This window comes from Tenrec ecaudatus, chromosome 5 (genome assembly GCF_050624435.1).
Source record: "Tenrec ecaudatus isolate mTenEca1 chromosome 5, mTenEca1.hap1, whole genome shotgun sequence".
NCBI classification, from domain to species: domain Eukaryota; kingdom Metazoa; phylum Chordata; class Mammalia; order Afrosoricida; family Tenrecidae; genus Tenrec; species Tenrec ecaudatus.
The window spans coordinates 152608355-152710242 of record NC_134534.1 but is presented as its reverse complement, the minus strand read 5'-3'; the positions used below and the strand labels follow the sequence as shown (position 1 = coordinate 152710242).

The 101888-nt window shown below is 42.2% G+C and overlaps 1 protein-coding gene across 1 annotated transcript; it reads left to right on the top strand.

The window, feature by feature from the left end:
* The first annotated feature begins 43231 nt into the window (after positions 1-43231).
* Positions 43232-100814, top strand: RAB7A (RAB7A, member RAS oncogene family). Its single transcript, XM_075550113.1, has 6 exons — positions 43232-43418; positions 78881-78941; positions 83634-83760; positions 89758-89976; positions 90812-90940; positions 99399-100814. Exons 2-6 carry the CDS (start codon positions 78889-78891, stop codon positions 99492-99494), a joined length of 624 nt encoding a protein of 207 aa, XP_075406228.1. The 5' UTR covers positions 43232-43418; positions 78881-78888; the 3' UTR covers positions 99495-100814.
* The last annotated feature ends 1074 nt before the right edge of the window (positions 100815-101888 follow it).

The window sequence follows — 101888 nt, the reverse complement described above, 5'->3', positions numbered from 1 at the left end:
CCTAAATGCTTCCTCCCCACCCATTATCATGATCCCAATTCTACCTTACAAATGTGGCTGCACCAGAGGTGACAGTGGTGATACCGGGAGGGTGGGGTAGAAAGAAGGGGAAACTGATAACAAAGATCTACATATAGCCTTCTCCCTGGGGGACAGACAACAAAAAAAGTGGGTGAAGGGAGAAGTCGGACAGTGTAAGATAAGACAAAATAATTTATAAATTGTCAAGGGTTCATGAGGAGGGGGGAGGGGGGGTCAGAATGAGGAGCTGATGCCAGGGGCTTATGTGAAGAGCAGGTGTTTTAAGAATGATGAGGGTAATGAATGTACAAATGTGCTTTATACAATTGGTGTGTGTATGGATTGTGATAAGAGTTGTATGAACGCCCAATAAAATTATTTTTTAGAAAAAAAGGTAGAGGGTCATGGAAAACCAGGAAGACTTGTGGCTGTCACATAATCTGTAAAATTGAGTCTAGCCTGTCAATCAGGTCACAGCTTGATGACCTCCTTTGGAGGTATCACAGAGATAAATAGCTCACTGGAAGCCAGACCTGCTCTCTGCCTTTCCTTTCCTGCTGGTGAAACACTCCCCGAGCTGGAGGAGACATGGAGACTCGTACCAGCACTGAGATGCTTCCACTGCCACTGGATCAACAAGACATTCTACCCACTGGCCTGGGATCTTTCTGCATTTGGCATCATTGCATGTGCTGTGTGAGTCTAAAGAGGAACTTTGGACTAGTATTGGACATACAGGTTAGTATCGGACTTATGGATTGATTGGACTGGGTTGGGATGTTTTCTCAATATACAATTGTTCTTTTATATAAGCTCTTTCTTTAAAAAAAATCCTGCATTTTTCTTTGTTCTGGGTCGAGAGTGTTTTTCAGGAAGCTAGTCCCCTCTCAAGCCAGCTGTTATTAAAGAATTTAATTATTAATAAGTGGTGTGGCTTGGTCTTGCCTGGTACATCAAACCGTACATGGATATGGTACAGGACATTTCCTCTGGCTTTTGGAGCCTATGCCGTGGATGCATTTGTGAATGTCGATGCATACTCTAGTCATGACTGTTGACAGCAGAATAGCCCTTCTTATTTCACACTGCTCTTTTTTGTGGCTGGGATCAAGTTGGAAATGACTGCTGCTTTTAAAATTTTTTTCCTTGTGTTTATTCTTTTTTTAAATCATTTTATTGGCGACTCGTATAACTCTTATCACAATCCATACATGCGTCTATTGTGTCAAGCACATTTGTACATTTGTTGCCATGATCGGTCTCAAAACATTTGCTTTCTGCTTGAGCCCTTGGTATCAGCTCATTTTTCCCTTCCCTCCCTGCTACCCGCACTACCTTTTTTTAAAAATCATTTTATTGGGGCTCATACAAATCTTATCACAATCCATACATACATCAATTGTGTAAAGCACATTTGTACATTTGTTACCCTCACCATTCTCAAAACATTTGCTTTCCACTTAAAGCCCTGGCATCAGCTCCTCATTTTTCCCCTTCCAACCTGCTCCTCCTCCCTCATGAACCCTTGATAATTTATGTTATTATTTTGTCATATCTTACACTGTCCGACATCTCCCTTCACCTACTTTTTTGTTGTCCGTCCCCAGGGAGGAGGTTATATGTAGATCCTTGTAATCAGTTCCCCCTTTCCACCCCACCCTCCCGGTATCACCACTCTCAGCACTGGTCCTAAAGGGATCATCTGTCCTGGGTTCCCTGTGTGTCCAGTTCCTATCTTTTTTTTTTTTAAACTAGATAAAAACAAAACAAACTCGCTACCATCGGGTCCATTCCAACTCACGGCCACCCTATGGCTAGGGTAGAGCTGCTCTTTGGAGATGATTTTATAAAGGCGTTATCCTTCCTGCTCACCTGGTTACTCAGTCTAGTCCATCCATTTTCCCCCCTGGATGTCTTCAGAGCCATTTGCTGAATTAAGCCCTTGAGAATATTGCTTCAAACCTTAGGCCCTAAAAGATCTTCCGGCAATGATTCTCAAACTCTTTTTGGATCAAATGGAATTTGCTTTCATTGAAGCAGGAAGAGAGGTTCTTCACTGGTAGACTTCTGAGGTTTCCATCCCCTCCCCAAACAGTGTGGAACCTCTGGCGCATGCACACTGGGTCCCCTGGGAAGCTAGCTCAGACCTCAGCCCTCTTCCATCTGCTGCCTCACAAAGTTGGCACTGGGGCCAAGTGACTCATTTGGCTTTTGAGAAGGATCTCTCAGCTTGTGGTCAGGCAACATCCAAACCCCTACACCCTCCAGCTCCACTTTCTCTTCTGTTTTCCTGGGATATAAACTGCAGCTCAGAGATTAAGGTGAGAAGAAGTCAGGCCCATCTTCCTCTCTGACCTCCAGGACTAATGCTGCCTTCCTGCCTGCCGACATCCTACAGGAGGCAACCAGGTTGGATAGCTAGGCCAAAGAACCTGTCAGAACTCCTGAGGTCTCTCAACAATGGACCAGTTCATCAGAGGGGAACCAGAATCTGGTAGATGGCCAGAGCCACCAGGAAGGAGGAAGTGGGCTGAAGAAAGTTTCACTTCTGCAAAGATACTGGGAAGGCTTTCAGAGAGGAAGCCCTGGAGTCTATGTATAACAAATAGTGTGGAGGTGGGGCAGGATTGAATCCCAACTTTGTCACTGCCCACTACCATCTATATAGCCCTGAAAGATCATTTCAACCTTCTAACCCTCACTTTTCATTCCAAAGTGAGAGCAAAAATAAGTAAGAAACCAGCTCCCTACAATTGCAGTCTCTGGCTTAACACACACACACACACACACACACACCCCACCACCACACACAGCTTTTTTTTTTCTTTTTAAATCATTTTATTGGGGGCTTGTACAACTCTTATCACAATCCATATATACATCCATTGTGTCAAGCACATTTGTACATTTGTTGCCATCATCATTCTCAAAACATTTGCTTTCTACTTGAGCCCTTGGTAGCAGCTCCTCATTTTACCCCCTTTCTCCCAGCCCCACTCCCTCACGAACCCTTGATAATTTATAAATTATTATTATTATTTTGTCACGTCTTACACTGACCGATGCCGATATCTCCCTTCACCCACTTTTCTGTTGCCTGTCCCCCAGGTAGGGGGTTATATGTAGATCCTTGTGACTAGTTCCCCTTGTGAAATGAATGAGACCCAAATTCTTAGTGATAATAATAGTAATTTAACAATATGAGTAGTATGTTGTTGTAGACAATTGTCCTAAGGAATTGGCAGCAATTTACAAACACCACCCTTGGGTGTGAAAGGGAGGATCCATGTGTCAGAGCAGGATCCCAGCAGAGATGACTGTGCTTCTGGAGGTGGCCTGCCTCTGCATCAGAGGCCTTTTCGCGTGCGGGAGGTCTGGAGCTCTCTGCCCAAGTTACTGTTAGATTTCTGGAGTTGGTAATAACTCGCTTCTTGGCTTCACATGATGAAAGAATTCACACCGAAGCCCATTTTGTAATCCAAGTGGGTTTTTATGAAGGAGAGGACAAGTTTCAGGTCTTACAGTCTCAAGAGTTCACCACTAGGCGCAAACAACCACGTGGAAAAGAGCACCCACATGTGCAGATCTTAGGAGGGGATCCTGAGAGACCAGAAGCCCAAGAACCCTAGAGGTTAGCATGTGGGCCTAGAGGCCGGAGCCCCAAGTAGGCCTGAGCAGGCACGTGTGCCCCTGTGGGGGAGGGAGGAACCAGGTAAGACAGCATAGGGGGAAAGAGCAGCTGTGGGGATAGGGGATGACAGAGCGCGTTGCCAGAGTGTCCTCCCAGCCTTTATCCTAGATCACTCCCTGGCTTGGGGAAAACATCATTGAAGGTATTGGTTGACCCCATTGGCTGGGTTGAGTCTACCTGGGTGATATCATGAGTCTGGGCCTAGTTTGGTCCATCCAGATGTACCTCCCACCTGGCTGGGGCAGGAATATGAGCATGCTCAGTTTGGGGTCTTCATAGGTGTCTAATAGCTGCCTGATTTCTTCCCAACATCCTCTATTGGGGCCTTTGCAGGCATGGGAGGGACAAGCCCCTGTCCATAAACTAGCTACCTAACATTACTTCCTGGGGCTAACTGCAAAAGGGTCTCTAGAAGATGAGACAGCTTGAATTAGAGCCACTGTTCAGGTGGAATTCAGCTCTGCAATCAGTGCCGGCTCTATCACCTCTATTAAGCACAGTTTAGTTACAGGAAACAAAAGCCATTCTAGCTAGCTGATATGAATTGTATCATGTCCTCCAAATCTGTTGTAAATCCTAACCTCGACCTTTCTGGTCATAATCCCATTTGGAACTGAGCTGTCTTTGTTATGTTAGAGAGGCAAGATGGATGTAGTATATGCCTTGAGTGAATTTCTTTTCTTTTTTAAAAATAATTTTATTGGGGGCTCCTACAACTCTTATCACAATCCATACATCCGTCCATCATGTCAAGTACATTAGTACATTTGTTGCAATCATCATTCTCAAAACATTTGCTTTCTGCTTGAGTCCTTGGTATCAGCTTCTCGTTTTTCCCCTCCCTCCCTACCCCCCTTCCTCATGAACCCTTGATAACTTATAAATTATTATTATTTTGTCCTATCTTAAACTGTCCAATGTCTCCCTTCACCCATTGTTGTCCATCACTCAGGGAGGAGATTATATCTAGATCTTTGCAATCGGGGTTCCCCCTTTCCATCCCACCCTCAAGTGAATTTCTTCTGAGATATTTTAAACAAAGAAGCAGAGAGAGATGAGTTAAGACAGATGCCAATACCCGTGGAGAGCTCCAAATAACCAGGAAGCAGAAGCTGTGAGATAGGGATTTATCTAGAATACCTTCCTCTAGGGCGGGATCACTGAATCCAGATTTTGAACTTCCTAAATGGTGAAAAGATAAATTTGTTTGTTAAAACTATCCACTTGTGAAAACAAATGGGTGCATAAGCAAAGAAAGCTGATGGTGCCCGGCTATCAAAAGCTATAGCATCTGGGGTCTTAAAGGCTTGAAGGTAAACAAGTGGCCATCTAGCTCAAAAGCAACAAGGTCCACATGGAAGAAGCACACCAGACAGTGTGATCACGAGGTGTCTAAGGAATGAGGTATCAGGCATCAAAGAACAAAAAAATCAAATCATTGTGAATGAGGGGGAGTGCAGATTGGGGACCCAAGACTCATCTGTAGGCAACTGGACAGGATCCCCTTACAGAAGGGTCATAGGGAGGAGATCAGCAAGTCAGGATGCAGTGTAGCAATAATGAAACATACAACTTTCCTCTAGTTCCTAAATGCTTTCTCCCCCTCCCTCCCCCCACTATCATGAACCCATTTCTACCTTATAAATCTGGCTAGACCAGAGGATGTACAGTGGTACAGATAGGAATGGAAACACAGGGAATCCAGGAAGGATGATCCCTTCAGGACCAGTGCTGGGGAATGGACAACAGAAAAGTGGGTGAAGGGAGACATCAGACAGTGTAAGACATGACAAAATAAAAATAATTTATAAATTATCAAGGGTTCATGAGGGAGGGGGATCTGGGGGAAAGGGAGAAAATATGAGGAGCTGATACCAAGGGCTCAAGTAGAAAACAAATGTTTTGAGAATGATGAGGGCAACAAATGTACAAATGTGTTTGACACAATGGATGTGTGTATGGATTGTGATAAGAGTTGTACGAGCCCCCAATAAAATGATTAAATTAAAAAGAAAACATCCATTTGTAGTATTTCTGTTACAGTACCACTAGATAACTGAAACACCATCTTAAGCCAAAGTGACTTTCATACAAGGGAGAATGCTTACAGCATAATTGGAGAGCTCAAAGGAATAGACTGTACTAGGCAGGCCTCCCAGAATGCTCACATGCTGGCAAAGGGAAGATTTAGGAGGCTGTCAAGGAAATGCGATGCAGAGGTCAGGAAGTCTCTGCCATCACTGTTGCTACTATCTTTGTATCTCTTTTAGCTCCTGCAAAGCCAGTGCCCACTGGACTGCTGTTGGTGAAGCCTGCTGGCCATGCTGGCCCATAGCAATAATCAGGGCACTGAAAAGATGTCCAGCATTCTTCCTGGGTACAATATCATGATCAGTGTACTTACCTTGTGGAGCTAAATGGGTGATGAGAGTCAGCGCACCTTCCCCACCAGTTTGACAAATGAAGCTTGTTCTCAATCCATCCACGCTAGTCCCATCTCCCATCACTACTCTAAACCCATATGCATCCTGTGCTCAGCTACATTGAATTGCTGAAATACCACCAACACATGGTACCTTGCTCAAGATATTTCCTCTGCCTGCAATACTCTTTCTTACTTTTTCCACCACATGAATTTGTATTGCCACTTTCTTAGAAGCTTTTTCTCATTTTCCACCACATGAATTTGTATTGCCCTTCCTTAGAAATTTTCTCATTTTCCACCACATGAATTTGTATTGCCCTTTCTTAGGAACTTTTTCTCATTTTGTGGGAGAAATATCCTCTTCTGGGCTCCTACAGCTTTTTTAATGTTTGTTTCCCACATGAGATCAAGAGAGCAGAGACCATGTCTTATTTATCTTTGTTTACATCAGGTCTGGGTCATTTAGCTAATAAAAAATGAAGACAGAAAAAGTATAGTTCCTGGTATAGTTACAAGGTTTAAGTTTGACAGTGACAAGACTATAGCGACAGTGACAAGACTTTCTTGGTTATGGCAGGGGAGATTGGAAGGAAATGGGGAGCTAACAATGGGTGCAAGAGTGAAGAAACTCCTACCGTTGTGGAGATAATTGCACAACTCGTTAGCACCTTAAAACCGTGGACTGCATGACATGTGAATTCTATGTTAATAAAACTCTTAAAAAGGTTTAAGTCTGACAATGTAATGCTTTTGACATAAAAATGGTGATCAGAAAAGTTTCTAAATTTTAAGTAAACATATTCACTGAACATATAGTATTCATTCATAAAAATTGATATTGAAATTTGTGAAATTTAATGTTAATTTCCTCCTAAATCAATTCTCTACTTTTCATACTACCATGACCTCCAATTTTTGGATGGATATATGGCAAACTAGGGCAAACAGTACATTTCCTCTTTCCCTTGGAGCTAAATGTGGCCGTCTGATTAAGTTCTGGACTACAGGACATAGAACAAAGTAACACGTACAACTTTAGGCAGAAGAAGCATTTTCCCAACTTCCCGTACACTGGATATGGCCAAGGTGGTAAGCTCCATTGGGCCGTACAGACTAGAGCAGTGGTTCCCAATGTTCCCAGTGCCGTGAGCCTTTCACACAGTGCCTCACATTGTGGTGACCCCCAACCATAACATTATTTTCATTGCTATGTCATCACTGTAATTTTGCTACTGTTATGAATCATCATGTAACTATTTGATATACAGGATGTATTTTCTTTTTTTTTAAAACAATTTATTAGGGGCTCATAAAACTCTTATCACAGTCCACACATATACATACATCAGTTGTATAAAGCACATCTGTACACTTTGCCCTAATCATTTTCCTTTTTTTTTCTCCTCTTTTCTTTTTTTACATTTTATTAGGGACTCATACAACTCTTATCACAATCCATACATATACATACATCAGTTGTATAAAGCACATCCATACATTCCCTGCCCCAATCATTCTCAAAGCGTATTTTCATTATTACATATTGAACATAATTAAAGCACAGTGATTAATCACAAAAACAATATGTAATTATATCTTGTGAAATATTTATTTATAATTACAAATGAATGAAATTTTGTCTTGAAGCATGGTGTCGCATGGGTAGCCGTTTTCATGCTGGGTGCTCATAAGTGGGCGTGTCTGCAGGTGGACAGACCTGCCTGGAGACGGATAGAGGAGCTGTGTCTTGGTTCCTAAGACCATTGGAAATGTGTTTTCCGATGGTCTTAGACGACCCTTGTGGAAAAGTTGTTTGACTCCAAAGGGGTCGTGACCCACACGTTGAGAACTGCTCAACTAGCACCTACCTAGGGGTAGTGCTGCAACAATATCGTAAGAAAGAGGCTCCCTGATGGAGCTCTGCCTTACGTATGTAAGGCACAAGGGCTTTGGTTCTCTCAGAGTTCTGAACATCGTAATTAATCCATAGTTAAAAATCTTGGCGTTATATAATGAACACAATTGTCTTCTATGTTGCTTCTGGAGATACCATTAAAAGTCCATCTCTAAGGACTTCCCTGACCTGTTGGTCTAGGTCATGGAACCTCATCCCGGAGCTCCCCTAATAAAGCCTTTTCTGTTTCTGCTCTCCCTTGTCCTGTGAGTTATGTCTACCTGTCTCCTTGTACTTCAGTTTCACCTTGACACATAGCTCGTCCCCCTCCTGTTAAGTGCATGCCTGTGTACAACCCCTTCCTGTTACGAACGTGCGTACCTTGGCCAGCATGCCTGAGATTATATGAACTCTTGAGATTACATTGTGCCTCTCTCTACACAGAAGTGGCTCAAGAAGTCATGACTGGGAAGGTGAGCACTTGCATGTTTTCCTCGTCTGATGTCTCTTTACTTTACCCCTCAAAATAAATGGCAGTCGCTATAATGTCTTGATGATTTAGAAGAGTCTTTATTCAGTTATAACCACACTGCTAGAATCTAAATGTGATTCTTTGATTGCAGTCCTGAGTGGACATTTCAGTCCATCTTTTAAGGCAAAAAACTCATTTATTTTTTGTCCAGGACTTAAGCAAGTGCGGACAGAAGCAGAAAACAAAATTAATGTTACTATTCTTTTGGGTTAGGGAGTATTACAGGGTATAACATTGATTATATCATTCTGATAACTTCAAGAAGAACAAGCATGCATGATAAGGTACATAAAAGAAACAATACCAAAATTGACTAACATCCTGTTTACCATAACAAGATTAACTACACCATTCAGATTACAACATCAAAAGGACAATATTAAAAACAAATGATATATGGAAGAATAGTCTAAGTTAATTGTAGTGTCCTGAACCTGGGTACCTGAGAGTACATCCTAAAATCAATCACTAGTGGGACTCTCTGAGGAGGCAGGTCATTCAGCAGCTAAAATGTAAAGTTTCTTTGGCTAGTCTGCCTCACAGAACTGCCCCTTGAACCCTTACGGCTGGTACTTTATTGAAGCCATTCTGTGTTGTTGCTGTCAATTTTATTTGGACTTACAATGGTTCGCGATAGGGCAGAGTAGATTTATTCCGCAGGAGCACCTAGCTTGCAGCCTTTATGGGGGCAGGTTGTCAGGTCTTTTCTTCAGTGGGGACACTGCTGGGTTACAATGACAACACCCATTGTTTGGTTGGCTGCTTAGTGCTTGGCCATTGTTCCACCAGGATTCCTTAGGAATCCTCTACTGATGAGCCTTTCCCTGATGCTTTTTTGCCATTATAACTACATCGCATTGAAACTTCTCATAGATAAATGCTTTGCTCACACTCAGTTATTTCAGAAACCTTTTTATTGTGAATTAAGTGGAGCTTTACAGAGCAGACCATCAGTTTTACATTCAACAATTCATACACATTTTGTTTCAACTCATCCATTGCAATCCCTTCAATGTACCATCCCTTAGTCCACTTTCTCCTTGTGTTTTCTAGGCCCCACTCATTTTGTCCCTAAAGATGAATTATTATAAGTAGAATCGCTGAGTCAAAGAAGATACTTATCTTTAAGCTCTTACATGTTCCTATGTTCTAAGGTACTATGGACTTGTTTCGAACTTGTGGCGACCCCACATATAACAATACAAAAATGCCAGCCCTGTGGCATCCTCACAACTGTTGCTATGTGTGGTGAGGTAAAATTATTTACTCTTGGCTCTTCTATCTATGTCTTTGTAACTCCCACCAAATAATTGGCAAATAGGGCATTTTGCCATTCCACTGAATATAAGAGAGAGCCCTCTGAGAAGCAGAAACAGAAAATGCTGTGACCATCAAGAAAGAACAGCCATCATCACAAAGGAAGGCCACTTCTAAGATTGCACGTGCGAAGTGCAGGCTGATGTGGTGGGGGTGGCAGAGGCACCATCAGACAGAATGGTGAGTTTCCTAACTCACTGTGGGGGGAGGCTCACATCCTCCCAGTTGCCAGACTATATGGCAGGCCCCACTCCCTGCTATTAAAGACAATGGATGCCTGCAGCCAACTATTTGGTTCCAGTAGGTGGGGTTTACACCCTACTGATAATGGTTCCTATGGAGATCTAGGGAATAGGTCAAAGTTAAGCCACCATCCTAAATCTAGGATCTGCCCATCTTGTCACATGTGTATCCCCAGTCCCTCCTCTTCCTATTGCATGTATGTACCTAGACCACCCCCCTCTCATTACTGTATTACCTATAAGATAACCCCTTCCAGTGACGTATGTCCTCACCTGTAATTAGGAGGCTTGCATGTCCCCAGAGAAGATAAAAAGCCTGGGCTAGCATTAGATCTCTCTCTCTCTCTCCCTCCACGTGGACCATGGAGTGGGGCTGAGGTGAGCATGCTACCATGAATTGTTGTCTGACTCCATTTACTTCAATACTTCACTTCTATCTCTCATGCTCTCTATAACTTTACTATGATCTTTACTTATTATCGCTGTATAATTGCGCCTACCGGACCCGCAATGATGTGTTAGGGGCTGGCTTCCCCTGACAACTCATGAAATAAGGCAGAGGCCAAGGGCACTCCTTGCTGAGAGGCCGAAGTCAAGCATGGCTTAAAAGACATGTTGTGGACAACAGAACTGTATCCTTAACATTTTGCAACCTGTTAGCTTCTCGAATAAACCCTGCAAACAAACAAACAAACAAATAAACCCTACAAACTACTCCCCAAAAAAGTGTATATCTACTTGCTACAATATGGGTGAAATTTGAAGACATTATATGGAGAAATAAGCTAATCATTAAGAATAAAAGCTATCACAGCTTTCCCCCAGATCCTGGATGCTTCCTCCCCCCAACTACCATGATCCGAATTCTACCTTGCAGGGCTGGATAGGACAGAGGCTGTACACTGGTACATATGAGGGCTGGAGGTACAGGGAATCCAGGGTGGATGATACCTTCAGGACCAAGGGTGTGAGGGACAATGCTGGGAGAGTGGAGGGTGAGTGGGCTGGAAAGGAGGAACTGATTACAAGGATCCACATGTGACCTCTTCCCTGGGAGAGGGACAGCAGAGAAGGGGGGAAGGGAGACTCCGGATAGGGCAAGATATGACAAAATAACGATGTATAAATTACAAAGGGCACATGAGGGAGGGGGGAAAGGGGAGGGAGGGAAAAAAAAAAAAGAGGACCTGATGCAAGGGGCTTAAGTGGAGAGCAAATGCTTTGAGAATGATTGGGGCAGGGAATGTATGGATGTGCTTTATACAATTGATGTATGTATATGTATGGATTGTGATAAGAGTTGTATGAGTCCCTAATAAAATGTAAAAAAAGAAAAGAGGAGAAAAAATGATTAGGTGAAGACTGTACAGATGTGTTTTATACAATTGATGTATGCATATGTATGAACTGTGATAAGAATTGTATGAGCCCCAATAAATTGTTAAAAAAAAAGAATAAAAGCTATGAGGGCAAAGAATGTACAGATGTGCTTTATACAATTGATGTATGTATATGTGTGGATTGTGATAAGAGTTGTATAAGCCCCTAATACAATGTTTTTAAAAAAAGAAGAAATAAATAAAAGCTATGAACTCATTTATATAAAATGACAAGAATAGATATATAGATACAGATAAATGGTTATTAGTGGTTTCCAGGGGCGAGTGGGAAAAAGGAGGAAGGGACTCGATTTCTAGCAAGTAGTGAATTTTTGTTTACGTAGATGTAAACATTGCTATTGACTAAAGACAATAATTACATAATTTAACAAGTAGAACTGATGTCACTAAAATATACACTGAAGGGGGAAAAAAAGGAGTAAATGGAAAAAATAGTTTTCACAAGGAAAGTCAAAAGAGTATTCTCATGAATATTCTATTCCACATATGCATAGGTAAAATGACTAAGGTTGTGTGTGAACTTGTCGTGTGAACTTGTGTGGGCCATGACTCCAGGATTGTGGCAGGATTTTATGATGTAGTCATCTCCCAGGACAGAATTGGATATAATGTAATCACTTCCATGAAAAGATCTGTGATGAGTAAATCAATCAGTAGAAAAGAAGCTTCCAATAACTATGGATATTCTGGCAAAGCTCTTGATTTTTGTTTGATCTGGATTCTGCAGCTAGTTCATCATCATCTGAATTCTGCTTCTTTGAACTTGAACCAGCAGCCTGCCAAATTGCCTGCCTATCTTGGGAGTCATTACCAGCCTCTGCAGTCTATGAAACAGAAGCCTGGCATCTTACCTGCCAACCCTGGATTCATTGGCCTCCACACCTAACAGCCTGCACCTGTGGTGCCGCTATTAGGTTCATCAGCTCCTGAAGCTAGTTGAGTCATGAGAAGCCTGGCATGTGACCCATAACCTTAGAACGTCTGTTTCTGTAACTGTGTGACACATTTCCTTGACATAAATTTCTCTCAATATAAACACGTATAAGTTTCACAATTTCGCTTTTCTAGAGAACCCCCGGCTAATGGGTTTATTTCAAGTAAAATGTGTTTAGACGCGATTTTGCTATCTATCGATGGCTACAGACAAGTTCTCTAAGTAATACACTTGTCTTAGTCTCTTGAGGATGTCTTTGAAGAAAGGGTTGGGTCAAAATAGTGGCTTCCAGGGGCATGTGCGTGTCAGTTCACTTCAAGGGACAGAGAGGTCAGCTTAGGAAGTCATGATGAAATTTTTATTCTAAGAGGGTAAACTTGATAGATTTTCTCAAAGGACACAGAGTGATCACAGGGGAGTATTGGGAAGTTCTTTAAAATTTTTTTTAATTAAAAAAAAATTGAAACTGCATTGCTGAGAAAAAAAGGCCAGGAAATTTGCACCAAGGAATTTTCTTCCATCGTGGCAAAGCACCTGCTCTTTCTTGAAATAGAACAAGGTCTATCCTGATTGAGCTTCTTTGAGAAACTTTACTCCATCCACCCTACAACCCTGATCTTGATCCTTCAAACTTCATTTTGTTCCCCAAACTCAAATAACATTTAAAAAGATCAAAATTTGGTTTCTGTGAGGATGCCAAAATTGCCATTTTGACATGGTGTAAATCTAAGAGCACAGAATTCTTTGAGAAAGTGTTAGCGGCTGGACCACCAACTTCAGAAGTTGGTGAAGTTAACCACTAATTTAAGAGGTTATAGACCTCAAAGCAAGTAATGTCAAGAAACAATAAATTGATATTTTGATATTTTGCTTTTTAAAGGTTTCTATGATCTTGTTATTGGATTGTGCTAAAAGATGTAAAAGCCCCCAATAAAATAAAATTTAAATTAAAAACCCACATTTACATAGTAAAAAAGCAAAGACATCTCTTATAGAGAAGACTTCAGATTGGGTAAGCTCTAAAATTAAAAAAAAAAACCAAAACTTACTGGTTGTAAATCTAAGCCAATTCATAGTGACCGTATAGGCCAGGGTCGAACTGGCCCTGTGAGTTTCTGAGACTGTAGTCTTTACAGGAGTAGAAAGCCCCATTTTTCTCTCACTGAGTGGCTGGGGGTTTCCAACTGCTGACCATGTGATCACAGACCAACTGTAACCACTACTCCACCTGGGCTCCTTTGGGTGAGCTCTAAGGCAGGCCAAATATGGTCTTGCAAGTGGGGTCTTACAGGAAAGCATCAAACCAAAAACAAACACATTGATATCAAGTTCATATCAACAACCTTATTAGACAGAGTGGAACGGCTTCATGGAGTTTCTGAGACAAAACCCTTTTTTTCCACTAAACTTTGAATTGTGAATTAAGTGGGAGTTTCATACGAGATTATTACTTTTGCATTCACAAACTTAAATAACTGATCAACCTCCCCTTGCTTGCCCAATTCCACCTCCTTTCTCCCATCTCGCTCTTGTAATGTAATCTCTTCCCTGTCACCCACATTAACAACTACCTACCCTCTCGTCTACTGCTTTCCGTCCCGCTCTTCCCCTTCAACTCCTGGTCATCATGAACATATGTTTCTTTCGGTATGGAAAACTTTTGATTTTTAAAAAAAACGGGTCTCATATTTGAGACTGTAAAGCATGTGCTGTCAGTGAGGTCTTGTGGCAAGGCCGACCCTACGGTCCTATCTGTGCATCGCTGCTCTGAGCAGCAATGTCTTCCTCGAAGCCTGGTGGGCCAGGTTGCTGCCTACTCTCTCGTGCCCTCTTAGTTTGCTCCCCTGTGGCATTTTGAAATTACATTGTCTTTTTCTCATGGAGGTGTTGCAGTTTTTCTGAGATAGCACTACCACAAAATTTTCCCAGTCTGTGGGTTCTCTTTCTATTCTTTTTTAAGATCCCTTTATTGGGGGCTCTTACAGTTCCTATAACAATCCATTCATCAATTCCATCAAGGATATTTATACGTATGTTGCCATCATCATTTTCTAAACATTTACTTTCTACTTGAGCCCTTGGCATCAGCTCATTTTTCCCACCCTTCTCCCTTTTCTTTTTTTTGTTTTGTTTTGTTTTTTTGTTTTAAATGTTTTATTAGGGGCTCATACAACTCTTATCACAGTCCATACATATACATACATCAATTGTATAAAGCACATCTATACATTCTTTGCCCTAATCATTTTCTTTTCTTTCTTTCTTTTCCCTTTTCTTTTTTTACATTTTATTAGGGACGCATAGAACTCTTATCACAATCCATACATATACATACATCAATTGTATAAAGCACATCCATACATTCCCTGCCCCAATCATTCTCAAAGCATTTGCTCTCCACTTAAGCCCTTTGCATCAGGTCCTCTTTTTTTTTCCCTCCCTCCCCGCTCCTCCCCCCCTTGTCCCTTTTCATTCTTTTGATGAACATAAGTGTTGTTTTTTTTTTTACCTCCCCATCCCAAACATAAGTATCTTATTTTCAGGAGGTCCTATTCTATTTCCTGATATGCGTGTTTTTTGGTCATGTCTGATAATGTGTTTATGGCATATATTAGGGCTCTTAAGTTTGTCCCTGTTTTCTCATTGATGGTCTTTATAATTCTAGAGTTTACATTTAGATCTTTGATCCATCTTGAGTATTTGTTTTAGTTCTGGTTTTGTATATAGAAGCAGGCACGGGTCCTGTTTCATTCCTCTGCAAATGGATATCCAATTTTGCCAGCATCATTTGTTGAAGAGACTATCTCTTGCCCATTTTTTTGGCCCTTTGTAAAAAATCAGTTGTCTGTGGGTGAATGGCTCTATTTCTGGGTTCTATATTCTGTTCCACCGGTCTGCATATCTATCAATATACTACTTTCAAATTGTTTTGACTATTATGGCTGTGTAGTAGGTTTTGATGTCAGGAAGTGAGAGCCCTCCTATTTTGTTTATCTTATTTCATAGTTTTCTTTTTCTTTTATTTTCATATCCAGGGTTTCTTTCCTTCCCATATAAGGTTGTTGATTAGTTTTTCTATTTCATTTCCCCGCCTCCATTTTAATTAGTTTTTCTATTTCTTTAAAGAATGATGCGGGGGGAGTGGGGAGGGAAGGGGAAAAAAAAGAGGACCTGATGCAAAGGGCTTAAGTAGAGAGCAAACGATTTGAAAATGATTAGGGCCAAGAATGTATGGATGTGCTTTATACAATTTATGTATGTATATGTATGGATTGTGATAAGAGTTGTATGAGTCCCTAATAAAATGATTTTAAAAAGGAAGAAGAAAAAAAAGAATGATGCTGAGTTCTGGATTGGAATTGCATTCCATTTATAGATGAATATTGACATTTTCACAATATTAAGTCTTCCTACCCATGAGCATAGAACATTCTTCCATTTATGTAGGTCTCTACTGGTTTCTTGTATTAGTGTTCTATAGTTTCCTTTGTACAAGTCTTCTATTTCTTTGGTTAGGATTATTCCTATGTATTTAATCTTTTGTCTAGCTATTGTAAATGTCATCTTTTGGTAAATTAGGACTCTCTTCATTTGTATACAGGAATTTAATTGATACTTATATGTTAATCTTGTATCCTGTCATGTTGTTGAAGCTTTCGATTATTTCCAACAATTTCATTTTCAAGTCTTTAGAGATTTCTTTTCTTTTTTTTTTTTTTTTTTTTAGCTTTCTCTGTACAGAATCACATCTGAACAGAGAGTTTTACTTCTTTCCCAACTTGGATACTTTTAATTTTAATTGTTGAAGATGTAGTTAAGGTGTTGATATTGGTTCTTTCTTCCTTTTTAAAAAAAGTTTTATTGGCATATATTTTACATATCATACAATTTTTCAATCATATTAAGAAGATTTGTACAATCATCACCACTATCAACTTCAGAGTGTATTTTTCTCTTACTCGTTGGCTCCCCATTTCCTCCATCCTCCCCTGCCATGCCCCTGGGCAATTATCAATGCCACTACTGTCTCTGTAGATACACCCATCCTGGATTCCATATATAGAAAAGAATACATAACATGAACAGGAAGCAAACAAATAAAAACCCCAACAACAATGACTAGACAAAACATGGAAAACCCTCAATTAAAAAGAAAGTAGAAAAAAAAAAAAAGAAAGTAGGAAAAAAATTTTTTAAAAAGAGGACCTGAAAAAAAAAAATCAAAAAAAAAAAAGAGGACCTGATGCAGAGGGCCTAAGTGGAGAGCAAATGCCTTGAGAATGATTGGGGCAGGGAATGTATGGATGTGCTTTATACAATTGATGTATGTATATGAATGGATTGTGATAAGAGTTGTATGAGCCCCTAATAAAATGTATTTAAAAAAAGAAAGTATAAAATATTAAAAATTGAAACAAATTTAAAACGGGTCAAAAGGGAGATCAAATGATAAGATTTTTTAACCTAACTACATTTTAGCCTAATTACATCTGCCATAATCAATTTCACAATGCTCTTTCTCTGATAACGAAGCTATTCACAACCCTCTCTATGGTCACAGGAAATTCACCAGAGGCTTATTACATGTGGGGGCCCTGCAAATGCATTTTGGGTTTCCACTGTCATCTATAGCCTTCTACAAATGGGTGTTCACACTTTAGGCTCTAGTACCATTTCCTCCTTCACATTTGGCTTTATTATTTACAGTCCTTTGCTCACACAGGCTGGTGTGCTTCTTCCATGTGGGCTTAGTGAGAGCCATCCCTTAGGTGGCTGTTTTGTTTGAAGACCAGCCGTTCAGATGCCAGATGTTATTCTTTTTTTTTTTTTGGTTTTATTTTTATTTATTTCTTTTTAATTAATTAATTAATTAATTAGTTTTGACAATTTATTGGGGCTGATACAATTCTTTTCACAGTTCATACATATACATACATCAATTGTATAAAGCACATCTGTACAGTCTTTGCCCTAATCATTTTTTTTCTCTTTTCTTCTTTTACATTTTATTAGGGACTCATACAACTCTTACCACAATCCATACATATACATACATCAATTGTATAAAGCACATCCATACATTCCCTGCCCCAATCATTCTCAAGGCATTTGCTCTCCACTTAAGCCCCTTGCATCAGGTCCTCTTTTTTTTTTTCCCCTCCCTCCCCTTTCCCCCCTCCCTCATGTGCCCTTGGTAATTTATACATCGTTATTTTGTCATATCTTGCCCTATCCGGAGTCTCCCTTCCCCCCTTCTCTGCTGTCCCTCTCCCAGGGAAGAGGTCACATGTGGATCCTTGTAATCAGTTCCCCCTTTCCAACCCACTCACCCTCCACTCTCCCAGCATCGTCCCTCACACCCTTGGTCCTGAAGGTATCATCCACCCTGGATTCCCTGTACCTCCAACCCTCATATGTACCAGTGTACAGCCTCTGTCCTATCCAGCCCTGCAAGGTAGAATTCGGATCATGATAGTTGGGGGGAGGAAGCATCCAGGATCTGGGGGAAAGCTGTGTTCTTCATCGATACTACCTCACACCCTAATTAACCCATCTCCTCTCCTAAACCCCTCTATGAGGGGATCTCCATTGGCCGACACTTGGGCCTTGGGTCTCCACTCTGCACTTCCCCCTTCATTTGATATGATATGTATATACATATATACACATACATATATACATATACACATATATACACATACATACACACACATATCTTTTTTTTTTTTGCATGATGCCTTATACCTGGTCCCTTGGGCACCTCGTGATCGCACTGGCCGGTGTGCTTCTTCCATGTGGGCTTATTTGCTTCTGAGCTAGATGGCCGCTTGTTCACCTTCAAGCCTTTAAGACCCCAGACACTATCTCTTTTGATAGCCGGGCACCATCAGCTTTCTTCACCACATTTGCTTATGCACCCATTTGTCTTCAGCAATCCTATCATGGAGGTGTGCAGTCAATGATATGATTTTTTTGTTCTTTGATGCCTGGTAACTGATCCCTTTGGGACCACTCGATCACACAGGCTGGTGTGTTCTTCCATGTGAACTTTGTTGCTTCTGCCAGATGTTATTCTTTCTGATAGCTCAGCACCATCTGGTCTCTTCACCACATTTTGCTGTAGCACCCACATCTTCAGTGAGCTCTGCTGAAGGGTGAGCATCAAGCAGTGTCAAGTTATAAGAACTAGTTGTTCCCCTCGCTAACCCATGGCCCTACGGAGGACAACCCTGAAGACTCAGTGTCGGGATTGGTCCGGTCTGACCCCACCACACCTAAGCAAAACACTAAAGGCGTGCCGCAGAGCAACGGGGGCACAGAGCAGGGAGGTCCCCAGCGAGTACAAAGGATAAAGAAAAAAAAATAGGACAACTTCAAAATGGGGATCAAATGACAAGTTGCCAAATTTCAACCTAGCACATTGAGAGACTTTCAACTCCCTTAGGAAGTTACAGTTTTGGAAACTCCCAGGGGCAGTTCTATGAGTCAGTATCTATGAGACATCTGCCACAAACCACCCTCCAAAGCACTCTGCTTGACAGCAAGGCCATTCACATCCCTGCTCTTCCATATTCAGACGGGATTCACTGGGAGGTTTAATCCATGAGTATCCCTCCCCACCCCCCAGCCCCACCTTTTAGAATTGATACAACTTTTAACTGGGTCAAAAGGGAGATTAAATAAGATGTTGTATTTTAACCTAACTACATATTCTAGAATCCTCTCTACAGTACTCTGTCTGATAATAAGGCTGACCACATTTTTAACTATGGTCAGAAGGAATTCACCAGAGGCTCAATGAATCCAGCAACCCCTGTGAAAGGATGGCTTGACCCCCAAAGGGGTCAAGACCCACAGGTTGAGAACTGCTGGTTTAGAGATTCTGAAAAGATAGTGTAATAGTGTGTAACAAGAAAGGCCTGATTTGTGGCAGATAGGGACTGGTTGAGAACCCCTTAGTACTCTGTCCAAAATTTGACTAAATCCGGGAAATCTGGAAAAGGCTCTTTTAATGTCACGATCCAAGCATTCATAACTTTCATGCCTGCCTGGTCTTACTGTTTCCCCTGGAACTCCAGACCAGCAGCTTCATTTATTTCTTATTTTTTAATTTAATTTTAAGTTTTACTGACATATTGACATATAATTCACATGTAATAGTTTAAATGTTGAAAGGAGTTGAGCAATTGTCACTACAATCAATTTTAGAACATTTTCTTCTTTCTTGGACTGGTCGTTATTAGCTCCCCATTTCTCCCTCCCCGCCACCAAAAAACCACTGATCTCTATAGACTGTCTACAGATTTACCATGTTTTTTAATGGCTGGACAATTTATTTATTTATTTTGAATCAGTTTATTGGGAGTGCTTACAAATATCATAACATTCCATAGTTCAATCATATCCAACAGTATTGTACAATTATTATCACAATCAGCTCAATACATGCTTTTCCTTGAACTCCTGCATATTAGCTCCTCTTTATTCCCTCCCTCTCTCCAAGGAACCTTTTTTTTTTTTTGCCATATCTTATACCATCCAATATATCCATTCACACACAATTCTGTTGTTCGTTCCCCTCGAATGGGGTCATACAGAAATCAGTGTTAGCATGTCCCTATCTCCAGCCCCTCCCCACACCCTTATATCCTGGATACCTTATCATGAAAATCATACAACATCAGAAAAGCAAAATACAAACAAAAACCCAACAGTCATAATAATAAAATAAAACAGGAAACCATCAGTTGAAAAGCTTATATCTAACTTTTTCCAAGAAACAGTTTTATATAAACTTACATATACAGCATCAGCAGAAAAGGGATCCAATTTTTCCACATTTTGTCAATATTTGTCTGTGCTATTAGTAATTCTTTTCTTTCTTTTTTTAAAAATAATTTTATTAGGAGCTCATACAACTCATCACAATCCTTACATACATCAATTGTATAAAACACATTTGTACATTCATTGCCCTCATCATTCTCAAAACATTTGCTCTCCACTTAAGCCCCTGGCATCAGCCCCTCATTTTCCCATTCTTCCCCCCTCCCTCATGAACTCTTGATAATTTATAAATTATTATTTTGTCATATCTTACACTGTCTGACATCTCCCTTTACCCACTTTTCAGTTGTCCATCACTATTAGTAATTATGAAGTGATAGCTCATAGTTTTTTCACATACCATAACATTTATTCATTCACTTATATTAAGATTTTGTACAATCATCACCACAATCAATTTTAAAACATTTTCTTATCATACTTACTGTTATTAGCTTCCCATTTCCCCCCATCCTCCTCCCATGCCACCCCCCTCTCCCGTTACTGTCTCCGTAGATCTACTTATCCTGGATTTCTTGCACAGAAAAACATACAAAAGAAAACACACACAAAAAAAGAAAACACAAAGCACACAAAATCATACAAAGCAAACGAACAAGCAAAACAACAGCAACAAAATCCAACAACAATTAGATAACACAGAAAAACCTATATCAAAGAGAAAGCAGAATATATTAAAAATTGAAACAGCTTTAAAATGAGTCAAAAGGAGGAAAGTCAAGGGAAATAGAGGAAAGAGCTGGGAGGCAAAGGGCATTTATAGAGGTCTAGACAAAGACATGTACATATGCAAATATATATATGAGGATGGGGAAAGAAATCTATGTGTCTATATTTATAGGTTTAGTATTAAGGTGGCGGAAGGACCTTGGGCCTCTACTCAAGCACTCCCTCAATACATGAATACTTTCTTCTATTAAATTGGCATTCTATGATGCTCACCCTCTGGACACAACTGCTGAAGCCAAAGCAGGTGAACAAGTAAATGTGGTGAAGAAAGCTGATGGTGCCTGGCTATCAAAAGAGATAGCATCTGGGGTCTTAAAGGCTTGAAGGTGAACAAGCGGCCATCTAGCTCAGAAGCAACAAAGCCCACATGGAAGAAGCACACCAGCCTGTGCGATCAAGAGGTGTCGAAGGGATCAGGTATAAGGCATCATCAGAACAAAGAAACCTTACCATAGTGAATGAAGGGGGAAGTGCAGAGTGGAGACCCAAAGCCCATTTGTCAGTCACTGGAGATCCCCTTACAGAGGGGTCTAGCGGAGGAGATGAGTCAGCCAGGGTGCGATGTAGCACCGATGAAGAATACAGCTTTCCTCCAGTTCCTAAATGCTTCCTCCTCTCCCCCTCCACTATCATGATCTGAATTCTACCTTGCAAGTCTGGATAGAGCAGAGGTTGTACACTGGTGCAGATAGGAGCTGGAGGCACAGGGAATCAGGGCGGATGATCCCTTCAGAACCAGGGGTGTGAGTGGCGATACTGGGAAAGTAGAGGGAGAGTAGGTTGGAAAGAGGGAACCGATTACAAGGATCTACATGTGACCTCCTCCCTGGGGGACGGACAACAGAAAAGAGGGTGAAGGGAGACGTCGGACAGGGCAAGATATGACAAAGTAATAATTTATAAATTATCAAGGGCTCATGAGGGAGAGGGGAGCAGGGAGGGAGGGGAAAAAAGAGGACCTGATGCCAAGGGCTTAAGTGGAGAGCAAATGCTTTGAAAACGATGAGGGCAATGAATGTACAGATGTGCTTTACACAACTGATATATGAATGGATTGTGATAAGAGTTGTATGAGCCCCTAATAAAACGTTTTAAAAAATAAATAAAGGGAGCCCCATGTAGTACTCATCATTTGGGTGTTCAGGGTGGGGAGAGGAGAGATCTCCCAGGTCATGCGGACCAATCGGAAAGGGTGACAAACATGAACTGTGAACACCATTTAAAAAAAAAAAAAGGAATTAGTCACTGAAAAAAATGAGTCAAAAGAGAGATCAAATGATAAGGTACTACATTTTGACCTCATTCCGTCTGTCATGATCAACTCTTACTGATTGATAGCAGCGTCATTCATATCTCTTGGCCCAGATCAGAGAGAATGCAGTGGAGACTTAATCCTGGGGGGCCCTGCAAATGGATCGGGGCTTCACTTCCATCCCCAGCCTTCTGAAAACTGGGTGTTCACAATTTAAGGTCTGATATTACCCCTTCCTTTGGATTTAGGTTTTATTATTTACAATCTTTGGATCACACAGCTGGTGCATTTCTTCCATGTGGACTTGATGCCTTATTTAGATGGTTGCTATTTTCAGACAAGCCTTAAGATTCCAGAACTTTTTTTTTTCTTCCGCCGCCCCCGTGGCTACCGCGGCAGCTGCCTCCCTGACCAGAATTTATTTTTAAAAATAATTTTGTTGACATATATTCACTTATCAGGTAATTTAATAACCTTCCCTGCCATACCCCAAAGGAACCATTAATCTAGTTACTGTCTCTACAGACTTACCTATCCAGGATTTTGTATTCACAAAAACATTTAAAAACAAACAAGTACAACTAACAGCAATAACAAAGTATAATAAATAAAAACTTCAATCAAACAGCAGAAAATATTAAAACTAGAACAAATTTAAAACATAGATCAAAGGGGAGATTAAATGATCAGGGACTAAATTTTAACCTGATTGCAGCTGCAATAATTCACTTTCCAATACATTCTGCATGATAGCAAGACTATTCACATCCCTGATCTAATGTTACAGTGATTCACCAGAGGGTTAATCCATGTGTAGTTCTCCTTCACTTTGTTGTGAAAAAATGAACAGCTTTAAAGTAGGTCAAAAGGGAGATCAACTAATTAACGATTACATTTTGACTTAACTCCATCTGCCATCATTGACTTTTCAGTACTCTGTCTGATAATGAGGCTATTCACACTTCTCATTTATGATCAGACGGAATTCACCGGAAACTTAATCCATGTGAGGACCGTAAATGGATTCTGGGTTTCCAGTGTCATCCCCAGCCTTCTGCAAGTCAAGTAGCTGATTTAAGCTCTGATACCATCCCTTCCCTCCGACTTGGATTATGTTATTTACAATCATGGGATCACACAGGCTAGTGTTCTTCTATGTGGACTTAATGGATGCTTCCCTTAGATGACTTTGTTTGAAGACAAGCCTTTAAGACACCAGATGCTATTCTTTCTGATAGCTGGGCAATGTCTAATTTCTTCCCCACATTTTGCTATAGCATACATATCTTCAGTGATCCCTTCGTGAGGGTGAGCATTAAATAGGGTCATGTCATAAGAACTAATTGTTCTTATAATGGGGCTAGAGTTATATGTGAGCCCAAATCCATTCATATAGTTATGGTTTATAGATGTCTCTGATTCAGCTTAGGGACATCGTTATCATTTTATGTTAGAGAACATTATCAATCATCCCCTTGGCAGGCCAGCACTTTCTGGAATGAGTTATGATATTTTTTTAACGCCACCCTCACCACCCAAACCTCTGCACAGTTTTCCCTCTGCTGCCAATCATCTTTCTCTTCCCTTGCCTAGCAGATACTTATTCACTTTTTATGAGTCCTCAACACTGCACCTCTGAAGAGCCTTCCTATTGAACGCTGTCTTCCTGAGTAGGTTAGGTGCTGCCTCGAGGCCACCCAAGAGCTGTTGCTTTCTATATCACTGGGATTTGTGACAGAGGCAGAGAGCAGCCCATCACGACTCCTACTTCCTCTTGCACAGCATACACTTGTTGCTGGAAAACAGCTGTACCACGCAACAGACCATTTCCCACCTCTTTTATATGTCTTTGGACGGTGTAGACAGGCAGTTAACTACTAGCCAAAAGTTGGCATTTCCAATCCAGCCAGAGGCACCTCACAAGAAGGCCTGGCAATCTGTTTCTAACCCACCTCAGCCTTGAAAACACGATGGGGAAGTTCTACTATGCACACATGGCCTTAACCTGAGTAGGAACTGACTCAACTCCAACCAGACACCACCACAACCAACTGAAGGTTAGAAATTTGAACCCACCCACGAACCACAGAAGAAAGGCCTGCTGATGTATTTCATGACGACTACAGCCAAGAAAGCTGTATGAAGAAGTTCTACTCTATCAAATGGGTTTGGCACAGGTCCCGATTGACTCTACACCAGATTTTTTTTTCTTTTCTTTGTATTTAGGTGTGATCATTAATTAACTTTTAGCAAAGAAAATGTGAGTAGGCATTTAAGAAATAAGTGCTGGTAAGCAAGCAGCCATCTAGCTCAGAAGCAACAAAGCCCACATGGAAGAAGCACCCCAGCCTGTGCGATCATGAGATGTCGAAGGAATCAGGCATCACCAGCTATCAACATAACAAAAAATCATATAATTGTGAATGAGTGGGGGAGTGCGGAGTGGAGACCCAAAGCCCATCTGTAGGCCACTGGACATTCCCTTACAGAAGGGTCTCGGGGAGGAGACGAGCCAGTCAGGGTGAGATGTAGCAACGATGAAACATACAACTTTCCTCTAGTTCCTAAATGCTTCCTCCTTCCCTACTATCATAATCCCAATTGTATCTTACAAATCTGGCTAGACCAGAGGATGTACACTGGTACAGATAGCAACTGGAAACACAAGGAATCCAGGACAGATGAACCCTTCAGGACCAGGGCTAAGAGTGGAGATACTGGGAGGGTGGAGGGAAGGTGGGGTGGAAAGGGGGAAGTGCTTACAAGGATCTACATGTGACCTCCTCCCTTGGGGACTAACAACAGAAAAATGGGGGAAGGGCAACATCAGACATGGCAAGATATGATAAAATAATAATTTTTAAATTATCAAATGTTCATGAGGGAGGGGGGAGGGGGGAGGGAGGGGAAAATGAGGAGCTGATACCAAGGGCTTAAGTGGAGAGCAAATGTTTTGAGAAACATGAGGGCAACAAATGTACAAATGTGCTTTACACAATGGACGTATGTATGGATTGTGATAAGAGGTGCATGAACCCCTAATAAAACGATAAAAAGAGTTGAGCCCCCAATAAGGTGATTTAAAAAAAAAGAAAGAAAGAAGTGCCACTCCATGAAAAGGTCCCTCTTCTCTCAACCATATTTAGATTGTGATGAGTCCTCTGGGAATGGGGATACCACAAAGTGGGAGGAACCCAATACCTGAATCCACGAAAGAGAGGTACCTGCTTCTCTCCTGTGCTGTTAGGTCGGCAATTCCTTGGGAGTGTATTTGTTCTAACAGCTAGTGGTACCTTCCCTAATGCAGTACTGAGATGGTCCGTTTGTTTGTGTTTCCTGTGAGACCAGGCGTGTCAAACTCAATTAAAATGCGGGCCATTTGGTGAAACAGGAAAGATTCACGGGGGCCACACCACATTTACAAATTTTGTTAAATTTATATCTTGAAGTAAAGGATTCAGGAATATGGATAGGATAATTAAAACACTATATATTTGCTTTTTTAAAACATTTATTTTATTTTATGTATTTATAAAACTAAAATTATTCTTTTTTACCAAAAACTTGCCAGTGCTTTCCTCCTCCTAGTTTCACTTACCTCTTAAGTTGTGACTAGAAAACACAACAAAGTAACCAATAAAAAAGCACAAAATGTTGGACAGCTGACAAACGTGATGTACCATCGTAATGGCTTCCCTCTAAAAATGTTGACTAGAGCTGCCACTAGGTATGATTCATAACAGCGCAACCCAGAGTGCTCTTTCTAACCTTTTCGCTGTTGGGATCTGTTTGCATTACGTGACACTGAGAGCGGCAGACATATCGCTTCCAAACTTCGCCAGAACTGAGTCAGCGCGTTTATACACGTCCACAGGCCCCCGGGGAAAGGCACTGGGCATGGGCATACTCGTCTTCAGTAGTTAAAGGGTTAATGAGGGAATTGTATGGATGGTATTTCCTCCATCTCCCCATAGTGCTATTTTCTTCATAACAATTTTTCCTATTTTCATTTATTTCAGAGCATCACGGGCCACAAAAACTACCTCAGGGGCACATGCAGCCCGCAGGCCACCAGCTTGATTCCCCTGTGTTAGACTAATCTAAAGGAAAAGAGAGAGTCCTTTAAGTGAATGGAGATCAATGGACTTACGGTCATTGTTTTAGTTATCTTGTGCTACTACTACAGAAATACAAGTGGGTGGCTTTAACAAACTAAAATTATTCCTTCGAACCTCCCTATTTAGGAGGCTGGAAGTTCGAATTCAGCATTATGGAACTAGAAGATGGCTTTCTTTCTTTCTTGGCATCTAAGGAAGGTCCTTACTTCCTTTTACCATCCATGGGTCCAGTGTCTTGTGTCTAGGAGCTTCATAGGGCCAGGACCCTGGGTCCAAAGGCCTGACTCTTTTTTTTTTTAGGCCTGACTCTTATACTTGGTTCCACTCCTGGCTCTTATTGACTCAGGAGAGAACCTAATCCTGTGGATCACATCCTGTTTCATTAACATAACTGTCTAGAATCCTGCTTCATTAACTGTGGGAAACAGAACCAGGAAGAGAGCATGTGTATGCAGACAAACTCTCAACATTCCTATGTTAAGGAGCCTGGGAGGCCAAGGCTTCCATGGAGGGAACCTTCATGTTTATGGGTTGGAGATGCGTCCCACTCATATTCTCCTAAGTAAAAGTTATTCCCCACGATGTCCCCCAGAATGATGCCATATCTAAGGTGCTGTTTGCAAACACATGGTCACTGACTATACACTTGGAGGTCAACTGCTTGAAGGTTATCTGCCTGAAGGTTGTCAGTCATCTAAGGCAATCAGCCCACATTGTCTGTCCCACCCAAGTAGGGCCCACTCCCTTCTGCTAAAGATAATAGATTATTCCCCCGAAGGAGAGCTCAGACACCATAGGTCAAGCCAACTCAGGAATTTGGGGATGACAAAGGTTAGGTTGCCATCTTAACTCTAGAGCCTGCCTATCTGGTTACATATATGCTTTCCTGTCACATGGAGTGCTAACCCTTTCCTATTGGGTGTATACCCTAGCTAGTCCCCCGCGCCTGTTTCTCCTATGCCTATTGTATACCCCTTCCTGTTACATATGTGCTTGCCATGGTCTGTGTGCCCCAGATTATATAAGGTTGTGAGATTACATTCCTCGCTCTCCGCACAGACCTGGCTCCTGAAGTCATGACTGCCAAGGTGAGCCCTTGCATGCTTTATCTTGCCTGATGTCTCTTTAATTTACCTCTCAATTATACAACCATCCCCTTGGACCCATTCAGTTGTGGGGAGGCTGGTACCCCACAATTAACATCATAGAGCTAAGGATTTATAACATAAAACAATTACATCACACACAAAAAATCATAGTACGAAGGACTATGGTCCAGCTATTTCGACACATATTTTGAGGGGATACAACTCAATCTAGTACAATCATTCACCAAACATCCACTGAGTACTTACTATATCCCAACTATATGCCATGCCCAGTCTCACACTTTGAAATTGCAACTGTGGTGTAGTTAAGGTCTCTACTTTCATGGAGCTAATTTCTATGGGGGAAAACAATGAAAACGCCAATAAAGACATAAAAAGATCATTTCTAAATGGGTGATGAGAAGAAAATGCACCAATGTAACAAGGTAATGGGCTAAATTAGGTAGCATGAGCCAGGAAAGCTTCCTTGAAGCATCTTATGAATGAGACTTCAACACTGAGAAGAATACGGCTGTGTGAAGATCTTTAAAGGGAAGAGGAGAAGAGAGTACTGTGCTAGATAGAGGGGCTAGAAGGGCAAAAGTAGGCGCCCTGTTGGCAATGTGGGTTTGGCATTTGGCTGCCTATCCCAAGATTGGTAGTTCAAGCTCACTAGTTGCCAAACAAGAAAGATGAGGTGGGAACAAGCTTAATGTATCTGAGAACAGGAAGAAGGTCAGTGTGACTGGAACGGACTAGGGGAGTGAGTGAGAAGAGAAGGGGGCAGGGTCATTCCCTGCTCTTAATTTAACTCAATTACATTTTTTTCCTCTGTTAAATTTTGTAGCACTTAATAAAGTATACACTATACTTTTTAAAAAAAATGTTTTATTAGGGGCTCATACAACTCATCATAATCCATCTATACATCAATTGTATAAAGCACATCTGTACATTCATTGCCCTCATCGTTTTCAAAGCATTTGCTCTCCACTTAAGCCCTTGGCATCAGGTCCTCTTTTTTCCCCTCCCTCACCGCTCCCCTCTCCCTCATGAGCCCTTGATAATTTATAAATTATTATTTTGTCATATCTTGCCCTGTCCGACGTCTCCCTTCTCCTCCTTTTCTGTTGTCTGTCCTCCAGGGAGGAGGTCACATGTAGATCCTTGTAATGGGTTCCCCCTTTCCAACCCACTTTCCCTCTACCCTCCCAGTATTGCCCCTCACACCCCTGGTCCTGAGGGGATCATCCGCCTTGGATTCCCTGTGCCTCCAGCTCCTATCTGCATCACACTTTACTTTTTGACATGGTTTATTTTTTGCATGGGGGCAGGGTCATTTCTTGCTCTTTATTTTCCTCTGTTAAATTTTTTAGCACTTAATAAAGTATACACTTTACTTTTTTGACATGGTTTATTTCTGCCTCTGTAACTTCTGGGAAGACAATGCCTTCTCCCTAGGGCCTACAGCCATGCCTGCCACACACAATGCTGAAGCTATGTGTATGAAGGGTACACAAGGGCCCCCAATATATGGGACTCTGAAGGCCATGCTAGGCCAGGGGCTCCTAAGCTTGTGTTCTTAGGTGAAAGCAGGACATTCCCCCAGACCCCACACAACCTTGTTAGGATGCAGACAGGTGCTTGACCCCCCTGAGGACAAAATGACCTAAGGAAGCAGTGCTTCTCAGCCCCGGTGGGACTTATTCAGCTGCAGTGCAGCGTCTGAAGCAGACAGACTGCTGTGGTCCAGTGTGGCAGACCCCGGAGGGCAATGTCTCTATACCAGAATATGGAAGGGAACCGCAGCTGAGAGGGGACTTGAACACCTCTCCCAGCACTTGCAGCTCAGTGTGGCAATGGAACTATGAGACTCAAACTCCTTCTGCAGTCGCTCACTGGTCCTTCCTTCAACCTTTCACAATGTCACTTGATTTTCCCATCAATCAAAGGCTGTCAATAGGGCAAGGATTTTCATCCTCATCCACAGAAGAGGGAAATGAGGCTCTGTTTTCATCAGGATTCTTTCAGATACAAGGGACAGAAACCTAATTTGAACGGGTTGACTTGGTTTCCCAGAAACAGAGCCTAGGGCAAAGCACTTAATGGCTTAGTAGGCTAAGACAAATGGAAGAAAATGATAAAGTCACAGGGCTGAATAGAAAATTTCAAAGGAAAGCTCAAGAAGACAAAGTAAAATACCATAAATGAAATGTGCTAGGAAATGTGCACAGCCCTAGAGTTAGAAAACCAAAAAAAAAAACAAAAAACAAAAAACGAAGAAGAAGAAAGAACATGCTCTGTATATCTGAAATTGAAAGAACTCAAGAAAAAAAAAATCAAGCCTTGAGTTGCAATATAGAAAGAGTCTATGGACAAAATATTGACTGATGCAGGAAAAATCAAAAGAAGATTGAAAGGATATAAAGTCACTATACAAAAGAAAGAAAGAAAAACCAGCGGATATTCTACTGTTTCAGGACACAGCATATGAGCAAGAAGCAATGGTGCTGAAGGAAGAAGCTGAAGCAGCACTGAAAGCTTATGCAAAAACAAGCGTCCAGGAACTGGTAGGATACCAAATAAAATGTTCCAACAAGCTAGGAAGCACTAAAAGCACTTATTCATCAGTGCCAGGACATCTGAGCTAGAGCTACTTGGCCAACTGACTGGAAGAGATCTATATCTGTGCGCCTTCCAAAGAAAGGTAACCCAATGTATGGATGCTTTATACAATTGATGTATGTATATGTATGGATTGTGGTAAGAGTTGTTTGAGTCCCTAATAAAATGTAAAAGAAGAAAAGAGAAAAAAATGATTAGGGCAAAGACTGTACAGATGTGCTTTATACAATTGATGTATGTATATGTATGAACTGTGAAAAGAATTGTATCAGCCCCAATAAATTGTTAAAAAAAAAAAAAAAGAAAGGTAATCCAACAGAATGTGCAAATTACAGAACAATATCACAAAGGTTGCACCAGTCCATTGACAGGGGGCAGCCAGAAGTTCGGGCTGGATTAAGAGCAAGACATGCAACAAGGGATCGTATTGCTGATGTCAGATGGATCTTGTTTACTTGTGTTTCATTGACTATGCCAAAGCATTTAACTGTATGGATCATAACAAAGTATGGATAATCTTGAGAAGAATGAGATTTCCACACTACTTCACTGTGCTCATGAGGAACTTGCCCATGGATCAAGAGGCAGCTGTGTGAACAGAACAAGGAAATGCTGCCTGATTTAAAATTAGGTCAGGTGTGCATCAGAGTTGTATCCTCTCACCATACTTATGCAACCTGCATGCTGAGCAAATAATCAAAGAAGCTGGCTTATATGAAGAATGTGGCATCAGGATGGGAGGAAGGCAGATGACACAACCTTGCTTGCTGAAAATAAGAAAGACTTGAAGCACTTGCTGATGAAGATCAAGGATGGCAGCCTTCAGTGTGGATTACAACTCAATGTAAAGGAGACCAAAATCCTCACAACTGGACCAATAGGTAACACCATGATAAATGAAGGAAAGACTGAAGTGGTGAAGGATTTCGCTTTGCTTGGATCCACAATCAGTGCTGATGGAAATGGCAGTCAAGAGATCAAAAGATGCAAGGCATTGGGTAACTCTGCCGCAGGGACCTCTTTAGTGTGTTGAAAAGCAAGGCAGTGTTGTTCTGTTATGCCGAGGAGGAAAATGAGGGTTTCTATGCCTGTAAAGAGTTGTCATGGAAACCCACAAAGGTAGTTCCACCCTGTTCTACACGGTCGAGTTTTGTTTTGAGAGTTATTTTGGGGGGCACATAACAATGCCTAACACATTGTAGATTCAAGGCTTCTGTACTTTCTCCATGGATTATCTCACTTCCATTTTCATCTGCTCCTCTAAATCTGTTTTCAGCCTGGCAGATTTTAAGGGGCCCAGTTACTCACTTGCTCACATTCCACGTCCTCCTCATTATCTAATTGCCTCCTTCACCTCTATTCAGCTGACCCCAGTGGCGTCTTGTCTCCGGATTTCCACAGCCGGAAGCCCTATTTGTTACCTCCTCACAGCTGCCTCCTCTTCTTGGCTGCACACTCCACTTTCTCCCTTTGACCGATAATGCTCCCATCCATGTCTCCTTTATGGAATAAACTTTCTTGAGTGAATTGTGTATATCAATAAATCACAATTTTCACCTTTCTCTCCCTATGCTCAGCCTCACACCCCTGTGGAGCTGTCCTCTTTTCACATTTAGTTCTTAAATTAACTTGTGGCATTACCTTCTGGAAGGCATCAGGTACCAGAGGACCTCACTAAAAATTGCTGTGGCAGTAGCTATCATTCTCTTAACAACTCTGCGATCTCTTCCCGTTGCCAACACTTCCCACTTCCTTCATTCTAGATGGCCTGGTTCCTGAAGCCATGGTGGAAGTGAGCACCCCAAAACTTTTGTCTGTCCCTTAAAATCTTCCCGTTAATTACACAACCGTTCCTCAGGATCCATCTGCATATGAGAATGGACCTATTGCTGTGTAAAAAGGTAATCCATAATATAATGGCTTAAAACAATTTATTTGTGCTTCATTCATGAGCCTATAGATTGATTGGGAGTGGTTTTCTACCTTCCTAATGCCGTGACCTTTTAATACAGTTCCTCATGTTGTGGTGACTCCCCCAACCATAAAATTATTTTTGTTGCTACTTCCTAAGTGTAATTTTGCAACTGTTATGAATCAGAAGACCCCTGTGAAAGGGTCATTCAACCCCCAAAGGGGTCGTGACCCACAGGTTGGGAGCCACTGTTAGATGTTTCTCATTGAGGATCTCTTGAGTAGTTGCAGTCAGATTTAGGTGGGAGTCTAGTCATTTAAAGGCTGAACAGGGCTAACCTTCCCAGATGGCTCATTCACATGACTGGCAGTTGACGCTGGCTGCTGCCTGAGAACTGCTGGGGCTGCTGATGAGAATATCTATACATGGTCTGGGTTTCTCATAGCAACGAGGCTTGCTTCTAAGTGAGAACTTACAGAACGACAGGATTTTAAGAGACCTGGGCAAAATCTGTAGGCTTTTTATGTTTTAACCTTGGAAATTACAGGATATCACTTCTGCCACATTGTATTAGGCTAATAAAATAAAATCCAGCAAGACTCCTAGGATGGAAGAAGAGACTCTAGTAGTAAAAACCAAAAAAACTACCATCTTTAGTCTACCGTAGTCCACCTTCTGGACATAAATTACTTATATTTTTCTCATGTATAAAATATACTCATCTCTTCCCAAACCAAATGAAACCCATTTCTGCCAAGTCAATTTCAACTCATAATGATCCTATAGGACAGAGTAGACTGCTCCATAGGATTTCCAAGACTAAATTTGTATGGAAGCAGACCGCCACCCCTTTCTTCTGCCAACTGGTTTGTGGATTTTAGTCAGTGACCTTTTGGTTAGCGCCAACTGATTCAATCATGGTGCCACCAGGCTCCTCATGAGCTGTCCAGCCATAGCTTTAACCAATGAAATGTTTCCATCACCATAAACCAACACGTAGTGCTCCTGGTAATCCCTAAGACTCAAGTCTCTACACATATCCTGTTTTGGTCTTTTCATATAAGTGAGGTCCTACAATATTTGTCCTTTTGTGATCGACTCATTTCACTCAGCATAAAGTCTTTAAGTGCCATCCCTGTCACATATATCAAGCCTTATTTCTCTTCCAGTGTATATTTCACCACACTTTATTCATTCATCCACTGATGGGCATTTACATGGTTTCTACTATTTAACTATTGTAAAACAGTGAGGCACTGAACATTGATGTACTATGTCTGTGTTGCTGTTTTCAAGTCCCTTGATATTTTCCTTGCAGAATTGCTAAGTGATATGGTCATTCTGTGGGACACACTAACAGACCATCAATTGATCATTGCAAGTTTAGGTGGAAGGTAAAGAAAATTGAAACAAGTCGAGTTTGTTAGTCTGGACAGACTAGAGAAACAAATCCATGGACACACACGTGTATAAGAAAGAGATTTATATACAAGAAAAATTGAACTTTGGGAAAACATCCCAACCCAGCCCAATCCAAAGCCATAAGTCTGATATCAACCCATATGTCTGATACCAATCTTTAAAGTCCTCTTCAGACTCATGAAACACGTGCAACGAAGCCAAGTGCAGGATGATCACAAGGCAGTGGGTAGAAAGTCTTTGGGTCCAGTGGCGTTGTAAGCACCTCAGTGCTGGCAGGGTTCTCTCTGGGGCTTCTCTGGCTTCCGAGGTCTGGCTGCATCCATGTGTCTTGTCTTCTGCAATGTCTCCCAGGAATTGGAGTGGTGAGAGTCTCTCCTGCTTCCATGGAGGAAATACCAGGAAGATTTTCCAGAATTCTCAGGAGAAGGCCATGCCCATACAGAGGCCTCATTGGCTATTATCTGATTGACAGGCCAGACTCCACCCCTACATTCATAATCATCAAATTGAGAGAGCCAGAGTATAAATTTGATTACTGTGGGGTTCCAGCCCCACAACTGAATAGGCCCAAGGGGGTGGTTGTGTAATTGAGGGGTAAATTAAAGAGACATCAGACAAGACAAAGCATGCAAGGGCTCACATCTGCCACCATAACTTCAGGAGCCAGATCCCCACAGAGATAGATTTTATTTCCAACAAAACCTATATACTTGGGGGGGGGCACTGCAAGTACCCTAATTTAAAGGTAACCACATACATAGCAAGGTGGGCTGTACCCTAACTCTAAAGGTCCCTGAGTTCATTGGAGTGTTGGGGACAGGGAAGAGGGAGTGGCTGTCTTCAGAGCCTACAGGGCAATAGCATGTCTGCTCCTCTAGTGAAAGCTGCCGGCTGGACAGCAATCAGCCATGTGCTTGTAAAAGGTAACTTTAAAAAAAATCATGTAATTGGGGGCTCTTACAACTCTTTAACAATCCATACATACATTGTGTCAAGCACATTTGAACATATGTTGCCAGAGGAAGCAAGCCTCTAACAACCGAAGGGTCAGTAGGCACAACTGTATGGTTGTAATATATAAAGATCATAGTAAAGTCACAGAGAATAGGAAAGATAGGAGACAGAATAAGATAAAGGAATCAGACACATTTTATGGTGGATGCTCACCTCAGCCCCTCTTGATGGTCCATGTGGCGATAGGAGAAGAGTCTTTACTAAGTTGGGATATTTATAGGTAGCCATAAGACATATATATTCAGTGGTTACACACATCATAAAGTAGGTGATAACCACAGTAAGGTCCCTGAGCTCACACGTGAGGAAACCTAATACCTGCATTGGGAGGATGGTATGAGGGGGGCTGGGTGACATGGTGGGAGTAGATAACAAAAGGATGTCTGCCTCTATAGGGAGATATAATCAACCACGTGCTCACTTTAAGGCAGCATCGCTGTTAGGGGAGAATCTGTGGGAACGATATTCATTCATTCATTCATTTATTTATTTATTTATTTATCTATCTATCTATCTATTTATTTATTTATTTATCGTTTAACGGAGTTTTAGAAGCAGGCTTTATTGAGAAGCTTGCGGGCGGGTTCAGCAACTCAGGGTACTGAGCTATTGAAGCCGCGCAGAGGGAAAAAAAATCCTGGGCGTTTTTATACCCACTGCCGGCAGGCACGGCTGGGGAGGATCTGCGCACACAGGTGCCTCAGAAGGGAAAAGGTCATTAATCTGTATGTCAGGGACTGGTGGAGTGAACATATCTTCAGAAAACATTCTGGCTCCAGGACGAGCTGGTTCCAGGCATTTGGGGTTGAGCAGGGGAGGGGAGGTCGGTTAGGGGTCAGTCTTGAGAGCTAAGATGGAGGTGCAGTACTCAAAATGGAGTCTGTTGTGCCAAGACTGGACACTTGGGATATTTTTTTTTTGCTCTACCACTCACTAGTTATAAACCATGGAATAATCACTTAATTTTTCTATTTCTCAGTTTTACAATCTGTACAATCCTCGTGTCCGGGAGAATTTTTATTTTGAGGATAAATAAATGGCCAAGTTTGTGTCAAGTAAACTCATTTCATTCATTGCAATTGAGTCAGTGCCTGAAACCAAAAGCAATTCCCTAACCTGCAGCCAAAGCCCAAGTTCCACCCAAAACCTTGAAATAATCCTTAAGGACATCTTGAGTGTCTTTATTCTACTTCTGACAACCACCCAACTGCCAAAGTGAGATCTCAAGGAGACAAGGCAGGACAGTGGAATCTCCATGATAATCTAGGATGGGAAGAGCAGTTTGCCTAGTAGGCAGACAGATAACCACAAGGAATAAGAAAGGTTGGTTTAAGGGAGTCATTAGAACGAAGACAAGTAAAGGATGATGTGTTGGACAGGGTTCTCTAGAGAGACAAACCAGATTGCTAGTAATTAAATATATTTATAAAGATAGATATATAATACAAGAAATGAACCGTTAAATCATATACAGATAGCTAATACAAGAAATTAACAGTTAAATTATAAAGCAGTGAGACACTAGCAGTCCTTAAAGGCTTGAGAGCTGCCAGTTGCCAGTCCCTTTCTGTAGAGAGAGCTGGGCAGCAAACAGCAAGGCAGTACACCAACTGTCATCAACTGTCGGTCCCCAGCTCCAGAGAGGAACATTCCAATCGTGTGGGATTAAAGGGACCTCAACTTACAGCAACACAGTCCACAGGCTAGGCATCCCACAGGTAGTGTACCCCTTTAAATTGAGGCACAGAGTAAGCAAGGCAAGGCTCACCGAGCCATTTATCCCTCCGCTCTTCAATTAATCCTACTTGTGTTTATCGGCCAGGCTGGCACAATAAACTATCGTGCTATCTTTCTTTTGTTTTCTCCATTTCTGGCTAGTTGAAAAGACCCTTTCGGATTGCCCCAGCCACAAAAGCTTGTAATGAAGACCTTTGGAAAAACTCCTCTATTGAAAGGACCAGACTTTGTCTCTATTAACCTTTGATATTAATTGTGTATTGTTATTTTTACTCAGACAGACAAAGCTTTGATTGGTTTCCCACCTCTTTTCCATAGATGGAATTTTATTTTCCTCACTTTTTTTTTTTTTTTAGCGGGTAAGGTCAGGAGATGTTTATTTGCCTGGTCCACAGGTCCCTACAGGGCCACTTCGGGGGCCACTTCCCCCTCCCCTTGTCCTCTGGCTGCAGCCGCCTTCTTTGCCCATCGCTGCTATAATTATTTCTTTTTAAAATCATTTTATTGGGGGCTCATACAACTCTTATCACCATCCATCCATCCATCCATCCATCCATCCATCCATCCATCCATCCATCCATCCATCCATCCAACCATCCAACAAATGTGCCCAGCGCATTTGTACATTTGTTGCCATCATCATTCACAAAACATTTGTTTTCTATTTGAGCCCTTGGTATCAGCTCCTCATTTTTTCCCTCCCCACCCCCAACTTTTATAATTTTATGATCGTTTCCCCTAAAACACAATCATGGCAGGATTCAACAAGATCTCAAGACATTCATTTAGTATTGGAGAATAAGAACTAACAACTACAATGTTCTGTTAATGGTTAGAGTCTACATCTTAAGGCATCAAGTTTTACCTGTGGCAATAGTTGTTTTAGAATTAATACCAGACTAGTCCCAAGGAGTTGAAGATGAAAGCCTCCCAAGTGGCCAGCTCTTCCAAGATGCTGTTCATCGCCATCACCCCCACGGCTTCTTCCATGAGCACATTCCCTCAAGCCGCTGCGACCTCCCTCAGAAACGTACCAAATGAAGCAAATGCCTTCCCATGGCAGTGAGTGCTGTTTAATCCCCAGGAACGATATTTAAAGCACAATAATGTACTTGAACTTTATCTCTAACTTTCCAAAGTGGTGGCTTTCCTACCGTGAACTACTAACTTTCCAGATTCCCTGTTATAAGTTAGGGAATGTAGTCCTTGTCATATTTCCCTCAGTGTTAGTTTCCCACAATATGTTGCCATATTAAAAAAAATAATTTTATTGGGGGCTCATACAGCTAATTACAATCCATACATCCATCCATTGTGTCATGCACATTTGTACATATGTTGCCCTAATCCTTTTCAAAACATTTTCTTTCTACTTGAGCCCTTGGTATCAGTTCATTTTTTTCCTCCCTCCTCCACCTTCCCACCTCATGCACCCTTGATAAATTATAAATTATTTTCATATCTTACACCATATGCTGTCTCCCTTTACCTATGTTTCTGTTGTTCATCACCCTGGGTGGGGAGGTTATATGTAAAGATCATTGTGATTGGTTCCCCCTTTATCCCCCACCTTCCCGCTACCCTTATGGTATTGCTACTCCCATTATTGTTCCTGAGAGGTTTATCTGTCCTGGATTTCATGAGTTGAGAGCTCTTATCTATACCAGTGTACATGCTCTGGTCTAGCTGGATTTGTAAGGTAGAATTGGGGTCATATAGGGAGAGGACAAAGGATTAAAGAACTAGAGGAATTTTGTATGTTTTGTCAGTGCTATACTACACCCTAGCTGCCTTGTCCCTTCCTTGTGACCCTTCTGTGAGGGGTTGTCCAATTGGCTATAGCTGGGATTTGGGTCTCTCCTCTGTTCCCCTTTGTTCACATTACTATGTTGCTTCTTTTGGGTTTTCTGATGCCTGATATGTGATCCTGTCAATACCTAATGATCACACAGGCTGATGTGCTTCTTCCATGTTTGCTTTGTGTAAGCGCTAACTTTGAAGCAGCACTATTATGGGAGGACATAGTGGGGAACATTATTCTCATATTAATAATGAGAATGTGATTGGGACTGGTCTCCAACTCACAAGGGTGAAGGCTTCCCTTCACCCAGAAACCCAGCCTCTAGGCTTCTTCTTTTTTTAAAAAAAAAACATTAGGGGCTCATACAACTCTTATCACAATCCACACATATACATACATCAATTGTATAAAGCACATGGCTACATTCTTTGCCCTAATCACTCTCAAAGCATTTGCTCTCCACTTAAGCCCTTTGCATCAGGTCCTCTTTTTTCTTTCCCCCTCCCTCCTTTAGGCTTCTTAAGATATGAGGATAAAGGATTCATCCCCATACACTCTGTTCTTGTTCTCTGCTTCCCACAATTGTATCCCACTTACATTTAGAAATTACTCAACCACATATATCAGGCATCCTCAAACTATGGCCCACGGGCCACATGCTGTCCGCTGAGGACATTTATCCGGCCCACAGGGTGTTTTTGCCCCATTTGTATTTTCACTTCAAAATAAGATATGTGCAGTGTGCATAGGAATTTGTTTATAGTTTTGTTTTGTTTTTAAACTATAGTCCGGCTCTCCAACAGGTCTGAGGGACAGTGAACTGGTCCCCTGTTTAAAAAGTTTGAGGACCCGACATATATGATACATTGAACCACATATAATAACCAAAGGACACATATTGTAGGAGGATGTCAAGAATATTATACATGAAGAAAGCAGGTTATTCGATTGGCAGGAAAGAAAGAAATGACCAACATGGGTGTCGAAAGAGATCCTGAAAGCAGGTTATTCGATAGGCAGGAAAGAAAGAAATGACCAACATGGGTGTCAAAAGAGATCCTGAAACTTGCTCCTAACATAGAGAAGCTAAAGCAACTAGAGGAAATGATGATCTAAGCGCAGCTCAAGAAGACAAAGTAAAGTACTATAATAAAGTGTGCAAAGACTCGGGAGTTTGAAAATCCAAAAGGAAGATAATGCTTAGCATTTTTCAAGCTGAAAGAATTGAATAAAAAATTGTAAACTTGAGTCTATGAGTGATTTTGACCAACACAAAAAGCATCAAATAAAATGGAAAGAATACACAGAATCATTATATCAAAAAGAATTGGTTGCTGTTCAGCCATTCAAAAGGTGGCACATGATTAAGAAGAAAATCTTGGTATCAATGAAAGATGTTCAAACTGCACTGAAAGCACTGGAGTAGAACAAGATTCCATGAATTGACAGACTACCAACTGATATGTTTCAACAAACTGACGAAGCACTGGAAGGACTTACTCATCAAAACCACTAAACTTGGAGGACAGACTCCTGGACAAATGACTTAAAGAAATTCACATTGTGCCTATTCCAGAGAAAGGTGACCCAAAAGAATGAGGCAATTATAGAACAATGTATTGTTCATTAATATCTCATGCAACTAAATTTTGGTGAATATAATTTGAAAAATGTTACAGTAGCAAATCAACAGAAAGCTGCCAGAAATTCAAGTTGGGTTCAGAAAAGGACATGGAATGAGGAAAATCATTGTTGATGTCTGATGGATCTTGTATAAAAGCAGAGGATACCAGAAAGATGTTTACTTGTGTTTTACTGACTATGCAAACACATTTGACTATGGGATTATAACAAACTATGGATAGCAATGCAAATAATGGGAAAGGAGACCAAGAGGCAGTTGTTGGAGCAGAACAAGGGAAAAATGAATGGTTTAAAATCAGGAAAGGTGTGTATTAGGGTTGTATCCTTTCACCATAGTTATTGAATCCATACTGAGCTAATAATCAGAGAAGCTGTACTAAACAAAGAAGTGAACATCAGTATTGGAGGAAGACTCAAACAACCTGTGATATGCAGAGAATACAACTGCTTGCTGAAAGCAAAGGACTTGAAGTACTTACTGACGAAGATCAAAGATTACAATCATTAAGATGAATCAGACCTCAGAATGAAAAAACAAAAATCTTCACAACTGAACCAATAAGCAACATGATAAACAGTGAAGTTGTTAGTTTCATTTTAGGTATTTGGATCCACATAATCAACTTCATGAAAGCAACAGCGAAGAAATCAAATGACACATTGCATTAAGCAAATCTCCTGCAGAAGACTTCTTTAAAATGTTGATAGTTAATTAATGTGGCCTTTCTGGCCATAATTCCCTATATGATGTATTATAAATTCTGGCCTCTGTGCCTGTAATCTCATTGTGAAGGGAGTTCTCTTCTATTTAAACAGAAAGCATCAACATGAATGACCCTATAGGACAAGGCAGAACAGTCCCAGTGAGTTTCTGAGACTAACTTTTTTTTCCCCCAAGACTAACTTTTTTTCCTTTCCTAAGACTAACTCTTTAGGGAAGTAGAAAGCCTGTTTTTTCTCCCACAAAGCAGTCAACAGGCCACTGTATAATCACTACCCCATCAGGGTTCCTTTTGCGCTTTAGTAGAGGGTGTGAACCAAGTCACTATCCTTTCATTCTTTAGAAGGGTCTGTTAAAAGACAAAAACCACACCTCCACATACGAATGAGAGATCTCAGACACAGGAACATACAGAGAGAAATAACAGGATCATAAAGGAGGGAGAACATCGGTGGCACACATTCAAGATCTCTTTCTGAAGTGGCAGACCGGAGGGAGGCACCAGAGGCTTCAGGACCGAGACCACGGGGCAGAGCAAAGGGCCAGGCTAAGACCAGAGACAGTAGCAAGAAGACCATGAGGAAGAGCAGAGGAGCAGTACTGCAACTATGAGATTGCGAGGCAGCGTGGAAGGTTAGCCTCCTGGCTCATAGAGGCAGAGGCAAAGGGAACACATGGCTGAGAAGCTGAGGACCTGAGAGAAACTTGGAAGCCGGTTGAGAAGAGGCACTGCCATGGACCAATGATTGTACACTTAACTGTTTATTGGTCCTGACTTAGGGTAAAAGGTTATCTTCCCTAATAAAGCCCCTTAACTGTACATTTTGTGTAGGAGTTCTATGTGGCCATTGCAAAGACTTATCAGACCTAGCAGAACAGTAGATGCCGTGGAGGTTGGTGTTAGGATAGGGAAAGGAAGATGGAGCGTGGGTGGAGGTATGTTGGACATCTGCCTCGTAGGGATGCCAGATTATGTCAGATATGACACCTATGCCATTTATCCATGTGTCATAAAAGCCAATATGTCACTCTGAGGGGTTTCCTGGCCCAAGCCATGGAAAGTTGGATGACGAATAAGGAAGGCTGGAGAAGTGAATATACAAAGAAGTGTGAACCAATGTGTCTTGGAGGAAGTACAGCCAGAATGCTCCTTAGAATCGAGGGCAGTGAAACTTTATCAGGAGGGACTAATGGAGAGGACAATATGCGTTCACGCTCAGTAAAGCAGACCAACCAAACCTACTGCATCAATTCTGACTCTTAGCAACACCTATATAGGGTTTCTGCGACTTACAAATCTTTGAAGTGTGGACATCCTCACCTTTCTTCTGCAGAACAGTGGTTGGTTTTGAACTGCCAAACTTTTGATTATCAACTCAATGCCTAACCCGCAGCATCACCTGGGAGAGTCTGCAAAATAATAGATCTTCAACGAGATGGACTGGCACAGTGGCTACAACTATGGGTTCAAACATAATTAATTGTGGGGATGGCGCAGGTGTGGCAGTGTTCTGTAGTACATAGGATCTCTATTGAGTTGGCATCTAACAAGAAGACAGGAAGAGCCTGTGATAAGGGTATGTTGTTGAAGATTTGGATCTTAGTCTTGTTCTGATGGGGCTGGGGTTTGGGAGGGTGGGGCACCTTTTAAGGGTTCATCTTTATTGCTTCCCTTTTAGTCCTAAATTTAGAGAACTATGAAATCTTTTCCAATTTTCTTGGGCTATCTCCTCTGTCTTCTGACAATGTCTGACTCACCTCTGCGTCTTTATCACCCAGGTGAGGTTGTTTGTTGTCCATTAGGAAGAGCACACACACATTGTCACGAGACAGACCTTGACTGACTCACTTCCCTGGCTCTGCCATTTATTGTGTGAGCTAGTGTCAAGGGCTTGTCTGGCTCCTTCAGTTTTTCTCAGTTCTCCCTTGGCAAATGGTGTAACAACAGCCTTTCCTTAGGGTTAAAACAACGACTAATAAGAGTCGACTGAATCTAGTATGGGTACCAGTAAATCGTGAGTGCCCATCCTCACCCCTTTAAGTTTACCAAATAACCCATGTGTCGCTCACTAGGAGCCCTGGTGAGATAGTGGTTTCCTCAGTAGAGTTGCTTACTCCAAAGTCAACAGTTTGAATCCCCAAGCAACTCCTAAGGAAAAAAGATGAGGTTGTTTGCTCCGGAAAGATTTTAAGTCTTGGACATCCAAAGGGGGCCATTCTACTCTGCTCATGCAGTCGCCCTGAGTCAAAATGGACTCGGTTATACTGACGAGGTTTTGTTTTGTCTGTAAGTCTCTCTAGGGGAGTCCTGGTCGGGCAGGTTACTGACTGGGTGGCAACTGTAAGCAGGATGGCAGTTCGGACCCACACCCGTCACTTCACGAGACAAAGGTGTGGCCACCTGCTTTTGTAAAGACGACAGCCTGCTCTGTGCGATCCGGTCGCGCTGAGCTGGCATCGACGCCACGACCCCGGGTTTGCGTCGTCGCCGACGACGGCGCGCTCTGTTCCCGAAGCAGCTGTGCTGTTCCCGAAGAGCTTCGTGGACGCACCAGTGCTGCGGGAGCGGGGCACTTCCGGGGGGCGAACGCGGGCGAATGTACCTCGCCCCCCGCCCCTGAATTCGTTTTCCTGGGCAACAGCAAGAGGTTCGGGAGTCCCTGTCAGGTCCAGCATGGCGTCCTCCAGCGCCCAGCGCGGGCCTCCAAGATGGCGGCCACCTGTGCGGGGAGACATGTCCGGAGTCCCCCGGGCCCAGGGCCGAGGAGGCCGGGACGTGACGCACGGGCGAGGCGGGGCCCCTCCTGCGCACCGCGCGGCGTGGAACGTCTCGTGACAGGCACTTCCGCTCCGGGCGGCGGCGGTGGCGGAAGTGGGCGCGGGCTCGGCGTCTTGGCCATAAAGCCCGGGGCGGCAGCAGCGGCGGTACCGGAGGCTCGGAGAGCGCGGAGCACGCCCCGGAGCCGCGCGCGGCCTTCTCTGCCGTCCTTCCGCCTGCCTCCCAGAGCGAGTCTCGTCCCGCGCTCGGCCCCAGCCCGCGGAGCGGCCGCGGTAAGCAGCGGGCCCAGCCCGCCCGGCGCCCGCCCGGCCCCATCCCCCTCCGCCCGCGCTCCCCGGCCTCGCGCTCCCCGGGCCTCGCGGACGCGCCGGCCCCCGCGCGCACCCTCGGCGGAGCTCCGCGCTGGAGCGGGCCCGCGGCCGCGCCCGGCCGCCGAGAGGTCAGAGGTTGCCGGCAGTGACCTCTGGCTGGGGCGCCGCGCGGGGACCGCCGTCACGGGCGCTTTGTTTACGGGTGGCTGGAGATCGGAGCCCCGCCGGGTCGGCCGGGGTCGCGGCGGGGCGCCCGGGCCAGTTGCCTTCGTGGAGTGGAGCGTCCCGCCGGTCGGAGGGCGGCCCCGGCCGCACGGGCTTCGGTCACAGGCCTCCGCACCTTCGGTCCGACCGCCCGACCCGGTCGTGAGGGGCGGGGGGCGGCTCCCCGACGGCTGTGAGTCAGGTCACGTGCTCGGGACTCGCCTCCGAGACGGACACAAGCGAGACGCCTCTGGCCCGGGGAGATATTTTTTGCCCCGAACTCTTGTTATGGTCAACCCCGAAAGAAGTTTTCAGACTTCCTGGTGGAAAGATGTAGAATGGCTGTGATGACATAATGGCTACTACAAGTGGGAATATTGAGAATAAGAAAGATTTGATCACTTACTGTCGTGGGCGCCGGGCCAAGACAGTTAAGTACATTTTCATGTTTAATAGGGATGTCATGTTAAAGCTTCACGAAGTGGCATCTGTTTTACCCGAAAGCCGAGAGTGATTCCATTTTCAATTAGGACTGCCAGTGCATTTTATTAAAGTCTGTCCGCGTATTAGGAGCTCATTTTGACAAAATACTTCATTGAAGGTGGAAAACTTTTAATGCTTACAACTTTTGTCAAAGGATTTAGGCCGAGCAAGCCCGTCTTGTGAACCTTTTTGTCTTCTGGGTTAGCCGGTTGGTTCTTTGCCCGTGCTGTAATACTCCATGGATTCTGAAAGAACAGGCTCTTGTCTCCTGCTTGTGATGGAAGCAGCTGATTAGGCACATGACTTCTCATCCATGGATTAATAAAGTCTCCTGTTAGTCTCTTTCCTTCTTTAAACTTTGGAGGGTTTGTTCAGGTTTGAGTCAGCACTGAAGAGTAAGTTGTATTTTTTCCTCCTGAGGACATTGTATGCAAGGTAAAGTTCAGTACTCACAATCCCAGTATGTTCTAGTTTCTCTTACTGTTCCGCCTAATACAGTTGAGAAATAGTATGATAGCCTTAAATAGTGTTGGGGTGCAGAGGAAAATGAAAATAGGCACTTTTTCATTCGTCAGATGTTTTGAATATCGACATCAGGCATGATTCATATCCTTAAGGAATTTTAAAATGATGAATGATCATGGCTAGGAATTTGCCTATGGACAACCAGGCTAAAGAACTTGAAGTTTTTAGAAAGGCGTTAGTTTTCATCTTGGCAAGGGAACCCAAACTAGTCGTCCGGATAGTCTGTTTTCTGGCTAAATGGAATGCTTTATTAATTTCAGCCACAGTGTCTATGTGGCTTGCTTTTGAAGAGAGAGGAACACACATTACAGTTTCTAATTGATCCTGTATTTTGAAAAACAACCTTCAACTTTCCAAATTTGTTTCACCTTTTGCCCAAGGGGCATTTTTTGTTCACTCCAGAGAGAAGCCCTGTCCTTGTTACTTCATTGCACTGCAAATGTTAGCTGGTGCAGTACTCTGAGAGCAAAGGCACACTTGGAATGTTGGTTTTTTTTCTTCAACCGATACAGAAAGTTTCATGTAACCTAGCACCTAGGTGAAACACTGTGCCATCACTTCCAGTAATTGTTTTGTGTCATCTTCTATAAAATATTTGGAGTTTGCCTTGTGGTAGAGCTGCAATCATAGGTAAACAAACTGAAGAGTGGGATGTAGGAAAAGGCACTCTCAAAGTGGGATTACTAGTCTAAGCAGTTCTGAGCAACCGCTTTGGGCATTTCCCTACCCTTCACTGTAGATCAAAAAGTTTTGATTCTTTGACTAGCTTTTAATCTTCAAATAGCTCTGCTCTGATATTTTCTGTACAGTATATACGATATTAGCCTTTCCATGCAAAGTGTATTAAACCTACTTGTGATAGTAGGCTGACATACTTTCCTCGCTGAGATTTGACATTGTATTATTGTTCTTATGACAATTATCCAACTCTCCATCCTTATCATTCAGATTTGGCCTTCTGTCCGACTGTAGACAAGGGTCGGAAGTAGTTAGGAGGGAGTGTGCTGTATAAATACCGCTGAGAACAATGGCTCGCTCCCCTGGATCCTGCTGTTGCCCTCTGAAGGAGACTGAAGCTGTAGAAGTGGAATACCTTCCCCATGCCCCAGTTACGCAGTTGTTGGGCATTTTGCTAACCTGTATCTTTCTTTTTTTTTTTTTAACCTGTATCTTTCGTATAGGATTATTGCCATTGTATTTTCAGGGATTGGTTCTTGGTGTTATCAAACACCCATCCATTAAAGCTGTCAAATCGAGCTCAGTGCCTGTCTGCCTGCAGTTTGCTGCAGAAACATTTCTGCAATGGGTTGGTCTCCGGTTATGTGCTCCCACATCTTCCCCTGATGCCCTTGCTTTTTTCTTCCCACCCTTATGTTAAAAAATAGGAAAATAGTTTTCATTTATGTTTTAAAACTTGTTAATGGTGGTTGTGGTCAGTGTGATTTGTGAATCAATGGTAAAAGTGATGTGGTAGATGAAATTAGAACCAGATTTTTAGCAGTGCCTCGGACTCGGTTCAATTTTAGTACCCAAGTCTATGATTTCAAAAACAAATTTAAGAATAGCTACTTGCAAAATGTCTCTGTGGGGGAGGAAGAAAGCTTGGGAGTTAGTTCCAGTGGTGACATACAGTATTGGCCTTGTTCATTTGCCTGGAGATGCAGTGCTTAATGCAGGGGGGGCCTCCTGAGAGCCTGGTTTGATGACATCATCGCTGCTGTGGACATTAGCAGCCTGATTCTGCTGTCCCATTCCATGAGACAGAGCAAATCCGAGGAAGTATATTAAGGGAGTTTAGGGAATGCTGCAACCTTGCCTGATTTTCTTTCTTTTTTAATCATTTTATTGGGGGCTCTTACAACTCTTATCACAACCCATACATACATCCATTGTGTCAAGCACATTTGTACATTTGTTGCCATCCTTGCCTGATTTTCAAATGGCATTTTGTACTGGGACTGCTGCCAGATATGGTGCAGGAGGTCCTCGCCTGTCCCCCACACTTTGAAGCAATGATGTTTGCTTGCTTCTTGCAGTTGACATCCCTGGAACTACCCAGCTCAGTTCAGGAGTCCTTTAAAAATTACCTTGCGAAGTAAATAGATAGCACCGTTGTTTTCTAATCTTTTATGTACGTGTAAAAAATAAATGATCCCCATTTTAAAATTTCAGTTTCAGTTATTTGGGCATGAATAATGACAGTTACTATGAATTGCCTTTTTTTAAATGTCTATCAACTCCATAGACTTTTTTTTAACTCAGACTTTATTTTTTTAATAAGTTTCATACATATGTTATTTAGTTGGTTTACTACCAGCTACAAATCTGGGGATCTTGAAGTAACTCTAGGAATCTGAGCAGCCCTCTGAAATCCTCTAACACAGCGGTTCTCAACTTGTGGGTCGAGACCCTTTTGGGGGTCGAATAACCCTTTCACAGGAGTCGCCCGATTGATAACAATAGCAAAATTACAGTTAAGAGGTAGCAACGAAAATAATTTTATGGTTGGGGGTAACCACCACATGAGGAAACTATTAAAGGGTCGCGACATTAGGAAGGCTGAGAACCACTGCTCTAACATGTCCCATTTAAATTGATGGTTATTCAGAAGATTAATAGTTCGTAGGAATCTTCCTACATAGTATTCTCCTTTAATGGTTTTTAAAAAATATTTCTGTAGTGTCATGTGGCGAATCTATTATTTCATTTAGGTTTAAAAGGTAGAAGTTTCTGTATTTTTGCCAGAAAAATCTGATGCTGGTTGGTCAATTGAACCAACAAGAATGTAACCCATCTTAGTATCCTTTCTGGTTTACTGTTTAATCCTCTTCCTTTATATGAAGGGGTTTCAGAAAGTTTGTGGGAAAATGGAATTAAAGCATAATGGAATTTTTCCACAGGCTTTTTGAAGCCCTCCTGTACATGATTGCCCTGGAATCCTTAGCATTTGATCCCTTATACGTATGCATCTTTGCTCTACTAATTTCTATTTTAAATGAAGTTTCTCTCTTGCCAATTATAAAACTAGTCAATTCTTTAAAAAACAAAACAAAAAACACAACAGCAACAAGTAGGAAAAAAACTCAGAAGTATAAAGAAGAAAAATAGATGATTTATAGTACTCAGAGGAAGACCAAGGTAAGAGTCGGTCATTTCCTTCTAGTGAATATATATTTTAATACCTCTTTAATGAAATTAAACAACAAAAAATAACCTAAACATTTAGTTGTGGAGTGGACTGGACATGGGTCCTAAATCCCTTGGCACCTCTCTTAATAGACATTCAGTCATGCGATCAGAGGACTAGTTCTATTTTTCAAATGTTTGATACTTCAAGCTCCAGATTAAGATATATTTGCTGAGGATAACCAATATGATGTTGCCCTTACCTGAGTAATTTCTTCTATAGTAAACTTTTATTGCAGTCAAAAATACAGAAAACTGTACAAATACATTAGCACATCTAAGAATTTTTTTAAACTCGGAAGCCCCCTTGTGTTTCTTTCGAGTCAGTACCATTTCCCCAAGAGTGAGCAGTCTGTTGACTCCAACAATATAGATTAGTTTTGTCCGGTTAAGAGCCACAAGCTAGGTACACTTTGCATGTAGTTTCTTTGACTCAACATTGTTTGTGAGACCTTTTGTATATGCAATGGTAACTCCATTTCTATTGTTGAATAGTACTTCATTTTGGGGCATCACCGCCATCATGATTATGGACATTACAGTAGCTTGTATTATAGTTTGTGGCTCTTACACATAGTGCTGCTGTGGATATACTTGTACATGCCTTTTAAGGAGTACGTGTGTACGTGACTGTGGAGTAAATACCTAGGAGTAGGATAGTTGAGTTTTGAGGTGTGTGCATTCAGCTTTGGTAGGAAAGGCTAGCTTTCAAAAGTCAGGCTAACTTGTATTCTACCTGTTTGTTTTTCCACGTTTCACCTTTGTCAACCCTTATTTTGTTGTCTTTCACCTTTTCCCATTCTGGAAGGGAGGGGTCTATTTTTAAAAAGATAATTTTATTGGGAGCTCTTACAGCTTTTTTTTGTTTTGTTTTAATTGTTTTATTAGGGGCTCGTACAACTCTTATCACAATCAATACATACATCAATTATGTAAAGCACATCTGTATATTCATTGCCCTCATCATTTTCAAAGCATTTGCTCTCCACTTAAACCCTTGGTATCAGGTCCTCATTTTCTCCCTTCCCTCCCCGCTGCCCCCTTCCCTCATGAGCCCTTGATATTTTATAAATTATTATATTGTCATCTTGTCCTGTCCAACGTCTCCCTTCACCCACTTTTCTGTTGTCCGTCCCCCAGGGAGGGAGGTCACATGTAGATCCTTGTAATAGGTTCCCTCTTTCCAACCCACTCTCCCTCTACCCTCCCAGTATCGCCCCTCACACCTCTGGTCCTGAAGGTATCATCCACCCTGGATTCCCTGTGCCTCCAGCTCCTATCTGCACCAGTGTACATCGTACTCTGCTATATCCAGACTTGCAAGGTAGAATTCAGATCATGATAGTGAGGGTGGGTGGGAACATTTAGGAACTAGAGGAAAGTTGTATTTTTCATTGGTGCTACATCGCACCCTGACTGGCTCATCTCCTCCCCTAGACCCCTCTGCAAGGGGATCTCCATTGGCTGACAAATGGGCTTTGGGTCTCCACTCCGCACTCCCCTCTCCCCCCCCCCCCCATTCACTATGGTAAGATTTTTTTTGTTCTGATGATGCCTTATACCTGATCCCTTCAACACCTTGTGATCGCACAGGCTGGCATGCTTCTTCCATGTGGGCTTTGTTGCTTCTGAGCCAGGTGGCCACTTGTTTATCTTAAAGCCTTTAAGACCCCAGATGCTATCTCTTTTGATAGCCGGGCACCATCAGCTTTCTTCACCCATTTGCTTATTCATCCGCTTTGTTTCCAGCGGCTGTCAGGAAGGTGAGCATCACAGAATGCCAATTTAATAGAAGAAAGTATTCTTGCATTGAGGGAGTACTTGAGTAGAGGCCCAATGTCCTTCTGCTACCTTAATACTAAACCTATAAATACAGACACATAGATCTCTTTCCCCATCCTCATAACTAAATATATTTCCATACGTACATGTCTTTATCTAGACCTCTGTAAATGCCCTTTGCCTCCCAGCTCTTCCCTCTATTTCCCTTGACTTTCCTCCTGTCCCACTATCATGCTCAGTCCCCACCTGGGTTTCAACAATACCTCTTGGTTACATTACCCTTGATCATGCCCTATCAGGTCCCTCACACCCACTTCACCTCACCTCCAATTTGGATCACTTGTTGTTCACTTGTCCCTGGGATTGTTAACACCACTTCCTTTCTCCCCACTTCCCCCTATCCCATGTCCCCCCGGAACTGTTGGTCCCATTGTTTTGTCCTCCAGATTGTTCAGCCTATCTTGTTTAGACAGACCTATGGAGTAACATACACAAAACAAGACAGAGCAAAACCAAGCAACAATATACAACAAAGCAGCAACAACAAACCACTGACAAAGAACAAAACAAAACACAACAAGAAAGAAAAGCTTGTAGTTAGTTCAAGGATCGTTTGTTGGCCTTTATTTAACTTGAGAGCCATAAATATATTTTTATAAACAAATGAAATCACCATTATCTAAATAATTTTAAAATGTTCCGTTTTACTGAAGCACCACAAGTACGAACCTAGGGACCCCTGGTCCAGAGACACCTTGGGGCCAGGAGAGAGGGAGGGAAGATAGACGAGCAGAGTGATGGTGAATAGCTGCCATGATGTTTGGCGACAGATGTTAGCCCTCCAGAGTTGACCTTGACAATTAGTTTTGCTTTTATAATCTGGACCCCTTCCTGGTGGTGGGATTGCCCAAAAGGTATCATGTGGAGAATAAATCTCGCCATCAGAAACAATGCTTTCATTCAAACTTTTATTTGGTCTGACAGTTGGCCCTTAGCATTGGATTTTGTTGTCTTTATTTTGCATGTTCTGTCCATTTGACCATGAATAGCTTTCTGGCTGGGTGGTAATGAACTTTGTTTTCAAGCCTTTGCATAGACATGGATTCTGATTGCAAAAGCTTATTACAACATGCAGAGAGCTAAGGTGATTCTCAAGAGGGTGAAGCTTAAACAGAGTATTGAAAGATGAAGTTATATTTTTGAGAAAAAAACCTAAAAAAATTTATAATGGCTTTCAAAACCGTTGGTGTTTCTTGGATATTTTCGAAGAACAAAATTATTTAAACCGTCACTAAAAGGAAAAAATTGTGAAATTGCCCCTGTGGGTTTCTGAGATTGTAACTCTTCACAGGAGTGGAAAGCCTCATATTTCTCCCGTGAAATGGTTCGTGTTTTAAAACTCCTGACCTTGCAGTCAGCAGTCCAAGGAGTAACTCACTTTGCTACCAGGTCTCCTGATTTCTGTGGTACGAATTGTAATTTATCCTGACAATTAGAACTGAAAAAATTTCGGCCATCTAGCTGAGAAGCAACAAAGCCCACGTGGAAGAAGCACACCAGCCTGTGTGACCATGTGTGCAGAAGGGGGGATCAGTTATCAGCTATGAAAGAACAAAAATCATATCATTGTGTGTTCACCTCTCTGATATGATCGCTGAAGACAAATGTGAAGAAAGCTGATGGTGCCCTGCTATCAAAAGATAGAGTGTCTGGGGTCTTAAAGACTTAAAGGTAAACAAGCAGGGATTAGGTATCAGGCATCAAAGAACAAAATATCATATCACTGTGAATGAGGGGAAGTGCAGAGGGGGGGACCCAAAGCCCATTTGTAGGTCACTGGACATCCCCTTACAGAAGGGTCGCAGGTAGGAGAGGAGTCAGTCAGCAATGATGAAATATACAACTTGCCTCTAATTCCTAAAATGCTTCCTTGCCACCCACTATCATGATCCCAATTCTGCCTTACAAATCTGGCTAGACCAGATGATGTGCACTGGTACAGATAGGAACTAGAAACACAGGGAATCCAGGACAGATGATCCCTTCAGGACCAGTGCTGAGAGTGGCAATAACAGGCGGGTGGGGTGAAAAGGGGGAACTGATTACAGGGATCTATATATAACATCCTTCCTGGGTGACAGAAAAGTGGATGAAGGGAGACATTGGACAGTGTAAGATATGACAAAATAATTGATAAATTTATCAAGTGTTCATGAGGGAAGAGGGAGTGGGGAAAAATGAGCTGATGCCAAGGGCTTAAGTGGAGAGCAAATGTTTTGAGTACAATGAGGGCAACGAATGTACAAATGTGTTACACAATTGATGTATGCATATATGAATTGTGATAAAGAGTTGTATGAGCCCCCAATAAAATGATTTTTAAAAGAAACTGAAAAAATGTAAAACAAAAGCTTATTAAATAATATTTCAAGAACACATCTGGAATAATGATTCTTTCCTGTCCTCAAGGAGCTTAGAGAGGGAGGAGGTCAAAGCCGTGTAAAATAATTGCAAACTAAAGTCCAAAATAGACAGCATCACGCAAACACTCCTGAGGAGAGAGATATGGCAGTCAGTCTCCTGTGAACATTTACAGCTTTGGGAACCCTGTGGAGTAATTCATCTCTGTCCTGTTCTATCGGCTCATTATGAGTCAGAATCTATTCAGGGGTTCAAGTGATGGGACCAGATTCTGATGGGGAGGGGAGGCAAGACATTGCCATGTGGAGTGGTTTATGTTTAACAAAGTGATAATTTTAGGAACTTAGGGATTTTTTTTTTTTAAGCCAGTGGTTCTCAACCTTCCTAATGCTGCTACCCTTTAATACAGTTCTTCGGTTAGGAAGCTAGGTTAATGCAAACAGATAAAATACGATAGGAAAAATGAGAATGCTAAAGCATTATACAAATATAACCAGTGGGGGTTGGGGAGGGAGGGGAAAAATGAGGAGCTGATAACAAGAGCTCAAGTAGAAAGAAAATGTTTTGAGAATGATGATGGCAACAAATGTACAAATGTGCTTGACACAATGGATGTATGGATTGTGATAAGGGCTATACGAGCCCCTAATAAAATGATTTTAAAAAATACAGTTTTTCATATTGTGGTGACCCGCAATCAAGAAATTATTTTCGTTGCTACAACTTTTATAAATCTTACTGTTTCCGTTTTGGTAATGAGTTGGGTACAGAAGTGTTGTGTCATTTCCATGCTGGAACATTTCAACTGAAAGAGCAACCACTGTTTTCCCCCTGAGACAGCCAGCAATGTTCCTTAGTGTTGTTGTTCAGCGGAATACAGATACTGAGTTCCTGGAAGACCTAAGCTGAACTAGGCTGCAATTTGAAGACCTTAGTTCTAGATAGCAAGTTCCCTGTCTTCTTCACTTACAAATCATCTTTCCTGTTCTCAGAGGTTTCTTTCTTTCAAGTGCTGTTATATCTCAGTTCACCCACCTTCAAATCGCCTCTCCATAAAGTAGGCGGAAAATAAGTGATTCACTCTGAGCCGTTTTAAAAAAAATTACAGTTTCTTAAAGTATACAATTTGATAAATTTTGACATGTGCACAACCATATTTTTATACTTTGTATCTCATTTTTCTTTAAATCATTTTATTGGGGGGTTATACAACTTTATTTTTTTTAATATACTATTGTTGTTTTATTATTTTTTTATACAATTTATTAGGGGCTCATACAACTCTTATCACAGTCCATACATATACATACATCAATTGTATAAAGCACATCTGTACATTCTTTTCCCTAATCATTTTTTTCTCCTCTTTTCTTTTTTTACATTTTTATTAGGGACTCATAGAACTCTTATCACAATCCATACATATACATACATCAATTGTATAAAGCACATCCATACATTCCCTGCCCCAATCATTCTCAAAGCATTTGCTCTCCACTTAAGCCCTTTGCATCAGGTCCTCTTTTTTTTCCCCCTCCCTCCCCTCTTCCCCCTCCCTCATGTGCCCTTGATAATTTATATATCGTTATTTTGTCATATCTTGCCCTATCCGGAGTCTCCCCTCCCCCCGGGTTATACAACTCTTATCACAATCCATCCATTGTATAAAGCACATTTGTACATTTGTTGCCCTCATGTTTCTCAAAACATTTGCTCTCCACTTAAGCCCTTGGTGTCAGTTCCTAATTTTCCCCTCCCTCCCTCCCCCCTCATGAACCCTGGATAATTTTTAAATTATTATTTTGTCATGTCTTACCCTGTCCAACATCTCCCTCCCTTCACCCACTTTTCTGTTGTCCGTCCCCTAGGGAGGAGGTTATATTCAGATGCTTATAATCAGTTCCCCTTTCTACCTTACCTTTCCTACACCCTCCAGTATCCCCATTCTCTGCACTGGTCCTGAAAGGATCATCCGCCCTGGATTCCCTGTGTTTCTGGTTCCTATCTGTAACAGTGTACATCCTTTGGTCTAGCTAGATTTGTAAGGTAGAATTGGGATCATGATAGTGGGGGGTGGGTAATTTTTTTTTTTTTAACCAGTGCTTTGAACCAGGGAGCTTTAAGGTTTGAAGTATAACTTGTGCAGTAATCTTAGGCAGGCCTTCAGTGCTATAATCTCAAGAGTTCTTCCAGTGTCAGAAATCCAGTAAGTCTGGATTCTTGTAAGAATGTGAATCTCAGTTCCCTTTTTTTATTCCCCCTTCTATCAAGACCCATCATTTGTTCTCAAGCAGAATCCTTGGTGTGGTCGTCAGCTGCCAGCTAGTTCTGCTTATCTCACAGAAGACATACCTGCCGTCTTGATGTGTGGAGTACCAGCTTTCAGCAAATTGCCGCTCTAGAGCCTTATGTGGGCTTTTGGTACATATGTGGCTCTCAAGTGAAATTGAAAACATTAAATGCTGTTATTCAGATAACGGGGATTCGTAAATATATATTTATGGTTCTTGAATAATTAAAATTCTTGTGAGGGATAAGATTTACCAACTTTTAGACAGAGACTAATAGTGGTAGCTTAGATGGCCAAGTTTAAATAAGCTCCTGAAATTCCACACACTACTTACCATACTGTTTTCAGCTTTTACTGAATCCCTGTGAATTTCTGTATTCTAGATTGTGTTTTACTGAAGAGAGTTATGGGTGGGTCCCTAGATATAATTATAATAATACAATTTTTGTGTTCCTTGAAAAGAAATGCATGTAAATTCCTCACATTGTTTTGACATCCATGGACTAGACTCAAAGCTCTAGAATTCTGGAGGCTTTCTTAAGCAGGGCTACATTCTGGTTCTCAAGTGTGTTACTAATAGTCCGTTTCTACTTCAGAAAAGGATGTCATTAGATCAGCTATCAATACTCTCAGACATTTTGAGTTTCTGTGACTTTTGGTCCTGCTCCAGTGGCTTATGCAATAGCCTAAAGGGCAAGATGACTCCACTAGAATTATAAAAGACCCTCTTTAGCTATTTCAAAAGCCAAAGCGACCTGCCCATGAAAATCAAGATCTTACTCCTGAATGATTCAATTTCCCATTTCCCCCAGGTGACTTGTTTCTGAGTTACAGAAGCAGTGTAGAAGTCTTGGTTTAAAGGTGATTTCTGGGAATAGTTATGACTTGAAGGTTTGAAGAATAATTCAGGGACTCCTCCACCCCCAGGATGTCCAAACCCAAAACCAAGCGCACTGCTGTGGAGTCCAATCTTATGGGACAGACGCCCCTGTACATTTCTTAGATTTTAACTTGTCCCCGGGGTGGAAAGCCGGTCTTTCTCTGGAGGAGTGGCTGGTAATTTAGATTTACTGACCTTGAGGTTCGAAACCCAACACTTAACCACTACACCACAGGGTTCCACTAAATGTGAATTCTTTAAGAATCTGAACATCTGTTCCTCATTTAGGATAGTTTTCTCTATCATCTTACTGGATAATTTGGTGACTATACTTTCAGATTTAAACATTTCTATATTTAATGGAATCATCTGTACCCATTCTCCTGCAACTTTTGTAAAAATCTATAGTAGATCCTTTTTTCATGTCAATGTATATATTTTTTGCTGTGTAATATGACATTTAGTATAGCTTAACTGTTCAAAAGAACAATTCCATACTTCTAACTTCTCTCTAAGAAAATTATTTATTGTTTATCTCTGTCTACATAACTGATTATGTCCTTAAGATACAGTAGTTATTTCTGTATATCTTAAGATGCAGGGTCCCTGATGGTGCACTTGTTAAGCACTTGGCTTCTAATTGACAGGTTCATGTTTCAAGCCCAACTAGCAGCTTCATGGGAGAAAGGCCTGACAATCTACTCCCATAAAGATCACAGTATAAAAAGCCCTGTGAGGCAGTTCTGTTAGACTGGATCATTATGTGTTGGAATCTGCTTGAACAACAAGATCATGGTGAAACGTACTGGTCAGATTGCTTCTCGGAACATTATGTACTTGTATTTATAATTAGAGAATTCTATTTATATATATAGTTGCCAAATTGCCTGAATTAATGTCTCACTTAAAACTTACCTAGTTAGATTAACTCCACCTATGTTTATTAGTGATTTATATTTGTTTTCGGAATTAACTCTTCATCTCTAAGACCCAAGCCAATTTTGTTTTTATCAGTTTACAAACTTTATCATAGTTAGGAAAAGGAAGAAACTAAATGATTTTCTCGCTTCCAGTATGTCTGGGACAAATACTGTCTTACCTGCTTGTTGATTCAGTCAGTAGCTTTCACTGAGGACCCACCATGTCCAGGTCCCAGGCAGCACAGTAGTTATGAAACTGTTCGAGTGACTGCTAGGTATCATTGAATGACCCCATGTAACAGTAGCATGGCCACAGAGGGTGTTCTGTTTGCTACAGCACCACGGAGCCCTGGACGCATCCACACTGTCGGCTCGCACGTACTAGCTGAGCGCTTCGCCGTAATCCTTCAGTAATCAAAATGTCATTTATTTTGTGTTTTTATATCGTGTGTGTTGAAGAAAGACTGGAAAGCAAGTAATAGGTTTTAAGTTGGGTGGTTTTTTATTTCTATGGCATTTTAAGCATTTCATGATACCTTTTTTATTTTACTATTTTGAATGTGTGCAAGTTCTATGTAACCTCCGATCTAAGTGGGTTTTTATTCTTATCTAGTTTTGATAAACTAGGTTTTTCACCCCTTGGAAAAGAGTATGTAATAGCAGGTTCCATAGGAATATGCAGCTTTTACACACATTGATGTTTCTTCTCTGCCTTTTTTGTTAATTTTAACAGCTAAAGAAGGTTAATTTTCACAAGTAATATGTAATTGTTTGGTGCAGTTTTAAAGAAATGTTAGCCTTCTGGATCTGGAAATACTGTTAGTTTCTTTTAGACAGGAAACGGTGCACAAATGCTAACATTTTCCCCTTCGTTATGAGACTAAATCAGTAAATATTGCTACTAGGATTCCACGTCATAAATGCATTGATTTATTCCAAGCAAAACATTTAAATATTTTTCTGCAATCAGCAGATGACTACAAACAAATTTTCTCAATAATACCCTTGTCCTAGACTCATAACTGTAGTGGTGTCATCTTGCCCATTAGCCTATCACAGAAGCCGCTAGAGTGAGACTAAGAAGTAAGTCAGAGAACTTCAAAGTGGCTAAGGATTTTGAGGGTAGTTGATCCAATGGAATCCTTTTTCAGAGGTAGAAACTGAGTCTAGTAATACTCTTGAACCGTAATGTAACTCTGCTTAAGAAAACTTCCAGAATTCTAGAGCTTCTAGTCCATGGATGTCAAACAATGTGACATTTTTTTTTTCTTTTTCATTTTTGGTGGCCTAGGAAAAACTATCTCAAGGCCAGGGCTAATAGGAAATTGACAACATTCAAGTGGACATCCTTCCAAATCATTGACACGGTGCAACAAGTTTTCGGGAATGCTGCCCCACATAAAACTACACTTTTTAGATGAGTTAAACATTTTAAGAAGCTTGCTAAGACATCAAAGATGAGCCAAGAGAGGGAAGACTGTCAGCTTCAGTTCAAGAAGAAACTAACCAAAGTCAAGAGACTGATGAAGACCATAGAATTACCATTCATTGCATAGCTACTGAAGTTGAGATCGCATGAGATTGAGCATTTTCAATTGTAAGGGAACATCTTGTTCTGAGCGAGCTTTTGGCACAATGAATGCTAAAAATATTTCATGAAGACCAGCTAGCTCAAAGAGCCGGTCTTTTCGTCTCTTTCAGCAAGGTCAAAGTGAATGAAGATGATTTTTATAGAATAAAGTATAACCAGAGACTAGTTTTGAATTTATCAATACAATTCAGAGAGCAAGTTCCAATCAGAACAGCGGCTTCTCGGGATCTCTTGGGACAGTTAAATTCAAGGTAGGGAGGTTACTATGTCTTGATAAAATTTCTCAAGAAACTCTGGATCATCATGGCTGATTATTAAGAAGAAGTTTCAAGAAAGTTGTAAACTGTTGGTGAGAAAAAGGCCAGGAAAGTTGTGTTGGGGGTTTTTTAACATGAAAATGAAGCCGCTCATTTTTACAAAGCAGCAAAGGCTGCCCTTTGAGAATGTTGTTGGGAAATCTTACCATGTCTACCCCACAGCCCTGATTTTGCCCCTTTAGACTTCTTTTTATTCCCTAAACTCAAAGAACGGGCAAAAAAGAACGCTATTTGGGTCCCTGTAGGGTAACAAAGTTGCCATTTTGACATGGTGTACATTGAAGAGTGCAGAATTCTTTGAATGGAGACTTAGAGATGGAAACTACTTCACAAGTGTAGCTTTAGATGGAAAAGAAAGGTGAGAAACAGTAGCTTCACATTTTGATGTTTGGGGTTAATAAAGGTTTCAATTATTTTGAAGTAATACTTGTATATTCTAAAGATAAACTAATCATTTCTTGTTAAATGAAATTGCTAAATCCTATGTACTGTCCAGCTGCTCATGCCAAATGATTGTATTTTGTGGCTTGTAGCTGTTGGAACCCATTAAATTATCTGGAGTTTTAGAATGCCAGTGAATAAGGAGTATGGAAAAAAAAGTTCTGTCTGAAAGGTAGTTGGATCCGCTTAGCCAAGTGAAGAGGTGAGGCACGTTTAGAATGATAACCTGTATGGGTGTGTGCGTACACGTGCACACAGGGGCTTTGTATTGTCAGGACTCTGTAAAGCACACCATCTTCTTATCACCCACAACTGGGGAGATGATGTATAAATTAATTAATATATCCCAATTGTAGCTATGAAGCCAAAATCAAATAGTACATGGCAGAATGTGAGAAGTAAGTTTTTTCTGCTTCTGACTGCTGTGTTTGGAATTACAAAGGTCCAGTCTTGGTGGTACAGGTCAACAGGGTGTGTGGGTAACATGCAGGCGTCCAGAGCATGCGGAGGGACGGGTGCATAGGAGGGAAATGCCAGAGGAGTAAGACAGTTGTGGCCCTGGAGGGAATCCATCTGCTTGACTGAGGAGCTCCTATAAAATGTGATATAGTATAAACAATGTTAGGAGTTGGTAGTAGGCTTCAGGACATAATATATATTTATGATGACTTGTGATAATACTAAATATATAACATATTAAATAATTTATATAAACAAATATTTATTTTTAACAATGTAAATAAGTCTTGCTATACTTAATCAAGCCAGTTGTATCAAAAGAAACTTTAGAAACAAGTCGTTGTTTCATTCCAACCCCTGTCTCCTTAGAGCAACCACTGTGCTTGTTTTAGAAGTTGAACCCTATCAAATTGCTGACTTGGGCTGCAAAAACAGTTTCATAGAGTTCAGCCTAATAACAAAAAATACAAATGGGAGCATTCCTTGTTCTGTACTCTACTAACTTCCCCCAAAATATTCTAACAATTAAAGATGTTCTTTAATAGTCCATGTAAGTCTTCCCTACGTAGATGATATATTTTGACTTGAAGTAAGAGCAGATATTTCCCCCATCTCCACTAGGGTTTTCGTGGCTGGGAAGGGTCTATCCAAGGGAAGAGAGGAGAAGTGGATCTATGGCCTTCCCAGTATATGCTAATATGGCAGAACCAGGAAGCAGGCTGTCCAGGTAGGGAAACAGAGTTGGTCAGTGATTTGAGATGGTGGCAGAACTTGAAATGAGGGGGAAGAATTGGAACTTTATACAATAAGAAATGAGCATGGTATTCAAATGATTGCAAGCATTTGGGGTTTTGCATTTTTCAGGTATGTTATTAAAGATAGGAGGTTCTGTCGCGGTGGCTAATCCAAGCTGTGTTGTGATACTCATGTTTTCACACGAACCACGCTTTGTCATGATAACCTATCTATTTTGAAATACTTAGAGTGAAACAACTAGAACATGATCTCTAAGGGAGATTGTTCCGGCAGAATGGATTTACACCTGAGGTAGCATAGATGTGAGGTGGTGTGCAAGTCTGGCCCAGGATGGAGGCTGTGACCATAAAACCCAGAAAGACTATTTAGCAGGCTTGGTGCAGATGTGTAGGGGTGGGAATGGGCAAATAAAACAGTCAAAAATAAAAACGGAGGAAGCAGAGCAAATGCTTCGAAGAAATGAGTCCCCACAGATGCCCGGCAGTCCGTGTGTTATCGTGTGTTATCACTTGATATTCCTGATAATGAATGTCCTTGATGTTCAGTTTGGCTTTTTGGAAGAAGACTTTATTTGGCAGAGATTGTTGGCTCACTGTTAGAACAGCAATTTTCCAAGCACTGTTTTAGCAACACCTCGTTACCCTTCCTGCTATAAAATAATGACTTAGAAAAAAGGCATGTTTTAGGGGAAAAGGGTTAGAAAAGGTTTCCTGAGTGAGAGCTTTGGTGGGGCATTCTTTATGTATATCCTTTGTTATGTATGCTGATGAACATTAAGGCAAACACTTAAATATTTCAGCAAATACCTAGGTTCCTAAGATGTGCCAGGCAGAGTTAGAAGTAAGAAGTGCTACCTCAGAGCACTGGTGTGTCTTGCAGAATATTGTCGAAGTGAATTCTGTGCCATACAGCTTATCAACCACCTCGTCATATTATATACTGCAGCGTCTCTGCTCACATCTTTGGAGGACATGGCTTTAGGTGGTCTTTGTTCTCGGCTACATATCGAGTACTTCCCTGTGGTGGTTTCTCTGGTCACAAGAGATTTTAAGCAGAGGGAGTGACTCACCATGATTCTTTAAAACAGATCGTACCTGTTGTTCCGATTTAAGTTCCTGGCAGTTTCTGCCTAAGAGTGAACATTGACTTGGGTTTGGATGAATTTGGACAAGGTGTAAAAATCAGGTTGTGCCACTGATTTTTAAATTAAAAAACCATAGACCAAACCTGAACCTCTTAAATATGTGCTCAGATTTTATCACGTTATGAGAAAGGTCAGTATAATTTTTAAGCTCACATGAATTATTAATGAGTAATTGTTAAGGTGAAATGAGGCCTTTATGTGGCTCTTTGACTTTATTCTTTGACAAAACAGTTGGAGAATTTCCCCCCTAAGCCCTAATTATCTACCAAAGAGGGTTTGTTACTTTTGTCTAGGTTCTTTGATGGTTTGGTACTTATTGTTTGGCCTGCCCAGTAATTAAGCACCTTGCAAAGATTTACCAATGCCCCTGTAAATGAAGTGACTACCAAGAGAGGATTGGCTAGCTTGTGGCCCTGGTGGGAGGGTTATGCATTGGAATCTACCTAGAAGTTTACAGTCCACCTCACTGAGGTCTGCAGACTGAAGGTGGAGGAAGAAAGAAAGGAGAAAGGCAAGACGAGAGAAGCAGCAGAAAGAGGTGGGCAGCTTCCTGAAAGAACTAAGATAAGTCAGGGGGCTGTAACACTGAAGACCTGGAAGGAACCTTGTGCAGAGCCAGTAGTGATAGCTGAAATATGCTGCTAGGGATGCAGCTAAGAGCAGAACACAATTACGCTACTTAGATCAGCTAGCACTGGTGAAGCTGATGGCAAGGGAGAGACTAGTCCCAGACTTGCCAAGAGGATCCTGCCCTGAGAGGGTAGTGAGAGATGGTGGACATGGCAGAGAGAAAGACCTGCTTGCTGCACTACTAAAAGCTGAGAGAGCTGCCCTGCACAGAAGGGAGGAATGACCTCTCTCCTTTCGAGGAGCCTTCCAAGACTGTGCATGCTTTCTGGTTCTGATCCCAAGTTGTACTCTGCTACTTCCTTAATAAACCATATAACTTATATGGCCTGTGAGTTTGATTGAACCTACCAGACAATTAGATAGTGCTTTGGGGGCGGGGTGTGTGACTGGTGTCAGAATTGGTCAAAAGTTTGAAGACATGTCAGACCACTCCCTCCCAGGAATCTTTTGACTTTGGCCCATTCTTAATCCTCATTAGTCTCCTTGATGGTACCATTACTATTGTGATGCCCTTGAGATAGATCTTTCAATAGAAGTGCTATGGTGACAGGGTATAGTGAAGGGTGTGTGGCAGTAAATACTTTCTGAGGGATAGTTGTAGACGGTGACACTTGAGCCAGAGGCCTAGGGAGAAGGGAGTTAAGTTTGATATTAATTTTTTTTGATATTCTTAGGTAAAGCAGGTTGTGCTTAGCATGTCTAAAGAAAAGTGAGAAATAGATGAGGCCAGAGGCAAGGAGCAAATTAAAATCAAGACATTCTGCTTGCTTAGAGAGACATTAGTAAATAATGAATGATTTTTTTCCCCTGTAATTTACTCTTGGGCAAATATGTTTTCCTTTCTGGGTATGAATTTATTCATTTGTAAAGCGACTTAGACCACACATCAGTGGCTTTCCGATCGCATGTAAAATCTTACGACTCCCTGCAATTGAGACCTTCGTGTAGTAGCTGTTGGTTTCCTCTCGCCCACCCCAAGAAGTGGCTCTGCTTTGTCTCTATGTACTTATAATTCCATGTAAGAGTCCTTTTGAAAGGAAAGAACTTAAAACCACCCAGCCAGAGCTTTAAGGTACCGTTTGAGTGTACTTCAGGGTGTACTTGGAGATACCTTAGCTTATAAATTGAATTTGATTTCCACCTTGAAGTTCTATGATGAGAATTTAAGACTTATAGCTCCTTTGTTTTGCAAATGAGGAAAATAAGATAAGTATCTTTTCATCAACCAAATTCTTCCTCAAGAGAGACAGACACCAAATTATACCACTGACCAGTCTGGTGATGAAGTGTAGTTTTGCACTTAGACACTGGTGAGGAGAAACAAGGAACTGGAAGCTTTGATTCAAGAGGAGAGAAGGTTCCCTGAGACGCATTCAGTAATTCTAAGGAAAAGCATCTGAGCCTGCAGTAGTATGTTAAAAAAAAACAAAAAACCACCCTAAATCTCTCACTGCCATTGAATCGACCAAGCAGCTCTGTAGGACAGGATGGAACTGCCCCTGTGGGCTTCTGAGAGGTTAACTTTAGGAAAATAGAGTCTCATCTTTTTCCCTTGGAGCAGCTGGTGGATTCAAACTGCTTGTGGTTAGCAGCCCAAAGCATAGCCCACTACACCAGGAGTAATAACTAGGTAAGGGGTGCTAACCCCCCCCTTTCTTTTGGTATGGTGAGTTATAATCTCAAGTCATTATTTAACACCCTACATATCTAAGGCAAGCTGTTTATTGGTAATATTGTGAGACAGGCAGATGTTTATGCAAGATCTTGTAGACAGAGCTGGAAAATTGTTTTAAGCTTGAGTCCCAAAAGCCTGTGTCATGTACCCTTTTAAAACAGAAGCAACGCGTGGTGAAACCATTGACATTGTTTTCACTACTTCATTGGACTGCTAACCGTGAGGCTAGTGGTTCAAACCCACCAGCCGCTCTGCAGGGTAAAGATTGACAGTGCAGAAACCTTACGTAGGGTGCGATGAGTCAGAATCATATACTCGATGGCAGTAAGCTTCATTTTGGTTTGTATTAACCTAAACCTTACAAGGGGGAGTACCAAGAGATGTTGTTATGGACTGCAGCATCAGCAGAGGCACTGGCCAGGGGCAAGTTTTGTTCCTGAAACCCAGGGGAACAGGGACTGCAGGTCCTCTGCTTCACAAATACATTTAGGAGCTCAAAGCATTAGATTCTGGTTTGTGAGCATCCCGATGGCTGACAGAAAGACTTATGCTTATTATAACAGAAGCAAGCTGTTGAAATGAAAGAGGCTAACTTCTTGGTTAGCCAGAGGTATAGAAAAAATAAAGACCAAAAAGCAACACTTAAGTCTCTAGATTCACTGTTTCTCACAGTTTGAAGTCTGTCTTAGCCTGATCCTTTTTGTAGGGTGAACGGGGCAAAATCATGGTCTTCCTTGCTGTCATTTCCATTACTACTACTATAGTGTTAAAGAAGTTTCTTTGCCTATGAAATCCTCATCGCATCATGGAACAATATGTAGGAAGTCTCTCTTACAGCTAAGGAAGGAAGTTGAGGCACCGATGTGGGTTATTTATAAAGCTTATTAGTAAGCATAGAATCCAGGAGTCAGATTTTTCCAGCCACCAAATCCATTACACAAGAGAATAAGCAAAAAAAAAAAAAAAAAAAGTATAAGCAAGTAAAGGAGTTTAGTGGCATTGGAGGCCATGTTGGGCTGCAAGGTCAGAAGCCCAGGGCATAATTTAATGTCATTTATGTTAATTCCTACCTACTTTTGGAATTACCTTCATTAACATACATTTATTGTGCATTTATGCAGAGAGCATGGAGTCTAGTGTTTTTCTCCCTCCTAGACTTAGCACCATATGTAATCTGATGCTTTGCTAGTTGCCTTAAAATGGGATTTTAAATCTGTTGTCAAAAATAAATTTAGCATGTAATGAGATAACGACAGTAAAAGTAAGAATGCTTTCTATAGCTCTGTGCTAATGTACTTGAAATGCTGAGTTAGTTTGTTCTGCCCACTGGTGGGTGGGTGGTGGTGTATGGAGATTAGAGGTATAAAAAGATGGAGCGGAGGTGGGGTATGGGGGATGAAATAGGAAACCCTAAGGGTTTCTGCTAATTATTCCCAAAGAATTAGAAAGAATGTTAACCACATGGTACACTCCCTTGCAAGTTCTCTTCCCGCATTATTGGCAGTCATCTTTATATATAAACAACACAATAAACTAAGTAAACTCTGTCACAAACCCTCTACACGGACACTTTTTCTTGACTTCCTGAAGTCTTCCCATACTCCCCACCCAAAAGAGATGGGGGCTGGCTGGTATCAAACAAAATTGTAATTGGATTGTTCTAGAAGGGGGAAGATCCTGGTTAAAGACACTTGAAGTCCGTTGAAAGATTTAGTTTGAAGCATTTCTACTTGCTGAAGTAGCTTGATTGATTGACACTACAATGCTGGTTCAAACAGCCCAGTTTCTGTGGGGAGGAAGGTCGGTACCAGGATCTCTCTTTTTTTTTTTTTTTTAGGATCTCTTAACCAAATGAGGGAGAGAGGGAAAGGGCTGTATGTCCCCTTTGTCATTCTAGAGAGTTTCTTGGGCTACTGATTTTCTCCCTCCCTCTGGTTAACCGCTTAGGTGGGTTCTCTGTTTAAAAGAGATAAATGGCAGAGGTCATAGGAACTGTCACAGTTTGAGACTTCTCTTCTGACTGCATGCCTTGCTTTTATTAGGAAAGATATCTTAATTCTTGTGATGAGGAAGCATCTGATCTTTTCCTAAGTCTTTTCTGTGTCCTTGTTCCTGCTGCTCAAATGTTGCCAGCATGCAGGGTCTTTGTCTGATAGCTTTCCGTTCCTTCTCTTTTTAGGTGGTGCTTCATCTTAGCCTCCTAAATTCCCAAGGAGATTGGAATTTTTGCCATGGGGTTGAGCATTTGGTCCATACTAATGCACCTTGTCAATGTGTTGGGCGTAGGAGAGGCCTTGCTAACCTAGAGGGGCACGAAGTGCATTTGTCATAATGGGGGGAAGAATTTGGTGCAACTTTCTTGGCCTTTTCCTCACTAGTGCAGTTCTCATTTTTCTTAAAAACCTCTAACAAATAGCCCCGTGATGGCCTTGTGTCCTTTGAGAAGTAATCTCTCAAGGCTATTGTTTTAGAATTCTAAAAACCAATCACCATAACCTCTCCCCCCCCAGCAGTTTTATTTGGCACAGAACTTCCATATCATATAATTTGATAACTCAGACCTTCAGTCATATCAAGGAGAATTGTGCATTCATCACCACATGAATTTTATAGCAATCCCCCATCCCCTCCCATTATAACCTTCTCAGTTGACCTTTCTGTAGTGAATTTAATTGACCTCCTTGGAAGGCACTGTTGATTAGACTTTGTTTTCTAGAGCATATTGGTAAACCATTTTCTGTTATGATTCATACCATAAAATCACCTTCCTTAGCTTAAAATTTGCTTAAAAGACTGGGATCAGTTCTTTGAGGTAACCGATCTTCCAGCAGCACCTTCCAGTTACGTTCACTTAAAATCGAAAATGCCGAATCATTTTGAGTTTCCCCACTTCAGTGGTAATTAGAGCCCTAGCTGAATGGGAAATGCTGTATATGCCAGCGCTGGTCTACTTTGTGGCATAGGCCTACGTCTAAGGCGATGAGAAAGCCTACTGTCTGCCTCAGTGCTCTCTGTACCTGTGTGGAAGTCAGTGTGCAAGGTATTATTGTTAGGTGCTGACAAGGCCTCACAATTAGGTTGGACCCCACTGTCGCAGCTACTGTTTTAATTCATCTTGAGGGTCTTCCCCTTTTGCTGGCCCTCTACTGTACAAGTCACTGTGACGCTAATGTTTAGCCTGTCCTTCCTGTGAACACGTGCCTCTGTTATTCATGGTGGGCTCTGGTGAGATGTGGGGCTGTTAGCAAAGAATACTGAGCTTTGATAAGGAGAGAGGTAGGTATTAAAGCGTTTCTTTATGTCTTGTATAATTCTTTAAGATTTTCTGTGGTTACACATTGGGTTGCTAACTGCAAGGTCAGCAGTTCCAAACCACCGCAGGTGTAATTCTCTACCTCAACTCTTGGAGAGAATTACAGCTCTGAAAACTCACTAGGGCAGTTTTACCCTGTCCTGTAGGGTTGCCGTGACTCAGAATTAACTCAATGGCAGTGAGTTTGAGAGTTTAGCCCTTTGGTACTAAAGGATTACAGCTCACTGAGTAACAGGATGTAATGTCATACACATGCGACATTTACTACCATTGATGCTTCAGAGAACTCTGACTCTAGGACATTGAGCCAGCCTCCCCTCCTAAGTGATATGTGACCTGTTGGGATGAGCAAAAGGCTTACAGTCTACATTTGAATAAACAATAGCCCTGTCCTAAGAAACTTAGCATCAATTGTTAGTTGAGTCAAGAGGATGCTGCTATTGTCAAATGGTTTTTGACTTATAGAGACCCTGTAGGACCAGAGGGTCATAGGTGCAAGTTGATGCATTTGAATTGCTGGCCTCTTGGTTAGAAGCCTGGTGCTTAACCCTCTGTGCTATTGGAGTTTGCAAAAGCAGGGGCTTAGAATTGTGTGTTTAAACCAGGAAGAGTGCATATTATTCATGCCTCTTTCTTAGCCTCAGTATTTGTGCAGTGTTCTTCAGTAGTGTTTCTGGATGAAGGAAAGAATGCCTGTGAGGAGATTTTACCTCACTTCTCCAACCCCTACAGCCTCAGTTGGCATATGATACAGGTAGTCATGATTATGAGAAAAGGCATGCTGAGACCCAGATCCTTTGGGAATTAGAGGTGTCTTACAAGGTAGGCTCTCAAATGTAGACATTATCACTTTCCCCAATGAGACCTTAGTAAGGTGTTCACGGGGTGAGAGTGAGGCATAAACTGTTGAAAGGCTACAAAGTTAGACTAGATGCCATCCCTAACAGAAACATGCCAAGAAAATGCGTGGCCCGCTTCCTTACCTCAGAAACAAAGTATTAAGTACAGCTTCTTGGCTCTGTTAAAGAGAATAGAATTAAAGTTTTCCTGTAAGATTTTTGGACTTTTATGTGTTTCGTTAAATCCTTTCATTGTAACGATGTCTTTGATTCTTTTTGAAGGCGTCTAGAGGCAGTAGTGTTAGTAAACAGACCAGTAGCCTGTCTGGTCTAATACCAGTACAATAAATGTCTTACTCAGAGCCAGGAAGTTGTGCATTAACAAAGGACTGTATACTTTTAAATCCTGTAAATTCCAGCATCTCAAACACACGGAGGCAACCCCGTACATTAGCTTAGGTATAAATGGAGCTCTGCTCAAGAGTGGTGTTCCTCATTTTTAAGGATTCTTATCAAAGGGGATTGGGGGAGAGACATGCACAACAGAATTTCAGATTCTTAAAGAATATAGATTTCCTGGAACCAAAGCAGCTGATGACTCCCTGAAACTTTTGCTCTGATGTGTTCTTAAAACCAAATAGTAACTCAACCCAAACTCAATACCCTCAAGTCCATTCTGGCACATAGCTGCCACCCCCAGCCCCATTGTTATGGTTTCAGTGAAAGTTCCCACAGCAAATGGGTTTTCCAGTCAACAATTTGTGTATAAACTTCTGTGGCATTGACTGTAATGTGCTAGCGAACATTTGTCTGTTAGTTGGCATAAACCACTAACTCGTGGGTGTTGTATGCCAATCTGGGAGTGATTTCAGTGTAAGATTCAGATTAAGAGGGTGATAATTTTGAGGGTTCCTCTAGTCTACATCATATCATCCAGTCTGGTCTTATAAATTTGAATTTTGTTGTGCATTTTTCTTCCTTTCCAATGTGGCCCTTTTGCTGTGTCCTTGGTGAGATGCTAACTTGGGGACCTTTTCCCACTGCGGTTGCTGGTTAGCAACCTCCAGGCTCCTAAAGACAAATAGTAAAGAGTGTCTGCCCTGAGCCCTGTGAGTTTTCAGTATCTACCTAGATGGGATCAAACTGTAATTTCAATGGAAAGATTAGATAGGAAGAAATGGAAAGGGCTGTGAATTTATGCTAACGGAGTAACAACTCAGGAAAGGTGTGAAGATGATCACACAATTTAAAGAATTTAATCAGTGTCTGAGTTGGTGTACATTTTGCTGTGTATATTCTCAAAATAACAAAGTCAATGTGAGAGGAATCACCCCCTAACAAATAATCACAGGTCTGGTAGGCGCAATTGTACAGCTATAATATATAAAGATTACAGTAAAGTCATAGGGAATAAGAGCTAGGAGAGTAAAATGAAGGAGTCAGACACATTTCAGGGTAGCATGCTCTCACCTCAGCCCTTCGTGGTGGTCCATGTGGGAGGAGGAGAAGGGAGGGTAGGAGAATGAGGGGAGAGGGAAGCAGGACTGGAGGAGAGGGGACAGAGGAGAGCGCATCTTTACTGTTTTGGGGCTTCTATAGGTATCCATTAGTCATGCATATTCAGGTGTTACATGTCACCAGGTGGGTAGTAATCACAGTAAAGTCTCTGAGCTCACAGGCGAGGAAACCCAATACCTACATCTGATGTCTGCATTGGGGGAAGGCCTGAGGGGGATGGGTGCCTGGGTGGGAGGAGATAAGCAAAGAATGTCTGCTTCTACAGGGAGACAGAATCAACCATGCTCTCACTTTAAGGCAGCATAGCTGTTAGGGGAGAATCTGTGGGAATGGTACTTGTTAGTTTCCCACATCAATAAAGTTAAGATTGTAAAAAAAGCAAATAATGGAATTCCTTTCTGGGTGGACACAGATGTGGAGATGTCTTACAGATAGATAATGATCTTTTCAGCCATTACTGCCAGCCTGCAGGCTTCTCTGATCAGAGGGGCAGCCCCAGAAATACTCTGGCTCCTGCCCCAGCTCTTCAGCCGAATCTGACTGGGGGTGGGCGGACTGCATCAGGTACTGCAGGTGAGTGTAGTATGGAGGTTATCTGGAGTCTGTTGGAGGAAGGTCCGAGGCAGCATTTGACCTGAAAGGGAGAAAATGAACTAGCTCAGAAAACCCTGGGAGGACAGAACCTAGATTTCAGAGTTTAGGGTTGTTTTGGAACATAGCTGTGCTGAGTAAAGGCAAGTTAGGGGTTGGCTTTGGGAACGCCTGGCGAGGGAATAATGTGTGCAAAGACGTGGAGGCCCGGAAGCCTGAGATAGAATAGTAGTGGGAGGAGAAACTAGAAGCTCTGAGACATTTGTACTCTAGAGAAACCCAGATGAGGCCCAGTACAGTCTGAGTTACCACTTGGGGATGGAGAGAGTGACTCAGCAATGCTTAGTGACCAATTGAAAATCAAGGTTAGTCAAAGATGATTTGCACCTCTGGTGAGGGTGTGGCCAAAGAATCCCCATCTCAAAACAGCCTCCTTGTGGAAGATAAAGGCTAATCATTCCACTTACTTTCTGTTTAAGGAACAGCCAAAAAGAATTTAAAGAACAACAAACAAGGTAGCAGCTTGTTCAAAGACACTGGTGGCCTAATGGCCTAAATGACAAAGGAGGGAAGATTAACCTGATCAGTTGCTAAATTGTTGGGGGTTTTTTTTTTTTTTGCTAAATTGTTTTACTGTCTAATGCTCTCATCTCAATTTCTGGAGCATTAACATATCCTGAGTTCCCAAAAGAGCCTCATTATTCTTCAAAAATGGTTATCTCATCAGTAGACCAGTAATCTTGCTAAACCCCTTCCCCAGTATGAGCCTCCTGTGACTTTTGTCACCTCCAGGCACTCTTGGAAATGTGTGATTGTGGTCTCCTACATTCCCCTTCCCTCCCCCCCAACAGTTTTCTTGGCATATAATTCATGTACCATACAATTCAGTGGTTTAAATATATTCAAGCATTGTGTCGTCATCACAATTTTAGAACACCTCGTTCTTGTTAACCCAAGTACACCTGTAATAGTCTACTTTGTATCCAGTGCATGTCTGAGAGTAAGCCCGTCACATCGGCGCTCAGTAGTCTTGGAGGAAATGCACTGGAGGCTTAATCTTAATGGTGGCCCTGCAAATGGAGCCTGGGCTTTCACTGTCATCCCCCTTATTGCTCTCGGACCCTCCATTTTCACCATGTTGTCCTAATGACTTTGCTTACAATTGCTGCTTATTACTGTCCACACCCTACCTAGCTTTGACCTCTACTTCAGCACAATCATCATGTACTCCCGATGACTGCACACAATTGTTCAATCTCCAAGAATTGAACAATTCTTTGAAAATGTCCATTGAACCCCCTATTCTTCCCTACCGGTTTCATTTTACCATCTAGCCTATTGTTCTCATTGCGCCTTCTCAAACTACTTTCTGATTTGACTTGACCTTTTATTCAGTCATTTGAGCAGTATTTTTAGTGACCTTTCTACTTGCTTGGTTTCTTCTTATTTTACATACATGTTGTGTTTTTGAGGGCAGGGGAATTTAATTTTACTTGAAGGAAAAAATTGTTTTCAGGATATGTAATACATATTGCTAGGGTTTTGCAGTCCCCAAGTGCTAATTCTTACAAGGAAGCTTATCCAGAATAGGGACAGAAGGTTTGGCTTGACACTAGAAGGAAGAAAGTTTGTTCTGAGTATACATTATTCTAAGAATACTTGAGTGGCTTAGAAGATAACTCCTATTTTAACAGATCAGTGGGTATTACATAAAATGTTCCTTTTCAAGGAAGAGGGTGTCACAGACATTGTAAAACTCATTCTTTCTGCTCCCAGCGTACTTGTTTGGGATTTTCCTGGGGAAGGAACAGCTTTTGTGTTTTAGAAAACATGTTTTCCAGTTAAAAAGTTCTTCCAACTGTGTAGGATTAAAAAAAACCATTTCAGTTTCATAAATGCATGAAGGAGTGATGAGAAGGGACATCAGAAGTAGAAACTGCCGGTGGAACGTGTGAAGCTACCCTTGCTGGGAGAGCTTCTTGGGACAAAGTATGTTCAAATGTTTTGGCTTTTTTAATATTTTTCTAGAAGCAAGGAGAACATTATGTACAACATAACTCTAAGCTCTTGCCAATTTAAAGCTAGCAACATCCAAGTGAACCCAGATGTGGGATGCCTGAGTACCTTTGGATGTTTGTTATTGTTGGCTGCTGGTGAGTCCCCTACTCATGGTCACTTCATGCACAAAGGAACAAAGTACTGTCCCATCCTGCATCGCCCCCTAGTTTCTCATGTATCCTTGTGATCCGTCGGGGGATGATCATCTTAGGCTCTCTGAATGCTGTGCTGAAACCTGTTTAGTAGCATGCCTGAAGGCAAGTGGTTCTCCACCTTCCTCATGCCCACGACCCTTTAATACAGTTCCTCGTGATGGTGACCCGCGCCCCCCCTCCCCCAACCATCACTGTAATTTTGCTACAATTATGTTCAGAATTGGGCCACCCCTGTGAAAGGGTCATTTAACCCCCAAGGGGTCACACCCCATAGATTGAGAACCGCTGCCTTAAATGAAGACGAAAACAATGTGCATCCAAGTGTAGAATGTCTTTTGTGATCAGAAAAGTTATTAGAAAAATCAATAGAATAGCATTTTCTTCTGCAAAAATGAAAATTGCTTTCTAATTGAGCGTAAGGTGAAAGGTGTCTCTAAACCAGAAAACCTTACTGATACAAAGAAAAGCTTCAAGAAGTGACTGCAGCAAGAGACTGAAGCATGGCAATTGTGAGGATGATGCAGGGCCCGCAGGGTTTCCTTCTGTGGTGCAGAAGGTTGCTGTCAGTTATAACCAACTTGGCAGCACTCAGTTCCTGTGTCGTCCATCTCCTTGAGAGTCTTCTTACACCTTAAGTTCCCAAACTTACTTGGCCAGCCGCCTCCTTTCAGAAAAAAATTGCTCAGTGCCCCCAGCAATAACAACTTCAGTACTATAAACGAAGATGAAATGTAGTTAGCTGCTTTCTTAGCCCCTTCATTGTTCTAGCCCACCACTGCTCTCCCTCCTTGCATGCCCCCTCAGTCAGTGAGAGTTGCAGTCTGGGAGATCCTCTTCACACTGCTGTACAACCGTTTGTGCACATGTAGTGGTTTTATAGTCAGAAATTTTGCTGATTCATGTTTGGCTCCTTCTTAGATTTCCCTCTCTTTACTGATGTTCTCTCTTTATTCACTTACTGTTTTGTTCGTGTGGTTCTTTGTCCAGTTTGTTGTAGCTCACTGAGCATGTTTGAGATCACGGATGCAGTCTCTTGTACTAATTCTTTCAATGTTGGGGCTTTCTCAGAAAATGTATACGTGTTTATTTTTTTGTTGAGAAGTAGATAATTTTAAGTATTTTAAGTGATAGCACAGATTTCTCCCACTCAGAGATTTCTAGTGTTTGCCAATTGAGGACTGTAGTCATCCATTTCTGACTTTCCTCTAGTATTTTTGCAAAGTATGTATTTCTTGAGTGTGAACAGTGAAGTTTATGTTCTATTCTATGCTATCAGCTGGTGATCTGACACAGATTTCTTTAAATCTGACACAGATTTTAAATACATAGTAAGAAATGGGGTTCTGTTGCTTTAAGTCTTCTGATGAATGCTGTTAGGGAAATGCTTTGCAGCTCAGAAGGTTTGATTCCTTAGGGAACGATAAGAAAGTCTAAGCAAAATATAGTACCCTAAGTGGAGGGAGAGCAAAAACAAGGTGTGTACTACTCATGCTGAGGCCGCTACAGACATGCAGCCCACAGCCCACAACGTTGGCAGGGCCAAAGCACTGGGGGAGGCAATAGCACACTGCCCTCTTAATACAGCCTCCTGCGGGTGATTAGACCAGCCATCCCTCATCAAGCTGCATCTGAAATGAGGCGTGCGGGTGAAAAGAAAAGAAAGAGACATGTACAAAGCACGGGATTAGGAGGACTACAGTCTGATGGACTTGGTTTTTATACCCTTCTTACAAGGGAATGGTTACAAAACAAACATCGGAAGAATTTAAAAAACATTCCTAAACTCTTATCTATGCAAATGTTACTTAACTAGTCACACTTTCTTAACATTGGAATAATAAAAGCACTATGTTCTAAGACAAGCACCAAGATTCAAAAGAATCTTAAAGAGGTCGTAAATAACTGAGTTATCTCAATGTTTTTAGCTGCAAGGTCATAAATAACTGAGTAATTTTGCAATGCTTTTGTCTGCAAAGGCACAGCGGACTAGTTGGTCACCCATCAATCAACACCTGGACCAGTCAATGGTCTCCTACAGCCTCATCTTCATAAAGCAAACCAGTCAGGATCCAGAGTTCCAAAAGAGTTCATTTCAAATTTACCTTTCCAGTTCAGTGGTTGACTAGATGGCGGGACCAAACTCCTAGAACTCCCTATACCATGTTGTGTGACCTGACAGTGAGGCAGTCCCTAGGGAGGAACAGGGGTAATAAGAGGATCTTACTAATAAAAATGGTTTGGGGCTTGCCTCTCACCCCTGGTAGAAAAATACTAGATGTAAGACTGAATGGAACCAGTGTCTGTGTCATCCACTCTATCCCCTAATTAACACGGATGTCACATATGAATGAATACTGGTGTGTGTGCCTGGAAAGCTGGTTCCCATTCCCATACTGCTACTACAACCACGAGAAACAGACTTAGAAACCACACAAGACAGCAGATCTCAAGAACATAAGGCCCTCACTATCAGTTCTTGGTTTATGGGATTGTGGTCAGATGTACTATTTCCTTTCAGTTTGAAGTCTTGGTGCAATACTCCCTGTTGAGAAAGAGGAGAAGCGTCTGCAGTGAGCATGTAGAAGAGGGAAAGGTAGCTTATTACCATGCATTGCTTCCGTGCCCCTCTCGTTGTCTCTGGTCTGTGTGTTCTGGATATGTTCATTTCTGCATTTATAACCGGTATTTACTAAGCACTTAACTGTATTCTACTCCAGTCCCTGGCTAGTTGAGGTGTGACTAATCAAAAGGTTGAAGTTTTGGATCCAACCAGTAGTACTGTGGAAGAAAGGCCAGGTAATAGCTTCCAAGAAGATTATAGTCAGTAAAACCCTATAGAACAGTTGTACTCTGAAACACATACGTTCTCCATGAAAGTGAAACAGCTCAACAGCAGTGGGTTTGGGTGTATTTTTTGTTTTGGTCTTATTCTGTGCATATGTGGGAAACTCACACTGAGGGAAATAAGACGAGGACTGTATTCCCTACTTACAACAGGGAGTCTGGAAAGCTAGTATTCCACAGTAGGAAAGTCATCACTTTAGTAAGTTTGAGATCAAGTTCAAGTACATTATTCTGCTTTAAATATCGTTTCCACAGATTCTCCCTTAACAGCTAGGCCGCCTTAACATGAACACATGATTAATTCTGCCTCCCTACAGAAACAGACATCCTGTTGGTATCTCTTCGACCTTGTCTCCCAGTCCCTCTCATACCTCCCCCCAGTGCAGGTATTAAGTTTCTTCACCTGTGAGCTCAGGGAGCTTACTGTAGATTCTACCACCTTGTGACGTATGTAACTACTGAATATGCATGTCTTATGGCTACCTATAAATACTCCAAGAAAGTAAAGATTTCTCCTCTTTTCTCTCCCATTTCCACATGGACCACCAAGAGGGGCTGAGGTGAGCTTGTGTGTCTGACCCCTTTATCTTATTCTCTTCCCTTTTCTCTACGACTTTACTATAATCTTTATGTATTATAACTGTACAGTTGTGCCTACTGACCCTTTGGTTGTTAGAGGCTGCTTTCTTCTAACACCTATATTCTAGTCACTACCAAAAACATTTTCTTGATTCAATCTTCACCGCATCCTGACGACATCAGAACTATTTCCTATGCCATAGAGAGGCTAAATGACTTGCCTAAGATCACACAGCTTATAAAGGGCAAAGCCAGAATAAGAGCCCAGGTAGTCTAGGTTCACGTAGTGTCTGCCTGTGTAGGGCACATACGTTGCAGGCAGTGGAACTGTTGTTAGGGCGATCGGCCTCACCCTTCAAGAAGCTAGTATTCTTAAAGTTGAAGCTAGAAAGTAGGTCTCTGTTTCTCCACACTTGATCTTAGCCCAAAGGCCGAGAAGCGATAGGTCTCTGTTTCTCACAAACTGTAGAAGAATAACTAACTTAATTACCTACTTGCTTTACATAGAAACATCGATTTCCTCCAGCTTCACTGAAAGTAAAAGTTGGATGTTGACCCTTGCCACTGTCACACCAACTCTCCTGCCCTGGTTATTTCAATGTCTGCTGGCAGATAGTGATGGGGCAAAGCTAGAGGTTCTGAGAAGGCGTGCTTCCTCCTTTAGGATGTTCATATTCAATCTTGAATTCTAGATTCTGGGAGAGAATGTTGCCTCCCTAGCCTGGGGTTTCAACTCTCTGAAGAAGAGTGAGCCTCTAGCATTCTTAGGATACATCCATAACATTGGGGTCACGAAATTAGGACTCGGACGTTTCTGGAAACCACTGATTTCTGTCTCTAGACTCTGGGATGAATAAAGCAAGAACCCTTTTTAGTATGTAGGCTGCCCAAAAGTTTTTCTAGAAGACAGTTGAAACAACTTACGGCCAGTACCATTCGTGCACTAACTAAAGCAACTATAAGAATGGTGTGGAGACATAATCTGCCTGGACTCTTCTGACTTTACTTGGGGAGGGAGAATCAGACTTACCACCAGCCCAAGGCAATGGAAGCCAGACATACACTCCAAACTTCTTAGCCAGTTTGGATATCAACCATCCCCTCCAAGGCACCTTCCTTCTTGGTTCAACAGTAAATTGCAATGGGCTCACAGAACTCCCACACTATACTCATAATTATGGTGTCTCTTAGGGAAGTTAGCAGGTTACAATTCAGGATTAGAAATGCTCAGCATGCAGTTCTTCAGTTAACACTTCTTCTCAGGCTTGTCTCTCTCTGGTTCTCAGCCACATGGGGGACCACAGTTCTGCTCAGGCAATGTTAACAGTGCTTTTTCAGGAGCTCCATTCTATCACTTGGCCTTAAGTAAGCCTCAGCCCCCAAACACACTACTGTAACTCCATGGGCCTGCAAATCTAGCACCCCTGAGTCTTCTACCTAAAGGCATTCAGCTTTTTCACTCCACGCGTCTAGGAGCCTGGTACTTTGCTTAAGCTCTTGGTGCTGCTGCCTCTGTTGCTACTACTTTTCTAGTGTCACAACTCTGTCTCCTGGATTGAGAAGGTTCAGTATTCAGGCATCTCGTTGGGTCCAATGGACATTCTCTGGCTTTGCCTCTTCTTTCTTGGTGGTAGTGAAATCCTCCCTTTCTGCTTCTAAGAGCATTTAGACCTAGCAGCATAGTGTAGTGGTTGTACTGGTAACCATAAGGTTAGCAGTTTGAACTCACCAGCCACTCCATGGGAGAAAGATGAGGCTTTTTGTTCCCATAAATATATATAGCCTCAGAAACTCATAAGGGCAGTTCTACTCTGCCATTGGGTCAGAGATTCAGAATTCACTCGGTGGCAGTGGGCTTGGTTTGAAGGATAGCAAAATTAAGCAATCCCCTTGTTAGAGTTCCACATATGTTCTGTGCGGCCCCACCCCCCACGAATACCATGAGTCTTATTTACCTTATTAGTAGGAGACCTGGTCTCCTTGGTGGGACACAGATGTCTCACTTCTGCATAATCCTACCTAGTCATGACTAAAAGAGCCATGTCAGGTAACTCACTGTACCACACCAACATTTGATTATAATTCTCTACTGCACACTGAAGATACAGGAAAAAATAAGACTCGTTGTGGAGATTATTAGAAAGAATAAGACAAAAACATAAAACAACAAGTAAATGTTCTGAAGACAGTTAAATCAGGTATCTTAAGCAGGGTTCTATTGAAATGCAAAACCAGCGAAGCATGTATGTCCAATTAGAGGGCGGGATATAGCCAGGAAACAGCTCACATCGTTGTAGAAGAGGGCAAGTTTCAAGTCTTTAGGTCAAATGTTAGACTAGAGGTGTCTCGACCCAGTTAGCTGTAGAAGTGGTGACAAGTTTTGATTATGGAGGCAAATGAACCCAAAGATCAGTAGGCCTTCAGTAACCCAAAGATCAGGTCCAAAGAGCTGGTTGTGGATAAACCAGATACAGGGCCTAGACCTGGGAAAAGGCAAAGTAAGTTGTTCCATATATTCCATATCCGAGGGGTACCCTCAAAACACATGCATGCTCATTTGGTTTCGATGTAAGGGAGATAGTGCATTTGGAGTTTGTTCCACCAGGTGAGACTGTTGATCAAGCTTTCTGTTTAGAACAGTGGTTCTCAACCTTCCTAATGCCGTGACCCTTTAATACAGTTCCGCAGGTGGTGGTGACCCCTCAACCATAAAATTATTTTCGTTGTTCCTTCATAATTAAGTTTGCTACTGTTATAAATTGGGCAACCCCTGTGACTGCTGGCTTAGAGATTATGAAAAGTTTAACAGTGTGTAACAAAAAAGGCCTGATTTGTGACAAAAGGGGGACTGGTTTTGCCAGCATGACGATGCACCTGCTCATGCAGCCATCTCAGTGAGCCAATTTTTGGCAAAAACAGCATGCCTCTCTTGCCCCACACACCTTACTCATCTGACATTGCTCCATGCCACTTCTTGTTTCCGAGAATGAAGAGGGACATGAAAGGACAGCAATTTGTTGACATAGAGGAGGTAAAGGAAAAAGCTAGGGAAGTGCTGTCAGCCATCGAAACAGATGAGTTTGAAAAATGTTTCCAAGAATGGGATTGCAGATTTGACAAATGTATTAAGTGTAATGGAGAGTACTTTGAGGGTTATAAGGTTGTTTTGTAAAAAACATTTAAATACATAACTTTGGGGGGGCGGGAATTCTGGGGTTTGGGAGGCTACCCCTCATATATTTCCATAGAGTATATTGAAAGCAGGCCACACACCCTTGAGGGAATCTCATCATGGGAGTTTACCAAGTCTTAACTTCCAAAACAGAGAAGCCTGCCTCACTCTGGTTTGACTGAAAAGCATATGGAGAGGAGTAGAGAGGGTTAATTTAGAGAAAATAGTGGAGCCTTGGTGGTGTAGTGGCCGCGCATTGGGCCGTGATCCACATGGTCAGTAGTTCAAAACCACCAGCAACCTCTGGGCTTTTCACAGAGCAAACTGTCAAACATTGTTGAATATATAATTTAGAGAAAATAGTCACCTTTCTGGGGAAATGATATTTGAGTAGAGACTTGAAATAAATGAAGGAACAAACCCAAGCTACTGGGTATATCAGCATTAATCCAAGTTGCTGTTAGCAATATCCAAGCTGAATATATTCTTTCAGCCTGCTCATAAGGGTTGTTTTGCTTGGCTTTCTGGTCCAGGGTTCAGATGAGTGATGATGGGGCTGCCTAGATGTTTCTGCCTCAGGAAATGTGGTTCACCTTATTCGATACTTCTGTCACTCCTGTCACTCTCACAGTCTCTCTCCTTTCTTTCAGTTTGAAGCATGACTTCTAGGAAGAAAGTGTTACTGAAAGTGATCATCCTGGGAGACTCAGGGTAAGTGTCCCCGTGCATTTCAGCTTCATGCATTGCGTTGGTTTTAAGCCTGACCACCTCCTTGGAACTTCTGCTCTTTGTCCTGATATTTGCCACTTCCTTCTCTGTCTCCCCGCTGTTTGCAACATGGCAGAAATTTCCATAAACCCTTGTTAATATTACCCTCCTTTTTAAAATTTTAAGCATGCTTTCCTATTTTCTGTATTGAATATTTTGTTGTTTCTAAGGTAGAAGTTTACAGAGCGAGGTTCCCTTTTTAATTATTCTTGTGCAGATTGTTCCATGACGTTGGTTACAATTCCCACCTTGTGCCAGCACTTTATTCTGTCCCTTCTGCTTCCACTGATGTCGCTTCTTTCCTCTCCTTGTCCTCCATTTTGCTTTTGTTTCAATGTCGACTGTTTGCTCTCAGGTAGTTAATTGTTTCAGGGACACATTACTCAAGAATGATTGGGTTTAGGGTCCTATCCTTATACTGTAAGGTGACCTCCAGGAGTATTTTTAGTGCAAGATTAAAGAGCATCTTAAGGTAATGGTCTCAGGAGTTCCCTGTTGGTCCAGTAAGTCAGGTCTGTTTCACAGCATTTGAGTTATATTTTACATTTTTATTTTTAGCAGGACTTCATCTAGTTCTTTGGGCTGCAGGTTCAAAGAGACTGTTAGTATAGGTAAACTAGAGAAACAAATTCATAGGCACTCATGTGTATAAGAAAGAGCAATTGTATATTGAGAAAACATGCCAGCCCAGTCCAGATCAAGTCCACAAGTCTGGTATTAGCCCATACGTCAGATACCAATATGTAAATTCCTCTTCAGACTCACGCAACATATGAAATGATGTCGAATGCAGGAAAATCACAGGTCAGTGGGTGGAAAGTCTTGTGGATCCAGTGGCAGTGGAAGCATCTCAACACTGGCAGGGATCTATCTCCATGTGGCTCCTTCAGCTCCAGGTCTCTAGTGTAGCTCCATATGTCTTGTCCACAGAAATGTCTTCCAGGGAGTGGAGTGAACAAGTGTCCTACCTCCATTGAGCTATTTATCTCCTTAGCAGCTCCAAATGAGGTCCTCAAGCTGTGACCTCATTGACAGACTGAATTCCACCCCTTCATCTTTTTTTTTCTTTTAATCACTTTATTAGGGGCTAGTACAACGCTTATCACAAGCCATACATACATCCATTGTGACAAGAACATTTGCACATTTGTTGCCATCATCATTCTCAAAACATCTGCTTTCCACTTGAACCCCCAGCATCAGTTTCTTATTTTCCCCCCTCCCTCATGAACCCTTGATAATTTATTTTGTCGTATCTTACACTGTCCAACGGCTCCCTTTACCCACTTTTCTGTTGTCCGACCTCCAGAGAGGAGGTTATATGTAGATCCTTGTAATTGATTTCCCCCTTCTACCCCACCTTCACTCCACTCTATCTGTATCACCACTCTCACCACTGGTCTTGAGAGCTTTCATCTGCCCTGGATTCCCTGTGTTTCCAGTTCCCTTCTGTACCAGTGTACATCCTCTGGTCCAGCTGGATTTGTAAGGTAGAATTGGGATCAAGAACTAGAGGAAAGTTGTATGTTTCATTGTGGCTACACTGCATCCTGACTGGCTGGTCTCCTCCCCGCGACCTTTACGTCTCAAATCGACAATAGAATATGTAACTACCACAGAGATTGTGGGCTACTTGGGGCATTAATCCTGTGGACGAGTTTCTAACTTGCGTCTTGGGTTTCCTTTGTTTTCATTTACTCCAGACAAGTAGATACTAATAGTTGTATCTTATTTGGGTGTTCACAGGCTTTTAAGACCTGTTAGCATGATTTACTGGTTGCCATTTGAACTCTCACCTAAGTAATGGTTAACATTTTTATGAAACCCTTTCCTTCACACTGGCTAGATAGGGAGCCTTGTTTATTAAATTTGTTGCCAGTGGCCTTATGACTTCCAAATAGAGGTTTTAGTTATACTGTTCTTGAATCCGCCACATATGCAGAGGAGACTGGGACTGGAGAACTGGGTCCTCCTCCTCAATCTCCCTCTGACCAAGTAGTTCTTCAGTAGCTCTTAAGTGTATGTGGCAGTGCTTTTTGGACTTGGCATCTGAAGTGCCCATGAAAGCAAGCACTGACTGGAAGCTGCGCACTAGTAATCCTAATAAATGTACGTGGTTGTTGTTAGGCGCCATTGAGTCAGTTCCAACCCTGTGTGTCATCTGCTCAGTGGAAGAAAAAGCGAACAAATAAAACTGACTGACACCGAATCAGTGCTGACTCACAGTGACTGTACAGGACAGGGTAGAACTGTCCCTGAGTTCCCTAAACCATAACTCTGCGAGCAGAAAACCCCATCTTCTTCAGCAGAGTGGCTGGTGGTTTTGAACTGCTGACCTTGCAGTTAGAAGCCTAACCCACAACCACTGTGCCACTGTTTAGTGGAGTAGGGGCTAATGAAAAACAACCGTGAGACAGCACTTGGAGTGCCCCGTGGAGACTGGAGAGTAGGAATGACGGGTAAGAATCTCACTTCTGATACCAAATGTTTTGTCTCACACTCTTTTCAACTCTTTGGCTCCCCAGTATGCTCTACTTTTTCTGCTGGGTTCTGTAATTCATTACAGTGGCCACATAGAACTCACAGACAATGTTTGTGATTAGAGCGTTTATTGGGGAAGCTAGCAGGCTACGATTCAGGTGGAAATGCTCCAGATAGAGTTTTCAGTCAGGAGCCTCTAACAATCGTGGGGGGTCTGTGGGTGCAGTTGTGTGGTTATACTGTATAAAGCTCATAGTAAAGTCACAGAGGATGAGAGGTAGGAGAGAAGATGTTAGAGTAAACCAGTCTCTAGCAACCATGGGGTGTGTAGGAGCAATTGTACGCAGGTAATATATAAAGATTATAGTAAAGTCACAGAGAATAGGAGAGAAGATAAAATACAGGAGTCAGACACGTTTCATGGTTGCATGCTCACCTCTGGTACAGCCATGACCTCAGCATCCAGGTCCACGCAGAGAGGGAAGAGAGAGCCTCTTTAACTCTGACCACAGCCTATAGTACTTAGGGCTGTGCAAGTCCCCCTGGGTAGATAGAGGTAACCACATACATCATAGGAAAGGGGTGAGCGTGTAATCGCAAGGGGAGGAATTAGAGGTACACATGTGACACGATGGGAGGACCCTAGACTCAAGACAACAGCCTTAACCTTGTTCATCCTTGAGTGGGCTTGACCTTGTCTCTGGGCTCTTCTTCCGGGAAGCAATCCACTATCCTTATCAGAAAGGAGTGGGACGGACTACAGTCTGATTTCTTTAGATGGCTGATAATCCTCAGGGAAGTTAACCTCTAAGCAGCTTGCATTGACTTCCAAGTGTGCAGTCATTTACCATGTGATGCAAGCAGATTCCTAAGTTTGGCATATATTTGGGGTCAACCTGGGGGAAAACCTTTTTTGTATCCAACAAGATAAAATAAGGGAGTCAGGCACATTTCATGGTAGCATGGTCACCTCCGGGATAGCCATGATCTCAGCAGCCAGGTCTGCGCAGAGAGAGGTAGGAGTAGAGAGTGAATCTTTACTGTCATGGGTTATTTGTAAGTAGCCATAAGACATGCATATTCAGTAGTTACATATGTCACAAGGTGGGTGGTAGCCACAGTAAAGTCTCTGAGCTCACAGTAGGGAAACCTAATAACCTGCATTGGGGGAAGGTAGGGGAGGGATAGAGATAACAAGAGTGTCTGCTGTTAGGGGACAACCTGTGGGAATGCTATTTACAGAAGGATAATGTACTTGGACTTTATCAACTACCAGAGTGGTGGCTTTCCTACCATGGAATATTAGCTTTCTAAATTCCCTCTGTTATAAGTTAGGGAATATAGTCTAGTTATATTTCCCTCGGTGTTAGTTTCCCACAGGACATAGGAAGTTTTTTCAAAGGTACAAATAAATGCCGAAGGGCCATGCCGCTCTGCTGTGTGCCTCAACCCAAAGGCATGCAGCTCCAGCCGCACAGGTCAGTGAGCCCATCCCTGAATGAAGTGCCCAAGGAGGCCCTTGCTCCAGACTCATGGGCCCCCAGTTAGTGCCCAGAGGCACCCTACTCCACAGGTCAGCCTCCTGCCCACAGTCTTCCGCTTTCCTTGCTCTGTGAACTGGAAGTCCATGCTGTCTCCTGCTCTGCCTCTTGGCTCTGCTGTTGCTACCACTCTTCTACCAGTCCTGGTGTCTAGCCGCTCTTCTGGGTCAAGGAGGCTCCCGTACAGGAATCTCAGGTCCTGGGTGCACTCCCTTTCTACTTCTGAGGTGACTGAAGCCATGGCTTACCACTGTGCTACTTCATCAGACTGCAGAGATAATTTTTAAATAATCGAGCAATCTTAATCTTGCTTTTTTTAAAAAAATAGTTTTATTGGCATCTACTTTACATATCATAGAGTATAATCATTCGGTGAGATTAGGAGGAGTTATATAATGGTCATCAAAGTCACTTTCAGAACATTTTCTTCTCATATTGCAAGAGAAGGTATACTCTAGTGTAAGGAATGTTGGGAGATTTGCTGGTATCCTTGATTGGGGGTCAGTTCCTTGTTCTTCAAAACAGACAGGTTCCTTTTAAAATTGCAAGTAGAACAGTTGGTTTTTAATTCTTTCCTATTTCACTTATGCATGTGGTTTTTCTTCCATTCCAGAGTTGGTAAAACATCACTCATGAACCAGTATGTGAATAAGAAATTCAGCAATCAGTACAAAGCCACAATAGGAGCAGACTTTCTGACAAAGGAGGTGATGGTCGATGATAGATTAGTTACGATGCAGGTATGTATATGTCTCAGCTTTATATAGTCACTTCCTTGTTACCTTATACCCAGGATTTTTCTTCCCTCTTTAAATCCCCAAATTTATATTCATGGATATTTGGCACAGATTGGGTTATCAGGTAGAACGTGAAACCTAGTTCAATTTCAGATAAAGAGCAAATAGTTTTTAGTATTATTAGGAAAGTATGTCAAAAATATTGGGTGGAATATATTGATTAACAATAGACTATAAACATTATTTGCTGCTTATCTAAATTGCAGGACTTAATGTTTAATGTGCAGGATTTGGGCTTGGTTTATTGCTCCTCGTGGACTAATTTCAGACCTAGATTCACATGTGTATGTTCTAAATTGACATGCATGGTGCAGAAATCTCTGTTGTAAAGAATTTAACAAACTCCTGTCCCTTCCAGCAAAAACCGATACAATCACTATTTAGGAATACTTCCAGTATCCTTAGGACTTAAGTAATCTCTGATTATGAGTTCATAGTCACATGAGGAAATAATGTGCCACAAGAAATGTTCACAATGACTTGAGACTTTTATTTAAAGGAATAAAAACCACAGTGGAAAAGAATACTATTCAAAATGGGGATATAGAAAACTTAGAACTAGAAGTGAAAAAAATCATTGAAATAAACAGTTGAGCATTAGAATAAAGACAGAAATTTATAAACAGCAATAAACTACAAGAGCTGATAAATTTATCTAGAAGAAAACACAAAATAACAGAATCCAAAAAGTCAAAAGAACAACTAGAGAGAAAAGACATTACATTTGAATGAGCAAAGATTACTGTATTAGGCTGGGTTCTCTATGGAAGCAAAACCAGTTATACATAAGAGAGAGAGAGGAAGGGGGAGGAGGTAGTAGAAGAAAAGAGAAGAAATGTCTATCAAGAAAATGACTGACAGTTGTAGAAGCAGGTCTGTGGGTCAGGTGTTAAGCTGGAGACTTTGTTACTGTTGTAGTTTATCGAGCCGATGAATCCAGGACTGAGCACAGGCTGCAGAGGTGGATAACCTCAAGACCAGCAAGTCAGGCTTGTTAACTGGAAAGGCAAATAGATCCCAGGTCAGGTGGCAGGCCGTTAGTGCCCCCTGGGTTCACTAAGACAATATGGCAGACAGTTAGCTAAATTCCAAAGAATCAGAGCTTGACTAGGATGCAGGATCCAGACCTAGCAAGAAAGCAAGCACGTTTACCCATAGCATCCACTTATATAGGAACCAGACCATGCTTCTGGGGACATGTCCTTTATTCCATCAGGTCTGTGACCTGAGTACGGGAGTTGCACTCCACCCTACTCTTCCTAGGTTTGATTGGCTGTTTATAGCACATCCCATATGCAGTTGATTGCATGTTACATAATATCATGGGAGATTACCAAACCTGAGCTGCCAAACTACTGAGGATCTTGACTGGCCAGATTGACACAAAACCTATCATAGCTCACCCCGTGTCAACTTGACATGTCACCTTAAAGCATACATAATCTTCAAACAAAGACACTAATACAGCTACACTTGAGCCTAACTAGTCTTTGGTTTTGCACTGATTACGTGACCATAGCTAGTAGTTAGAACTGTTCTGTATTCCCTTTGCCTTCAGCAAGCGAGCACCTCAGCTAGTCGTGATTCTTTGCACGATTGGTTGACTCAGACCTTTATTTTGAGGGGTCTGTGCCATTAGTAGCTGTGTCAGAAGTGAGTTGCTGTCGTTTGCCATTGAGTTTAATTGAAGGGTCTGGCATTGCCAGAGGAGATCCTAAAGAAGCTCTTGGATTCCGGATAGTCGTCATTGCCTTCACTATGCAGTCGCAATCTAGTCCCCCTGGTCATCAGGATCAGTTGCGCCACTCGGTACAGTGACGTCCTTACTGCCTGTTGCTCTAGAGTTAGCTCTAGTCCCCCTTGGTCATCAGGATCAGTTGCGCCACTTGGTACAGTGACGTCCTTACTGCCTGTTGCTCTAGAGTTAGCTCTAGTCCCCCTTGGTCATCAGGATCAGTTGCACCACTCAGTACAGTGGCGTCCTTATTGCCTGTTGCTCTAGAGTTAGCAGGAGCCCACAGTGGTTCGGGGACGTTCTTCCAGTTCAGTGGGATCAGGGCTTTCTCTCCAGATTGGGAGAGTCTTTCCTTTGCTGCTAAGACTTCTAGACACAAAGAGCATAGGCTCACAGGGACTAGAAGCAAAAACGTGTGAATGAGTTACACCCAGGACTAATAGTGATTAGTGCCAGGCCCATTTCTACCCCATAGTTCCTGGACCCATGAATCTTGGCTGTTGGAGAAATTGCACTATATTTTGCTGCAGTTTTAGAGCACTTCAAACAACCTTCCTAAGTGTTGCCACCTAGCAGGCACCTCAGTTCTGTCTTCAGAAGTCCAGTCCATCGCTCTGTCGACAGCCGCTCCAGGATGATGGAGAACGCATTAAGATGGGTGGATTTCATACTTACCTAAGCATGTCGCCTTTCTCTAGGAATTGTCACTCCTGCTAACATGTCAAAGTATGTGAGATGATGTCTTGCCATCCTTATTTCTAAGATAGTGGGTTGGACCATATTAAGTTTAATATCTATGAGTAACAAGATTCCCAATAACAAAGACAAATAATAGGCCAGGAATAAATGTTGTAAGCAAACAGTTCATTGAAGAAACCTTATGACCAGTACTCTGACTTCAGAGAATTATAAAATCAAAATGCTGATTGTGTAGCCACTTCAGTGGAGATTGCTATTTCGCTCTCCAGTGTGAACAAAAGCACAGCAATTTATCTTGCTAAGTTTTTTGTCATCTATGTACATATAACCTAGGAAAACTGGACATGAGGAGAGAGATGGGGGGCAAAAGGTATCGTGCAGCCTTGTGTGTAATAGTGAAAAACTGGAAATAAGTCAAGCAACCAGGGAAATCGGTGTATGAAGGCAGTGAATAGTACATACTTTTTTATTTTGGAAATTGGGGGCAGAGGCCAAGTTTCAAAAAATGTACACAGAATGTTCAGGGGCCATTTCTTCCTGGGGAGAAAGGAAAAGAAACGCTACAGGGGAAGGTTTCTGTTTCCATAACAAACTAAGTGACAGAGAATGGCAGCGTCAGTATTGTAACATGAGAATGGTGGGTAGATAGATGTGTGGGTGTAATTTTGAATATGGAAAATAAATTATTTTGATTAAAAATTAAAGGTTTTAAAGATAGCCATTGGACTTTGCGTTCCAAAATGTAAAGTTAAATTATTTTGGAATCTTACTAAGAATAACCCCCAAATTTTCCAGTTTCTCTATCATTCATTACTTTGCCTTCTTTGAAGTCCTGGTGCCATAGTGGGTTATGTGTCAGGCTGCTGAATCCACCAGCGACTCCATGGTAGAAAAATAAGGTTTTCTACTCGTGAAGAGTTACAGCACCAGAACCTCACAGGGGCAGTCTGCCCCATCTCTGAGGGTTGCTGTTGGTCTGAACTGATTTAATGTCAATGTTTTGGGGAGTTTTTTCTGCCTTCCTGAGTTCCAAATATGTATTTGTTTTCACGTAAGAACGACAGTGGAATTCTTAAGCACATGTTGCAATTCCATCTTAAAGAAGCAATCTGAAGCACAGAAAATCTATATAAATCTCCATTATTGGGTTGTTTATAAACTGTAGGAAATGTTAACAATATTACAAAATAAACAAGCCTTAAGGTTGGTTCAGTGTGTTGGGAGCTGTGTGGAAGATGTGCTGTGATGTGAGTTTGTGGGGGAGAGAGAGTGCTCCGTCATGTGCGGGCTAAGATTCCAGCTACATCAAGGCTTAGTTTGTAAATCGTCAGGAGCCAGAGGTAGTGGGGGTTGCGACCCCCCTTTCCTGCCCCGTATGTTTGAAACGAATCCACTTCCGTTTTAACGTCTCTCTCTTTAGCCACTCAGACTGATGTTTAGACCGGAGGGGTGGGTTGTGAAATAATGGGGCATGGGGGGTGGGGGAGGCGGTTGGAGTTTCTAAGGCTGTGAGCCCTCTCTCTTTCATTTTAAATTTATTTATAAGTTTTTAAGAATTGCATACTGTGTCTAACTGCACCGCTCATCTCATGGAATGCAATCAATCATCTTAGCCCATAAACTTTCCATAAATGCGGTCCCCCTTCTCCTTCCCTCCGTAATTACCTGTTCCTCCCTGGTTTCTGGCCCCTCATAGTCTTTAGAATGTTTTCTTTGGGTGTGAAACCACTTTAAAAATTTCCTTATAATGAAGTTACTAAATACTTGACTATCAGATTGACTAACTTTGAAAAGTCAAGGGTTTTTTTCTTTGCTTTTGCTGTAGTTATTTCTGAGACCAATAACAATCTAATAACAACGCTACTTCTTTAATAGAAGCTTTTATCTTTAGTTTATTCAAGCCAAAAAAAATTATTCAAGCCTAAATTAAAGTTGTATTTTAAAACTTACTTTCCTGCTTGCTTTTTGTTTGGCAGTTTTATTGGCATGTATATCGCATGAAACACTGCTTGTCCTCCCCTCCTCAGGAGTGTGTGTCTGAGCCTGTTGCTGCGGCCACTGTGTCAGTCCACCTCCTTGAGGCGCTTCCTCTTTTTTTGATGGCCCTTCCTGTTTACCGAGCACGATGCCCTTTTCCAGGGACTGCTCTCTCCTGATAACGTGTCCAAAGAATACACGAGACAAAACTCTTGCCATCCCTGTTTCCAACAAACTCTGGCTGTAAATTTTGGCAGTTGCTATTTTGAATGTTCTTCACCAGCACCAGCTTCTCCAGACTTCCGTATTCACTTGCATGTGCATAAGGTGCAATGTAAATAGCAAAGGTGACGTCTGACATCTTGCTCTTGAACACTTACAGAGGGCTTTGCAGCAAATTTAACCAGTGCAGTGGATCATTGGATTTCTTGACTGCTGCTTCCACGAGCATTGGTTTAAATCCTGGACAACTTACTGGTCCAGGTCTCAGAATTTGTTGGCTGTAAATTGTACTGCACACTGAAGGTTGCAGCTCTTGATCTCCATCAGCAAGTGCTTCGAGTGCTCCTGGCGTTCAGCAAGCAAGGCTGTGTCAGCTGCACACCACAGGTTGTTTTCATAAGCATTCTTCCAATCCTGATGCCGCATTCTTCTTTGTGTCAGCCAGTTTTCAGATTATTTGATCAGCATTACCATTTGAGAAAGTGTGGGGACAGGATACACCCTGTAACTAGTGACCCTTTTATTTGGGTGCAAACCTTTGGCCTTTGAGGCAGTTGGTTGGTGATTTGGGTCTAAAGGAAAAGTTAATTGGGTTTGAGAAGGATCCAGTCTCGTTTCATAAACAAGAGGTTTCTCTACTGAGAGGATGCAACAGTGTCAGCTAGAAAGCTGTCTCCTCAGTGACCCCTTGCTTTGTCCCCCGTCACTCTCTTAAGCCAGTGCTTTAAGAGAATGCTAGTCACCTTTGGAAGCTAACAAGTAGAGGTGTAAGGGGAGACTTAGGGCAGAAGGAAAAGCCAGCCTTGTATGTGTTCTTAATTAAAGACTTTATTTTCACGATGTATAATCACTTTTTCTTTCTCTTTATCTGTCAGCGTTGTTTCTGTTTTTTAATTTAGGTATGTTTTACGTACACTTTTCTTTTTAAGGTAAAATTTACATAGTGCAAAATGCAGAGATTTGAATGTACAGTTCGATGAATAATTAACTTGTCATATTTCCATCACCCCCCAAAAGATCTAGAGCACACACATCTTAAGTTTGCAGCTTGAATTTTACATATATACTTACGTGTCTAGATTAGTATTTTTTGTACCCCAAAAGGGTTCTTATGTGTCTTTTCCCAATCAGTGTCTCTCTTTTGTACACACGCACACACAGTTTGTCAAGGCTGGTCCCTGAATTCTGAACTCTGTAGAGGCCCCATTTCTAGTCTCTTTCTTTCTGCCACTTCCCAGCCTCCAGGGTCCTTCCCTCTCTGATACCTTTCCCACACGCTTGGAAGATAAACACTCTGTCTCTTGCAGATCTGGGACACAGCAGGACAGGAACGATTCCAGTCTCTCGGTGTTGCCTTCTACAGAGGCGCAGACTGCTGCGTTCTGGTATTTGATGTGACAGCCCCGAACACATTCAAAACCCTTGATAGCTGGAGAGATGAATTTCTCATCCAAGCCAGTCCCCGGGATCCTGAAAACTTCCCCTTTGTTGTGTTGGGAAACAAGATTGACCTCGAAAACAGACAAGTAAGTGTTAACAATAGTGGAAATCATGCAAAGGTTTAAGAATCTACCTTCCTGGAGGCGGTTACTACTGACCTTTTTAGAGGGTGCTCTTTTGGAGGTGATAGATATTTTAACTTTGGTTTGGCAAAGAGCCCCGTCTTAAGGACCAACCCCCTTAGGATAAAGTATAGGATGCCTGCCTGTGTTTATGCCCCTGTGGTTGTGTAATGGGAGAATGAACAGTCAGCCAAGGTTTAGATTAGAAGGACCAGCTAACTAGTTGCCCACAGAGTCATTGAAACAGATGTTTGCTCCCCAACCTAGTACAGGCATGCCACCTTGGATTCTCTGTACATACACAGAATAGCAAAAGCCTCTTTGAAATTGTGCTAATAAAGTACTAGATTAAAAAGAATACTGGATTTATTCTGTCGAGTTTCCTGCGATTGCTGGCCCCTCACTGGCCCAGTGGAATAAATTGATTTAGGTAATGCTGTGCTGTGCGATTGGCCGCTAGTATTCCAAGGCAGACTTCACTGGAAAGCCAGGCTCCTGCTTGGTGAAAGCATTGTAGAGTTTAAGCCTTCACTTGTGTAATGATGCCACTCTGGGATGAGATGGCATGTACCGTGGAACGCAAGGGCATAGGTGGAGCTTGGGGTGGTGGCTTTCCAAGAGCCAGCAGGGAGTCTTGGGCAGTTGTGCGGTCTCTACCCAAGCCTCTACACACCCACCTCCCCTAAGCCTCCCCTCTCACCCTGTGCCGTGTATAGGCTAGGGGTCCCGACCCTTGTTGTGAGGGAGCCAGTGCCATTGCTCCTGTGGTGAGCCCTCACAGCCTCGCTTCCTCTTCCAGGTCGCCACGAAGCGAGCACAGGCCTGGTGCTACAGTAAAAATAATATTCCCTACTTCGAGACGAGTGCAAAGGAAGCCATCAACGTGGAGCAGGCCTTTCAGACGATTGCCCGGAACGCACTGAAACAGGTAGGCCCTGGTCTAACCCTGCCCGACCGACATGCCCTAATACTCTTGTCTAGCGGACACGCTTCTTGCCTGTGTATCCCGAAGGTGTGGGAAGGTAGTGACATTTTATACTTAAGCTTCTAGAAACTGTACTTGTTTGTGCAAATCTACAAACTGTGAAGCCTGTGCAGGCCAGTAGAATGCCGATCTGATTGATAAATTTGAGATAGAATCCCAGCTCTGCTATCATCGATTATTAGATCTACTTAGTATACATTGTTTTAATCTTCTTATCCATAAAATATGAACGCCTGTGTAAGGTGATTTGAAAATTAATGCAATGGATTTACTTGGTCACTCTCATAAAGGTCATCTTTAACTGCAGGAAAGGTTAACCAGAAGCTCTAAACTATTTCTCAATTTTTCTTACTTGTGCTGTTCAAGTTATTCCTAGACAAAAGTTCCTTTGTGCTGGTTTGCTACACACCTTGAGGAAGCAGAGAGACTATTCTGTTTTGACTTTGATTGAGACACCTGACGTGAGAACCAGACGTGAGTTTGAACAAGCCGTGCCATATCACCAGTCTACTGTTAGTCACAGTGTGCACGGAGGGGAGCAGAGAATGCTCAGCCGTTAGATATGGAGGGTGTGGGGAGAACACTTGCAGGACTGCAAGTGGTGGTCCTCCTCAAACCTGACTGCAGGAGACGGGGTTTATCGAGGCCTGGAATCACAGCAGAATTGTGGGCAGGAAAATAAGTGGAGTGGGCTGGCTCAGGGACTAGGAAAGGTCCTTGTTTCATAATGAAAGGGACAGGTACACAAATAAATCATTCAGCAAATAAATCATTCCTCAAATAAAGCATTCCGCTCCACATGCCAATAGAGCTCCCATGAATAGACCCGGGGGTTCTTCCTGATCTGGTGTGTGCTAACGGAAATAACCACAGTTGGGTAGCCTTAACAAACAGGAGTGCACTTTCTTGTTTAGGAGGCTAGAGGGTGAATTTTCATGTGTCATCTCTAAAGGAGGCTTTCTTTCACTGTGGGCAGGGGGTTGTGGTGGGGAGCCCTTGTTCTTTGGGTCCTGGGTGATCTTCATGTGGTATGACATCTGTCTTCCCCCATCTCGGCATGCTTCTCTAGGTCTCATCTGCTATTTTTATATTTTAAAAGTAATTGATTTAAGATAAACCTAATATTGATATGGTATGGCCTCTTAACAAAAACTAGGTGCAAATGCAATTATAACCACATGTATTTGTGAGTAAGATGTAGAGTACACCATTGATATGGCAGGGATGGGGGAAGCATACAGTTCAATCTTTTAACCCCTTCGTGCTAATATTGTTGCATTGAAAAATGTGTGTAGTTGGAAGAGATGGTACCATATTAATTTCCCTAAGGACAGTGCTACTTCTCAGCAGTGATGTATTTTCTTCCTTCCACAACCCTACCAGCAAGTGACTGGCATCACTTGTTACTCAACTCTGCCACGCGGTGGGTGTGGAAATAGATGCCACCTTGACTCCTAGTCCATCTGTGTCTTCTCTTTGCTGTGGCCGGCCAGTGTATAACACTTCTTGGCTCAGTCACTATCTACACAGCCAGGGATCCTTTGTCCATAGGGGAAAAATAAATTGATAAGTGGAAGTGTTCAATTGATGAAAAAGTTCAGGCAGGTAGTACTGGATCTAGATGGTCAAGGAACACTGGGAGGACATTGAAAATAAACTGGGTCTTTCATTAGCATTCAGAAATCACTTCAAGACAGCCAAATACCAGTGTCTTCTGTGAGTGAGGGTCCTCACAGAGGGCTTGATCAGCTAAGAAGTAGGTAGATACAGGGTACAGTGAGCAGCAGGGAATACCATAGGAGTTTTTACATAGGGGGGAGAGAGAGGGGCTGTGGATTCTGCCAAGCACTGGGAAGTACCCTCATTCCTTGATACTACATTACTTGTGCCATCTCTTCAGTTCCAATAGGTTAAAAAGAAACATTCATCATCAAGAATGGCATGTTGTATTTCTGGACTGTCTAGATTGCATATGGCAGTACCTGTTGCCATCATGTCAATCGCAGCTCACTCACAGTGACTCCGAAGGATGGGATTGGGTTTCTCCGGAGTTTTTTCAAGGCTGGACATCTTTAAAGAAGCAGACTCTCTTATCTTTCTTCTGAGCCATAGCTGGTGGGTTCAGACCACTGACTTTCTGGTTGGCAGCTAATTAGGCACGATGACAGCAGGGCTTCTTTTCACAATATCGGGGTTAGGGATTAATCGTGTATTTGGTAGGGAAAGAGCACAATTCAATATTTAACAATCACCATAAACTCTACAGTTCCATTCTTTTTTTTTTATTTTTATTTTTGTTATTTTAACAATTTATTAGGGGCTCATACAATTCTTATCACAGTTCATACATATACATACATCAATTGTATAAAGCACATCTGTACCGTCTTTGCCCTAATCATTTTTTTCTCCTCTTTTCTTTTTTTACATTTTATTAGGGACTCATACAACTCTTATCACCATCCATACATATACATACATCAATTGTATAAAGCACATCCATACATTCCCTGCCCCAATCATTCTCAAGGCATTTGCTCTCCACTTAAGCCCCTTGCATCAGGTCCTCTTTTTTTTTTCCCCTCCCTCCCCTTTCCCCCCTCCCTCATGTGCCCTTTGTAATTTATACATCGTTATTTTATCATATCTTGCCCTATCCGGAGTCTCCCTTCCCCCCTTCTCTGCTGTCCCTCTCCCAGGGAAGAGGTCACATGTGGATCCTTGTAATCAGTTCCCCCTTTCCAACCCAGTCACCCTCCACTCTCCCAGCATCGTCCCTCACACCCTTGGTCCTGAAGGTATCATCCACCCTGGATTCCCTGTACCTCCAGCCCTCATATGTACCAGTGTACAGCCTCTGTCCTATCCAGGCCTGCAAGGTAGAATTCGGATCATGGTAGTTGGGGGAAGGAAGCATCCAGGATCTGGGGGAAAGCTGTGTTCTTCATCGGTACTACCTCGCACCCTAATTAACCCATCTCCTCTCCTAAACGCCTCTATGAGGGGATCTCCATTGGCCGACACTTGGGCCTTGGGTCTCCACTCTGCACTTCCCCCTTCATTCAATGTGGTATATATATACATATACACATATATACACATACACACACTTATATCGTTGTGGTTTTTTTTTTTTTTGCATGATGCCTTATACCTGGTCCCTTGGCACCTCTGATCGCACTGGCCGGTGTGCTTCTTCCATGTGGGCTTTTTTGCTTCTGAGCTAGATGGCCGCTTGTTCACCTTCAAGCCTTTAAGACCCCAGACACTATCTCTTTTGATAGCCGGGCACCATCAGCTTTCTTCACCACATTTGCTTATGCACCCATTTGTCTTCAGCGATCCTATCATGGAGGTGTGCAGTCAATGATATGATTTTTTGTTCTTTGATGCCTGGTAACTGATCCCTTTGGGACCACTCGATCACACAGGCTGGTGTGTTCTTCCATGTGGACTTTGTTGCTTCTGAGCTAGATGGCCGCTTGTTTATCTTCAAGCCTTTAAGACCCCAGTCACTATCTCTTTTGATAGCCGGGCACCATCAGCTTTCTTCACATTTACTTGTTCACCCACTTTGGCTCCAGCCGTTGTGTCGGGAGAGTGAGCATCATAGAGTTCCAATTTAATAAAAGAAGGTATTCATGCATTGAGGGAGTGTTTGAGTAGAGGCCCAAGGTCCTTCTGCCACCTTAATACTTGACCTATAAATATAGACACAAAGATCTATTTCCCCATCCTCCTATATATATTTGCATGTACATGTCTTTGTCTAGACCTCCATGAATGCCCTTTGACTCCTAGCTCTTTCCTCCATCTCCCTTGACTTTCCTCCTGCCCTACTACCATGCTTCATTGTCACCTGGGCTAGAGTATACCTCTTCTCTAAGCAACCTTACCCTTGATCATTTTCCACCAGGCCTGCCACTCCCCCTTCTCTACCATTTGGGGGTCCCATGTTTTTACCTTGTCCCTGGGTTTGTTAACACCACTTCCTTACCCCCCCTACCCCCCCCACCCCAAGTCCCCCCGGAACTGTCGGTCCCGTTGTTTTTCCTCCAGATAGTTCATCCAGCCTGTCCTATTCAGACAGACCTGTGGAGTCACTAACATGCACGAAAACAAGACAGAGGAAAACAAAGCAACAGTATACAACCAGACAACAAAACAACAAAAACAAACCACCGACAAAGAACAGAACAAAACAGTTCACAAGAGAAAAGCTTGTAGTTAGTTCAGGGATCGTTTGCTGGCCCTTAGGAGCGTTTTCCAGTCCAGTCTGTTGGGGCACCACGCCCTGGCCCCAAAGTCCACTTTCAGCATTCCCTGGGGACTTTGCTACAGTTCCATTCTTAAGTTTGTACCAAAGAGATGTGAAACCATACGGTCATTGCCATGTAAACCGTAACCCAAACCACAATTTTTAGAAATGCAGATTTCTTACCTTAGGAAATGTGTGTGCATGCGCATCCAACCACACAGAAACTTAAATAATAAGGCTTCAGAATGGTTTGACTGTTACCTGTGTTATTTTGACCTCAGTTGGAAGTGAATAGACAGACACAAGGCTTTCTGCTCCCATAAAAATGTAGAGCCTCAAAATCTTTTTTAAAAAAGTATTTTATTAGGGACTCATACAACTCTTATCACAATCCATACATAAATCAATTGTGTAAAGCACATCTGTCCATTCTTTGCCCTCATCACAGCCTCAAAATCTTATGAGTCAGAACTGATTGAACAGCAGTTGGGTTTGGGGGGGATAGGATGGCTGTGACCTGCTCACAGTGGCAGTCCTCCGTGCCGCTTTGAAATGTGTCATGCTCTCTGCAGGAGAGCCTCGAACGGTCTTCACGCTGTTAATGGAACATTTTATTATCTTTTCAAAGTCTCCATTTCCATTAACTTTTTGAAGCCAGTAATCTAGTCTCCCTCAGTAGACCCCTAAAACTTCGAGAATAAAGGGCTGTGTTGTAGCGCTGTCCTTGGGAGAGCACCACTCGCAGTTAGGTGGACAGGTGCCCTCTGAGGGGGGGGGGGGGGCACAGCTGTTTGTTCCTACTCGGATCAAAGTAGTACGGGTAACAGATTTGGTTGCTATGCAATGCAAATCCAGCTTTTGTTTATGTTAGCAATTCCTGAGCCATTTTGAACTGGTTCAAAATCCAGCTTATATAAGAATGATAGTAGCCTTATTCACAATATTTTAAAAATTGGAAACAACTCGTGTTCTTAACTAACAGATAAACAAAATGCCATATATCCACACAGTGGAACATTATTCAGCCATAAAAAAATAGGGAAAGTCAAAAGTATTATTACCGAATCATGGAACCCTTAACTAAACTATCAAAATGTTAAGCTGTTGTTTCTCAGCATTGAATTCTATAGACTTCTCCCTAAACCTTCCCCAAACGATTCTGCCCTATTCCACTTATGACCACATCGGAACTGCAGTTTGCAAACACTGAGGGATTCAAATTATGGTTGTAAATCGTATTTTAGTTTTGTGAGCATAGTCTATAAGGGTAAGATCAAGGCTGTAAGGGGGGGTAAGGGGTGAAATTCCCATAAGATAGTGGTTGCTACCTGAAAACCCAGCAGGGGGAAACAGTCCTCTGCACAACATTTTTCGAAATAACCTCCTTCCCGTCAAAGGAAAAAGAGGAAAGAGCTAGGAGGCACAGGGCATTTATTGAGTTCTAAATACAGTCATGCACATATGCAAATATATTTATATATGATGATGGGGAAATAGATGTATGTACATACATTTACAGGTGTAGTATTAAGGTAGCAGATGGACATTGGGCCTCCACTCAATTACGCCCTCAATGCAAAAACACTTTGTTCTATTAAACGGGCATTCCATGATACTCACCTTCCCCACACCATCGCTGAAGACAAAGCGGTGGGTGTATAAGCAAATGTGAAGAAAGCTGATGATGCCCAACTATCAAAAGATACAGCATCTGAGGTCTTCAAGGCTTAAAGATAAATAAATGGACATCTAGCTTAGAAGCAACAAAGTCCAGATAGAAGAAGCACACCAGCCTGTGTGTGTGATCAAGAAGTGTCGATGGGATCAGGTATCAAACAACAAAAAAATCATATCATTGTGAATGAGGGGAAGTGCAAAGTGGGGACACAAAGCCCAACTGTAGGCAACTGGACAACCCCTACAGAACGGTCGCAGGGAGTAGATGAGCCAGTCAGGGTGTAGTATAGCAACGATGAAACATACAACTTTCCTCTACTTCTTAAATGCTTTCTCCCCTAACTATCATGATCCCAATTCTACCTTACAAACCCAGCTAGACCAGAGAATGTACACTGGTACAGATAAGAGCTGGAAAGCCAGGACAGATGAACCCCTCAGGACCAGTGGTGAGAGTGGTTATATCAGGAGGGTGGAGGAAAGGTGGGGTAGAAAGGGGAAAACGATTACAGGGATTTACATATAACCCCCTCCCTGGGGGATGGACAACAGGAAAGTGGGTGGAGACATGGGACAGTGTAAGACATGAAAAAATAATTTGTAAATTATCAAGGGTTCGTGAGGGAGGAAACATGAGCTGATACCAAGGGCACAAGTAGAAAGCAAATGTTTGGGGAATGATAGGGCAACAGAGCTATAAGTGTGCTTGACACGATGGTTATATAGATTGTGATAGAGATGTACGAGCCCCCAATAAAATGATTATAAAGTAAATAACCTCCTTCAAATTATCGTGTTGCCCTTTTGAAAATTCTGTCAGGATTACTCATTGGAGTCCCCAGAAACTCACTGTAACTTTCTGAGCTGACCTCTGTGCCTTGAGTTTAGCTGGCCTCTCCGTGTACCTCGGAAGTCTTGTCTGATTGGACGGCTCCAGAATGAGCCTAAGACAAGCGCATTACAAAAAGAACTTGTCTATAGCTATCCGCCAGTTACAGAGATGTTTAAACATGTTTTGTTCCAAATAAACGCATGTGTGGTGACCTGGAGCCCTGGTACCAATCAGTACTTTACTGCTGACCCTTGAAAACGCCCCTAGTGAGGGAGCTGCTCCTACAGTGCTCGTTCTTGTCAAAGGCCCCGTTAGCCATCTTCATAGAGACAGAAAGTAGAACGGTGAGTGTCAAGGAATTTGGGCAGTGGGGAGTAAATGCTAAGGAGCGGAGTTTCTTTTTCAAGTGATAAACAAGTTCTGATATGACTGAGTTGCACTTTATGGTAGGTCTGTGGATTATATCTCAGCAAAGGTGTATGTGATGTTGTTTCTGTTCGTTTGACTTCTTCCTATGGGTTTTATACTTTCATAGATGTTGTGAGTAGAATAAACTATTCTAGAGACCTTCTTAATGAGTAGGCACATTTCCTGCCTTATCTCAAAAGTCACTAACAGTTCCTGGCAGATAGATGCACAATGCTTAGTGACAAAATTTTTTCCTGCACCAGGAAACAGGACTGCTTACTGGAAACATGCTCATTTGAGGTGTGGGGCTGGGCCATAGTCACTGTTGATAGTCCGCACATGATGACCCCATGTGGATCAGAGTAGGACTGGGGCCACATTGTTTTTCCAAAGTAGATAACAGCCCTCCTGGGGTGCCTCTGGATCGATTCAGGCAACCCCCTGTGCCGCGCCCCGCCGCCACCACCACCCCGGGCAAATGCGCTGCTACTGAGTCAATTCAGACTCATCGTGTCCCCTATTTAAGTTTGATGAGGCTGTAAATATTTAACAGTAACAAACAGCCTCATCTTTCTTGGAGAGGCTGGTCGCTCGACTGCCAACCTTGCTTTTAGCAACCCAGCACTTCATGCACTGCACCCCGGGCTCCTTTGCACCCACACCATGCTGTCTGCTCTGACTCCTTACCCAAGTCATGAGAAAACCCATCCACAGCTCGCATGTGTCATGCACGTGCAGCACTTGAGAGACGGGGTTCTCTTAAACCTCCAGAAAGGAGCAGCCTTGGTGGCACTACTAGGTAAGCATTGCATGTCTAACTGGATTAACTGCAAGGTCAGAGGTTCAAAACAACCAGCCACTCTAAGGAAGGAAATAAGGTGCCTTTGGGGATTTATAGACCTGGAAACCCTATATAGTAAGGCTACTGTGAATTGGAATTGACTCAAAGGCTGTTTGGTTTTGTTTAAGTGTCATCGGCTGCATGTATCATACAGAAAGCTTCTGTGAACTGGATGTGATTCAGCTTGCAACCAGAGTATCTGTCACCTTTCTTTCTTCACATTGATCTACTAGAGCTGTCACACACTTAACCAGCTCATGTCTGTCCTTGTGTCCTGGCCCAGGCAAAAGTATGGCAATCCTGGTAAAAAGAGCCAGAGCTGGGAGGTGGAATACCCCTGTGTCTGAGCCCTGAGTAACCAACCTCTCTCTCTCATTCTGTCCAGGAAACAGAGGTGGAGCTGTACAATGAATTCCCTGAGCCCATCAAACTGGACAAGAATGACCGGGCCAAGGCCTCAGCGGAAAGCTGCAGTTGCTGAAGGGGCAGTGAGAATAGAGCACAGAGTCCTTCACAAACCAAGAACACACTTAGGCCTTCAAACACAAGCCCCCTTGCCTATTCCAAACAAAACCTAAATTGGTCTCTCGTATCCAGCTGCCAAAAGAACCCCCACCAAACAAACTCACTCCCATAGACAACACATACACAAATCTGACACAAGCAGACAAGCGGCCTGCGCCTGTGACACCGCTCCATGGGGTCTGCCCACCCACCACATGAGCCCTTGTCTGGCAGCAGGACAGGCCATCTGTAGACATCGTTCTGGCATGGAGTCGGCATTGGAAGCTTATTCTTTTTGTCCGCTGGGGAGAGAGAGAACTGTTTACAGTTAATCTGTGTCTAATTAGTTACTGATTTTTAAAACGGTCTTGTGGTCTTTTTACCCTCCCTCCCCTGTCCCCTCCTGTGAAGGCCACACCTTGGGAAGGCTGGTGCCCATGTTTCATTACAGGCTCACACCCAGTCTGATTAGGCTGAGTTTTGTATGTATCTGTTGATGCTTGTTACTTTTCACTAATCAGATCTTTTTACAGTATCCATTTATTATGTAATGCTTCTTAGAAAAGAATCTTATAGTACATGTTAATATATGCAACCAATTAAAAATGTATAAATTAGTGTAAGAATTTCTTGGATTATGTGTTTAAGTCCTGTAATGCAGGTGTGTAAGAAGGAGGGTTGAACCCTGTCTAGATTACACAGTGTTTGCGATTCAGAATTTGAAAATTCAGTTGGAGGCAGTATTCTGTACAGTAGACACAGAGAATTATGTACGCCTTTTATCAAAGACTTAAGAGCCAAAAAGCTTTTCATCTCTCCAGGGGGAAACTGTCTAGTTCCCCTGTGTCCAAATTTTCCAAAAGGTTGATTTGCATAATACAGTGGCGTGTGCAAGTGGATAAAATGGCTGTTGTTTCAAATATTTTTAATAAAACTTTCCCCTGCTCCACACTTCGTCGTCCCCTGGTAGATCAGCATCCTACTATATAAGGGAAAGGAACCTCCTAACAGATCTGTCCTAGTGATCTTACCTTTGTTCTAGAAGGCGCTCCTTCCAGGATTGTGGTATCCTTCGGTTAGCACTCCTTTTTCCCTTTTTCCCCAGAACTGCACTGTTAATTAACCCGTTTCTTTGGTCTGGAACCCTGGCAGTGCTCCCCCGAGGATCTGCCCCTGCATTGTAGCTTGCTTAACGGAGCACTTCTCCTTTTTCCCAAAGGTCTTACATTCTAGGGTGTGGGCCAAGTTCTTCTGCAAAGAGATGAACGTGACGCCAATAAAACTTAACAAGAACAAAGATCATCTGTCTGTTTGCCTTCTTCCCGACTCTTGGCTCCGTAGAGACCGTACAAAACAATCACAACTACTGTCTCCATGTTTTAGAGCCCTACATATGGTCACGGGTGGCATTTTTAGGCAGAAAGGTCTTCTCCCTTCCCACCCTGCAGTAGTTATTCTAACTTTTTATTTATCTTTTATCCAATTATAAGGAGCAGAAGAAGAAACTGAAGAAAAAATATATTCTCCCTTCATGGGAGCAGCCACAAGTCATCATCTATGGACCACATGGTCTAATTTAGCCCATGTGTTGTATTTTGATTGTCCTAGTTGATAATATAGCACAGAACTATAGATTTCTGGGTTTTCACAAAAGGACAGTCTATACCAGGATCCCTGTATTAAAGCATCTATGACAAGACTTTTAAAAGCTTAGGGAAAAACGGAATTTAAAAGGAATACAAAGTTTTTCTAAGAGCATTTTTAATTCCCCTCATGTGAGCCACTGGCTGGACCTGAATATAATTGCGTAAAGTAGAAATGGCCAGCAGTGGCGGTTCTACAAAAGGGCCCCCTTGACTTGGGTCTTAGTTCTACTTTGCTATAGTTTTTGTTTCCACTTCTCAGAATCCTCAGTTTGGTATCATCCTCATAACTTGCTCTTGCTATATGTACTAATAGCATTTCTTCGGAGCTCCAAGCCATACTTGAGCTTGTACACAACTACAGTGCCACCAATGAATAACAGCTGGACAGAGATTGTGCCAGATGCTGAGCCCTTCCGGTAGAAAGGCATTTAAAATTTGACTGCAAAAGTTGCATTGACCATCATCGTTTGAATAATGAAGTCAGACAAAATGAGAAGTTACTTCATTGCTCATGAGACACAAAATGAGAAGAAACTTCTATGAATAATTGGAAATTGGAATGGATCAACTGACTCAATCGGGAAATTAGAAATGTTCAAAATTGACATGGAATGCATAAAGATATGCTAGGCATCGGTGAGCTGAAATTGACTGATACTGGCCATTTTGAATCAAGCAGTCAGATGGTTACTCTGCCGGGAATGGTAGTTACACAAGAAATGGCA

What these genes read in the sequence shown, in the direction of transcription:
- RAB7A (XM_075550113.1), top strand. Translation starts at nt 78,889, where the DNA reads ATGACTTCTAGGAAGAAAGTGTTACTGAAAGTGATCATCCTGGGAGAC. An exon ending in ATCATCCTGGGAGACTCAGG is followed by an intron (nt 78,942 to 83,633) that starts GTAAGTGTCCCC and finishes CTTCCATTCCAG; the next exon opens with AGTTGGTAAAACATCACTCA. An exon ending in ATAGATTAGTTACGATGCAG is followed by an intron (nt 83,761 to 89,757) that starts GTATGTATATGT and finishes TGTCTCTTGCAG; the next exon opens with ATCTGGGACACAGCAGGACA.